Raw genomic sequence first — 144,179 nt, forward strand, 5'->3', positions numbered from 1 at the left:
CATGATTTCATTTTGTTACCCTGTCTAATAATATTATTATTATTATTATTATTATTATTATTATTATTATTATTATTATTATTTTATTACTATCATTATTATTATTATTATTATTATATCATTATTAATATATTATTATGGTACCGTATTGATATTTCTTGTTTACCCCTAAAGATCATAATTAAGTTAGCAAAAACGGCGCGCAAAGTCCATCTTCTCTTTTGAAATGTTCGTTCCCAGCCGATCCCTCAGATCGCTAAGTGACCGCAGTTGATGCCAGTTTTTTATTGTGTTAAGTACGATAATTTTATGTGTACGGTCGGGGTTTCTGCTTCGCTTGCTGCTGATTGCCCACGAATTCAGGTTACTTTTCTGCAGGTTCTGAGTTCTTTTTTAGTCTGGCTAGAGAAAGCCAAATTTTTTAGTTCTGCTTGCGTCGTTTGATAGAGTATAGAAGTGACCGACATGAGCTTGATATTTCCGGAGCACTTCTTATTTAAATAAATCATTTTAAGTATTCATAAGTTCGCAGCCAGTTCTTATATATATATATTTAAGCTATTAATGGTTGATCTCAATCCAATATAACCTAACTTTGCAATCACCAGTTAGTCACTACGAGCCGTTCTCTAGCTTCATGTTTTCTTTCATACTTTTTCCTGTTTTACTGTAATCCACTATTTGATTAGTGCTTCCATTATCAAAAAAAAGTGTTAAAACTACCAAGCTCACGTACTTTAACCGTACTCATGGTGCACGGTTAATGTTCGTTTGGTGCAGCTGTCGCTGAAGTAGGGGCGGCGATTACACTATAACCACTAGTGACAATTGTGATACCTCGACCTACGAACCCCAACAAAAATTAAGGTAACGAACCCCAACAAAAATTAAGGTACGGTAGAGACTCTGCGACGGACTCGCTATAGTTGGGGTAAAATTATATTCGCTTAACTCGTTCCGTGACTGGGTTCGTATGAGGAAATGTTCGTGCATGGAAACAATATTGGTATTTAATGTGTATCAACACAATTTGATAAAATATATATAGCATCTAAATGATCAGAAAATTTCGTTCGTAGGTAGAGACATGTTCGTATGTGGAGGCAAAAAAATCTCGAGCCTACTGTTCGTCAATGGATAAGCTGCATGTAAATTCCCTACTGCGTGTACCTGCGTGTAAATCTCCTGCTGCGTGTACCTGAGTGTAAATCTCATGCTGCGTGTAAATCTCCTGCTGCGTGTAAATCTCCTGCTGCGTGTGCCTGCGTGTAAATCTCATGCTGCGTGTAAATGTCTTGCTGCGTGTAACTGCGTGGAAATCTTCTGCTGCGTGTAAATATCCTGCTACGTGTAAATATCCTGCTGCGTGTAAACACTGCTGCGTGTACCTGCGTGTAAATACTGCTGCGTGTAAATCTCCTGCTGCGTGTAACTGCGTGTAGTCTCCGCGGCTCAGATAATTCGTGCTTCGCAATATATAATCCATCACACGAACGTCTGCGGGGCCTAATTTTTTGCGCTGTCAAGCTAGTCCAATTTAAATGCATTTGGAAATTCCATATTCATTTTCATCTTTCATTTAGTGTATCCAGTACATGTGATGAATTAAAGTTCACTCGGTCTGCTTTGAAGAACTTAATTTATTGTTACAGAATTCAAATGCATTTGAAAATTCCATATTCATTTTCATCTCTCATTTAGCGTATCCAGCACATGTGATGAATTAAAGTTCACTCTTTCTGCTTTGAAGAACCTAATTTATTCTCACAGATTTGCACGTCAATAATATTGTTTGTGAGATATGCTGTAAAATTCAGACGTGGTTAAAAAAGTTTCATGGTGCCTAACCCTCAAAACTAAGCTTTTTATGGCACAATTATGAATTCATCTGTTACTATTTTAGCATTCGCAGTGGGAATGAACATTTAGATTTTATTTTAACTATTGAAGTATAAAAATTAATGTCTTAACACGAACCGTGCCTATATGGCTCATTCGTCTAGATAGATGAATGGACTTTTGCTTCATACTTTTTTGTATAGAAATAATTTCTGCGAGTCCTTGCCTCTCTATTAAATAACGTGTGCTATCCCTATTTGCCTATTAACAATATGGTGTATAGGCCCTATTTGCCCGTTATCAATATGGTGCATAAGCCCTATTTGTCTATTATCAATATGGTGTATAAGCCCTATTCACCTATTATCAATTGGTGTATAAGCCCTATTTTCCAATTTTCAATATGGTGTATAAGCCCTATTTGCCTATTTTCAATATGGTGTATAAGCCCTATTTGCCTATTATCAATATGGTGTATAAGCCTTATTCGCCTATTATCAATATGGTGTATAAGCTCTATTTGACAATTTTCAATATGGTGTATGATCCCTATTTGCCCATTAACAATATAGTGTATAAGCCCTATTTACCTACTATCAATATGGTGTATAAGCTCTATTTGCCTATTAACAATATGGTGTATAAGCCCTATTGGCCTATTAACAATATGGTGTATAAGCCCTATTGGCCTATTAACAATATGGTGTATAAGCCCTATTTGCCTATTATCAATATGGTGTATTAGCCCCTATTTGCCGCTGGCCAGACGTTGCGTGTAGCAGAGACGGCCGTTGACCCTAGCCACAATCTCACCGAAATTGTTACCAATTTTCTTATGAAAAAATCGGTCTGTGCTTGAGTTGGTTGGTTATTTCCAGGAAATAACGGTCAACGTAAGGCAGCCAGATCGCCTTACACGCGGTCTTGCGAAACTAGAGAAAAAATCTACGATTTATAGGAAATCTCGGACTATCGTGATGATCTTAACCGCGTCGTACACCCTTCCCGCTCATGTTCGGCACGGAGAAAAATGAGTGAAACTTGGTACAAATAGCGATACATTTTTTGCCCTGTGTGGGTCACTTTGGTCAGGTTTGCCGCTGATTTAGCATTAAATTCATGTTGATCTGCCGGAAGAACTTTCGTTTTTTTTCTCTTCGAACTTTCTTTGAGTTTTTGAAATCATAAGATATTCTTTTCCACCAGCCTCACGCTTGGTTTATGTTTATACAATATAACAAGATTTTAAGCTATGCATGTATAGTTACTTGTATTATTTTGTTCGAGTTTAAAGTAATAACTTGTATGTAGGTCAGTTCGCTGCCCCGAAGTACCTGAGGATAACTACTCTCTAATGATGCCGGCAAGGCAAGTCATTGCAAAACTCGTTCCTAAATTACCTGGACTTTAAATTAACCATTTCTCGGAGCCGTTCAACGGATTTTCTTATGAAGTTTTTTATGCTGCGTGATTATTGTTAAATATATAACCACTACCATAACATAGCAGTGTAATTAACAACTACAAATGAGCAGGATTTTGGCATTTTACTTTCTTTTCGAAAATAACTCCCGTGTTCACACAGAGAAATACCTGGAACTTTGTAAGAATAGCGATGCATTCATTGCCCTGTCTGGGTCACCTAGACCCAGATTAGTGCTGTAAAAGAGGCATATCAGTACAGTGTAGAAACTTTCAAGTTTTGGGACAAGATGACCCATCCATTATTCTGAGTGCATAACAGGTTTGGTACTTAGAGGCATGTCAGATGTTGCGCGTATCTGTGACCAGATCTTACGTAAGTTCCGTTACCGAAATTGCGGCTACGATGACACGTCATTTTCGTAACATATCGTCGCTTTTCGTAGTAACGTTTCGTTGCTTTTCGTAGTAACGTATCGTTGCTTTTCGTAGTAACGTATCGTCGCTTTTCGTAGTAACGTATCGTTGCTTTTCGTAGTAACGAAATGTTGCTTTTGGTAACGTATTTTTTATTCTGTTGCGTCTTCGTGAATTTAGTTCCGCAACTTGCGGTCAAAAATTATCGTTATTTTTGACAGAGTTGAAATGGGTTGAAAGTTGAATATTATGTTCATAGCTCTGGACCGCAACATATACATATTTTTTGCCCCACTGAGCCCATGTTATTTTTTGAATATGGTTGCAGGTGAGGGGGGAGGGGAAATTTGAAAACTACAGTATTTTTACGCTGTATTCCCATATTTTGTCATCTGAAATATTTTTTTGCCATCTCATATTTTTTGTTTTTGTAAAAATCTGAATAAAAACACCCGTGTATTCTATATTCAATAAAACAGCAGTTTTTTGTTCTCTCTAATTGATATTTTAACTATTTAATGCAGCCAATGACAGTAAAAATATTTTAATCTATATCAATGTATTAGGAATCAATAGTTATGTATTGATAAGTTGAACGACTGCACTTTATTTATATATTATGTTGGAATATCATAATCATGGCAATACATCATTATTTAAATGAATTCTAGGGACATTTCCCTGAATTGTTATGTTTAGTTTATTAATGATTATTGCCTTGATTCCAGCTGGATAGATTTTTACCAGAATTTAATAATGGTACAATATTATTGTGTGGATGAATTACTGGGACATTTCTTTGCGTTTTCGTCTTGGTTTGTGATGAATAATGAATTCGTTGGACGTTTTCTGCTTTTTTAATTTTTTTGTGACTTGGTTAATTGATAATGTAGTAAATTGATAATTGGGTTAATTGATAATTGGATTAATTGATTACTTGGTTAATTGAAAATTAGGTTAATTGATAATTGGATTAATTGATAATTTGGTTAATTGATGATTTAGTTGATTGATAATTAGTTTAATTTATGATTGGGTTAATTGACGACATAATTAACTGATGATTTTTAATTTCATTTGCAGCTGCACCAAGTGGAGGCCCCTATGGACACCGAGACCCAGATGGACAGCCCCCAGTCCACCATGTCCACTCAGCTGCATCTGACCACAGCAGGTGGAGAAATACTCAGCCCTGATCAGCTGGCTCACCTGAACACTTCCCAGCTGCAAGTGCAGCTGATTTCTGCCCCTGCACCTGACGACCATCACCAACAGCAACCACACCAGCAACACCAACGTTGTGGTAGCGCTGGTGATGTCCAGGAAACTGCTTTGGTTGAATTAACGTCCAGCGATCAACATAACATCGACGGTAGCAACATAGTTAGCGTTACTGGACTCACTAGCATCAGCAACATGGGTAACATCACATGGCGTACTGCACCTGTGACATCACATGCAACATATTATGATACCCCGCTCACTTCCGCTACCAACACCATGCTCAACATACATGGTCTGGATGACACAACAGTCACCGTACCCATACTCTACGAGACATCGTATCGTCATGATGATGGGTGAGTAATGGGTGTGTTGGGGATATACCTTTGGGTGAGATACCGTGGGTGAGATAACATGGGTGATGTGCCATGGTTGAGATGCCATGGGTGAGATAACATGGGTGATATACCATGGGTGAAAGTTTTGATGAAATGATAACATTAACAGGCAAATGAAATTAAAATTTCTTTTTTGGTGAAGTTGCTATAACTGACAATTCTAACAGTGTATATAAATATGTATAATTTTGATAGTCTCTTCAAATTTATCGATAAATTAATATAATTTATCCAAGCATCTCATCAACATGACTGCAAACATTATATCCAGTCATATTTTTCGTCGTTTTTCTTTTTTAATTAGGAAAAATCACCCAGAAGTTTTTGACATACACCAGCTACAAAATTTTTTCTTTCTATTTTTCGTTCCCTCAAAACCTCAGTTTTTTCTTCCCCTCAAGAACTTCACTATACTTTTAGTTCGTTTCATTAAATTTTTGCGAAAAAAATGCAAGTTTCCTTCACTCTGAGGTTTTCGTCGTACGCCAGCCTACGAATTTTTCAGTTTTTTGGTTCCTCAAGAAGTCCAAAATTTTTTCGTCCCCTCAAGATTGCAATCAAATTTTATTATCCGAATGCGGTCACTTGAAGGTTTTTTGAGCGTCATCTCTGTTCCAAGAATTCCCGGAATTTGCGGGCTGTTGCAGCAATCGCCGGCACCTAGCGTTCCCGAGATACCGCCCCTGTCCAATTAAAGCAGACGTGAAATCAGCAACTTGGGGCCATTAGTCAGCCTTCTCTACTGGCCTTCTCTATGCCAGCCTTCTCTACTGGCCTTCTCTGCCAGCCGTCTCTACTGGCCTTCTCTACCAGCCGTCTCTACTGGCCTTCTCTACCAGCCTTCTCTACAAACCAGCCTTCTCTACCAGCCTTCTCTACCTGCCTTCTCTACCAGCCTTCTCTACCAGCCTTCTCTACCAGCCTTCTCTACCAGCCTTCTCTACCAGCCTTCTCTACCAGCCTTCTCTACCAGCCTTCTCTATCAGCCTTATCTACTGGCCTTCTCTACCAGCCTATTCTACCTGCCTTCTCTACCTGCTTTCTCTGAGAGCCTTTTCAGCCAAACTTTCCTGTTAGCCTTCTTGGACAGCCTTTTCTACCACCAACCTTTCCTGCCAGCTTTCTCTGCCAGAACCGAACAATAGTTAGCTAATGATTGCAGTGCAATAGCGTACTGTATCAAATAAACTATATATTCAAATTCTCATAATAATCGTAATTCGATGTGCCCTTTTTTTCTTCTCTATTCATTCCCCGCCTTAACAAATTGGAGACAGTTTCATGTCATGTTTCATTATTGCTTTCATGTTATATTTCACATCAACCTGTATTCTGCGTTGTAATTATTTCGAATAACGAAGTATGCACAGTTATTATAGTTAACAATTCTCGTAACGACGCAGCATGGAGTGCAAATTAATATCATCCTCGTTTTAGAGCTCGATAAAAAATTTTACTGCCTCTGCGCACCGGAATCCTAGTCTTGTACGATGCAAAAAATATCCCGGTTTATACCCTTGGAGTTTTTTTCTTGTACTTTTCTTGAAGAAGAATGTTGCAAAAATAGCTTTACTTTGGAGTCGTAAACTGACAACGCGAGTATAAAATTTTACGTCGATGTCGGAAATGAGGCGATAAGAATTCGGTAGAATGTAAAAGATGTAAAAAAGATGTAAAAGATGTTGCACGGTATCGTTTATGCGGTAAAATAGTATTTTCGTTGAGAATACAGCTAAAAGCCTTCTGAATTTTACGATCTCCGCCCGGAAATTCGTCACAATATAAATTAGATGATAATAGTTCTTTTTTTTATTTGATTTCCTATGGAAGTGGAAATTCCGCACCAGTTTCGAAAAATAAAAATTCTAACGTATGTTTTTACAAGGATGATTGGATCCGAGTCGCTATAGGTTCCGATATGTGAATAATTCTTACTTCTGAAATCATAAATGGGCTACAAAAATGGACATTTTTAGTCGTTGTGAACAAAACGCTTTTGCTCTGAAAAAAGTAATTTGTAAATCAATGTTTCCCATTTTCATTCTGAAAAGCGGTATTTATTTGTTAAATAAGTTAAGGCAAAAAATAATTTGCAATTTGTTCAAATTTGAAACACATCATTAAAACATTATTGTCTCTCGCTTTATCTCTTATCTTTTATCTCACGCTTTTATTATGTATCCAATCTATTTATTTGCCCAATGGTCAGAACAGCATGGCATCTGCCCTATCACGATAATTCGCGCATTATTCAGCATTAACCGTTAACTTGGTGAAAGTTAATGATGCTTCCAACATTAAAATTCCGTGCTGATTAGTTCCCCCCTAAGCGATAACAAAAAGATTACTTGCCTCTAAGCGATAACAACATAAAAAGAAAGCACCACATTAGCTGCTCATGGCTCAGTACAGTCAACACTCAGAGGAATCAGTTGATCTTGTTGTCTAAATAGCAACGCTCTTTTTTACCCACGCCAACTGGGAGCGGACGTAACACTGATACGCCCTTATGCCGACCCAAACTGAGTCAGGATGACCCACGCAAGGGCAAAAAAGGCATTGCTAGAAGTGCATTCTGAAAAAAATATAACTCAGTACTCACTGCAGTGAGTGACAGAGAGCGCATTTTCTCGTCGACGAAAACGTGGTCACGGATAGACAGACAGACGGACGGACGGACATGGCGAGCACAATAGTGCATTTTTTCAACAAATGAGAAAATGCACTGAGTGGATCTATCAAATCTAAAACTAAAATGCAATATGAGAACTTAATGAATTTATTCAGTGTTGTGCCGTGTTCTCATGATGAATCGCAGCAAGCATCTGATTACTTGAAGTCAACTGTGAGTGATGGATGATTGATGATAGAAAATAGTTTCATATTCTTCATCACGTTTTTCATTATATTTTTAATCACTATCTACATCATGTTCATTATCACTTTCTTCATCGTGTTCTTCATAATGTTCATCATCACTTGCTTCATCGTGTTCATCATCACTTTCCTCATCACTTTCTTCATTATATTCATCATCACTTTCTTCATCATGTTCACCATCCTGTTCCTCATCATGTTCATCATCACTTTCTTCATCTTGTTCATCAACACTTTCATCATAACTTTCTTCATCATATTCATCATCACTTTCTTCATCATGTTCACCATCATGTTTTTTATCACTATCTTCATTATGTTTTTGGCACGTCTATATATTTAATATGGCATATACTGCATCAATAAATAAACAATAAGCAAGGCATAGTAGAATCACTGTTTGTTGATGTTGATTTACCCTTAAACTATCAAGTCAATTAATATCTATCTAGGTTTTAATATTGTTATTAAAATATATTTTAGCATGTCTACTTAAGATAAGATTCATTGTTTAGCAAGGGTGAATGTTGTATTTTTTATAGTTATAAATTTTTTACCTTTAATGTCACATATAAAACGGACAGGCTCCCCTGTAGTGGAAATACTCAAAAGTTACACTCATGAAAATCAGTGAGGTTTGTCCAAAAAGCGAAGCATTTTTTGCTCTTGAGTGGGTCATCCTGACTCGGTTTGGTCCTGTAAAATGGTGTATATATATCAAGGCTTCATCTGTTCTCTGCTCGTGCTATTTGTAAGATAGTGTGTCACTCTCTAAACATTATGCCTCGATAATTTTTCTTAGTGGTGAGTCCCAAATTTCCACGCATATTCTTTAGACGGCTAATTAGATGATTTTTAAGAACCTATTTCCCTAATACGAATACTCGACATAATTCTTTACTTAATGATGAAAGTATCTTCAAAACATTTCTTACGTTCAGGAGATAGCGACGAGTTTTTGTTCGATTGATCGTAATACAACTCATTGCGGGATCTATAAGCTAATTGTAATACAGGTTCGAACCTTCCGACAAACGGACAAATTGCATCGCTTGGTACGCTTCCACAATAGAACGTTAATTAATATAGTGAAGAAAATTATTCGGTTGATATATTGCAACTTGGCTAAGCATGACACCCACTTTATTATACGGCCTTAATAACGGTATTTTTTCGCAAAACCTCTTAGGTTCATGTAAGAAGTAGGTCCATTTGTCGAGTTAAATTTGGACAATGTCTCCCTCATCTCTCTGAGTGTGCAGTTCACCTGCATAGCGTCGGCTCTGATCACTTCAATGGAGCGTTGAAGTCTCCTTAAAATTTTCAATGGGCAGCTGTTGTGGTTCTTGAACCTTAAGAAAAACTAGTCAAGACTCCAGGTGTTTTCGCTCAGAAAGATTTTTTTCAACCCCGTTTCATTTTTTGAAAACTCATAAAAAAATCTTATATTGTTAACAAAATGGATTTTGCACAACTACCGCAGTGTTAAGATCTCAGGAAAATCTAAAGAAAGCTCAATAATCTTTTGTTCCAAATGAGTGATTAACCATCACAGTAGTTGGGCACGTGTTTTGGCTAGAATTTAATGTTCTCTTATGTACTAGCAAAACTAGTTTCGGACTAAGCCGGTTATCCCCTCAGCTGTACGGTACATCTAACGTCAAGTTCTAGTTCTGCAGTGAAGCGAAAAAATACCTGAACAGGCTTTAGGAGAGAAGATGAGACTAGTCTGGGTCAGCCGGCATGCAATACAAGCGCACATCTTCTACCAGTTTAGCTTCTGGCTCGCCACACCAGTGGACTTTGTGCCCTTTACACCATCCGCATTCAATTTTTTGTGCAAATTGTGGTTAAAACCGGCACCAATAAACTAAATTAATGCAAAGAAATTCTTCCCGAAGAAGTAGTTTTTCATTTTAAATAAATAATTCATTTTATACATGCACGTATCCAGTTGAAGTGATTAAATTTAAGTGCATATAAACTAAAACACTGCATTTTCATTTTCAATGTGTGTAGATGTATGCCGTAGAGTTGCTATGCTCCACCTCTCCGTGCTAGGAATCTCAGGTGATTGGCCAAGGATCTCAGGTGAATTTTTTCTCATTTCCAGGAGCCCAGGCGTTGCTACGGTCCTGGACTCGAAGCTGACCAATGGAAGCGGAGGGACTCTGGGCCATGTATACATGGTGGGCGGGACAAGCGATGGTGGTGTCAAGCGCGAACCTGAGGACCTTACCCGCAGGTCTATCAGTCCTTCTCCTCACTTGATCGTAGACAGACGACGTATGGTGCTGCTGCAGCCCTCGGTCATAGAAGGGTCTACAGCCAGGCTTGATCAAGCGACTAAACAAGAACTAGAGGCACAAATTAAAGAAGAAGGCGGTGATAGGCCACGTCTGGCACAGACTGCCGCCTTCACTATTGTGTCTTCGCAGCCTTTGGATTCATCCGATTCTAAAATGAGTGCCGGGTTTATTAATTTTCCACCCGCACCTGCTTCACAGTCGGGTTTTGAACATGTGTATCTCAGTCCTCCTCCACAGTCTTACACTACCACAGCTTCCCCAGTGATACGAGGTACTACAACCTCATACACCGCGCCTGATCCATATTACCATGACTATTACAGACCCAATGAACCACAACACACACTTGTGCGTTCCGAATATGCCGCCTCAGATACCTTCGACAGATATGCCAGACCTGGCAAAAATTATCAGTCTTCCCTCAACCTGACAGTGGATTCGTCTCCAGATTCAGGCACTTCATCGGACCCTGGAAGAGATCACTCACTTTTCAATACACAGGTAAGAATTCACCTAATACTTTAATTTATTCGACGTGTTTTTGCCTGTATTTTTTATACATTGTGTCTCTACTTGTCTTCTTATTATCATGAAGTCAGTGTAACACGTAAAAATTTGATGATTTATTAAAATGCTTCACATTGCACTCTTTTTTGCCTGTATTTAGCATACATGGTGTCTCTTCCTGCCTTATTGTTATCATAAAGTCAGTGTAACACGTAAAACTTTAATGATTTATGAAAATGCTTCACACTGCACTCATTTTTTTCGTATGCATTTCGTCTGTGATGTGCCGAACCGTTGAATGCTAACAGTGTTGAACATCGTGACTGTTTTGTGCTGTAAACGACCACGTGACGTAATAAGTGTGGTGACATTAAGAAGTTTCATGTTAACAGTGCGAATAAAGTCAAGTTGCTATTGAAATTTATTCATAATTCTTCTATTTATCCAGTGATGTTAAACGTACACATGTTTCAAATCAACTTTTCATTGTGCATGTGTGCCAAAATTTTACTTCTCTTACACGAAGTGGCATTTTGATAGTTGTCTTTTATATTTCATAACCTAAGTCTGAATTTTAGCCTGAAGTAAATGAGCTTATTTTTAATGTTTCCGAACATATGTTCCAAATGAATAGTAGTTCCTAGAACTATTCGAGATGTAACACGCCACATCGTTTATTTGAATGTTCCCGGCAGAACCAATGTTCTACATTCGTGAGCCAGCTAATTTCAAGGTTTTTAATGTCGATTAGGACATGAATTGATGTTATTTTCAACCCTAGAATTACGAGAATTAAACCTGGGACTGCGATAATGGAAGAACTTCCGGTCAATGTAATAATTTTGAGGCCAAAGTCAATATGTGTTTTTCTAAATTTGGCAAGGAGAAGTAAAATTATTTGATCGCTAATGCTAGCATTTAATTTCTAATTTACTCGCACCTGAAGCAATTGCATGTGAAACAAGCGAATACTACATTCAATAAACAGTTGTTTGAAATGTAAATTATTAAGAGAATTTGTGATCTTAACGACCATCCTATCTTTTCATAATTAACTTTTACATATTACGACATTATTCATCAACAAACATTTTTTTTAATGCATCAGTGTGCTAGATCAGCTGAATGCATCAGTGTGCTAGATCAGCTGAATGCATCAGTGTGCTAGATCAGCTGAATGCATCAGTGTGCTAGATCAGCTGAATGCATCAGTGTGCTAGATCAGCTGAAGTCATCAGTGTGCTAGATCAGCTGAATGCATCTGTAGGCTAAATCAGTTATCTATATGGGAGGCTGATAGAGCAAGTGTTTTTGAAAAACTACTATTATAATCAAAAGTTCAACAGATTAGTCATTCGTTTTCAATTTACTAACTGCTTTCTATGATCTATTTTACCCTAGAAATCAATGCATAGCCCTGGACTATTATACCTTGCCTGATGTTGTATCCATTGTGCAGCTATTGAAATTCCTACGATGGGAAGAAAACTGATGTTATTTCGGTGCCAAAATTACACTGGTATCTTTTATCATTATTAATTGCGTCGTTATAATTTAACCATTTAATCAATCAATTTCAACAGTGTTTTATCAGTGCTTGTAAACAACAGCCAAATCTGATTAACTCAAGTGATGCCATCTGTTTTTTCTTCGTTTACTGTTCTTATATGTCACCATTTTATGACAAGCTACCGAAATAATTCTGAAGATCTAGTGAAAATAATGGGCAGCTAGTAACGATGATAAAACGAAAAAATCCAGAAACGCTTAGTTTTCATTTACGAATCCGGAAATTTTTGGGTGTAAAATTAGCATACGGTAAATGGTACAAAGCTTAATTAAAATATATGAGTTAATTGCCGTGAAGAAGTCTCGGAACTTTTGTATCGCTGAATATCAAACTGTTAATGTGTGTTGAAAATTGCGTTGCAATGACCGTAGAGCAATTACAGGCAAAGCTGTTCAACAGCGACATTTCAATTTCGGTTTCTCAGAGAATTTACCAAGATCGGCTGTCAATTCTTCTAACCAGTTCTAATTACACGATAATTTTTTCTATTGCAATAGGTAGTTTATTCCTCGATCATCGTACCTATTAGTAATGAACGATGCCACGATATCGATAGATTCAAATGGATACTCCACATATTTTTGTTCAAATCATATTTATTCTATTGAGTGTATAAGCTAAAATGAGTTGAATGAATTACAAGTTTACTGTTCTTCACGAAATTTGTGGCTGATATTGCAAACTGGTTCAATTAAACGAAAAAGGCAGCTATGATGGTAACGAACTGTGAGGGTAACGAACTGTGAGGGTAAAGAACTGTGAGGGTAAAGAACTGTGAAGGTAACGAACTGTGAGGGTAACGAACTGTGAGGATGTGAGGGTAACGAACTGTTAGGGTAACGAACTGTGAGGGTAACGAATTGTGAGGGTAACGAACTGTTAGGGTAACGAACTGTGAGGGTAACGAATTGTGAGGGTAATGTACTGTAAGGGTAACGAACTGTGAGGGTAACGAATTTTGAAGAGAGGTAGCAGTAAAGGTAATAAATTTTGGGAGCTACGAATCTTGAATGTTATGAGCTGTAGGAGTAACAAATTAAGATATTTATGTGAGGTGTAAATATATATAAAATTGTAAGGGTAAGGGAAAGGGGAAAAAATATAACTCAGTACTCACTGCAGTGAGTGACAGAGAGCGCATTTTCTCGTCGACGAAAACTTGAAGTCACGGACAGACGGACGGACATGGCGAGCACAATAGTGCATTTTTTCCATAAATGAGAAAATGCGCTAAAAAGAGGGAAAAGAAATTAAAGCTCAACAAGCTGTCAACAAAAGCAAGCGCTGCATGCGCTCGCAGACGACGTACAATAACCAAAGAATTAGCGGCACGCGAAGAATTTTTTGCTGCTTTTATGAAGAGTATTTAGGCCAGTAGCTCTTTTTTGCGCCCAGGGGCAAATTAAAATCCGATTCAGTCTTTACCGCTCGTTAGATTTTGTAAATGCTGCCATAATTTGTCGATTTGTTACCATCTCGCAGGTAATTTTGATAATCTAGTTAACTACTTCCGTTAATTTTAATGGCAATGTGAATACATTTTTGTGAAAATTTGAGCATTTTTCGATCTCTTAAGCACAGTTGTGGAAAATTTCAGTAACTGATTTTTTTGTTGAAGATGTAAAACTCAAATAGTTTTTGTACTTAAAATTGACGTGGTTTGAGCAAATTTATGATTAGCCGCACCTTCTATGATAATTGTAAAGTTGGTCGCAAAATTCAACCAAATTCGGCCCGTAAATTCCGCTCATGCAATATCTTTCAGCAAATAAGCCTTGCATCCAATAATAATTCAAGATAACTAATCTGCGCTTCTATAGGAATTAGTTAATTAATGTCTAAGTTCAGAGAAAATTGCAAGATATTTTTGTGTTAATAAGTACATAGGATCACCCATGTACACAATTTATTTCAAAGAGCAGTTTTCCCGCGACCGCCTTCATTAATTTTCCGCTGCTGTTGAATGGAACACAGACTTAGTTATCGAATTTGACAAGCTTCACTACCGAGCCTCATTACCGGGCGAAGCTCTGTAAATTTACTTGAATGCTTCTATACAAAAACTGCTTCTTTTATATCGTTCGTCACCGCTCCGCCTCCGGTCTGATGTAGATGGTTTGATGGTCTTTATAAACTCGACCATCTTTGCAGTCCGGTGCTCTCATCATCTTGCATCGCAAATAAGTTGAGAAGTCCGAGATAATTGCCATTCTTATCTTGCCGACTTCGCCGTAAGAATTTGTGAAAGTCTCCCTTGCGTTCACGTCGGCTCCTTCTTCAATGTTAAAGTTATTGTATTATTTCGGTAGCTGAGTGTCGTTAGATGAATTTTTCTTTGTCATTGATAATGGTGCTGTTTCTTCCAGTTCCTGTGAGTTTACAATGTTGTAGCTGTATTATTTAGCTGCTAAAAATTAAATTTCATGGTAGACTTTAACGCATTGTTAACAAAATTTAAGAATTTTTTGACACATTTTTGTGCTGAAGGTCGACGTCAGTCATTATTATTTGTTTTTTTTTCTTATATGCCTACGTCTAGAATACGTAAAATTTATTCGTTAACAAGTTCTGGATTTCTCCCGAATTCAAATTGTATAGGCATTTTTCTGCCGATAGTTGAAAACGAAATCATGCGGCCAATTTTTTCGTAAATTTATACGTAATTCCAGGCTTGTTAGTTTTTGCAGGTAAATTAAATGCCGGACGTAAAATGTTAAACGCTACACTGTGAACTGGCATCGCTGAACCCAATGACCGAAGTCTAGCAATCCTTCTTTATTAAAAATAATTTTCATCGTAACCCAGTGTCGTATTCAAGCTACAGGTAATGTGAATGAATAATTATCAAGGATATTCACCTTTCTCTATCTTGATTTGACGAAATTTATAACTGAAATAAAAACATCAGCCATGCACTGCTCCTCTATACGTCAATGTAAAAATATTAATTCCTTCGCAGACATTTCCATGAAATAATAAAGCTGAAGTTTTATAAAAACTTACCAGTCAGCCCTAGATGCTTAGTTGTTAAACACATTGAATAGACAAGCTTCTTTTGTTCTTGTCTTTCATTCAGAGAAATGAGTGAGAATTTGTCCAAATAACCATACACTTTTTGTCCTTGACTGGGTCATCCTAACCCAGTTTGGCCCGGCAAAAAAACGTATCAGTGCTACGTCTACTATTTCTATTTATGAAGAGGGTAAAAAATATACATAACTCAGTACTCACTGCAGTAAGTGACAGAGAGCGCATTTTCTCGTCGAAGAAAACTTGAGGTCACGGACAGACAGATGGACGGACGGACAGACAGACAGACGGACATGGCGAGCACAATAGTGCATTTTTTCCATAAATGAGAAAATGCGCTAAAAAGTGTGTCAGTATTTGAACAAATTGAATTCATTCTTCTGAGTGCATGAATTCTCCGCCAAAACCCGCTACATTTCCAGGAATTTTACATGAATTTCTCGTAGATTGTGGCAATGATTGAGGAGCTCATAATGATCTCGAGGAACATTTTTTGAATGAAGTAAATGATGGATTAACCTGCAGCGAGAATGTGGCGAAATGAAGTGGGCTGCGTTCGTGTAAATAAGCAGGGAAACGTTCAATCATTCTGAAGTAGTTCAATCATTCTGAAGTATTTCAATAATTCATGAGTAGTTCAATGATTCTGAATTGGTTAAATAATTCTGAATTAGTTCAATCATTCCGGATTAGTTCAATTATTCTGAAGTATTTCAATAATTCTGGAGTAATTCAATAATTCTGATTAGTTCAATTCATCTGGATTAGTTCATTCTGGATTAGTTCAATCATTCTGGAGTAGTTCAATAATATTCAATTAGTACAATCATTCTGGAGTAGTTCAATAATTCTAAATTATTTCAATCATTCCGGAGTAGTTCAATAATTCTGAATTAATTCAATTATTCTGAAGCAGTTTAATAATACGGAATTAGTTCAAAATTTCTTAATTAGTCAAAAAATTCGGAATTAGTTAAATAATCTTAATAATTTTGGAGTTTTCAAGAATTCTGAATTAATTCAATCATTCTGGAGTAGTTCAATAATTCAGAATTAGTTCAGCAATTTTGAATTAGTTCAGGAATTTTGACTTTTCTCACGAATGTTGAATAAGCTCAATCATTCTGGAGTAGCTCAATAATTCTTAATTAGTTCAAAAATTCTAAACTAGTTCAATAATTTTGTAGTTTTTCATGAATTATGAATTAGATGAACTGTTCTAAAGAATTCTGGAAGCGTTTTTAGAATTTTTCATCTAAAAATATTTCGCTGTTTTTTGAACAGTTATAATAAACTGGGAGATAACAAAATCTCATTTATTCTGCTTATCAGACACAATTTATTGGTTTAGATTTATCCTTCATTGTATTCATAATATCTTTCATGTGAGTGTCCATCATGTAATTTAATGAAAGAGAACGAAATTTTTTACGGAGCAATACATAAGGCCAGAAATATAATGTTTTTGTATGAAGCCAAAAAATTGTTCCGCAATAACTCATGTGTAAGAAACGACATATAATTACATGGAAATCTTGCCACGTCCAGTATGTAATTATTTCAATTTTATTCAAGTTTATTCATTTTAAACTCGTCATTTAATTTTTTATCGTTGCGTTGGCAGGGATGCCCTTCATCGTCGCTATGGAAAAAAAATCGAGAAATTTTTTTCTGTTTATTCGTGCGCAGTGAAGAGTATTTTAATAATGATAATTATTAGCCTGGCTTTATTGCATTATTTTTCTTGATGAAAAGAAGACATTGCTGGTAAGAGCTTCTAAAATAAAAATTTCTTTAGTTTATTCTTTAAAATCTCGACTGTAATGACAGTGAAGGTGTTGTTCTTATCGAACTTTAATAACGACATCGAAACACCAAGTGAGTAACCGTTTTCCTTCATTATCAAAGCCAAATTACTGCTAATACCTGGTAATATAGCAGCAAATACCCAGTAATAGAGCTGCAAAAAGCATAGCCAGCTTCAAAATAACCGTCCGCGCCACATGCTGCTCCGGCTCCAATGAATAACGATCGTTTTACGGACTCTTCCTACAGATTTTTATCCGCAAAGCTGACACTTGATGCAATTTTCTAGTGGCTTAATTCTACGTAGTTTGTCTAAGAGAAAATACGGTAAAATTAGACGATACTTTGGTTCCGTATTACCGGTTTTTTTCTTCTTCTTGACCTTAATACATTTTTTTGTTACCAACACTGTGTTTTTGTAATACATTGTAACTGTGGAGCTGTATTTTAAAATAACGAATTAAGAGCATAAAATATTTATTTATTTAATTTATACATCTTCTTGAAATAATTAATACTAGTATAATTATTTTTTTTCACTTCCTCCTATGGCTGCCATACTTGTTATAGTATTTCGCTAAAGTTTTCCTTATATCTCAAATGAACGAGTATTTATAGATGCGCATTCATTTGAGATTTCTAACATTCATAGAAATTATTAACACCATGACCGAATAACCATACACTTTTTGCCATTATGTGTGTCATTCTGACCCAGTTTGGTCGTCAAAGAGCTTATCAGTGCCGCGTGCTAACTATTTGGAAAATTTGACTCATACATTTCCCGGATTTTAACCACTGAGAAAATAAATTATTTTTCATGAAATCGTTTTCTACACTCGGGTTCATAATTGTTAACCACCTAAATCGTGTATATCCAGTGTTCTTGCTTCATGAATTCTTTGAATTATAAAGTCTGATTGAATAGTTTCTTGTGCATGCTTATTTTGTACGGAATAATGCAAAAAAAAGAAAATGTGAGTTTCCATGCAATTACGGAGCAGCTGGAGACTTGACGGTTTCGCACTGTAAATTTTCTTCATACAGTTAGCGACGAAATTATTCGTACATCTCTTCCATGTTTTCTTCAATTACTCGCAAAATTAATGGTTGCATGAGCCTAAGATTTGATTGAACTATGCAGTATGTAATAAGAAAAATATCGCTACATTTTCAAAGCAAAAAGGAATTTCAGAACGTTTAACGTGCATAAATTCCGCAACACCTTCAGAAATAATTATACGTACAGTTTGAAAATACTAACATTGTTACAATACAATAATCAATATCTTGTCCTTCCATCCGAATATCCATCCGAATATCTTGACGACCTCTAGCTATCTCTTGCTTTAGTTTTTGTTGAGATTTAAAGTGGTATCCGGTTTAATATTATCCCGGTAGACACAATCCCAACAGTCGTGCCTGGGATGGATCAATAATATTTTGGATTTTTCCTCAAGTGATACCGGAAAGTTAGTTCCAATTGATGGAATAATGAACTTTGATGTTTATATATCGATTTTGAATGGAGACCTGCAAACATCCGCTCGGATTTTGGTTCTTGGACGACCATGGATCTTTCAACAAAATAATGATTAGAAACATACATACGTCGGAAGCTGAACGACCACTTGGCTTAATAAAACGAATGTCACTGTTATGCCATGGGTTACCTCGCTGGGAACAGACGTGTTACCACGCTTAATATATCCTACTCTGACACTTCCAACTCTTCCTATAGACGATTTTTTTTCAAAAGCTGTTTTGCCCACAAACAAAAACCGTTATAGCAGGCATAATTTCATCAATTTTAATCCAGCAAAATGTGAACGATAGTCTGAATTATCATTGTTTGAATTCTTCTCCTAATATAATTTAACGTACTAATATCAGAAATCGTGAGAATTTGCGTAAAGCCGTGTATTTTGAAGTACATTTCTCACACACAATTACCCTAATGTCACTAATATCCAGAATTTTTTTCCAACCAATATATCACGAAAAAATATAAAATATTAAATCGCACTTATTCGTCGAAGTTCTGTCCTACCACTAGAACTAGCCAGTCAGTTTAGTTAAGTTAGACCATCACCAAGAGCCGTACGATCGAAAATTGTTACTAGTTGGTAACTCTGTCAGCCAATCACTGACGACTTTTCAACCTAAACCCACCAATCACAGACGAGAAATGGGCCGCTACGTGTACTTAAGCCGCTACGTGTACTTAGGCCGCTACGGATACTTAGGACGCTACGTGTACTTAGGCCGCTACGTGTACTTAGGCCGCTACATGTACCTAGGCCGCTACGTGTACCCAGGCCGCTACGTTTACCTAGGCCGCTACGTGTACCTAGGCCGCTACGTGTACCTAGGCCGCTACGTGTACTTAGGCCGCTACGTGTACCTTATAGGCCGCTACGTGTACCTAGGCCGCTACATGTACTTGGGCCGCTACGCAGGTTTTGATAGCTCTACCCCAGGATTCTTCCACAACCAAAAATTTGCATACAAAGCTACTCAGCGGCTGCTGTATGTGCAGTGCAGGCTGCGGTTACGGTATCATCAATAAAGTTCCTCATGAACAATTCTAAGTCTTGCCTGTATTATCAAAACCTGCCTCACTTCTTCCCTACAAACTCTTGCATTCTTCTAGGCAGAACGAATGAGATAATTATTGATATTTTAACCCTAATTGTTGTAATCAAGAAACTATTTCATCACCCATGGCTGCTAATTCTATTTAATTTTTGGTTCAACAACGCATTGGTTTTGTTCATGTTTTGCTAGCTATTCAATTTAAACTCGCCGCTACAGTACCTATATTCAATTAACTATTTATTACCTTTACGTGGGTAGGGCGAATTTAAAAATCAGTATTACTCGAGTATCTTAAAACTTTCAACATTTTTCGAGGCAATATTTTTCATACAGAATACCCTATTTGAGTACTTGAATGAATTCAGGATATTCTGGTCTGTTATATTCAGACATTTAGTATTATGAATGTCTTAGAAATGAGTAAACATTCAAGTTTTCCGGTGAAGATGGTATCATTATTCATACTTTATACGCCAAGCTTCCGATATAATAAGAAATTTCTTAACTGATTCTTCAAGCCGACATCATTTGACTAAAAATTTTAATGTCGCTGACGGGTTTAAAGACGGCGAATGTCGGAAGAAAAGTTAGCATAATTTTTCTCGGTAAAATTTAAACTTCACTCAGAGCATCCTCTCCTCATACACTGATAAAATTTATGGGTATACTGTCCAAATATTGACACGTTTCTTACACCCTGCACGTGAAAAAAAAACGAAAGTAACACTGAAACGCATTTTCTCGAGAAAAGTCCATCGCTATTTCAACAAAGCTTCCCTTATTTCTTTGAGTGTTGAGTCCACAATGTTTGCAGAGTTCCGTAGCTGAGAAAAAGTTGTCTGCTTTGCACAGTACATCCTATGTGGTAGGTTCCTTTCACTAAAAAGTCTTTTGTGTAGAACTTAACCTACCTCAAGGTACGTTCTGATGTTGCAGGCACTAGTCATCATCAATATGCATGTCTATGAATGTGAATAAATGAGTTTACGACGCTTGATGAATTTAAATTAGCATGAATTTCATGATCTTACCTAGGGTGAATCATCGATTTATCATAACGATGACAGGATTAGTGGTCGTGTATACTGAGAACTGTTCGGAACACAGTGTAGTTTGTCATTGTAGTCTTCGGATGGGAATTAAAAGTGGACTTTCATTTATTCATGAAGCACATACAGGTCCAAGTAATCTGTCATTGTAGACTTTCCATCACTTAGGATTGACAAGTAGTTGTTTAAGTTCCCTTCTAAGTTACCTTCACTGCTTTGTGCAGAATCTTTTACGTCAACATGAAAGGCTTGACAAGAAAATCCTTCTATGATAAACTCGGCACTTAAAGTTTAACCCACGCCATTTTTATATTTTAAAGGCATTTAGGCATTTATAGGCATAAATTTCAAATATAGGCACTTTCATACTTCAAAGTTCATCCCAAAACTACATAAGCATTTTTATTTTTAAAGTTCAACCCAAATGTATATAGGAATGGTTTTATTTTAAAGTTCAACCAACACCTAAATATGCATTTTTACATTTTAAAGTTCAACCCAAAACTACCTAGAAATTTTATATTTTAAAGTTTAACCCAAAACTACATAGGCATTTCTATATTTGGAGCTTTAAACAGAAGATCGAATTAATCGTCTTTCATTATAAACAATGCAAATCACTCTGGACATTCCAAGGCAAAAGTCTAAAACTTTACCTTACTAAATTTTAACTAATATCTGCAACGATCCTACGGATTATTCATATTTTCTGCAGCCATTGCTAATGGTGCAAATCCATTACTTTCACCATATTCTTTTCAGGCACAGTTCTCAACCGGAGATTTCATGGTTATCTCGCATTAGTTAATAGCGTCGAATACATAGATTTTATGTAAATTAATAACCTATTGAAACTATTTTTTGTTAAATTACGAATAATATTTACGTTAATATCGTAGTGCTGAATGTCCACAAATTTTCCGAGTATATTTTATCCATTACGTCATAGGGAAGAATTTTGAGTGTTTAGGAGCTTTGAATTTTGCTCGGTTTGAATTTTATTCGATTTGAACTTTGCTCGATTTGAGTTTTGTTCAATTTGAAGTTACTCAGTCGATTTGAATTTTGCTCGATTTGAATTTGTTCGATTTAAATTTAACTGGATTTGAACTTTTCTCAATTTGAATTTTGCTCGTTTTGAATTTTGCTCGCTTTGAATTTCACTCGATTTGAATTTTGCTCGATTTGAATTTTACTCGCTTTGAATTTCACTCGATTTGAATTTTGCTCGCTTTGAATTTCACTCGATTTGAATTTTGCTCGATTTGAATTTTGCTCGCTTTGAATTTCACTCGCTTTGAATTTCACTCGCTTTGAATTTCACTCGCTTTGAATTTCACTCGATTTGAATTTTGCTCGATTTGAATTTTACTTTGAAGTCGTCCTGAAAGAGTTTAGCTCGGCAAAATTATAATGTCCACTTTCCTTATACATCCACGCATCTAGAAATACATTAGAAATATATCTTAAACAAAATTTAAATTTATTATAAAAAACTTACTTCTGTACGAAACGTATAACGAGAAATATATAAATTTGAATAAGAAACTGTATAAATTATACATTGGTTGAAAATCAATTAGCTCTCGGTATATATATATTTTTTATAACATTATTGATAAATTTTTTTGTTATTTTTAGGCTAAATGTATAAGTGAGGAATCGAGGAATCCATAATTTATTTCTCGTTCCCATTCATGACCACATAATCTTTTATCTGTTTAATAAAACGTGCTTCTAAACCAACGCTTCTTAAAAGTCTCTATATTAACTAAATGACCTAAAAATGCTACTGCGTTATTATTTCTTTATAGCATGCTTTATCGCTTTATTATTATTTATCCCTCATTTCATCTTACCGAATCTCTTTATCAATATTTATCCCCCATTTCATCTTACAGAGAATTAAATATCAATTTCATAGCCAGGCAAAGACCTCGTATTTTATCAGTAAAACAAGCGATCGTCTAGTGCTCCCGCCGACGTGTTAATGCATAGCTTACAATTTTTCCTATCATGAACTACCATAAAAAATACCCTACTCTTAACTGTCGGATTTTACTTATATCATGTACCTTAAAAAAAATACGGTCGGCCGATAACAGGCCGGCGAAACCGCGGCCATAATTTAATGTTGCGTCGGCAAGTGATCACATAACTTTAAAAAAATACGGTCGGCCGATGACAGGCCGGCGAAACCGCGGCCATAATTTAAAGTTGCGTCGGCAAGTGAGAAGCAACATTTGAACTCGAACTTAAGTGCTAATGGGCTCAAGTTTGATCGCTGGTAGCGGGGGGTGCCATGCTCGCTGCCATGCGCTTATAATAAATTAAATGAACCTCTTAAAATAAATTAAATGAACCTCTTAAAATGAATTAAATGGACCTCCATAAATCCATTAATGGATCCTAATCGAACGCTTGATCAGGACTCGTGTCATAGGACGCTTAATAATGTACGCTGATCACCGTCCTGCAGAGTGGTGCTGCAGAGTGGTGCTGCAGAGTGGTGCTGCAGAGTGGTGCTGCAGAGTGGTGCTGCAGAGTGGTGCTGCAGAGTGGTGCTGATGCTGCAGAGTGATTTTTTCTAAGTTTTTTTTCGAAGAAATAAGAAAAAAAACATAATTTCCTCTCCTAACTCACCCGCTTTTCCCCCGTGCAGAGTTTTACATACGAAGAAATAAGTGCACCCAACGGGGGCAGTTCTGCACTGATCGGCTCCGATATCCGCACCGTGGCCATCGCTAACTCGTCCCCCAACCCCCAGCGGATGACCCCCTCCCTCCTCGCCCACAACCCCTCCACACCATCACCCCTCACCACCACCACCGTCACCACCAGACCCTGGCCAGACTATGACAGACATCATGAAGAGAACGATAATAAGATTCAAATTCCTAAAATGTGAGCATTAATTTATAATTTATGTATTTTTTATTTAATAAATTAACAATATTTTAATTTGATTAATTATTTTTGGTTTTCAGTATTTAATACGAGTAGTTAACTTCTTAAAATTTCAGCACTAATTTTTAATAGTTATTTTTAATTGTGGTTAAAATTAACAGTATTTGATTTTTTCAAATATACTGTACTATTGCCCCGTAAAATTAGAGTACACCTTGTAGTTAATTTGAATTGGTATTTAATTAAAATACCGAGTAAAATATATATATATTTTTAACTTGTAGCTTGTGTCGAAAATGGATCCTCTCTTAAACTTGTAGTGAACTTTAAATGTCTTAATCTTATTCAAGTTCTCTATCTAAAAAACTTTCAAATATTAATTATTGACTTTTAAGTCAATTATGTTTCATTCTCTCAGGGCTGCGAGTTTGTGTATGATTATTTTCTTTTAAAAAATTAAAGATTTTTTTTCAAGTGAATTCTCATTCATACTAATTTCACGAATTTTAATTTGAATATAATTGTACAGGGAAATTCAAATTTTTTTTCGTCGAAAGTTTTCTGTTCTCGTAGCTTTATCGTTCATAATTGTTATACGGGAAATTTTATGAGTTTTTTTATCCTTTTTCAGTCATACCGACGATGACAAAATTCACATCCCTAAAGCGTGAGTAAAATTTTTCAAACATTTCATTTTATTTTATTTTATTGCATAATTTTCGCACCCTCATATCACACATACTGCGATAACTTCATCATATCTTACATACCAAATTAAAAAAATAACTAATATATAACTTGCTTGTTTCTTAACCATTTATGAAAGCGCTTGTGCAAACCATTTCTTTTCTTACTCATACTTAATGTATTAAGTATGAGGCTCTGATGTTTGTAATAATACTTCATATTCTCATACTTCATATATGAGTACATACTTTATGTACTCATACCTCATATTCTCATACTTCATATATAAGTACACACTTCATGTACTTATACTTCACGTAGACTCTAGTGTTTTTATTTTCAACACTGTGCCTTTTGTGTAGTTTTTTCTTACATTATCCTGCATGACCTGCCTGGACATGAATGATTTAATTTTTTTATTTTCGTCTTTAAAATTTCGTAGCTATTAACTTCGCATGAATTTACTTACATGCCTGCATGAATGCCTGCCTATAAATTCATTTATTCAGTCTCCCGCTCATTTATTAGGTTATTGAAGCGCTCATTTATTATTTAATTAATATAAGCAAAGGAGCCTCGAGTTAACGAGCAATTTTGGTGCACAATTATTGTTTGAACAATGACACAAATATTTTTCTGAGTGTAATTCATTCAGAAAAATGACTGTGACATTGTCCAAATAATGATGCACATTTTTCTCTTGTGTTGGTCATCCTGACCCAGTTTTGCCCGGCAAGAACGCGCATCAGTGCTACATGTGTGAAAGAAAGTGTCTCAGTGTTTGGACAAATGACCCATTAAAAAAAATTAATGTTCTGAATATTGTAAGAAAATTTATTTGTATTATATTATATTTTTATGGTCACACAAATGTTGCAATGGTCAACTAGCCAACATCTTCATTTAGCTTTGAAAACTGCGTGTAAAAATTATTTTTTACATTCAATCATTTGACTACATATTCCATTTTAAATTTTTAACAATTTTAATACTTTTTTCATATTTTTATTTGTTTCGGCAATGACATGGCATTTTATAATATCTGCTATTTTGATAACTGCTAGGATGAATTTCATAATTAAACATAACTATAAATTATTCAAGTATTGATTAGATAAGATTACCGAGCGAGTATCATTATAAAATTAATCATAATATCACAATAACCTTCCCTGCCTGACGACTTTGCTACGCGCGAGAAAGGAACATATTGTTCCTCATGTCGTAAAGGATTTTTATTATGAGAAAGTTACGCCATGAGAAAACATGTGCGACCTGCGCCATCTTTGACCTTTGTCGTTGTTTGACTTCTATTCGCTGAAATGGGATATTGTGTAATGTATACTGTATAATGTATATTATGTAATCAATATTGTATGATGTATATTGTATAATATATGTATGTAATATATATAATATAGATGAATATTGTGTAATATATATTGTATAACGTATGTTGTGTAATATATATTGTACAACGTATTTTGTGTAATATAAGTTGTATAATTTATATTATATAATGTATATTATATATTGTGTAATGTACATTGTATATTGTATAGTGTATAATGCATAATTTGAAAATATCAACTAAATTCTTAAGCCTAATATCGGATGTGATAACATCTATAAAAATATTTAAATTATATCCGAGTTTCCACCTCTCAAAGTGGAAAAATAGCACAAAATTATATAAAAAATCATAATTTTCGTTTTATTATGTGGGCGTAAAATGAAATTTCCACTTCCGATAAAAAGATCGCAATATTTTGTGAATATCCATGGGATAGCGAATTCCCATTAACAATTGTTTATTAATTTCATAAAATAAGAGGAATATAGATGAGATTCAGATTTTTCTCACAAAAATAGGCTCTACTGCTATTGTAAGTTTTGCTTTTTCTTACCAGACATCCTTTACTTCTAATGAGTAATTATGAGACATTAAATCGCTGAGTTGTAATCGCTATAAAACGCACCAAACCTACAACACAGCATTTAAATTTAACTAGATTCTAAATTTAATATAAGACTTTTTCATGCTGCGTCTCGGTTTTATGCAAATTAAAAAAGAATTTTCAGCAAAAACTGAACGATAGATTGCTAGCTTAGGTTTTATTTTAAAGAAGAAAAACTCGGATTTATTTAACACGTCATTGCTCTTGTGTTCACTTTCCCGCTTCGTCCGTGACATTCAAGTCCAGGAATCCGAGACCTGGAATCTTCCCTTGATTCCTGAGTGCGGAAATGCCCTGGTTCCCACCATGGCTGCACTCAGAAAAATTATAGGGTCAAATCGACCAAATAATGACACATTTTCTGCACGTAGCAACGAAACGCCCTATTCCCGGACGAAAATGAGTCACAAGGGTGATAAGTGCTTCGCTGTGAGGACTGTCCCATTAATTTTTCTGATTGATATAGGCTGAAACGAAGTGTCAAAATAAAGAGATAGAAAATTCGCCCCATTGAATTTAAGTTAAAATCATGAAGTTTATCTTTGAATTAAATTCTAATTAGAAATGGAAGTGAAAAAGTACTAACTATTAATCACTACGAGAATATAATAGATGATCGTGACCAAAGAGTTTGAAAAATTCTATCCCGCACAATGGCATCATAATAATCAGGTGCTAATTACTATCAAAACCTGCGGAAATACAAGTAGCGGCCTAAGTATTATATGTAGCTGTCTAATTATTATAATTAGCGTCCTAAATAATATGATTAGCAGCCTAGGTTTTATAATTAGTGACCTAAGTATTACAAGTAACTTCCGAATTCTCGTCTGTGATTGGTGGATTTAGTTTAAAAATCCCGCAGTGATTGGCTGGCAAATTAATGAACTCGTAACTATTTTTTATAGTGTGGGCCTCCATGAAAGTTCATAAGATCATAAAATATCAATAATAAAGCTAATATGGTTTGTGGGGTGCCGCGACCTATGCTCTATCACGCCTTAGCGCAGCATCCTGTCGAAAGTCCTTGTCGTTAGAGATGTGCAATATCCTATGTTGTTTATTGCATTAAAGTTTAGGTTATTTTAAAGTGCAACTGTTGCATTAAAGTTTTGGTTATTTTAACGTGCAACTGTTGCATTAAAGTTTAGGTTATTTCAACGTGCAACTGTTGCATTAAAGCTTAGGTTATTTTAACGTGCAACTATTGCATAAAAGTTTAGGTTATTTTAACGTGCAACTATTGCATAAAAGTTTAGGTTATTTCAACATGAAACTATTGCACTAACGTATAGGTTATTTCAACATGCAACTATTGCACTAATGAACAGGTTATGTCAGCGTGCTATTCAACACTTCATCGAGAAATATATAGTGCGTCGTGGCGGACGCGTTGAGTTAATTTAACAAACAAATTTGCTTACTATTGGAATTGGGTTTCAAAATCAGTCTGCGTCCTATCATTATATCTTATATTTTTGATGTAAAAAATGTGCCTACTCCTATCACCTTCAGAGACGATTTTATTTCAATATGTTCAGCATAATGATTCATCAATTAATTTTAAAATAAATGTAAATTAATCTTTAATTTTAAATTTCTGCAACAAATAATGTTTATGACAGCACTGCCCACAATAAATATTATTTAAAGCAACAATATGCACAACATATAACGTTCAACACATCAATGTCTACACCATATAACGTTCAAGACATTAATGTTTACAACAAATAACGTTCAAGACACCAATGTCTGCAACAAATAACGTTTAAGTTACCAATGTCTGCAACATATAGCGTTCAAGACACCAATGTCTGCAACAAATAACGTTTAAGACATCAATGTCTACAACAAATAACGTTCAAGACACCAATGTCTGCAACAATTAACGTTTAAGACACCAATGTCTACAACATATAGCGTTCAAGACACCAATGTCTGCAACAAATAACGTTTAAGACATCAATGTCTACAACACATAACGTTCAAGACACCAATGTCTGCAACAAATAACGTTTAAGACACCAATGTCTACAACATATAACGTTCAAGACATCAATGTTTTGCAACAAACCTCGTTCAAGACATTAAAGTTTAGAACAAATAACGTTCCAAACATTAATATCCACAACAAATAACGTTTAAAACATCAATGTCTTACAGAAATAACGTTCAAGACATCAATGTCTTACAGAAATAACGTTCAAGACATCAATGTCTACGCTGTCATTTCTAAGACTCAAGCTCCAGGACACTGCAGAATTTTTCCGCGCCTGTGTTCCCCCCACAAAGCCATCCTCGAGCCAATGATGAGCTACCAAAAGCAATGATCTTAAATCACTTCGAGTGCGGACATCTTTCATGTTCCGACCGAAAAGGCAGCCATTCTCCATGGAGTTCAGCTTCCATTTCTGAGAGTTCAGTTCGTTCCCGTTTCTATTCTTCGTTGACCGCAGAAATGACCATTTTAATTTACTGTAAAAAGGGTCTTGGTTAGTAGCTTGTTGTCGGTTCCCAGCTAGGGGCCTTTGGGTAGCGCCATGTTTTTTTAGCTGACTAAAGAATTAATGTTTGCAGTAAATCTTGCAAAAATTTTTTTTAGAAATATGTATATTCACATAAAATAATAAGCATTGGATGGTTAAATTACCTTATAAATTAAAATCGAGGTTTTCAGTTCGGTTTACAGCTAGAGGCCTTTGGGTAGCGCCATGTTTTTTAGCTGAGTATAGAATTCATGTTTATTGTAAATCTTGCAATTTTTTTTTTTGAGAAATATATTCACATGAAATAATAATCATTGGAGGGTTAAATAACATAATAAATAACAACGAGGTTTTCAGTTCATTTTCAGAAGGATTTCTGTGAATGAATGATTTTTATGTATAGTTTAGGTGATCCGTGGTATATCCAATATGATAGTTTATAATAGATCCACTCTTAATAGTTTGGGAGATCCAAAACCATAAAATAATAATTTTAAAATTTAAGTTCCTATTGGATGAAGACAATATTTTTAGTTCAAGCAAACGTATTTGAAATTAGTGTTCATTAATAAATTATTCTGCTTCTCTTCAAGCCACCACTTAATTTTTTGCACGTTTAATCTGTTATTTGAAAAAGAATATATTCATCAAAGCTGTTCTGATTTTCTCATGTCTTCTCTTTGATAACGCTGCGTGTTTAATTGAGAATGAAGATAGGAGAATCTTTTTTCGCTAATCTTCATTGAGAATGAAGATTCAAAAATACTATTGTTGCGACTAAATAAAAAATCATGATATTTTTTTCGAATGAGCCAAATTATTGTTGTTCATTCAGTTATCTATGAAATCTTCTAGTCTTTGTGAAATGCTTACCGCATAATCCGTTGACATTTTTTTATATTCTTACTTACACTTTTTAACATGGAACAGTTATCGATATTATTAGATTTTCTTTAGTACTTGATATTCGGAATATGAGCCATTTACAATGGCTCATATCTCAACAATTTTTCAAATTCTGGACATTTGTCCCCATTGAACCCTAGCGCCTAATATTCACAAATATTACAAATTATCTTATTCCTACTTCCTAGTCTTACATCAATGTGAACATTTTTAATTTTAAATGAGACCTGAAATTATAACTAGTGTTCACACAGGAACTATATTTCCTTTATATGAGCGAATTAAATGCAAATGAATATGCCAAGACTCTAGTCTTAACATCCATAACATTAACCGTTCTTAATTTCCCCGAATTAACGCTCTTCCAAATGATCTTCGCTTATTACTACAGGCATAAATTATAAACTGCCACCATCATTTTTAGGGAATTTTCGTGGACTTTCCCATATTTTGTGCTCTGAGAAAAATGAACGCATCATTTTGTCCAAAAAGTGAACCACTTTCTTAAACACTGCATGGGCAGAGATCGGAAATAGCGCAGATACGCTCTTTTATTGGGTCAAACTTGGTTATTATGGTCTATACAAGGATAAAAAGTGCATCACTATTTAGAGAATGTCTCACTCATTTCTTTGAGTGTGAGGATGTCTTAAGACTCCTATCACGAGCGTGACTTTAATGAGGCATTTCAAGACGGTTAATTCTGCTTCGCCTTTCAACGTTAGTTCATCATAACCTTCAGCCTATGATTTATGTTCAAATAATAAACCTTTTTAGGATAAAATTCGCTAAAATTCATCATCCCTCAGCGCTGGAGGAATGAGGTTTAATTATCAATACTATTCACCTCCATCAAGCTTATATTGATTTAATTTTTTGATGTCGTAAATGAGAAAAATTCATTCTTTCATTAGCGACGAAACAAGCGTCGTATTTTAACTTTCCGCCTTGTCATTCTCTACCTTCCTTGTAACTACTTAACATTTTTTATTCCTACTTAACATTTTTTGTTCCTACTTAACATTTTTTGTTCCAACTTAAAAATGTTTGTTCCTACTTAACATTGATGTTCCTACTTAACATTTTTCGTTTTTACTTAACGTTTTTTGTTCCTACTTAACATTTTTTGTTTCTAGTTAACATTTTTTGTTCCTACTTAACATTTTTTGTTCCTAGTTAACATTTTTTTGTTCCTACTTAACATTTTTTGTTCCTACTTAACATTTTTTGTTCCTACTTAACATTTTTTGTTCCTACTTAACATTTTTTGTTCCTACTACACCTGCATGAATGTGAATTATTCACCTGCATGAATGTGAATTATTCACCTGCATGAATGTGAATTATTCACCTGCATGAATGATTTAACATGGGCCAGTGGGTATCCTACTTATTCATTGTAAACTATACAATGTGCAAAACCTATTGATAATCTATTTTAAATTTAAGTGATGTGCAAGAGACCGACGAACAATATGCCCCATTCATTATTCTGAGAGTAAATGTCATAAATCCATAAAAAATTTTCAGCAATAGGCCCGTAGGCTTATTAGCATAAGCTGCCACCGACATAATTAGAATATTAACAAGTGGACCAAGTTACCGAAAAGTTACCTGTCGCTTTCCGCTAACTGGGTCAACCTGCTTAATGAGTTGTACACTCAGAAAAATGTATGGGTTATAGTGTCCAAATAATGACACACGTGCAGCGTGTAGCACTGCATGTATGTCTTATTTCCGGGCCAAACTGAGTCATGTTGATCCACATAAGAGCAAAAGTACATCGCTATTTGGACAAAGTCTTCAGCTTTAATTACTTTGCTTGAATGAATTACTTTGCTTGAATGAATTACTTTGCTTGAATGAATTTCTTCAGCTTTGATTACTTAATTTGTCTAAGTTTGTGCTCACGTTCTGCTCTTCAGTTTTTCATTCATTTTCTTTCTTCATTTATTTTTTCTCATTTTAATTTTCGGCAATTAAGTTTGCTCTACGGAAGCTAGGGCTTATTACCATGCTAAAGTTTTACATTATAAAAAAATATTAAAAATTAAAATTAAAGTTTCATGCACCTAGTGATTTAATCCGACTATTTGCGAACAGTAATCTTATTTACATACCTCTTCATATCATGACATGAGCAAACTCTGTTATTTATTCATTTTCTATTTAGACTTCCTAATGACACGCAATAACAATTCTCATTTTTTATAGCTCAATGTTTCTTATTCCTCCGGTCAATTACTGCAATTCAATCATAATCTTCATGTATCCTTAAAGCTCTAAATTTCACATCCTGCCGTGCCACTCCATGCAATTTAATCATAAACGGAGCTTATTTTTAATTAAGTACTTACGCTCTATTTTCTTGTCTATGATTGGTGGATTTTGCTTGAAAGGCCGTCAATGATTGGCTGATGAACTTACGATCTCAAAAACTTTTTTTGAAAGTATAGGAGTTAAGTTGAAAAAGTTAAGAGATCGTAAGTTCATTAGCCAATCATTGACGGCCTTTCAAGCAAAATCCATCAATCGTAGACAAGAAAATAGAGCGTAAGTATTTGCGTTCACTTAGCGAGTTTTGAAAATATACGCCCAGTTGTCCAAGAAGCTAAGTTCTCAATATTATTCTCTTTATTTAAAGTTTGTTTCATTTGCAGGCCTTCGATATTTGGGTTCAAATTCTTCTTCGAGGCTCCGATTTCCACGTCGCAGAGGCGAGAAGACGACCGCATGACGTACATAAACAAGGGACAGTTCTACAGCATCACCATGGACTATGTTGCGGACCCCGACAGACCACTTAAAAGCAACACAGTTAAGGTAAGAAGTATTAATATAATTTAATAATATCCTATGTTATTGACATAGATCACTATAATTTTTCAGACACCGACAGACCACGTAAAAGCAACACTGTCAAGGTAAAATTATTAATATAATTTAATAATATCCTATGTTATTGGCATAGATCACTATTATTTTTCAGACGCCGACAGACCACTTAAAAGCAACACTGTCAAGGTAAAATTACTAATATAATTTTAGTATTATCCTATCTTATTTTCATCCTGCATCACAACGTTGCAAAAATTAACCTACGATTCTAAAACAATTCATAAATGCAATACCATCATATTTTATTCAATGATTATTTATCTTTGTTATAAGTTAATATTTATATTTTCAGTGATGTAAATCTTCCTTTCTTATTTCCAACGCGCTTATTGTGCGTTCCTGACGACGTTACATTTTCTCGTACATAAATCAACGCGGTTATTTATCAGCCTCATAACAGTAAATAAAAACTTTCTGTTTTATCTATTAAAACGTTTGTTTCTATAGTTGTTATTGCCGTATAACGTCATTGCTGTATGACGTTAGTATCCTATAACGCCATTGCTGTATGACGTTAGTATCCTATAACGCCATTGCTGTATGACGTTAGTATCCTATAACGCCATTGCTGTATGACGTTAGTATCCTATAACGTCATTGCTGTATGACGTTAGTATCCTATAACGTCATTGCTGTTTGACGTTAGTATCCTATAACGTCATTGCTATATGAGGCTAATATCATATAACGTCACTGCTGTATGACGTTAGTATCCTATAACGACGTTGCCATGCGCCGTTATTACAATATTTATAGCTAGAGGTCTGAGAAAGCAATGTTAATTGCACTATAAACAACAACAGCTAATCAGGAATAACATCACAACGTCATTTGTTCTCTGTGAGTGCAGATGTTTTCGTCCGTAATTATTGAAGAACTAAGTGCCATGTAAAGACGAATATTTACTATCCATTAGTTGTTAGAAATTGTTTTAGATAAAAAAAATTATGAGGTTCGTTGTTATATTTTACGCGTTTTACAGAAACAAAGAAATTCTTTCCATATTCGGATTAAATTAATGACTAAAACATTTTAAAACATGCCTGAAGTACTAACGAGTCTAATTAGGAGTCATTTCCAGTAGTAGAGACATAATTACTACCAAGATCTAGCACAAAATAACTCCAGTTTGAAAATTTGCCTGGAATTTCTGCCTCTCGTCGAGGGAATGTTTTGCCATTTATAAATATCTAATATGGGTATGATCCTCGACCAAGATCGAATTATTGGCATTATTCCGACAATTATCATTGTCAATGGACGACCAGATGTTCAATAACTGGCCAAAAATTCAATATAATAAATACGTTAAATTTCATATATCGTGTTTTTTTTCAAAAGAAGTAAACTTTAAAACGGTTTTTTACGTAATTGAACAAAATTTGGGTGCTGTGGCTTTTTATGAAGATTTCAACGTAGGGCTTTTGACATAAGTACTATTTTTAGCCGGATTTCTTGTCGATCAATCTGCGGAAACATTTATTCATATAAGTATTATTTAGTCGGTGTTATAGGCTAATTTACTGCATACATTACACTGCAATGTCGTGCTTAGTTGATGCAGTGTAGAAGGTGCGCCCAGGGTGCTAAAACAACACTGACAACACTGACAACACTGACAACACTGACAACACTGACAACACTGACAACACACTGACAACACTGACAACACTGACAACATTGACAACAGTGACAACAGTGACAACATTGACAACACTGACAACACTGACAACATTGACAACACTTACAACACTGACAACACTCACAACACTCACAACACTCACAACCACTGAGAACACTCACAACACTGACAACACTGACAACACTGAGTGAAGCCACAAGAAGGCATCAGTGTTGGATTACGGAGACTCGGTCACAGGGCTTGGGTTACGCGAGATCTCGGCTGTCATATCGCGTGATCTGAACACCTCAGGCAAATGACGTTGAAACAACGCTGATTGCGTGTTGATTTCGTTGAAATAGCGTTGATTGTGAGTTGATTTCATTGAAATAGCGTTGATTGCGAGTTGATTTCGTTGAAATAGCGTTGATTGTGAGTTGATTTCATTGAAATAGCGTTGATTGCGAGTTGATTGTGAGTTGATTGCGTTGAAAAAACGTTGATTGCGTTGAAACAATGTCGATTTCGAGTTGATTACGTTGAAACAACATTTATTTCGAGTTGATTGCGTTGAAACAGCGTTGATTGCGAGTTGATTGCGTTGAAACAACGTCAATTTCGAGTTTATTTCGTTGTGACTTTTATATCCTGACTAGTAACTCTGACCAAAAATTACTCTGATTGTGAATCTGCCTGCTGATTTGATGCCGAATTCACTTGCTTGTGAACCTGCCTTGGCAATCTAACGCAGAATTATCTTGATTACGGACTAGCCATGTTAATATGATGCAAAATTATAATAGTTATAGAACAACCATGATAATCTAATGCAAGATTATAATAATTATATGCCAAATGATAATCTAATACAAACTTACAACAATTATCTACTAGCCTTGTCGATCTAATACAATATTACCTTGATTGTGAGTAGATTCGTCGTTACTTTCACCGTACAAACAATTCAAGTTCAACTCAGCTGACAAGTTTACATCCATCGAAGATATTTTTTCTACCTATTTGTAAAGTGAAATCTATACACTAATATTCCCTAGATACATTATTAGGTATTCTACTAGGTGACATTATTATTTTTTTTAAGTGTTGAATGCTAATATTTTCATTCGTTTGAGATTATTTATCAGATTAAATTTCACGTGTGGACTTGTTCCAAATGCACATCAACAACAAAGACTTTTAATGTTTGGTTTAATTATTTTTAAGAGCTCTAAGATAAAAAAGCTTAAATAATTATGGGACAATATTAAGTTGAATAATAATGCTTTTTGAAGCAGATGAGTAATGTGTGGTAGTCTGACAGTAAAAATTTGTTATGAACTCTAAATACAATTTCAACGCTTCAAAATTGATAGTTTAAAATATTAATCAGATAGAAATAATGCAAGTTCAAAAATATTAAATCCAATACAATAATAAAAATAATTGATATATGCAACAATAAAGAAGCTAAATAAAGCACAATACTGTATTGAACTTATATAATGCACGAAAATATCAATCATGTTTTATAATACAACAATAAACATGTTAGACAAAACAAAATACAATATCAAACATACATATTAAAATAATAATAAACATAATAAATGCAATGCAACAATAAAGAAGTTCAATCAAACGCATTTCCACCTAAAATATATTGTATTCAGTACAAGATTAAACTTACGACATACAATACGATGATAGACAAGATAACGAACAGCTTGCTTGCTTTCACCAACAATCGCTCATGGATGCAGACGTTATATTGGTCATCAATTCATGATTCTGCCGCTACAAGTCTGTACATTTTTAGTACCTCTGGAGAACTGAAGACCTCGAGGATTATAATTAAGGCTTTTATCTCGGAAATTTTTCTGGCTTTATCGTAATACCGCGGAAAAGATTTTGCATTGTCGCTATGGCCGCGAATATGGCCTATAAACAAGCGCTATAACAACGCCCCCTAGCGGAGACGCTTATTAACAATAGATCGTTTGAACGATCGCGAAAAAGGAGATAAGAATTTTTATTAACATTCGATTGTTCAGACGATCGCGAAAAAAAGAAGATAAGAATTCTTATTAACATTCGAGCGTTTGGATGATCGTGAAGAAAAAGCTCTGAATTCTAATAAACATTCGATCGTTCAGACGATCGTGAAGAAAAAGTTATGAATTCTCATTAACATTCGATCGTTTGGATTGATCGTAAAGAAAAAGTCATAATTCTAATTAACATACGATCGTTGGGATGATCGTAAAGGAAAGTTATGAATTCTTATTAACATTCGATCGTTCATGCAGGCGATCGTGAAGAAAGTTATGAATTCTCATTACCATTCGTTCATTGGGATGTTCGTAAAGAAAAAGTTGTGAATTCTTATTAACATTTGATCGTTGGAACGATAGTGAAGAAAAAAGTCATGAACTCTAATTAATTTACCTAGGCTCATATCCATAGCAGTCCCAATTCCAACAGACTTATTGGCTTTACAGTCTTCAAAAATTGTTGTTAACATGCGATCGTTGGGACGATCGTGAAGAAAAAATTATGAATTCTTATTAACATTCGGTCGTTCGGACGATCGTAAAGGAAAGGTTATGAACTCGGCTCAGAAAGTTCGCTTCTCTCCATGGTTAATAGCGCATCGTGTAGGCTGATGAGCGGAATTTTAGGCTTTTTGTATTATAATTAACGAACACTTCTTTAGGCTTTGTAATTTGATGACATTGACGAGAACGACGTGTATATTTTGTGTATGGCAATTACCGAACACTTGTTCCAATGTACCGGCCGCTTCTAGCGATGTCTTATCAGCCCTACGATGTGTAGGTAAGCTCAGTATGCGTGCGGCTTACAATCAAAGAACACAAGTAAAGATGGAGCGTAAATTTAAATAAAAATTATTTAGATAATGATATAGTATACTTGTATCGGCCCTCAAGAAATAGGCCCGTGACCTGGCACCGATTCTTGGTACCAGATCTTTTCAAAACTGATGCTGGTTTGAAATAGCTACTGGACTTTTACCAGGTCCGTAAGGTGCTAGGCATGTCTAGTCTCAACATGCATGTATGGATGAATAACTTTATTTAATTGGTTCTTGATTAACGGGAGGTTCTTTGTTTAATTGGTTCTCCCGTCTTCCTTGACAAAAGGAAGACGGGAGAAATAATTTCACGAGGTGGCGATGTAAGTGTATATTCGTATTGAAGATGAGTATAGAAGGTCGAGAACAGTGAAATTTTGGAATGACGCAATGCATTAACATTGACGACAAATTTTATTTTAATTCAAGGAGAAAGAAGTGATGAGTAAAAGCAATCTGTTATTTTTCGAGAGTGTGAAAACTCCCTCGATGAGCCCAAAATGCACCCATGCATCAGGATATTCTTTTTACTGAAGTGAACACTACATTAAATTTGGAGAGCATTAAATCGGAAAACGAAATTCACTTTAGTACAGAATTAATCGTTAACAAAACTCATATAGTTGTTTATAGTTGCGTTATCTTGGGAAAAATTTTTTGCAATTATCCAGATTTTACAATAATTTATCCCTTCTTATTAATAAGAAAGAATAATTTAACTTTAACCGTTTGCAAATGACAGTCACGTGTTGTTTAATCAATTAACTTGTGAATGTTAATATAATTACCTAACCTAGCTATTAGATGAAAGTAGCATTTAAGATTACCAATACATCTGCAGATAAAATACTCACTTATGGTAAGTAACGATTACTCATAATGAACCTATTCCTTACTTAAAGTAAGTGCATGCTTACTTATACACTAACCTATACCATACTTGTAGTAAGATATACTATACTACTACTAAAATATTATTAAGATAAGATATATTTATAGTACTACTTCTTACTACTACTAGTACTACTACTATTACTACTACTACCCATACTTACTACTACTACTACTCATATTTACTACTTATACTGAACTGAAGGCTTACTTTTCCACGAAGCTATGGACGGCACGTTTGTAGAGGTCACAATGCCTTTCTTCCATCTGCCGTCATGTCTACAATGTAATACATCCATGGCGAATCAACTATTTCTTAAGCCGTAAAATGACAATTAAAAAAACTGGCTGCTACTTCGATAGCTTTTGATAGGCTAATGATAATTTACCGATCATTTTGCGAGAATTCTATAACAAGAACTTTTCTGTCCGGACAAGTCTCGCCTGTTGATTTTTTTTTCATTTACTCACATTTCCGCGGCTTCCGTTTCACTTCCTCGTTTTAGGGTAAACTGAAAAAATTGTTAACGGCGCGATACGTCGAATAAATTTACTGCAATTTCATTATTGCGTATTTTCTTGCGGTTGCAATTTGGTGCATTTGCCTTCATGCCACGGAAGTGAAGGACATAAAATATGCAGGTTTTGAAGCTGCAGGATATAATTTGACAGTATTCAGGATACTCTATCGAACAGTCTTATTGACTTTTGATTTATGCCGACCGATCAGAGACTAGAATAGAGCAAGAATTTCTGATGAAATGCGATGACCGAAGATATATTCTTACTATTTTGACTTAAGAATTTTTTTCTTCGATCGAATTTCGACGGTTTTCGTCCTTTATTCTACATGGGAAATAACCCTATTAAACTGTAAGTCAATTTATCGATTCACTGCAATCAGGTAAATAATGGAAATCGGACGTTAATGTAAGCCAATTAAATTTTATGTGGAACCGATGGCACAAATTTTGGTACTCCGGCCGGTTTTCTTGACGAGATAAAAAAGGACAATTTTTACGTTGCTAAGATTTTTAGTGATAAGACTGCAATCAACCCCATGCACGGACAAGGTTTCGATGCTTTCTGAGCTTATATCAGATTTACTTTCTCCATAAAATCCATGAAATTTAAATCCATTATTCATCGTTTGACGGGAGCGCAATTCGTCAAGTAATTTCACGTAGCGCTCAGTTTTAACGACATTTCGTAGGCAGGTTAAATAACCGATGGTTGTTTAACTTAGCGATTCGCTTGGATTAATCTATGCATGAAAAATGTGCTGGGGAATATGGCGTGTGTAAATCCAGCACTCACGCCATGAAGGATCGAGAGATTGGAGCTGCAGAATGGATGTGATCCATCATCGTCGCTTGTCTAACATCGCTTTGGCAAGCCGGCAACCTGGCTTGCAACCTGGACAAGTGGTAATGCTTCCTTTCCACTTAGTATGTGCTCGAACATGTACTAAACATTTTGTCATGTTGATGCGTTATATGCGGCCATAGGATGATATGTGCTCGAACATGTACTAAGAATGTAGTCATGTTGATGCATTATATGCGGCCATAGGATGATATGTGCTCGAACATGTACTAAGAATGTAGTCATGTTGATGCATTATATGCGGCCATAGGATGATATGTGTCTCTTATACACATCTTAGGTAAGCTCAGTATGCGTGCGGCTNTACTATGAATGTAGTCATGTTGATGCGTTATATGCGGCCATAGGATGATATGTGCTCGAACATGTACTAAAAATGTACTCATGTTGATACATTACAGTATGTATGTATATACCATATATGTCGTATCATCGATGCAATCAAACTTAATCAATATTGGTTACTTTGTCCGAGCATGAAACACGTGGTCAAGTTTTTAATTTAACTCAACGCGATCTCATCTTATCTCTTCATGATGAGAAGTAGATATTTTTTGTTGTGAGTTTTTTACAGTAACTTTCATTGTCAGTCTCGGAAACCCAGTTTTATAAATTGAGCAATCTTCTTTTTTTTAATACGGTTTTTTAAATATTCTTTTTTTAATACGTTGAAATGAAATATATTTGACTTTACTGACATTCCTTCATTAGAACCGTCACCATATTTTTAAGAGCAACCATTGTTTGCCTCAACGCTGTTCATTGTCTGTTTTTTCTGTCTTAAAATAAGAACAAAACAAGCAAGATTCCTTATCACTCCAGATTATTTCAAGGCTGTTCTTGTCTGTTTTTTCTGTCTTTAAATAAGAACAAAACCAGCTATATTCACTACAGAGTCATTACAATCATCCGCTGCCATAAGAGTAATTAAATAAATAGGCCTTAGGGCAGCAAGCGGTTGCCTGAACTAACTCATTCTTTTCAACGCACGTGTAAATAAATAAATATGCTCTAGGGCATCAAGCGATTGCTGGATTACATTCTTTTCAACGCACTTGTAAATAAATAAGGAATTTGAGACGCTGGCCTCTGAAGCCTCAACACTCAGAAAAATTAATGGCTCATATTATCCATTTTTGGTTCATATTATAAGCAAGCAGAGAGCGGACATAGCACTGAAACGCCCTATTTGGCGTTTCAGTGCATCGCTATTTGGACTTAGTCCCACTCATTTCTCTGTGTGTGTAAACTGATCGCAAAAATGTGGAACCGTGGCTCGTCTGTCTGTTGCAAGGAATTCTTTTGATAAACCAGGCCGTACGTTTCCCTGGACTATGGCTAGCTTATCATCTCTTATCTTCTGCTATCACTTGACAACGACACGCCAGCTTCTGGCTACTTAAATTCACAGTTTTTATATCATTAATTTGCTTAAATCACGAGTTCAGCAAGAATTTAAAAGCAGAAAAACGCCAAACAAATTCACCATATATTCTTTGGAAACATTACGATTCTGGTGTTCCTTTGTCGGTTTTTTGATAATAAGGTTATAATTTATGTAAATTAGGATTTGCTATGCTAATTGTCCTCGTATTTTCAATATTTCTAAACTGATGATGGAGCTAGTTTCCGAAATTTTTTCATTGAAGACATGGTGAGTTTGCTGATTGTTTGGTTTGCTTTTAGATTCTTGACATTGATAGTATAATTAATTTTAGACGTCATAGCTCACCATATAAAATTTAGATTATACAATTTTTTACTCAGCGAAAAAGTATTTATAACAATAAGAGAGAAAATGTTATTGATGTCAATGACTTTAATGGTAATGGTTTTGATTTTCGCGTCTTAAATCTTCTTCATTCATTCATTACGCCTAATTACGTACTCGAAATACGGGACTGATGGTCATTTATGTAGATTATTATTCTACGTCAATTAATTTCCGTAGTATTGTGAAAGATAAATTATTGGAGGTAAATACTTGTGGAGAAAAAGATTCATCACATTTATGAAATCTATTTGACGTTTTTTCTTCACGAGTGACATAGTTGCTGGCAAAATCTTTATCGAGCTCACTAAAATTAATATTAGATACATACTGTACATGTATATTAGCTAATAACGTACATTTTTGATCCGTGAAATTGACTGAAAATAATGTATTTAAATTTCACTGACATCAGAGCAAGAGTTCCCTCTTCGAGTTTTCATTTTATGCGCACCTAAATTTTTTTCAAGGGTCTGAAGTAAACAAAAAATTAACATGTACATTTCAAGTTTGTGTTGTTATTATTATGCCAAAAAAATAATTGAAGCATTACTAATAAACATAAAAAATACCACTTTAACGCCCGGGCGAAAAAAAATTCAGGCAAAATTTGTACATAATTTTTATGGCCACTGAAATTCTCTACTGTAAAATTTTTCAGCATTTTTCAAAGACATGCTACGTCCTCCGATTAACTTATGTTGACGGCTTACCACCACATAACTAAACTTAATCGTGGATTTCATTTGTGGTCAAAATTGACCGCACTTACCGAGTGAAAATTTTTAGTCGCGGCAGCATCTGATTTTGATTACCAGACGCTGGGGCGACTCTAAATTTTGTTACCCAGTGAAAATTTACAGACGCGGCAGCTTCTGATTAGGATTACAGGACGCTGGGGCGACTCTAAATATCTGATTTGGATTACCAGAAGCTGGGGCGACTCTAAATTTTGTTACCCAGTAAAAATTTACAGACGCGGCAGCTTCTGATTTGGATTACCAGATGCTGGGGCGACTCTAAATTTTGTTAGGGTAGAACCCGCCTTCGCTGGTACCCTAGCAGCATCGTTATCGCCTCATCTCCTTGCAATAAATTCCTGCTATTGCCCATTGATGTTCTGCTCAGCCTACGCAAATTAACGGGAGATTGTCAAAATATCCGCAAAACCGGAGTAAATTAACAGAAAAAAATTCGCAAAATGAACGCATATTGCAGAAAAATTCGAAAAAAGCAGCGGGATCGAGCCAGGCACATTGCGCTAATGTCAGCGCAATTTATTATTGGATTGCCATATAATGAACGTAAGAAGATGCTGCTGGTCAGGGCTGTTGCTTGTAAATGCGTTTAATTGGGAACTCGCATGGAGGGATTTAGATTATTTTAGTTGTTCAGGATTTAATCTTCGAAATTAACAATAAATAAGAATGACTTATGATTTTATCAATTAGAAAATAGTAATGCGTGATATTATAAATCCATGTGACTCCTAGTTTTAGCAATTGCTTTGAATAATATTGATTTGTGACATAAATAAGTAATATTTACGCATTCTCTATATTATTCGTATGTTTTAGAATTGAGTCCATCCTTCTGAATTGTTGGATCTCAGGTATGACCCCCAAGGGCTCAACAGTTACAGCCATCTGTAGATACTAATAAATAACTGGTAACTACTAATGCATGACGACGTTAGTATACAACAATTGAAATTTATACTTATAATGACTGGATATCAATATTAAGTCACTGTTTTTTGAACATTTCAGTTGTAATGTTTTTCAGTAGCTCGAAATAATTTTTTGTCAGTTTAAATATTCAGTGTTCATATATGCATCCACGTTCATATATTAAATATTCATACACGTTCACATATGCAGGGTCAAAACGCTTTAAAGTTTATTATTTGCAAACCGCTTGTACATTACATTGAAACGGAAGTCCCGAGTAAATACAATACAACTGCCGTGTTGGTGTAATATAAGTAATATATTACAATATAAGTACTGAATATGTACAATTAAGTGCTTAATTTGTGCTTGTATTGCGAATATCTTGCTATTTTTGTAAACATTATCAAAATTACACAATGTATTAGACCGGTACGTGGGGACTGTGTTCTGTATTGTATTCGCAATGATCGCTATGTTCATTAGTGTTCCTTTTATGGATACATCATCATCAATACTTGTCAATTAAATTAATTTAATTTACATTAATTAATACTTGTCAATTAAATTGTTCAATATCCTATTTCAGTAACCGTACATAACCAGATGAGAAATAGATTTGATTATGTCGATGGTTAATTCTTGATATTTTCTAACTATAGGCACTAGTCACTATCTTTTTATATTATCGATGACGCCGATACTTAATTCAATTATTCTATTAATTAATATGGGTTTCAATCCCTTATTTAAGCTGACTATTTTAAATTTTTATAGTTAAATAAAATTCCCTAAAATTCATATTTCTTTGGGAAAATTTGTATCAATGTAGAGTTCCTTCTATTAATAAAATGTAATAATATATTTAACATATCTTAGCTTTACGAAAGATATTTATTCAAAATTTTACATTCTTTTCTGTGCGTATACCTGCAAATTTTCTTCGCATGTCAGAATCAATCATCAGCTGCTATGCCATGCTTCCTCATCCATTATCCTCATCATTATCATCATCATTATCGGCGTACAAAGTATATAAAACTTTACATTTATAAAGTGTATTTACTTCATTATTATGAGTGTTCTTCAAGTAACGTTCAATATATTTGCTTGATGGCATTCAATTCCTATATTCCATCAGCTTCTTCTCTAATTTAAAGCGATTGATTATCTTCAAACATTTTGCCAGAATATTACAGATGTTTTTGTTCTGAATCAATACAAATGTTCGACATTAAAGGCGTATATAATTCCGGATTAGTTTACTTCCTTTTCATCACTAATTAGGATTAATTTAAAGTAAAAAATGAAAAAATTTAAAAAATTGCGTTCATATTTTTCTGGGTTTATCATTACAAATGAAGAATGTTTCCAGGATTCACATTGTTAAAAAATAGAGTAGCGTTCATTGTTTTTCAGAGGATTATCTGAAGAAACCACGTGGGCTGAATACTCAAGATATAAATTCAGTAAAAAATATCGATTAATTAATCGACAAGTTGTGGGGCTTCTAATGAGATGAATTTCCCACCGCATTGTGTTAGGAGATCATTTATTATTTACAATGAATTAAAATTAACTATGCGATCAGAGTATGGCTATTCAGTCTGATATTTTCACTGCAATTACATAAAAATTTTAAACCAATTTATTCCTTCATCTATACTTCTTCTATGGCTGTACAAGCTGGTATTTCCACTGCAATTACATGGATATTGGAAACAAATTTATTACTTCATTTAGCCTTATTCTATGGATTGTACAAGCTGGTATTTTTACTGCAATTACATAAAAATTTGAAACCAATTTAATTATACCTTCATCTAGCCTTATTCTATGGACTGTACCAGCTGGTATTTGTACTGCAATCGCCCCATGGACTTCTCATTATTTACGCACATAAATAACTTAAATAAAAATAAATAAAAATAACTTGCACCTCAAGCTACTCCATCATGTACAGACCGAAGTCTTATCTGCTTCTGTCGACAGACGCGCGTTTTTGTCTGTTTCCTGTTCACTTCATAAGGCACGAAAGAATTATACCGAACTTGTTGCCTACAGAAGTCTTCAATAATATTAACAGAAAAAGTCTTCCGTAATATTGCCAGAAAAAAGTCTTCAATAATGTTGCCAAGTCTCATGTACAAAAGTCTTTGATATGCTATTAATTTGCTGGCCTATAGCTCGATTGTTCGCCATTCCGATATACGAGACACTGGTTGTCGGTAAGAATAACATTGGAATCGTATAAGTGATCCCATTTACCAATATTGCCAATTATCTCTCTAATTAAATTCCAAATCAAGCTGAGTATGACAGTACAACATTTTGCTGTCTTACTACACTATCAAATTTAGTGAAAAATTCAGAAACACTGATGCCTACATGGAGAATTCAGCCTATATGGAGAAGATGATGGCTCTGAACAAATAGCTTTTAGCATCGCGGTATATAAGAAGCATTGTATAAAATAGCTCTAACTTTTAATTTATGCGGTAACTGAATGAACTAAATTAAGATTTATAATGTACCTAATCATTGCATTTTTTTTTTGTGCCAGAAGTTTAGAAGAAGCTCGAATATTATGATTCATACCATAAAGTTTCACGGTAATATATGATCGACTATCACGAAAAAAATCAATCCAAAACCTCATTTCATATGATTTTTTTATCTGCCTGCAATTAAATTCATGAAATATTTACTCCCAATTCACTTATTATATCAAAATTAAATATAGCAATTCAAACGGATCATGTTTGAGATGAATTTCGTTACAATGTAAATCATAAAGCCTAACTTATTTATTCTATTCCACCTAAAACACGTCGTGAAAGCCTTCTAAATATTTTAGAATTTTCACCGTTTGACGGAAAAATAAAATTAAACGTTAATTATTTCGCAATTTTCAGACTATCATCGCTTCAGACCAGCATCGCTGATCATTTCGTAAATTTTTATTTTCTACAATGGTTCATTTCACCAGCGGATTAACGAAGTAAATCCTCCTGATGATGGAAGGAATATCTCAAATGCAAATGTTTGCGTAGCTCCGACGTACAGAGAAGCGTTGTTGTCAAAAGCCTTATTCACTTGGTCATCATTGGGCATTCTTGAAATTTTTTACGGCCTCGAAATTGACAAATTGAAATGGGCTCTGCAATGCTTGGAATTCATAAATACCAAACATTTCTCATGCGGTGCGATTATTAACTTTTACAGATCGCACATGCGCGCTAATTTTCACGTTTATGTTGAAATTATAGAAAACAGCTATTCTACATTTCACGATTATGGTATCGATTGCCTAACTGTAACTGTTATAGAGGATATATTTTCGCAGTAGATAAATAAATTGTGTAAATAAGAACATTTTTAGGCATAAATAAGAAATGATAAGGAGCAAATCATTATCTGTAAGCAAATAATAACCGTACATGAAAAATGCGATAGATTATTTTTAAATTAAACATCAAAATAACGTGAAATATTTCAAGTGATTTCGGGGCAATTATTGAGCAGTCAAAGTTTATTTTTTAACTAAATTCGCAATTTCTGCTGCCACTGCTGCTGCTGCTGCTGCTGCATTTTCTTTCAGTGTTGAGGTTGAATAACTAGAACATATTTACCCATTGTAATTAACCAATTTAGGCATTCTTAATGAATCATTAAAATATTCACGCATAATTTTGGCTGAAAGATACGAAGTTCCGATTGCAAACAGATTAGCAGCTTCATTGTTTACCTTGAAATGGCTTAATGATCTGTAATTCCCATCCATAATAATGGTTTTTATTAGTTGTTATTAAACAGGAGGGTCTCAAATGAACCCTCGAAAAATCTGAACCCAAGTTACACGATTCGTGGTATATCAGTTATACCCTCGTTAGAGCGCCGTGGGTTTTATATGAGTGTTTTGAGTGGCATTATTAGAGTGTTTAGAGTGGTGGCTCATGCAATGGTTCTGAATGGCACTTTGGAAGCTCTAATAGGAGATATATAATGACGACGAATACAATAGAGTTCCTCACATGATATGGCGCACCTATATAAGTGAGGTATAGAACAGGTGAAGCTTAACTATAATAGAGCGAGAACATTCATCCTGGAGAATGATCTACATCATGCTGAATGTATGTGAGAAAACGCATTCATATTATTGTATGTACCAATTGGGCATAGGTAGTTGTTAAGTAAAAATAAATAAAATTATTGGCTTATAAATTTGAATTTCAAACGTGATTACTGATGATAATTACCGAACACGTGACTTAACGTCAATTCGATTATTATCTTTGGAGCACTGACATCATTACAATAACTAACAATGCTAGCACTAAAAGCAGCAGAATCGCTATCATTACTGGAATACCAACAGAATATTCTTGAAGCTTTAACTTTGTTTACATGCAAATCATTTTGCGATTGTAGTTTATAAAGCTTGTATGTTGTCAGCTGCGATAAAACTGCTCGAATTAAAAAAACGGAAAACGACTTCTCAAGATTATACATGACCAAAAATCAAATGGTGAACGAAAGTAGATTTAAGTATACCCGGATAAATGTATGGGCATTAATGTACAAATGTGACGCATTTTCCAGCTCACAATACGAACAGGTAGCAGACGTAGCAATGGTACGCGCTTTTGCCGGACCAAACTGAGTCAGGAAGACCCTACGCACAGACCGAAATTTTACTGTTTTTTGACAAATTTTCACTCATTTTTCTGAGTATATATGTTCACTGTCATCTCGCCACAAATGAGTGAGTCTGTCATGTGAGAGAGTCGGTAGCTCTCAAGTTATGTTTTCCAGTTTTCAACGATTATTAACTATTTTCTGTTGTTGTTTTATGTGGTCATTTGAGATACATTACAAATACAATATGTAGTTACTATTACAAGTTTGACGAGGTTTATTGTGTATGGAGGAATATATTCCTTGATTCATAACATATTCATTCACAACACCCAAATGATAACGCCACGAATGCGTGAGTCTGTCATGTGAGAGAGTCGGTAGCTCTCAAGTGCCCTCGACTGGAGCGATCGTGTTTGAAAATTACAAGTGGATGAACATACAAGTCTTTTTGCTTGAAGATTACAATTGGATGAACATTCAAGTCTCTTGAACATTCAAGTCTTGTTCAGCCGTAAGCCCACTTTGTTCCCTCATTAAGTTTGACTGAAACCGAGCTAATCTTTCGGAATTTGATTGCACAGAATTCGAAGCCGAGGCTAGACGCGCTCGTTATCTAGAGTTAGGAAATTCCTCGGTAGGTTTCTTTTTTTATTCCAGATGCCTGTTTAATTTAAATGCCTATCGAAGAAATAGTAATGGATCTTGTTATCCGAATAGTTTTAAATGCCTATGCTGCTCCTTGGCGGTCTGTATACGGAAATACAACAAAATACAAGAATTTCACGCAATGTTGAATGACTTAAATACACTAATCGCGCTGCTCTCGTATTTTTGCAGAATTTCTTCGATATCGAAGCTCGAAATAACGTAAATTTACCTTCTGTGTGCACGTGGACCGAATATTACATAATTCTAATTTAAAAATATATTTTTTTATCTAAGCACCAGTTTAGAATATTGTAAAATTGTAATCGTCAAATATCTTTTTTTCTTAATTGCAGAATAGGAACAATCGTAATCATAGACCAAAACGCATTTTTTCTCGTAAAATAGATAATTTGTATAAATAGATAACTCATTTCCTCGTGTACATAAATTTTTTATTATATAATAATTTGTTCCTCCTGCATATCATCAGCAAAATTAATTTTTTCCCAAAGCACCGTAATGCTGGTTTTCAGAGAAGAGCAAACTAGAAGAGATAATTCTGTATTAATTAAATTCATTTTCTTGCGTATGTATATTTTTCTGTATAATAATATATTACTTCTTTCCTGCATTACATCATCGTAATCATTATTTTTCCTCAGAGTATCGTGATGTTGATGTTCGAGGAGAGAAAACTCGTATATTATTAGATATTTTCTGTATAATAATATATAATTTTTCTCCTGCATAACATCATCATAATCATTATTTTATCATTATTTTTCCTCAGAGTATCGTCATGTTGATGTTCAGAGAAGAGAAAACTCCGGAAGATGAATTAAAGGCCTGGCATTTCTGGCACGGCAGGCAGCACTCGGTCAAACAACGCATCATCGATGTCGGTGGGTAGAAGATGATGGTAGAAACGAGTGTACTTAAACGAGTTTTCAAAGTACATCAGTAGAATTGTATCCGTTATTTCATGAATTTTTCTTCTTTCATTTCAATATGTTTATTTCTAAAACAACTCCGCAATCATATACGTCAGGTTAACGTTATGAGAACCCCATGGCTAACCTGTCATGCCAGGTTAACAGGTTACTTATTATACCTTACAATCAACCGAGCAACTCCAGGCTAACCTTTTAGTAAAGAATGACTCTCAAAATGTTGCTCCATGTCATCGAGAGCCAGCGTCAAAAATCTTTTTTATTGGCACTTAAGAGAGTTTTTTCTTGGGTGAAACCTTACGGTTTCGACCGCTGTAACCAGTTTTTCAACCTGCGTTAGCAAACCTGCCTTGCCCAGAATACGGAGGCAAAATCTCAGTTGCTTCTGCCTGACCTCGTTCGAAACTCGTGTGATTCCCTGAAAATATTTATTTCTCTTCCGGCATGACTGAATTATACTGGAAATTTATGGAAATGATTTTGAATTTTTGTTATTTTGTTACGGAATCGAAGTCAAACAAATTTATTAGATTCCCTGAAAATATTTATTTCTCCTCCGGCATGACTGAATTATGCTGGAAATTTATGGAAATGATTTTGAATTTTTGTTATTTTGTTGCGGAATCGAAGTCAAACAAATTTACTAGATTCTCTGAAAATATTCATTTCTCCTCCGGCATGACTGAATTATGCTGGAAATTTATGGAAATGATTTTGAATTTTCGTTCTCTCTGTTACGGAATCGAAGTCAAACAAATTTATTAGATTCTCTGGAAATATTCATTTCTCCTCTGGCATGACTGAATTATGCTGGAAATTTATGGAAATGATTTTGAATTTTCGTCATTTTGTTACAAAATCGGAGTCAAACAAATTTATTAATTTAAAAAAATTTGGCAGACAACATATATGTGCAACGTGTCATCGCGTAGCCTGATTTAAATTTTAAATTTAAAATTTTAAATCAATGTATTTATCCAGTTGTACGAAGTGAGGGAGGCATTGTAAATATTAATACATACATAAACAAAAATATGTATGTGAAGATGAAGGCAAAAGGGTGTCATAATATGAAAATAAATTCAGAGTGGGTGTCCAGTGCAGAGCCCTAATCTACGTTGGTCCAAATTTCTGATTAATATATTTAATTATAATTAAGCTGTCTTATGTCAGCTGCAAGAGCATTGTACGTGAATGTAATAAGTGTCACTTTATTCGTCTAGAAAATGCGTTCTTCAATGTTACCAATATTACATAGTCTAATATTACAGCACCGCGTGCTCTGCCTGTCTTTACGCCCAACCTTTTATTCCAAGAAGATTATCTCAATTTTCCGTACGATGGACATGCGTACGATGGACATGCCTTTGATGGACATGCGATTGATGGACATGCTTGCGATGGCCATGCCTACGATAGACATGAGTATGATGGACATGGGTGCGAGAATTTACCTCATGGCGAGGGTAGGAACTGCTTCGAAATTCTAATTTTGATCTTTAAAAAAATCAAATCCGAATTAAATCATATCATTAATTCTTTGGTTTAAAGAGTTTATTCCAAGTTTTATTTTAAATTTGATGTTACTGAGCTCTAAAGTAACATAAATCCAGGAATGCTCCATTTTTTAATTAGAGGCTTTGTAAAGAATAAGAGGGTTAAACGAGATAATACAGATTATTAAAAGGATTGCACAAAATCCAGTCAAGAAATTATAAATGTATAAATTCTAATACAAGGTTCTCGCTTTATATTACAAGCATTTTTTACCAAAATAGCGCACAACTTTTCAGCTAGTTTGCAGCTTTGATTATCGTTATCATTCACTGAGAAAGGGATTAAATTTTAATATTATAAATAATGAATTTTGTGCATGAGAGGCTTTACCAATTATTGTTATTCTTCTAAAAAGTTACAAGCATTCGGGCCATCCGAATTTCCATCTCGAATTTCCAATAATTATTTTTACATAACTCGAACGGCATGTGCCTTTAAAAGAACATTTCGGGCACAAAGTATCACAAAAGATATGATTGCCATCCCAGGAATTACTTCCTTGAGACGGTCACAGAAAAAAAAAGCGCAGTCTTAGTCGCGTTTCAAATCGTACATTGCGACAAATAAGTTTCGAAATTTCAATCGTTTGGCACGTGAGGCTACGTTTCTATCAATTTTATGGCCGCGTTATGGTCGGCCGACCGTATGCCACTCATTTGTCGCCCATAATCCGCCTTGCATGGGATGTTAAGCAGACGTGTGGGAGTAGCGGTATCGTCTGCCAAGCTCCTAGGAATCTGCGTGTCGAATTCTTAAATGATTCCAAATTACAGCTGCCTTTTTCCCCCATGGATAATAAACACCAAATAATTGTTGCATTCGACTTGGCTCTATCGCAGTGATGACGTCATTTTGGATTGCACTCAGAGAAATAAATTGGTAATTTTTTCCAAATTGTGACAAAATTTCCGCCATTAACACTGATACCTTCTCTTGCCCGGTAAAACTAGGTCAATATAACCCATATAAGGGCAAGAAGTGCAACGCTATTTGGACGAAATCTCACTCATTTCTCTTTGTGTGAAGTTCACGAGACGGGTGCCGGAACAGGCACGAATTTAGCGAGAAAGCCGCTGAAAAATGTCGGAATTTCCGCTAACCGCCTTGGAGTTTAATTTAGTTTCTCTTTTTGTTATAGCCTTTGTAAAATAAAATTCCATGGTGCATTTTAGCTTACGAGCAAAATTCCCGTATGCGTTTTAATATGTAACCGGAGAAAGTATGTTAGAATTTATGTAATCTTTCATGCATCAGAGTTTTCTTTTCACGATTTTTTTCCTAATTTTCTGAAAAACCTGACTTAATTCTCTTTCAGGTGAATTTATTTTGCAGTTCGATATAATTCCCTGCAATATAAAATGCGTAATTTGATTCACGCTCGAAAGTAACCTTCAAAATCAGTCATAAAATTTCCACCTCACCGTCCGTCGCCAGATATATTTTCATTTCGAATATGTAAAATATTTTTACCGCTGAGGTAAAATGAGGGAAAGAGCTTAAATTTCAGCTGCAATTTGTGCGCTGCAACGTAGTGCTGAAATTCATGCATTTTAGTAGCCAGCAAGATGCGCAAGTAAAAATTATAAACGCAAAAATTTTAACTCCAGCCAACGAATACCAAAGCTAAAATGAGACCAAGAGTTCCAATATCGAAAAATATTCCTGGGTTCAATGCATTTCACGCACTATCACTAGTGCGGAGTTTCCAATAATTTATTTGTTCATTACTCATTTTTATAAATGATGTCGATTTGGCAGCAAGAAAAATTAAGTCGAGAAAACAGAAAAATGCTACATAATTACAAACAAGGCGGAATTTTGTTGAGAATTACACGGTAGCTTCTCGGACTATAAATCAAGTACCGCTTAATGTTTGCATAATCACCTACAGTTCGGTGCTGGTGCAGGTCTGCACTCTATTCTCTGGCGACGAAGATATCTTTTGAGCCCCAAAAACACCGTAAATCTAATCAAATATTTTTAAATGTGTCTATCTAAATAAAAATAGCAGGCTTGGAAAGATGTGGCTATATTGACAATCAATACAATACATTTTGATAAAAATTAGCTTGGCGCCACTATCGCACCCTTGGCAACATATAATTCAAATTTGAATAAAAATTTCTGCAGACATGCAATGTACAATTAACGTCCGCAATGTGAAGCGAAAGATTTCCGTTTTCAATATAACAAAGATAACTATTTTCTTTCTAATATCGTACTGAACTTACATTGGCACACCTTTTCAACAATATATAGCGTGCGTTAAGCCGGAAATTCGAAAAGAGTCTATCATGAACGCGACTCTTCCGTCCGTTATTCTGGACCATGAACGATCACTGAAAAAAATGCGGATGCTGATTTAAGACAGAGATGCTATCTGCAATGAACGACTATATTTTACGCTTTCGATGATGATACTCATGTCATCAACGTAAATCAAGGTTATCACGAGCCGGCACTCCGAACTTTACAGTCAGTTACAACGGTAACAGAACGTTTGAGTTACTGATTAATTCTTGCCGTGTTGTCAAAAAACTACTTTGCTTGAGTAAGTAAGATTTAAACAAATACATTTTTTACGAAAGTCCCAAGGTGATTTGAAGTGACGGCCGAGAATTTAGGTGATTTAGCAGAAAGGCCGCTTGCTGAACTAGGATCTGAAAAAAATTAAAATGCGCTGGCGCCTCGGCAATGATTCATCGATGTTACGCCGATGATTCACCGATGTTACGCCGATGCAATGCCACTCCGATGTTTTCGCTCCTGATGTGCCGGTACCGGGCCTGAGTTTTCGACAGGATGAAATGAAAAATTTGAGATATTCCAGCATGTGTATTTAGCCTCGGACCACCGGTCCTGCAATGATAGGTTGTGGCGCCTGATGCCGATCTCCACATGATGAATACCCTACAAGCTAGCAAAATAACCGCCTTCTCTCCTCCAATCCCATGTCTGAAATCATACTCATTGTTTCCCAATACCAACATCAATGACAACAGCGTTAAAAAGCGTACATGCTGACAGTTTTCAGTGTTATCATCACATTATTTATCTCGAAAAGTTGGGAGCTTGAGAGAAAATCGAAGACCGTTCATTTAAAAGATAATAGGAATTAGGCTATGATGTTTGGTCGAAGATGATATTAAGGGTTTTCAGAAATATAACCGAGTTTGTGACCATTAGCTACCATACGATTTATTCCATGCAACCTAAGCAGATTTTTAAGAACCATTTCTATTACTCTTCAGTTTGTTCAGATATTTATTTCATGGCTTGGTTAACGTCATGCCATAAAACTTTTCAATTAATACTTTGGGCCATAGTACCAATAAAATCTCGTTACTCAAATAATTCATTTAAAAGCTATGAATTTTAATTCAAGCTCATCATTCCAACTCTCATTATTATGTATTGTTTCAAACACCAACTGCACTGATTCATGCATTCAATTCACTCAGTCAACGGATTTTTTTAAAGCAAACCATGAGTTTTTCGATCAAACAGCAAAGAATGATGGTAACAATCAGCTTCTGGCGCTGAGGTATGCATGGCGCAGTGCTAACTGAAGAAAAAACTCTTGGAACGTCATAATTTATCCAGCATGGCGGGGGTGCTTTTAATCACATATTGTAAACTGAAGGAGTTATTTAATATGAGATTTAGTGGCATGCAGCTTAAAGGCGGCAGCTCACCCACTCTTAACAATGCTGTTTTCAATTAAAGCGAATAGCTGTTGTTCCAATAAGATAATTATCAGAGATCATGAAAAGATGCAGGATTTATGACTTCGACGTACAACACATGGGCAAGCTGACGGCCATTTGTCTTAGCACTCATAATGTCGTCTTGCCCAAAAATAGGCTAGTCTGTCTCGATACCATTTTGAACCCTTTTGGTTAATGGGTTGAAAACTCAGGATCTTAAACCAAAAGCATCAATTTAACCCACTTGTACTTTTGTTTCACAGATACGAAGAACAGCTCGGGTATTATTGGCTCTATTGAAGAGATATCACACAACGCCATCTGCGTGTACTGGAACCCAATGGAGAGCAGCGCTAAGGTAAATAATTAAATACAACCATAAAATTTTGTTATAATTTGTTGCGTGACATAAAATAATTGCTTCAGAAAATTGTTTTAAAAAGAGGTAAAGTACTTATATCAGTATTCTGCTTAAATTGCAAAGTACACCACGATTTTATAAGCAAAGTAAGCACCAGGTAAATCCACCAAATCTTCAATGATAACGTTTCGGTGTTCTGCTCCATCATCAGTTTAAAAAAATATTATAGAATACACTTACAATCAGCTGAGAAAATCCAGATTTACATGAAAAAGATGAAATCCTGAGTGACGAAAAAATAAAATATGAACGGAGGAATAAAGTGAAATACAATATAACATATTAAAGTTAATTTTTAATGAATTAACTGTATAACATGGGTAAGTTATCGCTTTTCTGTGACTGTAGTGCTATCGTATGGGCATCCAAAGCAGAATACTGCGCAAAATAAGTTACTCATTGTCCAAATAGCGATTCATTTTTTGCATTTATGTGGGTCATCCTGACCCAGTTTTGCCCAGAATTAGGGCGTATCAGTGCAACATGCGGAAAGTGTATCACCATTTGGACATTTTGACTCATTCATTTTTCTCAGTGAATGCCGGAGCCTCGCCTGAGAGGCTGTAAGAGACAAAAGCGAGGTTGTGCTACGTAAAACACAACTGAAAATAAACCAGCCTACATTTATTAATTTAGTTATGAACGTCATACAGCAATTGAATGAAGGATTCAGGAGCAGCGTACGGCTGGGTAAAATAATTCGTTGAAATTATCCACTAAATATTCATAAAAAATGACCCCAAAATGTACAAGGTAGAAAGTGCTGATGAGTCCCAAGATATGCAGCTAACACACATCAAAAACTTTTGTGACACTGCAAGTATTTGTTGCTATCTTAATGCTGCAATATAAAGTCATTGCTGGCGAAGAAGAAAGTGCTCATTGCCGGGCTTATCTCGGCAGTCTTTGTGTTGACAACTGAGTAGAAATGCGAATGCAAATAGCAAGATGTTCGCTCCTTCGACTCACAGATAAATGTTTGTTGATGTTTTATTGTAGGCTTTATTTATTTATTTCATGGTTATTTAAATTTTTTACGCTTCAATGTTATTTGCCTATAATTATTGCTAAAGCGTTACCATATCATTTTAGTCTTGTGCATTGAAAATTCATTTCTATTATTGTTATTACTATTATTATTATTATTAACTTTTACTTCTAATATTATTTCCATTATTATACCTATATTAGCGTGTAAAACTTTATATACTATATAGAGTTTTTATGTACTAGAGTTTTATAGTTGCATACTATAAGCGTATAATGTTATTGTTATTGTTCAGTTTCAGAGCATCAATTTAAAGCCCGATTTGCAGATGCAAACTGTACATGAACAATCCGCTTCCTATTATTACGCAATTTAATGTAAAATGCTCATTGATGAAGTACAATAATCCTGCAAGTTAATGGTTAATCAATTACTAATTAAATGGAAACATTGAACCTTAGAACACCGGTTCCAAATTTAAATTCAATCGCCAATCGAAAATTTTTCCTCGTTGAATTCATTAGGTAAGAATTCTTTGGCCGCACCTATGAACCAAATGAACCAAAAAAAAACAATGCAGTTTTTCACCGTATTTTTTTATGTCCATAAAGAGCGGGAATAATACGTACAGCGGCAATCAGTAAATCTTTTGCGTAGATAATACGTACGGTGACCCTCTATAGACATTCTAGGGTGAATAAAAGGTTTATAAATAGGTTTATAAAATAGATATTTATGCATTAAATAATTTATACAGCGGCACACTTGATCCGTTATTGCGTAAATAATACGGTCAGCAGCACTCTTTATCCGTTATAGCGTAAACAATACGGTCAGCACCACTCTCTATCCGTTATAGCGTAAAAAATACGGTCAGCAGCACTCTCTATCTAGCGTAAACACACGGTTAGCAGCACTCTAGATCAGTTTCAGCGTAAACAACACGGTCAGCAGCACTGGTCTCTATCCGTTATAACGTAAATAAACGGCCATCAGCGCTCTCTATCCGTTATAGCGTAAACAATACGGTCAGCAGCACTCACTATCCGTTATAGCGTAAATAAAACCGTTTAACCCTAAATAATAAGTAAGGTGCTCTGTAGGTCTTTTTACATTAAATAATTCGTAGGGCGGCACTCGAGGCATTCAAGAGCCTGCTGAGAGGCAGCGGGATCGGTAGCTGAGGTGCGGTGAAATCCCCTAATGAACAGCGCCATAGGGAGGTGCAGGCTCTACTTATACGCCACTCCTAAGCAGTGGTAGAAAATATATTTAATTTATCGGTTCGAAAACTCGAATCAGTGCGGATATAAATATACTTTATTTTTCTTATTATTACATTGCTTTCTATATCTTAGTGTGCATTAAAACAGCTATAGAAACGTGATTGCAATCGGAAATTTCGACGTTCAGCGTTCACTTTTTTTTCAATTTAACAGCAACTTTATAATCTTCAGTAAAGAAAAACCTTAACTATTATTTGAGCTAAGTAAAATAAATTAAATTATACAGTGACTGCCGAGCTGCTGATTTTTTAAAGTTGTGTTCTACGCTTTTGCAGCCTTTTTATTGAACATGTTTTGCACGTAAATTGCGTTGGCGAACTCTGCTCTGACCCGTTCTAAGCTGTTCAGTTGAAGCCTCAAGTCTTGTACGATTGTTTGAATACGTCAGTCCATTGTACATCCTGATTGACAGCAGAGATTTATTTACAGAATAGATTTTTTTATAAATGGCAAGCTGTGTTCGCACAAAACGCCCATTTTAATAGATGAGTGTGTTCTACGATAGATGGCATGACAGGGTTACTTCTAGGTTATTTTCTGATGGAATTAGGCGTGTATACTAAACATGCATTCTACTGGAAGCCAAAGTGTGCACTAGAGATGGATTTTAATATAGATGAGGAACACACTACGCAAATATACTGATAAACATCAGAGGGAGTTTACCACGAGCGGCCATTTAAATAAACGCATTGCATATTCTTGTACTAAGTGTACGTCCAAATATACGACATTTAAATATTTAATAAAACGCTGCAATTTATTTTCCAAATTTTCAAGTAAACTACCTCAATGTAGTAAAGTATTTAGCGCATATACTGTTAGTTGAATCGTTTTTATTTATGTTAAAGATTTGTATTTGTCGACGCACGTGTCTCTACACTCAGAAAACAAAGAGAGAATTTCTTATCTTCTAACCAAGCAATCAAAATGGACGGAGAAGAGCCAAGCAGGTAGAGCAAGCTCGTTATCTTGTCTAATTGCTCTAATTAAGTCTCCCGTATTTGCGCTATTTTCTGAACTCTTCTTCTCTTAATTGAGCTACTTTTGAAACTTTTTTTTCCTTCGCGGCTTCGAACTTGAAGTTGCCGATAGCAGGAACATGATCCTATATTAAAGTAAAATCTATTTTATACTTCATCACAAGATTTTGTGAAGTATTTTTCGAATTTTTTGTTTCCTTTCAATGTCACATTTAGTTCTCACAATTTGAAAACATGAACTTTTCTCATCTGAATTATTTTCCTAATTTTCCTACACGTGCTGTCAATTTTCCACCTCCCGCATTCGAAATAACCCAACTTTTTGGACTAATACGCAGCACAAACATTGCAAACATAATTTTTTTGTTTATTTATATAAATTAATCCCACCACTTGATAACTTATCACAACTATCTCCTCATTTATCCTATTTTACAAATCATTTACTAAATTCGCTACAACAGAAAATATCACAAACGATTATTTGATATATTCACACTCTCGAAATATACTTACAACATTTTCTTCACACAACCTCGAGCCTTGTATTGTTGAGTTTTTGTATGTATGCAACACGAAAGTTTTTTATTGCAAACAGCGATGGGAGGACCATACAATTATCCACTTTAAAAATCATAAGCCGGATACCGTTCTAATTTCCAGTGTTCTCTCCATACTCTTTAAAATCGCATTATATTTTTATGATGCATTTAATGGGCTTTACGTTCCTGTTAATTTTTAACTACGAAACGAATGGAAGTATTCCGGTTTTAGAGTCAATAAAATAACAGTAATAGTTTCTTTGTGTAATATAGTCTTCTTTTATTATTAATTTCAAATTTGAAAACCTGTTCTTTTCAAGTTTCAATTTTCTTTACAACTACACCGTTGTTGTTACTCCATTATTGTTGTGGGTAACTTGCGTGTTTCTGTCGGTAGCTCCATCATTTCTGACAATACGCTCATCGTTTCTGTGTGGTAATCCTTTGTTTAAGAAAGTAACTACCTTTATTTTTGTTAGTAACCCCCGCGCTTTTGACAGTTACACAAAATTTTCTGACAGTATTTTTATCGATTCGGATAGTAACTCCAAAGTTTCTGACAGTATTTCTACCGTTTCTGTCAATAACTTTAACGTTTCTGACAGTATTCCATCGTTTCTATCAGTAACTCCCAAAATTATGACAGTATTTCTGTCGTTTCTGTCAGTAACTCCAAAGATTCTGACAGTTTTTCTATCGATTCTGTCAGTATCTCCATTTTTTAGTTGAGTAACCCCACTGTTTCTGTCGGCAACTCCTTTTGCTTCTGTGAGTAACTCCTTCATTTTAAGAGTAACCCGCATTTCTTTTGAGTAACTTCTTTATTTTAAGAGTAACCCGCATTGTTTTTGTGAGTATCTCCTGCATTTTAAGAGTAACCCGCATTGTTTTTGTGAGTAACTCCTTTATTTTATGAGTAAACCGCATTGTGTGAGTAACTCCTTTATTTTAGAAGTAACCCGCATTTATTGTGAGTAACTCCTTTATTTTAAGAGCCAAACGTATTGTCTTTGTGGGTAACTCCTTTATTTTAAAAGTAACCCGAATTGATTTTATGAGTAACTCCTTTATTCTAAGAGTTACCCAAATTCTCTATGTGGGTAACTCCTTTATTTTAAGAGTAATCCGCATTTTTTGTGAGTAATTCCTTTATTTTAAGAGTAACCCGCATTTTTTGTGAGTAACTCCTTTATTTTAAAAGTAACCCGCATTGTTTTTGTGAGTAACTCCTTCATTTCAAGAGCAACCCGCATTGTTTTTGTGAGTAACTCCTTTATTTTAAAAGTAACCCGCATTGTTTTTGTGAGTAACTCCCTTATTTTAAGAGTAACCCGCATTTTTTTGTGAGTAACTCCTTTATTTTAAGAGTAACCTGCATTTTTTGTGAGTAACTCCTTTATTTTAAAAGTAACCCGCATTGTTTTTGTGAGTAACTCCTTCATTTTAAGAGCAACCCGCATTGTTTTTGTGAGTAACTCCTTTATTTTAAAAGTAACCCGCATCGTTTTTGTGAGTAACTCCCTTATTCTAAGAGTAACCCGCGCATTTTTTTGTGAGTAACTCCTTTATTTTAAGAGTAACCCGCATTTTTTATGAGCACCTCATCATGTGGCAAGTCTCGGCCTTGTATCTCTGCGGTGAGGGCGTTTATCTCACTTACGTTGTTCTCTCCTCCCTTCGCCGATAAGAAATGCTTTCAAGACGTCAGTTGTGTACAATGATTCTGCAATTTTATATCCGCTGCATCGGTGGCCACCTAAAATCCACCTATTGGTTTTTCTTTGTGGTTATTTAGCGAAGATTTAATGCTGCCTTACGATTGATGGACGTCGAGGTTCGTTTGTTGAGTTCTTCATTAAACTTGTGTATGGGAGTGGCCGTGGAATGCAATAATTCTCTGGTCTCCTATGGTCGCAAATTAGAAAATCGTCGTAATTTTTTTAAAATTGTCGGCTTGAATTACGAAAAATTTAATAATTTTAAGTCATTTGTATTGTGAGTTAATTAAATTCAGCAGTCAAAATATTCCTGCATGTATATATGACCATTCAAAGTACATTTTCCAAACTAACCGCTCAAATTACGAAAAGTTTCATTGTTTCAAGACTTTTCACTAGAAATTCATTTAATTCGACTGCTTAACAGTCAATATATTCTGGCATGTATAGTTTAGCCCAAATTTCCAGCAAGTCATAAGGCGCATAAACTTCCCACTCTATGCTCCTTCTAATCCCATATCTGAGAGCTGGCTTCATTAGAGCGCTTGTTAGTTTGGCTATCGATTTTGTAGGGCTTGACACGCGCTACGATAACAGCCCAAATAGAATAATTTTAGTCTCGAATGCATGAGACCACTAGAGCAATCAACTGTCGGAACTAGTAGCTAGAGGCTCCTAAGGTAGATAATTAACAATCAGAATTAGAAGCTAAATGGTACGGTGCATTACCGTCAGATTAATGTTGTGAATTGAATTTTATATTCGAGAAGTTCGAATGCGCGCAATAGTGGACCTTAAGAACTTAGGAACGGGGTGCTGAAGCAACTGGAATATTTTAATCCTTTTGTTACTGATGGTACGAGTAACTCTCGTTACCAGTCCTTCACGTTACGATTAGCAGGTGACAGTTGATGAATATTTTTTTTAAATTTATAAATTTTTATATTATTTCATAACTTTCCAAATATTCTACCATAGAAATATGATGGGTTGATTAAACGCAGCAAAATGTGATCCTCATTTGGGTATCGCTATATAATGTCATATTTTTGGTGAACAACTGCTGGTGAAAAATTACATTTTCAATATTTTCCCTCTACAGAATAGCTGAATGGGAATAAATAGCAAGGGATCGGAATAAATTTATTTGTTAATGAGACAGCTGCATTTCTCTAACTTAATTGGCAGACAATGAGTTAGTTCCATCTATTTTGTGGTAGCGACAGAAATGTCAACAAGATTGTCAAGATTTGTACAGGATCGGATGTTGAATACGATTAATCATCAATATTTATAGGCGTGTCAGGGGCGGCCATCTTCCAGCAGACGATTGTTTTTTATTCGGTATGCGCCGGTGGTAGAATCAAAGACAACTTCTTTATTATTGCACCATTTTACTTATTTACTAGCTAACTGCTTTTCATAATCGAATAAATTACTATTTTACACTTTTTACCATTATTAGTTAAATTTTTATTTGACCCTTAGTATACTAGTTGAGTATTAGTTAATTATTTTTTGAATAACTAGCTTTTTAAACTAATATCTCACCTTAATAAATATTTATTAATTATTGTAAGTAATAATATATTTATAATTCTAAATTATATACTTTATTTATAAATGTATTACAATTACACCGCTCCTTATTCATTCTAAATTATATACTTTATTTATAAATGTATTACAATTCAACTGCTCATTATTCATGTAACCCAAGCTGCTATGGTGGACGTGGTTGAAGCCTTCATGGCGATCAAAAACATCGCGGCTGCCAAGATTTTAGAAGAAACTTGCAATTTCTTGTTAATTTATTCAGTCGTTATCAGTCAATGTCCGGCAGGGAGGCGGTGTTGCTTGTGTTTTTACAAAGTGTCGGATTTTCCGAAGTAGAATTTAAGATGGGAAGAGGCCGTATATAATTTTAAGATCGCAACGGATAAGGTCGTATGAAAAAAAAATCTCGATTGAGGGAGAAAAGTATCTTCATGTTTCTCAATGCCATGAAAAATAAAATCTGACATTGATTACTAAGAACAACCAAAAATTTTTAAAAGCATGTAAAATATAGGGAAACTACAGCGAACATTATAAATAAAAAATGTATAAGAATATTTACAAAATGAACACGAAATTACAAATATTTGTACATTCTTCTAACACAAAGAAACAGTCGATATAAACGTAAACACATTACAAGTACCAGAAATCGATGTTCGATTTCATTAAAAAAAATTAAAAACAAAAACGTAACAAATTTTAATAGAAAGTTTACGAAATAGAACTTTTGTCGATCTTAACCAAATCTTGAATTCGTCACATTTTGGCACAATATAACGAGCTCGTAAAATGTGCAACATCGTTTTTTCGTCGAATGACAACGATCAGCATTCATAGTTGAAAGCTTAGAACCTAAAATTTCTCTCAACACAACTAATCGTACGTACTAATTTCTCAACTACGATCGTAATAGTAAAAGCATCTTGAATCCCTCACCAGCATTCATCATAAATAGCTTTCAGGATAAAATGATAACATGTCATATGTGGACAAAAACACACAATGCAATACGATACAATACGATATATTACTCTAGGATAAATGATCAACAACTTTCGTATTTTATTTGCGATAATCAACGTCCGAATTTTATTAGCGATGATCGACATCCGTACTTGATTATTTATTAATCGTTTCTAAATGCTAAAGTGATCTAGTCATTTTGTTCGATTCGATCACCATCCTAAGATGATATTATGCCAATACTATGAAGGTGTGCATGGTTTACGATGCTATGATGATTCAAGGATGATGCAATGACGATACTATGTTAATGAAATAAAAGTATTTGCATGTTGTTTTTTTCCAGATTAACGTGGCGATCCAGTGCCTGAGTACAGACTTCAGCAGCCAAAAAGGCGTTAAGGGATTACCGCTGCACATACAAATTGATACTTACGACGACCCTAGGGAAACTGGATACCCAGTCTTCCACAGAGCTTACTGCCAGATCAAGGTCTTCTGTGATAAGGTGGGTTTACTGCTGGAAAAACAAAAGTTTCACGAAATAACACATACTCGTAAGTGAATATAATCGAAATAATGATTATCGCATCCTGAATATTTCAATAATTAATAATTCAATTTAAGGAATTAAAAATTATTCCATACTTTCTTCAAAATTTGAAAGAAATTTTAATTTCATAGCTAAATTATTTGTGTTCGAATAAATACATTCATTGGAGCAGACTATCATTTTCTGAATGGAACTTAAACTCTTCTAATAATTTTCACTTCCAGATTCTCAAGTTTTGTCCATTAATTTTAGGGTGCAGAAGGGAAAATTAGGTAGTTAAATGAACTTTACGTCGTTTTTTATGAAAATTATGTGATTAATTAAACGTTATATCGTTTATTTTTCAATTTTCGCTTCCACTTCCTCAAGTTTTTTTCCATAATTTCCAGGGCGCGGAACGCAAAACTCGCGACGAAGAAAGACGTGCACAGAAAAGGCGGATGACGCAGACGTCCCGCAAAAAATACGAGGATTTGTACCATCCGCAGTGCGACAGATCCGAGTTTTACAGCATGGCTGATCTGCACAAGGAAACGGTGCTATTTCACCCCAGCGAAGACGTGAGATTAATATAAGAATTAATTACATGAATTTAAGGCATGGAATTAATTCTTACATTCCGCATTGAGGCATATGAATTTAAAGATCGAATTCAGGTTTTATTACTTTTTCAAATTTTGGGTTGTAACTTTTTGCGTTTCGGGTCTATGATTTTCTACTAAATAATCTTTATATAACAATTATAATCTTTAAATTCTTGGTTTGTTCATTTTTTATTTTAAACTTCTTCATATCCTTAACCTTGTTCTAAGACACATATTCAATTTAGATTATCAATTCGAATGAAATTCAAATAATTCTTTAATTATTTTAATTCAACTACTCCAATCCTTCGAACAACCTGAAAATTTCTTATCCGTCACTAGAATTAAATATTAATTCGGGATAGTTAGTCTAGAAACACTCGACTTTTGTTGTTGATTATAAATATAGCTTGGTAAAATTTGCAAGTAGTGTAATTAAATTATAAAAATCAATAAATTTAATATCAACTTAATACTTATTATGCGTATTATGCTAGATAAACCTTATAAATAACTTTAATTTACAGACTCCCTACATGAACATGGACACGCAGACCTGCTTTTACAGCCATGACACCGAAAATGGGTAAGTTCAAATTCTCAAAAATTATTTAAATTTTCAAGGAATTAATTTCTTGTAATTTTAATGTGTTTTGCATATATCTATTCTTCCTGAACGCCCTTGAAACACATTGATTTCCGAGGCAATAAAATTAAAGTAATTTTTCGCCTATCGCATGCAAGGTTCTTCAGTCGATCCCAGTGCATCAACTTATTTTCTTTTCTATAGTCTTTTCAAATATCAGTTTATTTCAGTTCTTCGATAAATAAACATATTTTCTTCCCAGATATTCTCTGATTTATTATACATCATAATTGCAATACACAAGACCGTGTTATTCAGCTAATTGATAGCTTGAACGCATGTTTCAAAAAATGACGTTCGAAAATAGAAATATTCGGTTCTTAAAGAAGATACATCGCATGGTCTGAAAGTATCTGTGTCTATTTATTCTTGGAAAGAAAACCTCATGTTTCTTGAATTCCTGAATTAATGTTTTTTATAAATTTCTACATTTCTGCACCGATCTTTTCTTCATTCATTTTTGAATATGTAATTCTTCAGTAAAAATAGTAAAAAAAGAGTGCCACAGAAATCCCGGAAGAAATTTCTCATGAGTTCAAATTTTTATTTATATTTCAACCTCATATTATTATCTTCCCTCATATTTTTATCTTTATCTGACATTTTCATCTTCCTTATTTGTTCCTATTTTCCTTTCATACTGTTATCTTCCTTCATATTGCTATCTCTATCTAACATTTTCATATTCCTTATTTGTTCCTATTTTCCTTTCATATTGTCATCTTCCCTCACATTGCTATCTTTATCTAACATTTTCATACTCCTTATTTGTTCGATTTTTACTTCATATTGATATCTTCCCTCACATTGCTATCCTTATCTAACATTTTCATACTCCTTATTTGTTCGATTTTTACTTCATATTGATATCTTCCCTCACATTGCTATCTTTATCTAAAATGTTCATACTCCTTATTTGTTCCTATTTTACTTTCATATTCATATCTTCCCTCACATGTTCATCTTTCCCTTTTTTATTTCCCTCTGTTACTATTCGCTGTTCCCTCTCTTCGTTCAGGTGCATCTCTCGTGTCTTCCGATAATTAACTAATTATTAATTATTTATATTAAATATAACTATATATTAATTACGTTTCTCTAATTAAGCGAAACTGGAAAGATTTTAATGTTGAATGAAACAAACTGCATGGACTATGAAATGATTTACTGGACAAAAAAAAAATAATTTAACTTTAATGATGAGACCAAAGTTTTCCCGCATACAAGTTCATTAGTATACAGTTTTACGTTTGATTGCATTTGCATGTCGTCCGCTTATAGTGTTACGTACAACAATTGATGTATGTTTTAATATTGTGCTGTACTGATCAATAACTACGTACTTTATGAATTATTGAATTGTTACTTCACTGTAACGTGCTTTATGATATTGATCTTGATATTCTTTTTAATGCTTTTATTCTGTTACATTTTCGTATCCCTTGACCACATTATTGTGACGCTCACTCATTAACAGGTTTAACGACTGACTGTAATATTGCACATTTACAACAGGAGAAGATTTAGTAATGAGAAGAATTTACTAGCAAATTATCCTCAAGCCTGGTATTTGCAAGAAATTTCGCGTTCGAAATCTTGGACAAAAATATGCGAAATCAAAGTTCTATTTATAGCAAGAAATATGTCCGAATTAAGTTTGTTTTCCCATTATTTTGACCGCATATGGAGAGAATAAATAGATTTGTCAGACTTGTTATCCCGTTTTCAAGTGATTAGTTACGAGAGATCCATTGAGTCATAATAACAATTGAAATGATCATCAATGGCCCACCAATTTTTATATTCTCTCCTTCAGTTCATGCGGTGCTGGATCGATGGAAATCCCCACAGCCCCAACATCTTCTTCCCCAACATCCTTATCTCCCCACGCCCAACACATCATCTCCCTACCAGCCCATAGCATTTCCCCTTCTCCACATCCGCTATCCCTAACGTCTGTCACTAATCATGCATCTTTGAATAATGTTAATCTCTCTCGTAGCTCTCCACCTTCATCGTCATCCACTCTTCTATTGTTTTCAACCTCATCGCCAACCCCGACGTGTTCGACATCCACTATAATCTCATCCAATATCGGTCACGCTCACTTATTGTCATCCAATCACGGTAGTCCTTTAGACGGCCAACATATGTATTCGCAGCCGCAATCTCCTCTCCTAAACCAAACCATAATTTCTAACAACCATCAATCAAAACTTGAATCCTCGACATTATCACCGCGGGCTCCCAATTCTCCGCTAGACCGGACCACGTTGCGCGGTTCTTACCAGTCCCACCGACCTGACAATTCCAGTCTTGCCTGCAATGGCATGGTCACTACCGCTCATGCGGTCTCAGGGTCTCCCTCACCAGCTGTCTTCATCAAAGCCATCGGCAGTCCTGTCAACTGGTAAGACTGCAGACCACCTAAACTCGAAATATTTTCCGAACTAGACCTCAAAACAGACATACAACATTTTACCAGGCATGAGTAACATCCAGGCATGACCAACTTCATCACAGAGACTTGAACGAAAAATGTTTAAATCTCACGTTCTACGAAATCTGATGCCTGCGTCGAAGACAACTGGTGAGACTGGAAACATCGAGCAAAACTAAAAAATCCTACAAACTAGGCAGGACCAGATTCATCGCAGGGACTTTAACAAACTATTTGATAATGAGAAAGCGAATTCCTTCAAGACAAAGGTTCCGATTTTCCCCGTAATTTCGGAACAAGGTCCCGGAATCAGGCTTGTGGCATCAACTGAAACTTGAATATTCGACAGTTCCGCAGCTACTGAGCACAAGTCGACGTTTGTATGGTTGAGAAGTATTGTATAAATGACATTTACGTGCGAGCTAAGATTCAAAATCTCATTTTTCTTCTGCCGGTTTGAATCTTTTGGACCGAAGCAAATGCTTCAGACAAATATTTGTCTCTGGATTTCTTAACCAGTTCTTAAGCGAATATAGCTTGCAATAAAAGTGTCAATGGTGGATCAACCTCAAATATGAATAGTGTTGTATCATTAAAATTTTGCCTTTTCGCCAAAATTTCACCAGTGTCCCATCAAATAATTAATTTATCTTTTATCATTAGGAAATTTTTTGGTTCCTGTGCAAGTGTGCATTGACTTTAATTTTCTTCCTTCATTGCTTTCCCATTTCCCTCTTCTTTCTTCTGTTTTTGATTGTCTTCGCAGCCTGATTTTGATATAAATTTTAAAATAATTAAAATAACCCGCCAATTGAGACGGCACGCCTCGCGTCAAGGCTATATGCCACACCCAGAGAAATGAGTGTAAATTTGTCCATATATCGATGCACTTTTTTATCGTATGTGTCATCCTGGGGCCATACTTTCAAAACTCGCTAAGTGAACGTAAGTACTTACGCTCTATTTTCTTGTCCATGATTGGTGGATTTTGCTTGAAAGGCCGTCAATGATTGGCTGATGAACTGATGATGATGATGATCTCTTAACTTTTTTTTAAAGTATAGGCCCTGGCCCACTTTGGCCCTGCCAGAGTGCGTATCAGTGATACGTTCACTCTCTGCTCGTGCTGTGGGTAAGAAAGTGCGTCACTATTTAGACAGTATAGGGTGTATACCCATACATTTCCCTCAGTGTAGCTATGTAAACTACTTACAGAAATCGGTCTCTGTAAACCGTAAGTTCTATGATAACTGTAAATTAATGTTTTTGATTTTGACTGCCTGATTAAATTCAAAACTGTAGTATCGACTTTGTTATAGACAAGCCTTGAAATAGTAAGATTTTGCTAATTTTCCCAAAGAGTACATTGTTGCATGTTCATCAGCCTATTACGGATATTTCGATAAATTATCGATTTTGCGATTATTGTATAATCATTTAATCCACAAGCAGAATACATATTTGATATTTGTAGCTTGAAAGTCCTTCTTATAAATAAAAAACTTTAGTTACTGCAAACCAGCTATTTATTTTCTTATTAATTTATATCAAGATATACATTTTTTATTTCCCGATTTTAAAAACCGTCTATTATAATAAGTCAACATACACCCTGATTTAGCACCTACTGTGCACTTGCATGCTACATTCTGCGATTGTACCGATCATTTTGATCAATTAACTTATTCAATTGTTATATGACTCGCGCATTTTTCAACCTGTTTCATCAGCTCTGGGGAATGCAACCAAGAGAATGGGTTGCTCCGTAACCTAATTACAGCGAAAATTTTTACTGCAGTTCCCAAGAATCGCATAAAGATTCATCCAAGTATTTTCTTCATACTCGCCGTTTACAGTGGCATAAAAAGCATCAAACTCACCCTTATATTCCACTTTAGTTAAGTTATAGTTATATCATGGGAATTATATTCCAGCTTTCTCATGACACTCATCATTTGCAGTGAACTAAAGAGCATGAACGGCGCAGTGGTGAACCCGGCCAGTCCTGTGGAAGACATGTTCCCGTCGCACCTCAGCAAGCGGTCCCGCCTCTACCCGCCCCGCAGTGAACGAGTCATGGTCTACGTGAGGAGACCTAATGAAGGGGTCTACACTCCCCTGCATATAGTGCCCCCTAATACCAGTGGTCTGCTTAATGCTGTGAGTATAAAATGAGAAAATTTGGACAAAATTAACTTATTTTATGGGTTCATGTATTTTGAATACTCACCCTCTACTCAATAGAAGTGGTCTGCTTAATGCTGTGAGTATAAAAGAAGAAATTGGGGATAGAATTAACTTATTTTATGGATGAATGTAGCTTGAATACTAACCCTCTACTGAATACCAGTGGCCTGCTTAATGTTGTGAGTATAAAATATGAAAATGGGGACAACATTATCTTATTTTATAGTTGAATTGAATATTCACCCTCCCCCAACACCAGTGGTCTGCTTAATGCTGTGAGTATAATCTTTCAAAAATGGCGAAAATTTTTTATTCAGTGCTGCCTGTTTTATGCTTCTAGAATGGGGACATTTTATGAATGAATGAAGTTTAGATTTTCTTATAACTTTATTGCTATTAAATCGTGAATGAATGTAGTTCAAATGCCCCCAAATCGTGTGGTCTTCTCAGCGCTGTTAGTAAGTGAAATGAAAATAAATTCAAGATATTACATAATTTGATTCATAGCAAAATTTCTTACCATTTTTTCGCTGTTAAATAAAAAATTAGTATAAATTTAACAACTTTTTGAATGAATGCATTTTAGATAATCTTATAATTTACTTTTACTCATACATTTTCTCTAGATTTTTACAAATAAACGATGAAGGGATCTATAAGACTTCAATATGGACTAAAAATGTTTAATTTGAGTTTTTTTCTGCAGCTCCAACAAATGTACGAAATCCCAGCAAACTCCATCTACAGCCTCATCAAGAAAACGGTTGATGGGTGAGAAACCAAAAATCGTCATTTATTTTTAATCTACGTAATAATCTACTACTTAATCCACATAATCAATATAAAAAATCGAAAGATTAAGGTCATGTTCTGCAATGCTAGGTTTATATGCCAGAGCTTCTATTATGCCGCTAAACTGCCCCTCAAGTTGGTCATAATTTCAAAATTTCTGCACGACTGATAGAATTTTTTTCCAAAATCTCGTAACTTTCTGAATTTCCGCTTATTTTTTTGCAAGTGCCCATTCTTTTATATTTAATTTAAAATGTAATTTGCTATCAAAATAATAAACCACAGAGTTTCAAGCCTTCTTTTCACACAATAGCAATAACACAAGATAACAAGATAATACATCTCTACTATAGACTAATTTATTTTTTTAAATAATTTTATTTGAACTTTAGAACATGGCAATTCGTGTAGAACCTTTGATAATGTATCCAACATGCGTTTTACGGCAGCTACATTATATTTTAATAGGAATTATTTTTAAAAGTAATAAATTCTAATTGTTTCATTTGCATAAATTTGGTCGTATTATTTCGAGCCTATATTTTTCAATAAAGGTTATTTGGTCAGACGCAATCAAATTCTTGGATACTTGCCTCTTGGATTCTGCTATTTTTAGAACTAAAATTTGCATCATTACTACATTTTATGTCACTCTCAAATTCCCAGTATCGTATTTCCTTACAAAATTCCACTTCACTCCGTTGTCGACAATGGAATTTTTCAGTAAATAATTTTACAAATTGAGTTTTTTCTCTGGTAGCAGTAATAAGCTTCACCCAAACTATATTCTCATTGGGTTTGACGTAAGTAATAACTCTTATTCAATGAAGTAATTTTATTCGCTTATAAAATGTATTTTATTCGTTTGAGCTTGTCAGTTCACTTTTCAATATTTTTCAATTTACGACGATTAATACATTTTATTTTTCAGGATACGCGTGCGTCTCGAGGACGACAGCATCAGGCTGTACAACAACGAAGCTGTCTTCGTCGTAGAGATCGCGAGACACGACACAGACAAGTACGAGGTCATCATGGTCGAGGAGGACAGAAAAGCTAAGAGAGAAATGCAGTGACCACCCACAAGTACGAGGTCATCATGGTCGAGGAGGACAGAAAAGCTATGAGAGAAATGCAGTGACCGAACACTTCTCTCGAATACGATGGCAAAAACAATTGAATCATGCAAAGTTTAACTCGATTGACGCAGTGATTGACGGAGTATACGAAACTAACCTCCTTCCGAAAAAATGATTTATTGATGAAAAAGAAAGATGAAGCCCGAAACAGTTTAAATTAAATACTACAGACATCAATATGCAGACTATGGTCACATTCTTTCATCAAAATTCAACGCGGCAGAAAGTAGTGTGCCTTGCTAACGAGTTTGTACAGTAATGCCAGCGGTGTAACTCCATGTAAAATAAGAATTGAAAAAAGTTAAACTAAGCAGAGGGATGGATTCAGGTTTTAAATAATTATAATTGGTAGAATAATTTTAAAATTTACGAGTGCTGAATAGAACAGATATTAGCATATAGGCAAGTAAAGTTACATGCCGGTTCTTTGTACATACGATCTTAATGAAAAATGTTTTACGCAGTTTTAAGTATTGAAGCATTAAGATGAAAATTAGCCGAAGTAATCTTAAATAAAGCGTGCCAATTAATTCTGTTGTTTCATGTTGAAACACTCAGAATTGCCCGTTGATTTGTTATGTTAAGATATTTTTCTCTAAGTGTTCTAACTTAAGAAATGTGGTGATCTCCGACAAGATTCGCATATACTTTTTATTTTAAACTTTTACCAAGTGAAGGACTCAAGTTTCATAAAGAAATCGATAATAAAATAACAAAACCGATGATAAAGCTCGCTCTAGCACATAAGTGATATCTAGTGATATCTTCAGATTATTTATATCATTCGGCAGAGATATTGGCTGATATCTTATTGCCATTTATAAATTTTTAAGGCAGCTTAGGCTGGTTCCTAGCTTTTAACATTCAGCAGGTGGTAATATATCCTGCCTTTTACCAACATAACTTTTATTCACGATATTTTATCTGTTATCTGAGATATTTGATATGGAAAATGAGCGGCATTATCCTAGTTATACGCGTCGTGTTGCTTTGATAAAGTCTTAATATTTAGCTTTTTGATATTCTCTGTCTAAAAAAACTTGGCTCAATGAAACGGCCTCGCACTATCACAAACATTTAAATATTCGTAACTCTTCCCGCTAATCACCAACAGCTTTTCAGACTAAACCTATCAATCACAGATAAGAAATTGGCATCTACATGTAATTAAGTGATTTTTTTGATAGTACGGCTCCTGGTTAATAAAGATTATTTTGTTTAAATTCCAGAAAAAATTTTTGAGACGCTCAGGACGAATTCCCAAGTAGACGAAAACTTTCAGATTGTGTGCCTGTAAATATCAATTTACCGAAGTGCTTACGCAACCCCAACACTTTCTCTTTATTTTGTAAGTTCGATCCTCACGGATTATTTTTCATTAGATTCAAATTTTCCTTCTCCAAAAATATTTGCGACGTCATTGTAAATGGCGTAGCGGTTGCCTTTGTTGCCATTTTATTTCATTTAGTTTGTACAGAAATTTCCTTATTATTTCAGGAATCCTATTTCGGATAACATTTTTACCTGAACATCGCTGAACATGAACGCTTTTTGCTTGTAACTGAATGAGTTTTGTACATAAATGAACTACGTTGTGATTAAATTGGCAATTCTAGGGCGTAAGATACCAATTTACCTGGATTCTCATTTCTCTCATTCGATATAAAGTTTTTCTCGTAATATATCATTTTATAATATAAGTTCCGTATACTTACGTTTTTGTATTTTGCCATGCAGCCTTGAAAATTAAAATTTATTTAATATAATTATCGACTTGACATCTTAACTATGATTTTGTGCAAAATTCGTTCGAAGATATCAGCTGTAAAACAAAACTTTTTTAATTTTTTAACTTTGCCTGGAAAATTACATGAACATAGAATTTTTTTCGTTAACCACGATGCCGAATATCAAAACTAATTTAAGGGTTTGGATATAAAATAAGCGACTTCTATACTCACTAATGTTAATTAAGCTACCAATGTCCTCTAATTGCTACGAGGCTCTCATTTATGTTGGTTATTCTGTTACAAATTCAGTAATGGTTGCCGATACCGATTCAGTAATAATTGCTGATACCGATTCAGTAATAATTGCTAATACAGATTCAGTAACAGTTGCCGATACCGATTCAGTAGTAACTGTTGATACCGATTCAGTAGTAATGATTGAAACAGATTCAGTAATGATTGTTGATACCGATTCAGTAATAGTTGTTGTTATATGATCCTAATGCGTTATGTACATAGCAGGTAGCAGTGTCATAAGCTTATTTTAATCCACAAAAATGTTTTCGTTCGTCAATTTGCTCATAACTTTAACTGAAGAACTCTGACACGCTGTACATTATTATTAATTAAGGACTAATTATAATGATAACGATATCACAGCAGCAGGTATCTTGAGTGCCCATATAATTACTTCTTGCCATTTATATTTGTCTTAGGAAGCCATTTGAATCTTTGTTGTACCATTTGTAGTGGGTTGAAGTACTGACTCGAGCCAGGCTTGGGTTGAAGTGCTAACGCCAGTAATGTTTGGGTTGAAGTGCTGACGCGAGCCAGGCTTGGTTTGAAATGTTGCTGACGCCAGCAAATGTTCGGGTTGAAGTGCTGACATCAGCAATGTTTGGGTTGAAGTGCTGACGCCAGCAATGTTTGGGTTGAAGTGCTGACGTCAGCAATGTTTGGGTTGAAGTGCTGACGCCAGTAAAGCTTGGGTTGAAGTGCTGATGCCAGCGATGTTTGGGTTGAAATTCTGACGCCAGCAATGTTTGGATTGAAGTGCCGATGCCAGCAATGTTTGGGTTGAAGTGCTGACACTAACAAGGCTTGGGTTGAAGTGTTGCTAACGCCTTCAATGCTTGAGTTGAAGTGCTGACACTAACAAGGCTGAGTTTTCAAGCGAGTCTCGCTTTTGACTTTATTTTCAGTTATTTGAGTGTAAGGCCTTGATTGAATATGCGAAGTCTCACAGAACACTAAAGAGCGATCGCTGACTTTCAATAATTTATTTTTAGTTCATTAACAAATTTTAAACTATTTTCAAATCTGAATAGTTTTTCAGCCATTCCTTTGGCATGCTTTCTAAATTTTAGATAGCTTAAAGCTATGAAGAATTTATTTACTGAAAATGCACCTGATCTCTCGTTACTATACGACATTTTTAGCAGCAACAAGGCAGCATTATTATTATACTATAGTTTTTATATTTTTTTAGTTTTCTTTTATCAGAAAATCTTGATGCATTTTGCCTTTGCAATTGGTGAATTTGTTTCCTTGCTTCAAAAAGATCTCATTGACTATTGTTGAAATGAGCGATTATTTGGTTTCAATTCAATAATTAATTCAAGAGTTGATAATTTAATTCAATAGTGAATTGTGTTCAGTCTATTATTCAATTACTTAATGAAGAATGGAAACGTAGGTGGATTCATCTCTGTTGATGAACAAATAAATACTAAGTACTGCTCTCTTGCAAATTACAAGTTGCATTTTATTTAACAATTTTTACATAATTTTGGATGATATTTAGCGATGCTACCTAATAAATCATAAATAAATACCTAATAAAATAAATGACTAGCGATGCTGCCTAAAATGACGTAAATTCAGCAAAGGATTAAGAGTTTGTTAAGCACGACGTGTTGATAAAATGATTCAAGTTTAGGACATCAGACGAAATACTGATGGACATAATTGTTTATATTTGGACCCAATTACTGATAATTGGTCATACAAAATGCAACTAAGCAGTCATGGTGGTTAAAAATTAAATTCAGCTCATCTTTGTCGCGTTCAGCGGTACACTTCTATATAGAATTGTTATCTAATTATCAACTTAAAAGGCAATGATAACTCCTTTGAATCATTTTCAATTTTTACGCTAGGTTTCGCGAAACTTCAGTTGGTAATTAGACGCCAGCGATGTACAATGATCAAAGTTCAGCATAATTACTGAAACTGAAAAGCTCCTCTGATGAAACGTCTGATGAAACGTCTGATGAAAACGTCTGATGAAAACTTCTGATGAAACGTCTGATGAAAGCATCTGATGAAAACGTATGATGAAACATTGATGAATACGTCTGATGAAACGTCTGGTGAAACGTCTGATGAAAACGTCTGATGAAAACTTCTGATGAAAGCATCTGATGAAAACGTCTGATGAAGCATCTGATGAATACGTCTGATGAAGCATCTGATGAATACGTCTGATGAAACGTCTGATGAAACATCTGATGAAACGTCTAATGAAAACGTCTGCTGGAAACGCACCTGCTGCTGCCTTTCTTAAAAATATCGTAACTCGGTACGTACTGATTGGATTGACCACTAATGAGGAATTTAATTGCAAGGAGTTTTGCAAATATGTGTGAACATTTGTGCAAATGTGTGTTCAAATTGGTTTTTAGTTATTGGAGAATAAACGCAAGAGACCTAAATTCACCATCACATCAAAGTAAAATGAAATTTTCTTTTACTTGAAACGTCCTCAAAGAAACTATTGCTCAATCTGATCGTTTGGTTGTTGATCGAAGGCTGTTGATCAAAGACTGTTGATCGAAGGCTGTTGATCGAGGCTGTTGATCAAAGGCTGTTGATCGAAGGCTGTTAATCGAAGGCTGTTGATCGAAGGCTGTTGATCGAAGGCTGTTGATCAAAGGCTGTTAATCGAAGGCTGTTGATCGAAGGCTGTTGATCGAAGGCTGTTGATCGAAGGCTGTTGATCGAAGGCTGTTGATCGAAGGCTGTTGAGGCTGTTGATCGAAGGCTGTTAATCGAAGGCTGTTGATCGAAGGCTGTTGATCGAAGGCTGTTGATCGAAGGCTGTTGATCGAAGGCTGTTGATCGAAGGCTGTTGATCGAAGGCTGTTGATCGAAGGCTGTTGATCGAAGGCTGTTGACCGAAGGCTGTTGATTGACGGCTGTTGATCAAAGGCTGTAGATCGAAGGCTGATGAGTAGATCGAAGGCTGTTGATCGACGGCTGTTGATCGAAGGCTGTTGATGAATGGCTTTTGGTCGTACGTCTTCAGTTGGCTGTTCAAACTCAAACCCTGATTGGATGCTGGATTTGCGATGCCGCGAATACCAATGAAAAATCGTAGCTGAAAACTGTTCGCTTATCAGTGTTAGGCCGAAATAATATTCAAGAATAACTTTTACAATCATCTCATGATTTATATATTTCACTTTCTGCCTCGAGTTCTTGTTATAAAATGCGAGAAAGGCTGATACTGAAGTTTCATTACAAAATGTTTCTTCTTTTAATGAAGTAGATTCTCAAATGGATACGTTCTATCCTTCAATCGTTTAGGAATTTAATACAAAAAAGATGCTCTCTAATTCTCATATATTACGTACATATAATCCATGTAGGTAGTAATTTATAATAGAGAACATTAATGTATAAATTAGCAGCGTTCCACAATAAAGTTCAAACGGAGTGACAGTTTGACGTACAATGTCTGTTCTCAATTATTAATTCATCGTTAAAACATCTCAAACGTGACCATCGATTGTAGAATAATTATTTTGGTTGTTTTCACGTGGTCATGAATGCATGATGCGAGCAGGTAGAAAGTGTATTATAGTTTAGTAAGATGAACAAATTTATTAATTACAGCTTTGCTATTTTAAGAAACCATGTATAAAATGTTTTTGTTTTCTCCAATATACGTCATTTACCATATCAGCTTATCATTATCATTCAATTGTGAATATTATATTTACAATCACATCGTGCTCCAATGTCATTGCCACAATTCAGATGTTTACCTCTACCGTAACTGAAATTGTCTTCACTATAAATAGTTTACGCGGGGATAGTAATGACGGCCAGTAAAACATTCTACTACACACCAAGCCGCGACTACACACCAAGCTACTGGCCACGTGTAGAGGCAGGCGCTACTGGCCACTTAAGGAGCCAGTAACACTTTTCACAAGGCCAGCAGTAGCGCGATACGTAGTGGCGGTTAGTGTTGGAAAGTTGTACTGACCGCCACTACAGACCCCGTGTAAAAGCACCGTATGCAAATGATCTAGAATCAGCCATCGCTAATAGTTCAGAGTTGAAGCAAATCTAGCTCAAACTTGAACTCGTACAGTGCATGTAAAGCATTCAACTTACACTATAATCTTTCTTTCTCTTTTAGGTGTCGTTTTTCCAGGTGCCGTTGACTCTGTTAATTATTCATGCAGTGATCATAATCTTGTTCATATCTCTTTTAGATGAAATTTGTGCCATTTTAATAGTAATAGTATTCTGGCCCGTATCCGATTCAGGACACCGCGTAATTCTTACAGCTTGCTGTGATCTCGAACCCGCAACTCACAGACCTAATTTTGCTCTTTTGAACCACTAGGCCACCTTGCCGATTTCGACCAGATCTATCGCATGAGCTGGGATCAAACCCGCAACTCACTGCTCCTGCCACGGTACTATAGGAACTTTAAACACTGAACCTACTTTTTGATTATTTAGGCCACTGGTTCCCAAAGTGGGCGATATCGCCCCCCTAGGGGCGATGGAAAGATTTTGGGGGGCGGTAAGGAAGAAGAGGGTGATAGGGAGGCGATAGGGGGGCGGCAGTCCGAAGTCGAAGTCAGAAGTTCGAACGTTTGTTGACGATTTGTACACAACACGTGCAGCACATGCATGACTCCCAGCGATGGTTTTTTCACCCAGATCATCCTTCAATTATGAACGGATTTTATTCAAATTTGAAATATAAGTAGATAATATCAGTATTTTGCGGGGGGAATTTTTCAGATTTTTACATCAATAACTTTTTTGTTAATACGGAAAACCTAACTTCATTTTCAACTGTGGCACTCATAACTCCTTCAATTATGAACGGATTTTATTCAAATAATTGAAGGAGTTATGAGTGCCACAGTTGAAAATGAAGTTAGGTTTTGCATTCGAGCTCGCAGGCGAGTTCGCTGAAGTGTCGAATCGGTCTTCGTTCGCGAGTTTCATTCGTGATTTAAACTGCAATGCGTGCTTAAATTCGCAGTAATCAAGAAATTTCTTGCAAACTACTGAACAGATTTGAACGAAATTTAGTTATTTAATACCTAACCTCAGCTACGGTGATGTTTAGTTCGTTACAATTTTTTCGTTTTGCCTTCGTTTGTGAGTTATACGGCTATACGTAAACGGCTCTTGGTTAAACCAGCCGGTAGAAAAGCCGGTCGTTCCTCCTATATCTGTATAACTTGCGAACGAAAGCGAATAAGGAAGTGTGAAATCAAGAATGACGGTAAAATGAAAAAAAAAAACTCTCGCAAACGACGGTAAAATCAAAAAATTTTTTAATCTTAAAAATCCCATTTGGTAGATAGGAATGTATATTCAAACTTCGTTCAAATCTGTTTGGTAGTTTGGAAGAAATTCTTTGATCACTGCGAATTTCGGCCTGTATCGCAATATAACTCACGAATGAAGGTGATATTTTAAAAATTTTCGCAAGCTAAACGTCACCGTTAAGTTCTGATGAATACATGTTCCAAGTTTTATTGAGCTGCGTTAATTAGTTTGGGTGATATTCCTTGATAATTGAATTTGGAGATTGGTCGTGAGACTGGCCACGAGTCCGGCCGTAAATTTGCCTGAGACATCCTAGGTTTCTAGTGCTGAAACAGTTAAAACAGCTGAAAAACACATTGGTTCACTAAAAGGGGTCCTATTTGTGAAATACACATTTGTGTTTAACCATTATCTCTCAAAATTGCAGTGAACTAAATTTTATAGAAAGAGGGGCATGATTTTATTATATGTGTCTGTGGGGGGCGCTAGAAATTCACTAGGGAGCCAAAGGGGGCGCCAGCCTGAAAAAGTTTAGGAACCACTGATTTAGGCCATCGGACTTCGTTTATCTCTAGACTTAAAAAATAAATCTTTCATATTGTCTAAATATTGACACACTCATAGCACTGATGATAGCCCTTTGCCGTGCCACATTAGGCCAGGGTGACCCGACACACACAAAAGGCAGAAAGTGTGTCGCTATGTAAACAAAGACTTGCTTGTTTTTCTGAGTGTATGGTAGTAGTTCATGACACAGCTAGAGTCTCCTTATTTTTACTTACATTTTGAGACTAAATTTGAGGGGACATTTTTTAGGGCCGATGTCATTTGGTGGCGTTCCTTAACTAATGAATTCCATCAACATCAGGTTGATGGAATTCCATCAGGTTGAACGTCCTTATTTTGAAGGAAGAGGTATGAAAAAATCAACGCTATAAAATGTGAGAGCCTTCAACGATTTATAAGGCCTAGAAATTTTCATTGAACAAATTGATGACATTTCTAATGATTTTTTGAAACAATGTAATAAATTCGACAAATTAAATTTCGGAAGCACAAAAACATTCTGAAAAATCAGCGCAAGTTCGTCGAGAAAACTTAAATATCTTCCAATTACTTTTTTCGTGAAAAATAAAGAATTCAATTTAATTCTCAGAGGAAATCTTAATATTATCATTAGACTTTTTATCATAGTTTTACTTTAGTTATGCATGGATAACATTGAAGCATTCAGCAAATGAACGCAAATATATCTCAAGCTCCTAAAAGTCCTTTTCCCCGAAGTCCCAGGAGTTGTGGGAAAGTCTTCTACCCCGAAAGTCCTGTGAGTTCTAGCACATTTTTCCCACTGAAATTCCAGGAGCACTAAGAATTACCATAGAAGAAGAAGAATTACCATATCAGTAGTATTACCCCCGAAGTCCGGGAAATCTGCGAAAAACCGTCGGAAACTCTTTTCCTCCCCAAGTCACAGGAGTTCTGGGAAAGATCGTCGAAAATTCCCTCGACGTCCCAAGATTTCTGTGACAGTCTTTTCCCCAGAGTCCAAGAAGTTCTGCATGGGAAAGTCTTTTACCCCGAAAGTCTTTAAAGTTGTGGGATATTTTTCTCCCTAAGTCCCCGGAGTTCTGCGAAAGACCGTCGGAAAGTATTTCCCCCGAAGTCCCAGAAGTTCTGGGAAAGGCAGTCGGCAAGTATTACCGCCGAAGTCCCGGAAAATCTGCGAAAAATCGTCGGAAAGTCTTTTTCATGATGTCCCAGGAGTTCTAGGAAAGACAGTCGGCCAGTATTACCGCCGAAGTCTCGTGAAATCTGCGAAAAACCGTCGGAAAGTCTTTTCCCCGAAGTCCCAGGAGTTCTGAGAAGGACCGGAGGTTGCAGCAATGCAGTCCTGAGAACGAATGTGCAGTTCAAACAAGCGAAGGCAAACACCGAGTCTCTGGGAATGTCCATCGTTAATCCAGCGGCCTGATGTATAAGGTGATTTGCAAGAATGCTAAGCTCGAGACGGTCACTAAACCAATTTTAGTTCAGCCTTTTGGTACGAATAAACTTAAAGATTGTTAATGTTTACTTAGAAAAATGGTTAACTTAAGGTATCTCTCGATACCAGGCCTCGGAACCGTACCTCGGGAACGATACGGTATCTCTCGCTACCAGGCATTTAGGTACGAATGATATTGATGACGGGTAATGTATCCGTAGATTAAGGGTTAATCTTTTGTCTATAGAAGGTAACTCTCGTTGCCAGGCTAACAAGACGGTTAATGTATTCAAAGAAATAGGAATAAATCACAGAGTGCCAATTTTAAATGGACGTTATATTAAACTTCAACCCTTGAAAAATCTGTATTGGCAAATTATGTAATTATTTAAACTACCCACGTTCGTCATGAAGTTCCCGGCCATCGAGTTATTTGAGCATGTCGGTAAATATACGCCAGATTCAAAATAATGCATAAGTTTAATTATAAAAGATACAAAAAAAATTCTAAATTTTGAGTAAATATATTTCAGCTCATAGAAGCGAATAAATAACGAGTATGAAGCGAATAAACAATGAGTATGAAGCGAATTAATAACAAGTATGAAGCGAATAAATAGCAGGTGTGAAGTGAATAAATAACGAGTATGAAGTGAATAAATAACGAGTATGAAGCGATTAAATGACGAGTATGAAGCAAATAAGTAACGAACATGGAGCGAATAAATAACGAGTAAGAAGCGCATAAATAACGAGTAGGAAGCGAATATATAACGATAATGAAGCGACTAAATAACGAGCATGGGGCGAATAAATAACGAGTATGAAACGAATAACGCTAAATAACAACAATTCGGTCCTCCAATCAAATAACGTTGAAACAACGTTTACTAGACGTAAATTCAACATATACGCGTATTCATCGTTGATTCATCGTGAGATGCCTAGTGGACTATTCTTAGTTGCGATACTGAGGCTCAAAATTAAATTCATCGTATATAAATGCTCTCGAAATTTAGTAAAATATTTCGAATTTGAAAAAATTCACCGTATTTCCGTTGCATTCGAAACTGATAAAATCTGACCTTCGGCTATGACAAATATCACAGCCAGGCGACGAATAGTGTTCAAAAGTTTCTCTCTGGATTAAAAAATTACTCAATATATTCATCCTAGTAAAAAACACAAACAACTCACCGTCTCTACTCCTAGAGCAAATCCTATAGTGAGAAAAAATCTGCCCATGCTGGTAAATAAAAAAATTATTCCTATGTATTTAAATAAAGAAATCTGTATATGCAGGTAATTAAAAATCATTCCTGCGTATATAAATAAAAAAGTTCTGTCCATGCTGATAAATAAAAAATCATTCCTATGCCTATGTATATAAATAAAAAAATTCTGCCCATGCAGTTAATTAAAAAATCATTCCTATGTATTTAATTCAAGAAGTTCTATCCATGCTGGTAAATAAAAAATCATTCCCATGTATATATATATATAAAATTCTCTCCATTTTGGTAAATTTAAAATCATTCATATGTATATATATATAAAAATTCTGTCCATGCAGGTAATTAAAAAATCATTCCTATGCATATAAATAAAAAAGTCTGTCCATGCTGGTAAATAAAAAATCGTTCTTATGTATTTAAATAAAAAATTCTGTCCATGCAGTTCAATAAAAAAAATCCCCATGCAGTTAAATAAAAAATTCTCGCCATGCAGTTATACTAAAGAACGGCTGCAGGCTTCTAACAAACATGAGGCAAAAGCACGAAGCAAATTGCGACCGCTAAATTCCTTGGGAACTTTAACACAACAAGCTACGGGTCTGCACTAAAAAAAATGGATGTGATTTTTCCAAACAGTGACACACTTTCTTTTTCACAGCACGAGCATTAATCGGACGTATAGCAATTATACGCCCTTTAGCCGGACCAAACCGAGTCAGGATAACCCACGCACACAAGGACAAAAAGTACGTCGATGTTTGGACAAAGTTTCCTCATTTTAGCGCATTTTCTCATTTATGGAAAAATGTCTTATTGTGCTCGCCATGTCCGTCCGTCCGTCTGTCTGTCCGTAACTTCACGTTTTCGTCGACGAGAAAATGCGCTCTCTGTCACTCACTGCAGTGAGTACTGAGTTATATTTCTTTGAGTGCACAGGCGCCATATTGTCATGTGTACAGATTAAACAAATCCTAAATCCACACGTCAACAAAAGCTTCGTACGTCATGACGTGAGCCAGGTTACCTGCGTGGCATGCGCGTCAAGAACATCAATCGTGCAGCGGGCGCTGGCGAGGTGACATCTTCCACGCGTAGCCCTCGAGTTATAGTAACTGATATTAATCTTTATAATTGAAGGTACGGTGATTTGATTTGAATTAGTTAGTAGTATTAGCAATAGATTAATATAAATACTATATTTGGTATTATTTTTTAAGATTAGAATTAGTTTGTAGTATTAGCAGTGGATTAATATTAATAGTATATTTACTATTATACTGTATTTTAAGATTTGAATTAGTTAGTGGTATTAGCAATGGATTAATATTAATAGTATATATAGTATTATATTTCAAGATTTGAATTAGTTAGTAGTATTAGCAATAGATTAATATTAATAGTATAGTTAGTATTATATTTTAAGATTTGAATTATTTAGTAGTACTAGTTTAGTATTAGTAGTATATATAGTGTTAGTTTTTGAAACAATCTCGCGGTAGTATTAGTAATAGATTAGTATTAAAAATATATATAGTATTAGTTTTTGAAACAATATAATAAATTTAAATTATTAATGATGAATAAATTGCGTAATTTTCAGTCACTGTTACACGTGCCATAAGTTGTGAAATTAATCTTATAAATTGAAAATAGATTGTTTCGACTTGAAATACCTTTATTCATAATTTCCCAGTTTTTGTATCAGATCTCCAGTATTTTTATTACAAAACTTCTCTTTAACTTTGCTTCTTGTTGTTTGTTTGTTTGTTAAAAATCCTATAATCGATACTTGACACACTTCTACCTCTCCAATTTACTCGAAATTTTACAAACTTGCGTAAAGTTGGAGACAATTCATGAATCAATTGACAAAATAAATAATTTTAGAAATTAAAAGAAATTTCAATTTTAAAAAATTAAAAAATAATTTTGTCTTCTACAAATCTTATAATCAATTTTCAGCACACTTCTACCTGTCCAATCTATTTGAAATCTTGAACACTTGCGTAAAGTCGGAAACAATCCATGAATCAATTGAAAGATTGAATAATTTTGAAAAATTTATTCTTTTATATTAAAAAAACTGAAAAATTAATTTTTTTAATATTCGAAAATAAAATCAGAAATTCATTGTACATGTGTACCATTGGAGACACTGGATTCTTTAAAAGTGCTGCTTTAAAAAGTAATTTTTAAACGCATATGATTATAATAGAAGTCAATGAACAATATACTATACTTTGCTATACTATACTATACTATACTATACTATACTATACAATACTATACTACACTATACTATACTATACTATACTATACTATACTATACTATACTATACTATGTATTATTGTATACGTACATTAACTTTCTAGCTCGCCTGCACACGATTTTTATTTGAGGATTATCAATGAGTAAGTTCATTCTTAAATGTAATCTACGTCACTTTCATTCAAATTTTTTTCAATTAATCCTCCAGATTAAAAAAGCAACTATCATGAAGCTGACGTTTGCTCTGGGGCTGATAGTGGCCGTGGCAGCAAAGGCGGCGCCTACAAACTCGGGTTTTGCGAACCGCGAAACCCAAGAACTTGGATTAAATTTCGATGCAAGAGCGAGAGTCAAAAGAGATGAATTTCCCTTCCGTATAAACCCCTTAACCGTCAGCAATAAACCTGGAGGGAGTGTCAGCAATAAACCTGGAGGGAGTGTCAGCAATAAACCTGGTGGGAGTGTCAGCAATAAACCTGGAGGGAGTGTCAGCAATAAACCTGGAGGGAGTGTCAGCAATAAACCTGGAGGGAGTGTCAGCAATAAACCTGGAGGGAGTGTCAGCAATAAACCTGGAGGGAGTGTCAGCAATAAACCTGGAGGGAGTGTCAGCAATAAACCTGGAGGGAGNACAGCAACAAACCTGACGGAGATAACAGCTACAGCAACAAACCTGACGGAGATAACAGCTACAGCAACAAACCTGTCGGAGATAACAGCAATAAAAAATCTTTCCCAAGAACTCACAACGTTCGCATCGTGCGGAATGCTGAACAGTTTCCTAACTTCGCTATCGGTTTCGGTTTTGGAACTGACGATTATTTTCCGAGGATAAATTTGAGAGCAAACAGGGAGATCAAGTTTGATGGATACGGCGGATTTGGCCCCTCTTTTAGAGGAGATCCAGTGGTGTACAACGGGGGCTTCCACCAAAGAGGGTGTGATTCATTAGAGAACCAGGCCGATGGAAGAACTGGTGGATCTGCTGGAGGAAATGTTGAAGGATTTGGTGGGGTCAAAGGAGGTTATATTGGAGGAGGTGGGTATCAAATAGGCGGGCAAGGTGGAGGATACGGTGGTGGTGGTGGATACGGTGGTGGTGGAAACCACCACTTTCAGAACCACCACGCCATCCAGAACCATACCGCCCTTCAGAACCACTCCATCTTCCACAACCACCACCACCCCGCGACCGACGCTACCTAGCGTCACTCCAGTCTTCCGAAAATGAAGAAATCCATCACAACCCGTAAACAATTTTCCAAAATTCAATCCAAACCGCCATGGTATTGAAATGTAAAAGTTTAATTGATTACCAGAGAATGAGTTTTATTTGTGATCTTCCTGTTGGCTATAAGTCGAACTATGTGTTTCGTAGCCGTTGTTATATTAAAAATCAAGTTAATTTGAAGTATAGAGTAGCAGTTTAAAGTGTAAATAAGTTAAGAAATTCAAATGCTGTTTTCAAGTTTTGTTAACTCTTGTCTTAAAAATATTGTTTTACTAACATTGTCTAAGTTAGTTTATAATTGAAGCGGATAATTTTATACCTACGTTAATTATACGGGGGCGTGGATAACTATTTAATGTCCAGAGATTATAACTTTGAAGACGTGTAAAAACTTCATTAAAAGTTTAATGAAATAAAATGTGTTTTATATTTTTTAAAAGACATTGATATTAATTGCTGGACCGATCTGTCTCACAAATTTCAGCAACAGTAAATCCCAATCACACTTCGCTGTTAGTTAAAGCTTAGAATCGTTACAATAAATATAAGGTTTTACAGACAAAATATATATAAGGTATTGCAAAAAATATGTTCATAAGGTATTACACAGTAAAGTCGGTTGATATCACTCAGAGTAATTCATGGCTCATTTGGTAAAAAACACACTTAATTACCCAGAGCAGGAGGAGAGAGCTAATGTATCACTGATACACTTGTTTTTTTCGTGGCCAAACTGTGTCAGGATGACCCACATACGGGCAAAAAGTACATCGCTAGTGTGATAGAGTCCCACTAATTACTCTGAGTGTACAAGAACTTATAACACGTGCAAGGTTCAAAATATACTTCGTACGGTTGCTCGTGTTTTCTTTCATGTTTTTCTTTCTTCTTATGTTTTTTTTAAGATTTTTTCTTTTTATGTTTTTCTCTTTGTGTTTTTTATGTCTTTCTTTTTATGTTTTTATGTTTGTTATATTCTTTTTCTTATTACGTTTTTCTCTTTGTGCATTTTTATGTTTTTCTTTTTATGTTTTATAAGATTTATGTACGAGAACAGACTTTGTGTATGATTTATCCTTGTGTTTGATTATATTTTTTTATAACGGAACATTTTACGCTTTTTATTCAATTCGGTATTCAACTCAGAAAAATCATCGGGTAATATTGTACAAATAAAGACACACTTTCAGCAGGTAGCATTCATACGCCCTTGTTGTGGGCCAAACTGGGTGTGTATGACCCACATAAGCGCAGAAGTTGCATAGCTATTTAAACAAAGTCACACACATATCTGTGAGTGTAGACACCAAGCGTATATGAACTGTGCCGGCTAAATAATCAACATATTATAGTTAATAGCATATGGAATCCCAAATTTATATCTCGTCTCTAGTGCACTAATAATCATAATGTAAAAGAATAACAGCACATCAGGTTGACTAAGTAAAAACTTCCTGCTCAAAATTGGATTAGGAAAAACTAATAATATAATTTATTTAATTACTCAAAGTGATGAATACTGATCTATTTTCCGCTACTTTATTATCCGTTATTCCATAAGGGTGCTAAAGTGATAATGATAATTTTTATTTCCGCTTTGAAATTTAGTAAAATATTTCCTGAAAAGCGAATAATTCTTTAATCAATTCAAGAAATTCAGATTAGAATCCACTTCGAAGGCTCATATTTTTGCCATTTAAAATAAGCGTAAAGGCTCCACGAACAATGTTCTTCCTTTCCAGCTCATTATATTTCACTTGGGAAACAGGCGGAACACTGAGACAAAGTTTGTCGGTCCTTAGACAACGCAGTCGTTTTTATCGCATTGCTGGAATTGCTAACCAATAATTAAAAATGTGTAGATGTAAAATTAATTTAACTCCATGCGAATTCATCAGAGACGTTTCGGAGACCAGTTACATACATCAGGAGTCTACAAATGTAAAGAATTCAAGTACAACTTTTGTTTGTTTTTTTATGTTCCTTGGTCCGTTTTTTGTACTTAGGATTTAATCTCTTTCGTGTAAATTTGTTTTTTCTTCATAAAATGAACATTCATCCACTAAAGCCTAAATTAACCAACTAATAACGCAGGATGACATCGGAACTTTTCCGACGAAGTTTTCTTTGTTTTTAAATTATTTGTGCGCTTGCCGTATAAATTTATAATTGACTTTTTGGTCGGGTCGTTCGTTCCAGTGGTTCGGGGTAAACGTGGCACAGATCACAGTAACATAACATAACATAACTTAACATAGCGATGTCGGCGCTAAAGTGTAGGCCTGATGTGGCCTGTCGCTGATTCTTGAACTTTTCGTGACTTGTTCACAGAAGATTTAAAATCGTGTCATTTGACCGGACCTTTTCCAAACTGACGATAGTTTCAAGTAGCTACTAGACTTCCACCGGGTTCGATGTGGTGCTAGGCATTTCTAGTCTGAACACATATTTTTCCATAGCTTTATCTAGTCTGTTCTTGAACGCGTTCATACTCGGAGCGCCAACGATGTAATCGGGAAGGCTGTTAGTAATAAGCGTCTATTCGAGTTATTATTATTATTATTATTATTATTATTATTATTATTATTATTATTATTATTATTATTATTATTATTATTATTATACATTATTATTATTATTATTAGACAAAGTTACACGTTCAACACAAAACCATTTCATGGCAAGGGCAGCGTAAAAAGCTTCAGAGCTCCGCACGCGTGTAAATCCCTCAAAAAAACTAGCCTTCGAATCAACCCTCGTCAGTTAGAGGGAACTTCATTCACTAAAAATAAAGACAAAACCAAATTTTATTAAACAGAGAAATTTAAAAATAAAGAAAAACTTTATAATCATTATTTGATGTAAGGCTCTGGTGAGACAGGCTATTACACAATACAGAAATGTTTAATTGTAGCCTAAAAAACAATTTGTACGGTATTGAATTGTTGCTTACAATAATAATTTTTGCTGGCCTCCAGACTCGACTAGAAAAATAAAATTTCAGCCGTTCAAAGAAGGCTGGAAATATTCAACAATGCGATTCAGTATTTGGTCTAAAAATAATCATTGCGGAACAGTCGTTAAGATAATTTTAATGCAAGTCAGTGGCTTAATTTATCTCTGCCATTTTTATGGCAGATATAAATTAATATAATAAAAATTAATGTAATTTACCTCTGCCATTTATACCTGCCAAATATATAAATGCCATTTATATATGCCATTTATCTCTCAAATGTAATTTATCTCTGTCATTTATATTTGCTCAGGAATTGAGTTGAAGAAAGTGGCACATTCCTCACCAGAGAAAATAATAAGGAATGATGAGGTCTAGATGAGTAGGACATAGTAAAATTAGGAATGAAAATTCAAAATATTAATTACGAAAAATAAAGAATTGTTCGATTCTTTGTAAAGACCCGAGATAAAATTTGTTGTGCAAAAAGCGAAAATGTCATCGGGGTTCAGCGCGTTGCACTTCATTAACAAACATAATCATTTCCTTGTTTAAATTAAGTGCTTATTGAACTAAAATGGCCATGGATCGGCCAACGTTGAAAAGTCTACAATTTTAAACAGAAAAATTTTCTGACAGAAAGAATAGTGAAGCAATCTTCCTGGTCCCGAAGTTCTGTGAAGTGAACGGTATGGTGACGTCAGAGAGCGAGTTTTGTGTACACAAGCTAACAAGGAGGGTGTAAACAAGAACTTAAGGATTACGGTGCCCATTTAAATACTCTTATAAGTGTAGAGACTCTTACCTCACTAGCCAATGAGCGTAGAGTTCCTTTTAAATACTCATATGAATCTCTTCTAAGACTCTTACCTCACCAGCTAATGAGCGTAGAGTTCATTTTAAATACTCTTATAAGTATAGAGACTCACTTCACCTGTCAATGAAAGTAGAGTTCATTTTAATTATTATTAATATTATTATTATAATTAAATGAATCTTTCAGATTTTTACCTCACCAGCCAAGGAGTGTGCAGTGAGTTCTAGTGACGTCACTGACTCATGATGACATAGACTCCGTTGATTGACGTTGAAATTACGTTGAATAAGGGCTTATTTCGTTGAAATAATGTTTAATCAACGTCAGATATCTACGGGAGGGGTAATCCTGAATATATATTCTCATATCTATGTTTCAGTCACGTTATTACTCAATTCCATAATGTTGAATTGGGTATTAGGGAAAATTCGATGTTTAAAAGAAACTGGATGAACATCATAGTCTTTATTTGTGAGTTCTTCGAAGACGAAGTAAATTTTGTGTGTAATTAATACACGAAATGCAACGTTTGTTTATATGAAATCGTGCAGGCATACAATAATTTCAAAAATTAATTTTATGGTCGTCAAAAAAATTAAACTTGCTTCATTTGAATTTTGTTCAACTTTGAGAACATAAACAAGGTCTAAATGTACAGGTAAGATAATATAATGTTACCATGCCTATGACTGTTACTGACTGTGACTAAATACTGACTGATCAAAAATATATAGGCTTTTAATAATAATATTTCTTATAAGAGTATAAATAACTACCTAAACTAAGAAGAACTACTTAAAATTAGCTTTTTTCTTTAAAAGAGTATAGATAATTACCTAAAATAAAAGGTTTATATACAGTTTAGTTATTTACCAGTTTATATAACAAGAAGGAGTTCATTTTAATGAGAGTTTAACGAATTTTTCATCTTCATGTCGTCAGTTATCGTAACGTAAATAGCTCAACAATAATAGATATCTAAATGTGGGAAATAACTCATGAATATTTAAGTCCAAAAATACCATAAAAACACGAACTTATTTTTTCACATTCACACATTTTGTGAATTTTCACACATTTTGCATTCATATTTCATAATTAAAATTAAACTCAACACAGCAAAAACTGCTTTCAAAAACAACTTTTCAGCAAAACATTTAATATTAAAAAATAGTAATTAGGAATCCAATAACCTCTTCTTGAATATATTCAGAGATGCTTTTAGCTCGACAATATGGTTTAAAATAGTTCATTATAAGTGTGTGCATTACTGCTATATGTAAATTGGCATAATATAATCAGCCCGTAATATAATATGTGCCAAGATTAGATGATACTATATAAAATATATTTTGTATATAATCTAGCCGCTAATGTAAACATGAATATCAATTAACATTAATTAAAATTGTAGCTATAATTCAAGAGCGGCATAGATTCAGGACCTAATTGCAGAAGGATAGCCTCACTACATGAAAATGCAAGATGTCTGATAATTTAATTTAATTATTCAGTTAAATTCTATTTAAATACTGAAATTATATTTTATATTTAACTACTAATTATTAAATTTAATTATTATTTATTTTCATTTTTTACTTATTTTCATTTATTTTTTAACTTAATTACTGAAATATATTCCGTATTTTAAACAATAGTACATAAAATGCCTCTGGGAGCATGCATTGAACATGCCTCTGGGAGCGCTGCCTGCCGATATTTATACGTGACATGAAATATGTGATACAAAACACTCAAATACTTTGCCGTGTCGTTAACTAAATTTATTGTAGCGTTCACTAAACTTATTACCCCACATTAATTAAATTTGTTGTGTGGGGCAGAGCGACGAAATGAATTTTCGGAAAAAAAAATCTGTATCGTCAACTTCACACAAAACAATAAGAAGGTTGTTGTTTCAAGATTCAATTGTAAACGAAACAGTCCATGCATGTACGCAAGATGTCGACATTTTCCCCTGCAAAAGAATTACTTCATCGGTAAAGCTTCTACAATTCTTTTCTCTGACTCTTTTATAGTTGAGGAGCATCATGAAAATCGTAAATCGTAACTATACCTTAGACTCATAACCATTATCATTATCAATTATTCCGATTATTTAACGTGTATTTATTACGTATATTACGTAATGCATGAACACTTTCAGGTAAAAGCAATGAGTCTGAGTGCATTATTAGTCCCATATTTTTTCCTTAAGACTAAAAATTGATTAGGTGCATAAAAACTACAATATTTCCACGGACGTTCAAAGATCTACGTCATTGAAACAGAGAATTGCAGGTAAATGCTAAAAATTCGTTAGAACTAGAATATTTTCGCACACGTTCAAAGAACTACGTCATTGAAACAGAGAATTGCAGGTAAATGCATTGCCCTGAAAATTTCCCCATGCATTTCCCCAGAAGCAAGAGAGATCAGAGCTGTCAGGGACTGTAAACACTGATGAGTTGCAGGAAGATGAGTACAGAGTATATAAGGCGGTACATTCTCTGGGTAACTCACTTCTTATTTACCAGCCTCACTCACTAGTCGCGTCACCAGCTACTTGTTCAAGTCTCATCATGTGAGTATTTACAGATTATTAATAGGTTTAATGATTATGATATAATACTGAGTGATATATGCGATAAAAACTCAATTTATGTCTTCAGAGTGTATGTCTTTTATCATGAGGATTGCTTATAATAAGAGTCTTATTATTATTTAAGCTTACTAACTAGCGACAAACTTACTAATTTTTTAAATATATTCTAAATTCACAATTTATACTTTTATTAGCACCCTCTTTATTGTTTTTTTTAATATTCCCACCTTGCTAATGGAAATAATTGTCTCATTAATTTATTTATTTTCAGTTTTATTTATTGCTTTAATTTTCTAAGAATAATTGAAACCTATCCTCTTGAGTCGCCACTGAACTCTATATTTTATATTAACAGACTAAATTTTATTTTCGCCAAAAGGCTTTAATTCTACAAACAATTAATTCATAGAAGAATTAATATTAAAAAACCATCATTTCTAATATTCGAGCACTAGGTATCGTATATTTGAGCATTATAATATTATTTATATTGATAAGTGGCGAGTTTAGTGCTGTGACGACTCTATCGTCACTAACAATTTTAATATCTACTCCTAACTCTCAGAGAAAAATATGGGTTATATTGAACAAATATAGAGCGACACTATAACCACTAATATACTTTAACCACTTAGCATTGATACGCCCTTTTTGGAACAAAACTGTGTCAATTTTACCCGCAGGTGAGCTAAAACTACATCGTTATTTGGATAAAATCTCACGTATTTTTTTGGGTGCACAGGAAGCTGCTACTGCCTCTGCTACTAGCCTTGTGCATCACCACAACCTGGGCTACGCCGGTTGCCCACCACGTCGGTGGTTTCCCTAACCACCACCATGGTGTTGGTGGTGGTAGTCAGGGCTACCATCACTCTGGTGGATCAGCGTCGGGAGGATTTGTGGTAGCTGGTGGTGGTCACGTGTCTGGTCATGAAAGTGGTGGATACCAGAGCGGTTACCATCGCGGATAGTTACTAACGCTGTGGTTGTTAGTTGAGTTCTAGAAATTATATTATTATAAATTCTGGAAATTTTATTACTATGAATTCTAAAAATTTTATTATATTGAATTCTGGAAATTCTATTAATATGAATTCTAGAAATTTTATTACTATAAATTATAGAAATTATATTACTATGAAATCTAGAAATTCTATTACTACGAATTTATAACGATGAACTGAATAAATTCTGTGATTCATAGTTTGTTTTTTTATCTGCCAGTTTTAAGTTTCTAGCAAAAACAAAACGAAGTAAAAGAAGTGAAGAAACACTTCTATATTTTATAAATTGTGTAACTAAGAACCTATGACTATGAACTACTCCCCCAAAACTGTAACTTCACTAAAATTTTTTTGCTTCATTTGCCGATTTCGCAATGATTATCAAGAATTATCAATGATTATCAAGATTTCTCAATGATTATAAAGATTTCTCAATGATTATTAAGATTTCTTAATGTTTATCAAGATTTCTCAATGATTATCAAGAATTATCAATGATTATCAAGATTTCTCAAAGATTAAAAAGATTTCTTAATGTTTATCAAGATTTCTCAACGATTATAAAGATTTCTCAATGATTATTAAGATTTCTTAATGTTTATCAAGATTTCTCAATGATTATTAAGATTTCTCAATGATTATTAAGATTTCTTAATGTTTATCAAGATTTCTCAATGATTATCAAGAATTATCAATGATTATCAAGATTTCTCAAAGATTAAAAAGATTTCTTAATGTTTATCAAGATTTCTCAACGATTATAAAGATTTCTCAATGATTATTAAGATTTCTTAATGTTTATCAAGATTTCTCAATGATTATCAAGATTTCTCAATGATTATTAAGATTTCTTAATGTTTATCAAGATTTCTCAATGATTATCAAGATTTCTCAATGATTATCAAGATTTCTCAAAGATTAAAAAGATTTCTTAATGTTTATCAAGATTTCTCAACGATTATAAAGATTTCTCAATGATTATTAAGATTTCTTAATGTTTATCAAGATTTCTCAATGATTATCAAGATTTCTCAATGATTATCAAGATTTCTCAAAGATTAAAAAGATTTCTTAATGTTTATCAAGATTTCTCAACGATTATAAAGATTTCTCAATGATTATTAAGATTTCTTAATGTTTATCAAGATTTCTCAATGATTATCAAGATTTCTCAATGATTATTAAGATTTCTTAATGTTTATCAAGATTTCTCAATGATTATCAAGATTTCTCAATGATTATTAAGATTTCTTAATGTTTATCAAGATTTCTCAATGATTATCAAGATTTCTCAATGATTATTAAGATTTCTTAATGTTTATCAAGATTTCTCAATGATTATCAAGAATTATCAATGATTATCAAGATTTCTTAATGTTTATCAAGATTTCTCAATGATTATCAAGAATTATCAATGATTATCAAGATTTCTCAATGATTATAAAGATTTCTCAATGATTATTAAGATTTCTCAATGTTTATCAAGATTTCTCAATGTTTATCAAGATTTTTTAATGTTTATCAAGATTTTTCAATGTTTATCAAGATTTCTCAACGATTATCAAGATGTTTACGAGGTTAAATCCCGAAGAACACAAATCAAAAACGTGCAACCAAGTTTAACCAGCATTAAATATTTCTGTTAAATTTTCCCGCGTTTTAACACAAACTCCGTAAATAATTTTTGCACTGCATTAGTTGCTTATCAACAGATTATTTAAACAATTAAATTAACTGCTCAAATTAACATAATTAACCAATAATCTGACGCTGATGCTCGAATTATAGCGAACTAGTTTATGATGAAGTTAGCTATCATATTATTATATTTATATAATTTATGTTTATTGTTAAAAAAATCGCGCGAAAAATCTTAAGAAATGCATCTACCCTCAAAAATTTGAGACACTTCGTCCAAATAGTGATGCACTTCTGGCTCTTGTGTGGGTCATCCTGACCCAGTTTTGCCCGGCAAAAGGATGTTGTTGTTGTTCTCGTTTATTTGTTTATTGAGGATGTGGGGTTGTCCCCCATGTCCCTCACGTCTCAAGTTGTCACTAAGTCTTTACTTTTTATTTATTTTTATGGGAGAACTAGAAACTGATCCATGGGGTACTAAATAAGGTTTAATTTGTGCCCAATCACTCTGAAAATTTCAGTAAATGTTGGTACAGGGAACAGTGAAAATTCCCGGCAAAAGGATGTATCAGTGCTACATGCAGAAATTGTGTCACTATTTGGACAATAAAACCAGACCAATTTATTTTCCTGAGTGCATGTATTATACTACCAAAACTCGGTACGATCGTAGCGTCGTAAAATGATACAGTTTTACAAATCCAAATGATATTCTAATCTTAAATGATATCCTAATCCTAAATAATTATCTATTATCTCAATGATATTTTTGTCCTAAATAATATTCTAATCTTAAATGATATCCTAATCCTAAATAATTATCTAATCCTAAATGATATTTTTATCCTAAATGATATTGTAATCTTTAATGATATCCTAATCCTAAATGTTATTCTAATCCTAAATGATATTTTTATCCTAAATGATATTTTAATACTAAATGATATTTTTGTCCTAAATGATATTCTAATCTTAAATGATATTGTAATCCTAAATGATATTCTAATCTTAAATGATATCGTAATCTTAAATGATATCCTAATCCTAAATAATTATCTAATCCTAAATGATATTTTTATCCTAAATGATATTCTAATCTTAAATAATATTCTAATCTTAAATAATATTCTAATCTTAAATAATATTCTAATCTTTAATCAAACCGGAATATGGAAAAAATTTATGAACATTGACGCGAATGAGATTAAGTTTATGTTGAAGTCAGGAGCCTTTGATTTAATATGCAGAAGTTTTAGGTTAATTAAATGGACCGTTAACTACAAACGATAATGAACTCGACCCCCTCATATTTTTTATAATATAAATATATACACAAAAGTTGTTTGTTATTGATAAATCAGAAAAACTTTTGCATGGCGAGTCAAAAAAATACTATGCATTAAATGCGTTCATTCAACAGTTGAACCCCTGCATTATCGATGAAAATTTTAACGAGTATTAAGAAGACTAATACAAGATTGTTTTTGTATCCATTATTTAATAACACTCACCCAATGTGTTAGGAGATAACTTCAACTATTAATTGATTGGTGAGTACTCTGAGTTATTCAGAGTTGCTTGCTTCCCTACTCAGAATGTAACTCGGAGCTTTTGTTCTGCAGTTACTCTGACTAGCTCTTGGGTTGTTACTCTGACGTGCTCTGAAGTTACTTTCATTTGCTACGGGGTTGTTACTCTGAATTTATCTAGAGTTGTTACTCTGACTTGCTCTGAAGTTGTTACTCGGATTTTCTCTGAGGTTGTTAATCTCACTTGCTCTGTGATTGTTAGTCTGAATTCCGATTTACTCTGACTAGCTCTGGAATTACAAGTAGCTGAGTCTCGATAAAGCAATTATCAGGATAAAAAAATTAATTTTAAATTATTGAGTTTTTCCCAGCAATAGGCCCGGACATGATTAAAAAGTAAATAATTCAGCGGAACATTCAAGAAGATGGAAAATTATTTCACTAATATAAAATTTAATCCGCGTAAGTTCCGATGAAGGATTTATTGTGGTTAAAACCGAAATCCTGGTACAGGAATTATTCCATTAGATAATCCTTATATCGTGTGCAAATATCCTCCGGGGAATATTCTTTAAATATTGTTAAACTTAATTTTTTATTGATTTCTAAATTATCGGTTATAATAGGAAACAAGAACAAAATTATAGTTAATTATTACTATAATTATACATTATAGTAAGGATTAACTTCAATTGAGATTCTACGTTTGATTTCGACATACTGATGTTCAAAAAAAATTTGAAATGTTTTTAAATAAATTACAGGGGAAATGCACGAAAAAGTTCAAATTACAAAAATTATTATTCGTCTTGTAGCCTTGAAACAATTTTGTTATTTTGTCATGTCCTAATTTAGAAAAGATTGAAATTAATGAGATTTGAATTAATTTTCCAGCTTTATAGATTGTTTCCGACATTAATATAACTAACGAACGGTATAACTTTTAATGTCTTCTCCGTTTGATTACACATGTTTTTTTTATAAAACAATATTTTATTCCCGATGGCTTTTATTTCAAAGGAACGAATACAAATGCACCAGCTTCTTATTTTTAATCCATTATTTAGAGGCTTTAGATAAGAGTCTCAATTAAAAGTCTCTTAACTAATCCATTAATCTAAGACCAATCATTATTGTCTCAATTAAAAATCTCCTTTCCAATCCGTTAATATAAGGCAACAGCAAAGTCTCAATTGATATTTCCATACAAGGCAGGTGATTCCATATAATAAACCTTTACTATCTTCAGTGACAGTTGTTGAATAGAATGTTAGTAAATGTAATAAATCAGTGCGACCAAATAATTCAAGACAACTATCCAAAACATAAAGGTTGACCCCAAAAATTCTATCAGTCAAAATTTTCAGGAATATCCAAATACCAGAAAATTACGACAATGGCTGTAACTTGAACAGTTTAGCAACTTCCAGAAGATGTGCAAGTATAACAGAGACCGTTAGTTTAACATTAATAGCATGTTTATCTTCCGTTTCATTTATCAGTTCGTAAGTTTATCAATGACTGTATGTTTTACATTGATCGTACAAAATTACAGTGACCACAATTTTACCTTGACCGGATAAAATTACAGTGAATGATCGTAAGTTTATCATTGAGTGCAAGTTTATCAGTAGCGGTAACTAACTCAGTAACCTTCTCGTCTTACAGTGATTGTACATACACCGAAAATCAGCAAACCTATTTGCAATATCACAAATAATTCAAGTGCATCCATTGTTTCCATTTAACCAATGTACACTGAAAATCAGCGAACCTAATTGCAATATCACAAATATTTCAGATGCATCCATTGTTTCCATTTAACCATAATATCCATGTCTGTGGTGATGACGTCCATATCCTCCTCCTCCATAGTATCCTCCTCCACCGTATCGGTATCCACCACCAGCTACCACAAATCCCCCACCACCACCATGGTAGCCACCACCATAATAGCGGTGGGGGTCTGGCAAGGCGGTTACGGAGACCATAAGGCAGACCATAGCCAGGGCTAGAGCGAGGAACTTCATTGCTGAAAAAGATGTCCAATAAATTATGCAATTAAGCTAATTTATATATCAATTATCACATTTATTTTGAGTCAGAAGCTGCCGAATAAATTATTCAATTAAGGTGATTTATATATCAATTTTGACATTTATTTTATGTATTTATTCATTAATGGACCAGAGTTGTGGTCAGAAAAATTTCTGTATTATACTAATTTATAATAAGGAAATAAATATAATAAAGTTATAATAGAGTTATGTTAGAATAAATTTAATAATTTCTTTATTATAATTTATTAATGAAATATAATGCATTAAAATAGGGGAACATATTAAGGTATTATGATTTATTAATTTAATGCAATATAATATTGTGTAAAAATTAATGTATTGTTGCCTATTTTAGCGGGGCTGAAGCCTCCCCTTAAAATATTCATAAGCCCCATAAATCATTTTATGTTCATTTGTTAAATTATTAATACTTTTAACAAAAAAAATCCCCACAAGTTCAATATAATGTGTCGCGCATATGTGTTCATATACATTGCAATGCAGCCATTAAAATAACTTATATTTGATAATAAACAATTGTAGGGTTGACCTGACAATAAAGTAATTTATTAATCAATTTATTTATTTTTAGTTGATTATTTAATACGCGTTTGGATAATAAAGAACTAAATGAATTCAACAAATACACTCATAAAAATGAATGGATGACATTGTTCCGTAGGTGACACACATTCTGCTCATAGCGCCGATTCGCACGACTGTCGGGCAAAACTGGGTCAGGCTGCTCCATGTAAGGGTAAAAATGCATCGCTTTTTGGACAGAAGCTCATTCATTTCTCTGAGTGCAAATAGAGAAACAAATCCTCTAGAACATAATCTAGTTTATAAAAACATACTCTAGATCATAAAACATAATTTAGATCATAAAACATAATTTAGATCATAAACATAATCTGGAGCATTAAAACACAATCTAAATCATGAACATAATCAAGGTTATAAAATCATAATCTAGATCATAAAAACATAATCTAGATCACATAGCATAATCTAGATCATAAACATAATCCAGATCATAAACATAACCTAGATTATAAACATAATCTATATCATATAGCATAATCTAGATTATAAAACATAATCTCCATTATAAAAGCATAATCTAGACAATAAACATGATTTAGATCGCAAAAAACATAATCTCGATCATAAAAGCATAATCTCGATCATAAAAGCATAATCTAGATCATAAAAACATAATCACAAAAAATGTCCTAAGGAAACGAAAAAAACACTAAGCGCATATTTAATTTGTATTTTTTATGTGTTTGGTGTTGGGTTTGGATGAAAGAACCCGTGCTGAGTTCATTTATTTCATGTGCCCTTATTAATGTTTAAAATAAGTATCAGTGCCCTAAAATCAATAACCATAAATTTAACGAAAGAAACCCATATTTTCATGCCGTATACCTTACCTGTGAGCTAAGTAGTAGCTGCGCTAAATGTTAGTTGGTGCAAGCGTTTGCGCGGTCTGGAAATCCTGGTGCACAAGTTCCAGTTTTATAGCCGGGGTCTGAACTAACACAAGAGACTAGGAGTAGCTGACGTGTTGACATAGTATATGGCGTGTTGACACAGTCGGTGCCGTGTTGTTGACACAGCTGTCAACATGCTAAGCTTGTTCAGCAATCTGGAAATTCGGGGAATCCCAAGTGAACTGTGTTGCGTAATTAAAACTCCAATAGGGGCGGGATAACGCATGGGTGAATGTAAAGAGGTCCTGATTTTTCAGTAGTCCCATATCGTTAGTTTGCTTGAATCGCAATGTGCAAGAAATTTTAAAATTAAAAGAAATACCTAATAAATTCACTATGAATATTTCGAAGAAGTTTCGTTGATAAGATCCATCATCTGTTCAAAACTTCAATGATACCATGGAGCTCGTCTCTGTTTACTTTAATTGTAGAAATAAATTCCATGATTATTGAACTAGTTCATCGTCCTTATTTATACAGACTGCCTGATTATCTGGAAGACATATTGGTCTAATTAATATATATTACTGGTTTTAGTACTATAGATTAACACTACGTTAACGTTATGCATCTGCCAGTTCAGCTGCAAATATCTTTCTCTTCCCTTACAAAAAAATGGTGAAAGGAGGCTAGCTACTTCAGGAGTCATGTTTGCAACGGACCTCTCGAAGCGATTGTGTGTAAATTTTCAATGTGTGGGATCTGAGCATAATCAAGATAACTTTGAATTGAAGGTTGCTTTGTTTCATATATCGGATAATTTTCAGAGTATTTGGTCACCAGTAAAGTTCCAGTCAGCGAATGGATTTATAAAACATGTTCAATTAACATTTGAGATGACGATCAGCGAATGGATTGCTAGCAAATTAATTAACGTTCAATTAACATGCATGTGAGATGGGAATTTAATTTCCTTCGTTCGAAGTAAAAGAACGGAGCGGTATATTATATAACGTCTGTAACGTATATTATAAAAAAATATAACTCAGTGCTCAATGCAGTGAGTGACAGAGAGCGCATTTTCTCGTCGACGAAAACGTGAAGTCACTGACAGACGGACGGACATGACGAGCACAATAGGGCATTTTTTCCATAAATGAGAAAATGTGCTAAAAATTCCGAACATTGTGAAATTTGTTATTTGGAAGGGCAATTCAACATAGGAACGTAGCTAACGAATATCAAATTATTATCTAAACACTATTCATAAAATCTAAATTATCATTATGATTCAAAATGATCATCTCACACTATTCAGAAACTCAAAATTATCATTGCCGTTCAAAATTTTCATTATCACTTAAAATATCATTATCATTCAGAATTATCATCTGACACTATTCTGAAAATCGAAATTTTCCCTATAGTTCAAAATCATCACTGTTCTCGGTATTTCCCCCTCCCGGAGCTCGGTCTCCACGGTCCCCCCAAAGGCGCCCGAAATGCAAACACGTTTTCCAGTCCAATGATCTGGCAAGATCAAGCCAAGGACTCGCGATCAAAGATCCTGCAGCGCCACGACATGCAGGATCTTTGGAAAATCCTTTGCTGCTGCATCCTGTTGCTGACACTGTTGCGTCATGTTGCTGACACTGGTACGTCCTGTTGCTGACACTGTTGCGTCCTGCATGTTGCTGACACTGTCGCGTTGTGATGCTGACACTGCGTTGCGATTTGTTCTGGAACATTGCATAGTGTTCATGGCCTATGAGTATCAAGAATTGGCAATTGAAGATCAAATGTTGGCCTTGAAGATGAAGAATTGAAGCTTGAAGATGGATAATTTGTCCTTGAAAATTGGTCCTTGAAGATGAAGAATTGGAGCTGGAAGATGGAGAATTGGTCTTTTAAGATTAAGAACTGGAGCTTGAAGATAGAGAAATGGTCCGTGATGATTAAGAATTGGAGCTTGAAGATGGAGAAAGGTCTGTGAAGATTAAGAATTGGAGCTTGAAATCGAGAATTGGTCCTTTAATATCATGAATGGCCTTTGAAGATAATTTCATCTTGAAGGCTAGCCCGGTGTTGTCCGGATCGATAAACTCGGCAATATTAAAATCCCATTATTCTTAATCATCTTGATGAAAAAAAAAATATATATTCAAACTAAATAAATACTCGGAATCCACTTCTAACATGAAACATTTACTTTATAATTGCTACAAACCTGAAAAACCTATTTAGCGAGTTTAAAATTCAATGGTTTACTAAGTAAATATTCTTGTCTGACCTGACACTATTCAGAAAATGACACTAATATTTTTTCTGAAGTTGAACAATATTTTTTTCTGATGTTGATACTTGGCATCTATTTCACTCGATGAATGCATATTGTATTCTAAAACTTGACGCATATTATCACGCAACTGATTAATATTTATTTGTACTGACAAATCACCGGCATTCAAACTAATTATGCAAAAGATGCAATGGTTCAAGCAGCCCTAACTGCCCGACCGTGATAACATGAGTGCTTGACAAACCAACCGTCACAGTGACAGTTTAGTAGTAATAATATTAGTATAATTTGGTACTATAGTATATTAGTAACGTCGGCGCTTGTAATTTTCGCGACTAGATCTAAAAACTGGCGTGTCGACACAATATTCTTAAAACAGACATTAAAGTAAGTGGAGACCCAATGTATCATTAGTTATAAATTGCATATATCAACGTAAACTCTCATGAGCCATTGTCTTGAGCTCAATGGCAACGTAATTATTCACTTTCAAATCAACTTTCAAAGTTTTTGCGTTTACAGTATTAATTCAAGCCGGTGAGAGGAAAAATTTCACGTTATCTCTAATTATCCCTACACATAAGCGAAAAGTTTTATTCACAATTAAAAAGCAATTAATTTAGAATTCAAAACGTTGATCGGGTACTTGGTCGAGATTGCGATTGACAGTTTGACAATTATAACTATAAGTGGGTCAGTGATTTAAAAAATCATGATGACACGCATCGCACTGCAATGTTACTTAAAGTGCGTCAATAGTGAATATAAATTGTTTCATTAATTGGTGACTATTGTAAACTCGTGCCATCAGAACTGACTCCATAAGTGGTCCCCTATAATGTCGGGCTGAATTGAATAATATTTGATTTGAATGCGAGTGATACACACTTAAAACGTGATTAGAAGCCTCTAAGTGGACTATGTAATTTTTTAATATCTTTAATCCATATTTGAAATTAAATCTTAGGATTTGTTTGTAGCTATTTGAACTAATTCAAGGACTTCTTATGTGATTTATAAAACGTTTGAAACTTCTTTATTGAATCGAATACTACTTACATGTTTTCTGGAGTAATCTGGAACAACCAAAGTCTCAAGCATCTATAGTTTACTATATGTTTCTTTGAACACTCATCCGTGAGATGAAGATGTTAGCGTGTTTCTACGGTTACTTTACTTTGGCAAAAACATCGTGTGTCAAATAATTTTGTTTAAAACAATATCTTAACAAATCTACATCCGGTAACTATAGCTTCTAAGTGGAAGGTTTTTCAAGCTAAATATTAAATCGAGAAACTAATGAAATCATGATAATATTTTACGTAGCTTCAAGTCTGAAGTCTCCAACTTGGCTAGGGTAGCCTACCCCCTAATCACGCTCCACTTCCACTAGGCAGTGAAGGCACTACCTAAGTGACCCTGTTAGTCTAGTAACTTGACTCAAAATGCCTCTCAGACTGAGTGTGAGAGGCGTATTGGGAACTAAGAGGACTTATATTTTATAACTACTCTTATTATTTTAAGTTATTAACGCTTACTCTTAGCTATTATTACTTAGGCTACTCTTATTCTTATTGTTTTAAGTTATTATTAAGTTATTTATAACCTTAATCATTGAGGTTCCCAATTTTGGCTGAAGCATGGTAGGATAAACGCGGTACATTCCGACACTTTGAGGATGAATCAAAAAATGAATGGCTATAAAAAATCACCTTACGCGCAACTTGAGTTCTGTTTGCTTTATGTCACTCTCCAAACACCGCACTATGTGCTAGCAACAATGAAACGTTGTTGTTGGTTGCGACGTCACGCACGCCGGGGGGGAGGCTCTGGTGGCGGGCAGGGGGCCGGAACCGGAAGAGGTGGGAGGTGGGCGAAGGCAGGGAGGGTGGCTAGGAAAGCCGCTACCTCCACGGGGCTGTCCCACAGAGAGGAGACGCTGAGAGACGTGGGGAAAGCGGGGCAGACGAAGAGGTGCTGAACAGATTGGAGGGGATCCCCGCACTCCGGGCAGGCGGAGCTAGGGGAGCGTCCGATCCTGGCGGAATAGGACGCCAGGGAGCTGCAGTTTCCCGAGCGGAGCTGGGATAACGCTGAGCGGTACGGGCGAGGGAGAGAGGTCTCCGCTGAAGCAATCGGCGGCGGCGGGCAGCAAGGACAGCGTTTATGGCGGCAGTCGCCGCCATGCGGGAGGTGATCTCCCTGCGGAGAGACCGCTTGGCTTCTCCGTATGTCCCGGCAGGCAGGATACCATTTGTCAAGAGTGGTGTGACAAGATGGCCGAACCTTGACTGTATCAAGGCTTTCATAGGGCGGTCACCCAGAGGGGCAGAAGCCACGCAAAAGGAGGCGTGGTAGGACTGGAGGGCGCTGGCGAGGAACTGGGCGCAGGCCAGGTCCAGGTGCTCGGGCAAAGGGAGGATGCTGGTCTCCTGGTGCAGATGGGAGATCGGGGCCATTTTGAGGCAGCCGGTGGCTAGTCTCAATGCGGTATTCTGTATAGTCTGCAGACTGGCAACTGCTGTGCGGGAGGCAACAGGGTACCAGATGGGGGCCGCGTAGTTGAGAATTGGGCGCGTGATGGTACGGTAGGTCGCAACTATGTCCTCCTTGGAGAAGCCCCAGTTGGTGCCAGCAAGGGCTTTTAGTATGCGAAGAGAACCTGTCGCTTTCGTGGCAATGGCTCTTGCATGCGGGGAGAAGGTGAAGTGTGTATCCCAGGTGACGCCTAGGATTTTGGGGGTTTTGTCCAGTGGGATGATGCCATTGCAGATGGTGGCAGCTGGGTGGTAACGGGATTAGTGCGTATCTGGGGTGAAGAGCGTGACCGATGACTTGCCAGGAGCCACGGCCAGTTTCTTGGCTGCCGACCAGTCGGAGACGTTACGAAGGAGCGAGGCAAGCTCGGCCTCCGCATCGTCGAGTCTCGGGGACGACACGAAGATGGTAAGGTCGTCCGCGTATGAGGCAATATTGGTGGTAGGTACTGGGATGTCTGAAATGAAGTGATTAAAGAGGGCTGGCAAGATCACCGAGCCCTGGGGAATGCCTGAGTGGATAGCTCTGCAAGGCGATTGGGTCCGGAGATAGAGGTAGGATGCCTGCCTGCCTCGGAGGTAGCAGCACAGCCATCGGACCAGGTTGTGACTTAGGTCCAAGGCCACGATCATGCTCAGGAGGAGGGGGTGGTCGACACTGTCGAATGCCTTAGAGAGGTTGACCGCCGCGGCTACTGTGCGGGCCGGAGGGTGCCGCGAGTTAAAGCCCGTCGTGATCTGGTGCGCGAGCGGGAGGAGGGCGGTGACAGTGGAGTGTCCCGGCTTAAAACCATGCTGCGAGGGGACGGTGGTGAGAGAGCCCGAGATGTAAGGGAGCACAAGTCGCTCTAGGATCTTGGCTGCAGGGCAGAGGAGGGAGATAGGGCGGTAGGAAGAGCCCTGGTTACCGGGTTTGCCCGGTTTGAGGATTGGAATAATTATTGAATTTTTCCAAATGGATGGGATAGAGGCTGTGGCGATGTAGATATTAAAAATGCGGGTGAGGAATTGGATACCGTGTGGTCCGAGGTGCTTAAAATGCAGGACCATGAGCCCGTCCGGGCCTCGCGCGGAGGAGTTCTTGGCAGCCGCAATAGCGAGCTTCACCATGTCGGGTGTGAACGGGGAGAAGTCCCTGTCCAGGGGATGATCTGCCCGGATTCTACGTATAAGGCGGCGGGTGGAGGGGCACTGGGAGTGGGGGGCAAGTGAAGTGAACAACTTGCAGAAGGCAGAGGAGATCTTGCACTGAGATGAGAGGGTATTCAGACCAAATTGGATTGGCTGATTGGGGGGAGGACGGTTATGCTTTCCTGCTAGGGAGCGTAGGAGATTCCAGTGCTTGGACTGGTTTGTGCGCCTACAGCACGACGCAAGGTGCGTTCGCCATTTGTCTCTGGCGTGGGCCAGGATGGAAATGCTAATTTCCAAGTTCAGATCTGGCAGCCGGGGGTCTGATGGATCACGAGCCCTGATGTCATCCCGTTGCTCAATGAGCAACCGGGTGCCAGGGTTGACCGAGGGGGAGAAGTCCTTGCGGAAGCCAACAGGGATGTGCTGTCTGGCTGCAGCGATCAGGATTTCCCTCAAGGTTGACTCGCCGCCACACGAGGTGGGGGGAGGGACCATCTGGAGGGCCACTTCAGTGGCTGCCGTGTAGGCGGGCCAGTCAGCTTTTTTGAAGTTGACGTAAGTGCAGGCAGCTCGGGGGGTCGAAGAGTCGACGGAGGAAAGGAGGTGAATCAGAATGGGCAGGTGGTCCGAGTTCAGGGCAACTTGAGGGGTCCAGGAGGTGTCGAGTAGAAGGTGATCGCTGATGATTGCGAGGTCCGGAGAGGAGGGTGGGCCGTGTGAGGGGCGGCGGGTATGGGAATCGTCGTTGAGGAAGGCGAGGGAGGAATCAGGGGGGCGAGGGGGATGAGGGTCTGGCTGGGGGCGGGGCAGACCATCTGCACGTAGGGCAGATCCAATCTTCGGTGTAGTCTGATGTAGCGCAGGCCGGAACATCGCTTATGGATGAAACAATGAAACGTCACAAAATGTTGCCATATTTATTTAAAAGCCTTTAGAATGCAAACCTACCAAGTCCATATATTCCGACACACTGCAGGGCTGGAAAAGTCCTATTTTTTTATAATATTGCGGCTCTAATATCATATAATTTCAGTAGGTGTGAAATCTCGCAGCTTGAATGTCACAAATTTTTGTGTGATTGAAAAAACTGCGGTTTGCACTTTGCAAACCTGTCAGGCTGTCATTTCATACAATTTTCCCCTTCTGCAATCCGCATTATTGCTTTACCGTTCCCGCCAAAATATCCTGCAAAACGTAATCATTGTAATGTAAATGAGTCAACCTAAACGTTTTCTTGAAGATTGCGCATAATTGCTGCCACATCAGTCAGACTGCATTAACACAAGTTCAGCTTACAGTAAAGACAAATGTTATTGTTGCTGTTTGACTATTTGCTGTTTTAGGGTAAAATTAGAGATTTGGGGTAACACATGCATGGACTTTGTAAATTAATTTGCGCCTTGTAAATGGCTTTTCATGGCCAAGATATGGAATTCACGGCTCTAAAAACTGGAATCACGGCCACGAAGAAATGGAATCACGGCTGGCAAATCCGTAAAATCACGGCTCAAAAAATTCAGTCGCGGCTCGGCCGGGCTCGCCAAGTAGATATATTCCATGCCTGCGACACTGTGTGTGACTAAATTAGGCATTTTGTGAGACTAATTCTGGCTGCGTTTCAAACACTACTTACTAATTCGTAATTCCGACACTCTTGTGTTCAAATTCCGATTGCTGTGTGAGCTGTATTGGAATGTGGCACAGCTTGGAATTAGAACACTATTGAATATTGAACACTACTTATTTAGGCTTTTAATTAAAAGCTATTAAGCTTTTAATTAAGAAAATTTTAATTTTTGCACACAGCTTGGAATGAGCTGTGTGTGTCCAATTCCAAGCTGTGTCGGAATTAGTTTTTATGTGTCTATAACCGTCTCTTAACTTGATCATCTATTAATTTATTTATGACTTGAAATCAGCAAATACAAGTATACTTAAAGTATTCCTAATATATTCACAGACTTATTCAAAAGTCTCAAACCATAATATTCTTTCTACAAGCAGTTTATCACTATTTGGTAGAGCAAGGTCAACTATCAACTTTGACACATTTTTCGATGTTCTCGATGGGTGATGCGCACTCTCTCTCTTTGGATCTCAACATTTTCCAGCCAGACGGCCCAGACCTAGTGTTTTGGCAATAGTATGGCACGCAAGAGTATGATGTCACTATTTCAACCAACAATGAATGCTTAGAACTAAGAAAAAGCTTAATATAAAGGAAAAAGTTGAGAAGTGTCGGAATTACCCACAATGTTGGAATATACCACGTTTACCCTAATGAACTGGGGAAATTCCAAATTTTTTGCAATGACATGTTTCTGGACTGCTATATTTTTGCTCAAACCAATATTATTATTTCCTACCTTGTGGGATTATTTCCTACCTAAGAAAATTGTGTGATAGGAGTCATTTTATGTCAGAAAAAAGTAGGAGCTTTCCTATCCTGCTCAACAGGTATACTAAAACTAATATGTAATTCTCATGTAATTATGCAAAAATGATTTGTATTCAACTGGTCTTTGAATCTTGTTGATATAACCAGATTTATTTATGCCATGGTATTGAATAACAACTTTATTTGGTCAAAAAATATCACTCCTTTCATTGCCTTTATAAGAAAGCCTAGAAACATTTATAAATGTAGTGCTGTAACTGTATCCATTGTAGCTGCTCCTACAGCCAACATGCATGCTGCTGTTGCATCCACTTTTTACATGGACATGTCAGCAGATGAGCTACCCAAGTTTACAGACTGGCTTGGCCTAGCACTTCATTGTTTCCTGATGAATGTCCTGGACTATTTATTTTAATTCTAATTTGTTGCCCACTTCTTCTCAATGTTCATTAATTTATTGCCATTTTTCTCTCCAAATTTTGCAGATGCTATAGCAGAATATTTGCTAGCAGGCAAATTCATAAAATATCATTCCAACTATAAATATTATTAGCTTATAATTAATATTTCACACACTTGAAAATGGTGAGTTCTTCTTTGAAAATTGTTAGTTTGAAGATAAACAAGTTTTTACTGTGAATGTTGTGATACATCAATGATTAATATTAAAATATCAGTAGTATTAGGTTTTGACCACTTTTATCAGCTAAATAGTCCCATTACTAATGATCTTTGAAATAATCAGTTAACAATTTTATTCTAATGAGAAAATTTCAAAATTGTTTGGAAAATGCAGATTCTTAGAACCTACATTTATGCCTGTTGTGTGTTAAGAATATTTTGTTGTTACGAAACCATTTTTTTTCCTGACTGAATAAAATATTGAATCTAAAACTGCAATAGAAAAAAAAATAATTTAATATAAGAAGATAATTAATTTAAGAAGATATTTAATATTATTTACCTCTCTTATTGACACCTCTCTTGCTTAGCAGCTTATCATTTGTTGAGAAGTGTCGGATTAATTAATTAATCCATTAATTCATAATTTTTCAATTTGGAAAAGGTAATATAGGAACAGGCATCTGTTATGTAAATAAATCAGATCAGAACAAAAGCCCTGAAACTAGACTCTCCTTGTATAATTCACATATTTTGAAACGGATCTAGTTACGTCAATCTTGCATCTAGGATCCTATATATCAAGATCTAGTTACAACTAGAATGTATTGACTACCATTCTAAAATTCCATCTTATTGATAAATAACACTGTTATCAATACCTCTCCTTTCAGCAGCTCATTAAATTAGTCTCATCAAAATATTATCATCATGTCTTTGCTCCAGGATCCACATGAAGCTTTTGGTGGAGATGATCTGTTTGGCCACATCTTTGGTGGTGGTGGAGGTGGAATGCCATCTCCATTTGGAGGTCTTGGGGGATTTCTAGGTGGCTTTGGTGGTGGCCGCCGCAGAGGGCCGGCCAGAGGAGAAGACACTGTACATCGACTCAAGTGAGTTAATTGTGGCTATAAGCTTATACATATAAATGTTGTGCATGTATGCAGAAGCTAGTATATACCGGTATCATTACAGTATAGGAATGTCTTACTTAAAATTTATTATGGCTACATATGTATGCTCAAGTCAAAAAAATTGTTGCTATATATATATATTGCAATATATATATATATTGCAATATATATATATATATATTGCCAATAAGGCAATATATATATATATATATTGCCTTATAAAAATGATCAAGGCAATAAATTTTTATTGCACAGTACTTGTGCTAACATGATGTGCCGTTAAATGTCCTACTTACATCTAGTATTACCTTGTTGGTAGGTAGCACCAAATTGTTGTGTCTATGATACCTACGGTATATAAAAATTTATGTTTTAAGCTTTGTTTATTGATTTAGAACTAAAAATAGTATGTGCAACCATTTACTGCATGTTGATGTTTTGGTTTTACTTTATCTGGTTGGGAATTTGAAGACTAAATTTATGTTTAGAAAAGCTTGAAACTGCTCTGCTGGTACGTAGTAGATGAAAATCTTAGACTACGGTATGTCTAAAATCTTGACACATCTGTTTATCTTGGCTTATTCTTTCTAGGTAACATAATGTTTATAATATTTTTAAAATGATAGTTGATATTATGCTTTTAAACCCTTGCTGAACTGTCTAGTTACAGCTGTACCTACAATTGGTACTATATTATAATATTGTAAAATAGTAGTTTGACAAGGGCTAAATGATGTTATTTCTTCCTGTTAAAGAATGTGTTAAACTGGACATGCCTAATATAGTAGATGAGATTATTATTTATTAGATGAGAGATTAGATGAGAGTAGAGAGATTATTATTATTATTTCTTCCTATTGATAAATGTGTTAAATTAGACACACCTAACATTGTAGATGACGTTATTATTTCTTCCTGTTGATAAATGTGTCAAACTGGACACGCCTAACATTGTAGATATTATTATTTCTTCCTGTTGATAAATGTGTTAAACTAGACACACCTAACATTGTAGATGATATTATTCTTTCTGTTAATAAATATGTTGAACCCAACAGAGTATCCCTGGAGGAGCTGTACATGGGCAAGGTGGCCAAGCTGCAGCTCTCTAAGAACATCATCTGCACAGACTGTGGCGGGTAAGCTCTAGAAAATCAACTCTAGGTTCCACCCATACCCAGTGAAAATTTACAGACGCGGCAGCTTCAGATTTGGATTACCAGTAGATGGGGCTGTAGTAGGACTCTATTTATCATGCTACCAGCTACGTTTTGGGCCTGAGGGTGTTTGTTGCAAGGGTGTCAAGCAAACAAGGAATTGGTGATGGTCTCCACCTCCCCTACAACCATCCCAAACCACCTTTTTATTAGACTTTTCCTTGTGTTTATTTAACAATTTATTGAACAACACAACAAGAAGAACCAGGTATATACATTGAACAGAGAAGAAAAAGAATAAGCGCAAAACCAAGGCACGGGGTCTATAACCTCATATAATGGTATTTTTTAAGTTTGCCTGCTTTACCCAGTCTGAAAAGCAAAAACAGATTAATATGATAACCTAAGGAGTGCACTAAATCCATAAAAAATATCTGTTACATTAACTTTAGCATGATTAAGTTACTGATGCATATCAAACAGTGAGCACTCTACTATGATGTCAACACTGAAATTGATACATACTTTTGCTTTAATTTCGTACTTTAATTTCACATTACATTGCATTTCAGGAGAAGGGGGTTTGCAGGACCCCTAGTAGGAAAATCCTACTTCCTTGCAATATCACTGAAATTGGCTTCCCACAACAGGGCGACTCTAAATTTTGTTAGGGTAGTTGTTTCCCACTATGTTGTTAGTTAGTTGTTTCAACCCACTTCGAGAAATAAAATGGATTTTGTCCACATAGTGATGGACTTATTACTCCTGTGTGGGTCATCTTGATCTAGTTAGCACTGCCGAGGGGGTATATCACTGTGCAGAAAGTGTCACTAATTGGACAATACCGTATGACCTGTGTATTTATCGGAGTGTAGGTACAATAAACTGGTGATAACCATGCCATTATAGACTCTGATAACATTACAATATTTATTGTTAGAGTAACATCAATATGCGACTGCAATTGAAATAATAGATTAACTTTCGTACAGATATTTGTTCTGCATAAGATTCTGTCTCTTCAAAAACTAGCTATGAGAAAAACTAGCTATGACAGCTCTCTAGCAAACAGTAAACCTTATAATTATATTTTATATGGCAACAGTAAACATTTCAATTCAATCAGAAAGCACAATTGAATGAAGTGATGATATTTTTCAATCCTCCCTGGTGACAAAACTAAAAGAAATGCTTGAATTAGCTCTAATTTTGTAAGACAATTTAGGATCTTTGTTTGGTTAGGGATTCCCTTTTTTATAAACAATTATTAGTAAAGAGAAGATTATGTTCCTAGGTTGATTTGAAAATGCATTCAAGGCGTTTGACATGACATTCATAGCCCTTTGTGTTTGAAAGGAGAATAGAATTGAGAAAATTAATTGGTTTATGCTAGGGTCTTAGTAAAAAATCATTCCCTTCATTTTAAACCTTAATGTAATTTTTTGTCTCAGAAAATTTGTGAACAAAATGTGACTTTACAAGACTTTTCCAATGTTCAACACCAACAAGGTTTTATTTATACCTAGCATTATCGTAGGTAAGAAATGGGTGCAATTTTTAATTACATCCAGAGAAATAAGTGAGACTGCCTAAATAGTAATGCAGTTTAGAAAACTTTTCCAGCTCAGCTTGACCCAATAAAGGGCGTATCAATGCTATGTGAATAAAATGCGTCACTATTAGGACAGTAGGATTCGTCCATTTTCATTAGAATATATGAGAGATCTTGACTTGCAGTCGTACTTTCTAAGCTTCCTTACGAACACATGGCTGCCTGAGTATACTTAACAACAAGAGTACACATAGCAACGCAAGAACACGTAGCTGCCCAAGTACACGTAGCTGCCCAAGTACAAGTAGCAACCCAAGTACACGTAGCAACCCGAGACGTAGCGACCGATTCCTCGTCTTTCATTAGTTGGTTTAGTTTAAAATTTGAAAAGCAATCACTGATTGACTGATGATATGAACTGTCAACTATTTTAGAAAGTAATACCTCTTGTTACTAGAAAATTTCTTGTTCCAGACTCGGCGGTCACGGCACAATGAACACCTGTGGGGAGTGTCGGGGTCGGGGCATCACGGTGACCGTGAACCAGATCGGTCCTGGCATGGTGCAGCAGATGCAGAGCAAATGCCGCAGCTGTGATGGAGAAGGTGAGAATTTTTTCTACAGTTCCATTCATCTTCAACAGAATTTTTTCTACAATTTCATTTGTCTTCTGCAGAATTTTTTCTGCAATTTCATTCGTCTTCTGCAAATTTTTTTGTACTATTTCATTTGTCTTCTGCGTAATTTTTTCTGCAATTTCATTCGTCTTCTGCAGAATTTTTTCTGCCTTTACATTTGTCTTCTGCGGAATTTTTTCTGCAATTTCATTCATCTTCTGCAGAATTTTTTCTGCAATTTCATTTGTCTTCTGCGGAACTTTCTCTGCAATTTCATTCGTCTTCTGCAGAATTTTTCCTGAAATTTCATTTGTCTTCTGCAGAATTTGTTCTGCAATTTCATTCGTCTTCTGCAAAATCTTTATCATTTTTTATTGTGTATATAACCTCTCTATACTTCTGTAAAGTCCCTGTCACATTCTTTGTGCAACCTGAGAAATTGATGGAAAAGAACCAATTAGTAATACCGTATCTAATATAGGTCACAAGCTCTTTGGATTTTTCTTCCTTCGGATTTATTTCAATTTCAATCAATAAAACGACAAAATGTTCATAAAAATTTATTACTAAATAAACTTGCTTGAATGAAGGGCTCCTTCCTAAAAATACTAGGAATTTATTGATGTACATTTCAAATTTTAACTGAGGACGCTATGGCCATCCTAACCCAATACTAAGCTATATAGAAAGCATGATGCTGGAGAACGCATGCCCATTATTAGTTATTGCTTGTGTAATAATGATATTACCCTGTCCATGCTATTTATGGAAAGGCAACTCAATCATGATTCATGATGCTGTATTAGATAATTGTAAGGTACCTACAAATGCCTTAGGTATCTGTACATAATGATAGTAGTGGCGGCTAGTAAAACTATAAAAGACCAACAGTCACTATTTACCGCGATATTGGCCTCCTGTACATGAGCTACTGACCACGGAAGGATTCAGTAACCTTCACACAAGGCCAGTGGTCTTGAGAATTAGTGGCGGTTAGTTTTTTAATGTAGCACTGGCCGCTACTGGCGGCCTACACTGCACAAGCAGCTTAAATTCTAACCCACCCTCGTATCACATGTAATGTGTAGATACACACTTTGCCTTCCCAAATCTGTATAATATTGTAGTATATAATATGTTGTATCCTATATAGTGTGCTAATCCACTGTGCTGTGGCAGGTGAAGTGATGTCAGAGACCGACCGCTGCAAGACATGTTTAGGATGGATACACACTTTGCCTTCCCAATCCTGTATAATATTGTAGTATCCTATGTAGTATATAATATGTTGTATCCTATATAGTGTGCTTAATATTGTAGTATCTTATGTACTGTGTATTAGTTTATATTGTATCCTATATAGTGTGCTAATCCACTGTTCTGTGGCAGGTGAAGTGATGGCAGAAAGCGACCGCTGCAAGACATGTTTAGGACGCAAGGTTGTGCCCAGCACCAAGCTGCTCGAGGTGGCGGTCGAGGCTGGCATGAAGGACGAACAGAAGATTGTATTTAGGGGCGAAGGCGACCAGGTGCCTGGGGTCGAGCCCGGCAACGTGCTTATTGTCCTGCAGGAGAAACCACATCCAATCTTCAAGTGCGTTCATTTTAGCTCCTAAAGTCCCTTTATTTTTAGTGCATTTTATCATTTATTGAAAAAATTCCCTATTGTGCTCGTCATGTCCGTCTGTCTGACCGTCCGTCCGTCTGTCTGACCGTCCGTCTGTCTGACCGTCCGTCTGTCTGTCTGACCGTCCGTGTGTCCGTGACTGCACGTTTTTGTCGACGAGAAAATGTGCTCTCTGTCACTCACTGCAGTGAGTACTGAGTTAAATTTTTCATGTCATAAAGCCTTATCCCGTCTTCCAGTGTTTCCCTAAAGGTCCCGATGTCTTTTGATTTGTTGTCTTTTGATTCATTTTGTATATTTTGAATGTAAACGATTCTGATCTTATTCCCCAATGAGAGCACAAGATCTCTTATCCTGTGGATCATTTTGTGCGAACTGAATAAAGAAGACATGCTTTGAATTCATTATGACAAATCTGTGATTATTTAAAATTAGTTTATTTTTAATTTCCTCATCAACTCCTAATCTGAACCTGTATCTTAAATATGATAATTCTGGTACGGTACTCTATTGTACTTTACTGGTCTAGGTATATGACTTGTATAATTAAATTAAGAGTATGAAAAATTCTCTGCTCTGCCACTATGCTTAAATTGTAGTAACTTATCAAACACCATTTACCTCGATGGAAAGCAAACTAGAGGAGAATCGTTTTTATCAAAACAAGTTATTGACCTTTGAGGTTTTGAACTGTACATATCTCTGTTTATTGTGTAATACACTCAGAAATATTGAATGTTGCGTTGTCCCCACAGACGCGACGGTGCGGACTTGTTCCTGCAGAAGACAATAACGCTCACCGAGGCGCTGTGCGGCTTTGAGAGCACCGTCACCCACTTGGACGGCCGCTCGCTGGTCATCAGACATCCTCCCGGCCACGTCCTCAAGCCCAGTAAGTCCTACTGCGCACGTCATCAAGCCCAGTAAGTCCTACTGGGCACGTCTTCAAGCCCAGTAAGTCCTGGCCTCAAGTCCTCGAGCTCAGTAAGTCATACTGGCCACGTCCTCGAACCCAGTGAGTCCTATTGTCCACGTCCTCAAGCCCAGTAAGTCTGGCCACAAGTCCTCGAGCCCAGTAAGTCCTACTGGCCACGTCCTCAAGTCCAGTAAGTCTGGCCACAAGTCCTCGAGCCCAGTAAGTCTGGCCACGTCCTCTAGCCCAGTAAGTCCTACTGGTCACGTCCTCAAGCCCAGTAAGTCATGGGCCCTAGTCCTCAAGCACAGTAAGTCCTACTGGCCACGTCCTCAAGCCAAGTAAGTCCTACTGGCCACAAGTCCTCAAGCCCAGTAAGCCCTGCTGGCCACGTCCTCAAGCCCAGTAAGTCCTACTGGACACGTACTCAAGCCCAGTAAGTCCTGGCCACGTCCTGAAGCCCAATAAGTCCTACTGGACTCGTCCTCGAACCCAGTAAGTCCTACTGGACTCGTCCTCAATCCCAGGAAGTCCTACTGGCCACGTCCTCAAGCCCAGTAAGTCCTGGCCACGACCTCAAGCCCAATAAGTCCTACTGGACTCGTCCTCGAACCCAGTAAGTCCTACTGGACACGTCCTCAAGCTTAGTAAGTCTGGCCACAAGTCCTAAAGCCCAGTAAGTCCTACCGGACACGTCCTCGAACCCAGTAGGTCCTACTGGACACGTCCTCAAGCCCAGTAAGTCTTGCCACAAGTCCTAAAGCCCAGTAAGTCCCCCGGCCATGTTTTTCCCACCTTCCTATTCTCCCGACCACTATCCACTCACTCTGGGAGGGTGGACGTAATATTTCTGCAAGCTCATATTTCATCTAAATATCTTGAACTATATTTTTATTGTACACTTAGCTAATATTTTGTAACTGATGAAGTTTCCAGGCTAAATTGATCTTGAATTGTTGAAAATTTGTTCTTTTTCGATCCTTTAGTGTGAGAAATCAGAGAAGTGGAGCATTAATATTACTGTTTTATTACAGATTGTGTGCGAGGAATAACAGGCGAAGGTATGCCCATTTACCAGCAGGCGGGTGAAAGGGGCGACCTCTACGTACAATTCTCTGTAGACTTCCCACCCAGCTACTTCGCTGAGGGAGATAAACTTAAGGTGAGTCTAACTAAACTTGAGCATAATTTAACTTTGTTACGGTGGGCCTAATATGTTCTTGCCGCTCAATTTAAGTGAATTTAACAGCTGAACACACGCGTGGTCCTTGCGTTAGGTCGTAATTTCATAAGTAGCGCTTAATTTCCTTGTATTATATTTATCTCTGCAATATATCTACTTTCTAGCTCCATTATGCTTTTGAACTTCATTAGTCGCATCGTCATTGCAATTAGTAATTCATTCTAAATGTTTCATTATTGGAACGCTAGCAACACAAGTTGAATGAGCTGATGGATAAGTGCTACGAATAAGAGGAGAATTTGAGTGACTGTAGAGATGTGATGTTTTTGATGCCTTCGCATCTTCCCCTCACCCCATCACATGTTCCCCTATTAAATTGCTCCACCTCATCACATGTTCAGCACGTGTTCCAATCTCCTCATCACATGTTCCAGTCACCCAATGACATGTTGACCACATGTTCTCCCCACCTCATCACACGTTGATCACACGCTCTCCCCACCTCATCACACCTTCATCACATGTTCCCTTCACCTCATCACACGTTGATCACACGCTCTCCCCTTCTCATCACATGTTGATCACATGTTCTCCCCCAGGAGCTGGAGTCGCTGCTGGGCGGCCGCGCCCCTGCCTCCCCCCTGCCAGAGGACCACGAGGAGGTCAACTTGACGGAGTTCGAGGAGCGATCGCGCGGCTCTCACGACCACGACGACGAAATGCACGGTCACGGCATGCACGGCCCTCAAGTGCAGTGTGCGCACCAGTAAATAGCCCAGTAAATGTATTATGTTATCTCTCACTCAGTGAATCGCCCAGTAAATGTGTTATGTTATCTCTCATCCAGTAAACAGCCCAGCAAATGTGTTAGGTTATCTATGACCCAGTAAACAGCCCAGTATATGTTATTTCTCTCAGTAAATGAGTTAGGTCATGTGTCAGGTTATCTCTCTCCCAGTAAATGTGTTAAGTTATCTTTGCTTTGACCATTGTTTTGACATCGCGACTCTCTGATTATAATTGGTGATTTGGCTTGTAATATATATTGCGTTCTGTAATCCTAATAGAGGCGTCAATATAGGTTTACCTAAATTCCTGACGTGCTGTTAATGAGAACAGAGTAAATTTCTTACATAAAGCAGCTTGCGGTGGATGTAAGCCGTAAAAATGGTTACTTGAAATATGACGTTTTTTGTGTATTTCCAGCATTTTTCTTCGTAGGCGAGGCACAAGGTTTCGTTTTATGCCAGTCCTGCGTGGTTCAGCCTGAACACATGTTCTACTTGCTGTCCATCATGATAAATATGACTGAAAATGGGTATTTCTGCTATTAATTAGGAAGTCTGATGATGTCGAGATATGGTGATTCTAACAAATCTTTGTTCAGATTCACTTTCGTAAATTCTGCATTTTTTATTTGTCTTAAATGAATGCGAGACTTTCTAAGTAAAACATCATCAGTTTTTACTGTTTTAGATCTCCAGCATTCAGCTATTGATAATTTCCATGCTTCGACCTCCCTGAAGTCTGAACTAATTATTCTGTGTATAGTTCAATTATCCATCAGATCAGATTTAAGAATCGATAATGACCTGGTTGAATTTCTCCCGATATTTTACTATTATTAAATTTTTTGTAAAATATCTTCCGATACTTTATGAACGTAAAATATCTTAAGGTATTTTATGTACGATACAACAATCGCCAATGATATAAACCTATCGTCTAATATGTTCGTACGTTAATTAAACAATCTCTGACGTAGGGTAAGTCAGGAAAAATTTATCCTACGACGGGCCATATCGCTCAGAGAAATAATGGGTTGTGTTGTCCAAGTAGTGACGCACTATGTGTGCGTAGCACGCCCTTTTGTCGGGCCAAATGGGTTAGGGTGAGCGGCACGAGCAGAAGTTCATCGCTATTTAGACAAAAAGTCTCGGATTCCTCTGAGTGTAGTACTAAGAGCGAGTCGCTGGTTGACGATACAAGCGACGAGAGCTGTGGTGGTGCAGTGGTGAGAGACTCTGTCTCTCGCACCCAGCTCCCAGGTTCGAGTTCCACTGAGGACAAGTTCTACCGGGAAGCTCAGCTCATGGTCAACTCGGCCATTCATCCAACTCTGGTTGATAAATGAGTACCTGGCTTGTCCAGGGTGTTGTGTAATGCAATAAAATGGTTCTGGCGGATCAGCGAGCCAGTGATAGTCGTAGAACTCCCAGTGGCACCGAGTGCCCGGAAAAACTGACCTATCACTCCCCCCCTCCCTAGTCGCCACTGCCAGGATGGGCTGTTGTTGTTACAAGAACAACAACATACAAGCGACGTGTAAAAAGAGTTCTGTTTTGTGACAAAACGTTCACTCGTGTAGCAGTTAAGTTTTCGTTTATTTGTTGTTAATTCACACTCGTGATGTTTTTTAGGACATTTTTTTTATTTTTCAATGATGATTCTTGATATCGTATTAGATTTTGCTGTAACAGCGGACCTCATTTTTTTGTGTAGTTCGTCCAATAATTTAATTTCGTTGTAAGGATAGGAAGATGAAACAAAGTCGTATATTAGGCAAAGCTCCGACCGTTCTACCTTTGGTATGGTAACTTTTCTCTAAATTTGGGTTCACTGCAAGTGTAATCTTCTCAAGTCATTCAAATTAGATGATTAATGAAAATAGAGCCACGTGATGACTTTACTTTCGTGGTTAGTCGTATTTAGTGCGGATTCTGTTTAAATAATCCCACGGCTTGTGTTTTTTAACCCACTATCTCTTCCACACAACAACCAGTGGCTGGTGGAAATGTGTCAGAATTTCAAATTAAAACAAAAGTGGCAAGTTAATACATAGGTTGCAACAAAAATCCAGTTGTGATCCGCCTGAGAGGTGTGATTTGCTCATGCCTGAAGGATTGAGATCATGTTAAAAAAAATATAACTCAGTACTCACTGCAGTGAGTTACAGAAAGCGTATTTTCTCGTCGACATAAACGTGAAGTCACGGACACGCGGACATGAGCACAATGGCGCATTTTTTTCCATAAATGAGAAAACGCGCTAAAAAATTGCCTAGGCTTGATTGGAGTTTGGGAATAAATAGACTGGCAGTTGATAAGCTTAGCGGGTGTCATGTAAGTTACAGGGATTAGTTATTATAGTTGATACTTTATTATTTTATGTCATCGTGACTAAAGTCTGTGCCCTGCTGCTGAGAGTTTCTTGGTTAATAAACATTGCAAAATTTGCTCTATTTTTATTTTCTTTCGTAGAAATGTTACCTAACGTTACACTTGAGTCTCTCTAGTCTGATACAAACATTCTCGCGAAATTCATCTATAGAGTGATGGAGGCATATTTCAATTGAAAAGAAGGAACGTTGTTAGTGGCAAATCTCCAAGTGCTGACTCATCGACCATAGAACAAATGGCGCCAAAATTTTTGGTCTTCCGATTTAATATCTCGGTCTAATGCATCCACGGTCATGAAAACTTGGCGAAAAAAAAATCATTCCGGTTTTGACTTCGAATTGTTTGGCAGATAATAAATGAGAGATACATTTTTTATGGACTGGACTCGAGTATTTTGGTTGTGGTAATTATACCCATACTAGTTATATAATAAAAATTCGTCAGCCAAAACCTAATAGAAGTTTAATTGCCTCAAGTCACGACAGAGGTTTGAATTTGCACACAATTAGATCGCTCATTAACTATACCCTACTTTCGAGCACTATTCTCAAAATTAAGACGTCACCACAGAAGAAGTCTATGAAATTTTTTTTAGAACCGTAGGCACATTCTGGCAGTTGCGTTCTAATGTGAAGTGATCAAAGTGGTCGTACCCAGGGTTGCCAGATGTTGACATGAAAAAAAAGGCCAGATCATCTGAAAACGTTCCACAATCAATATATTTAAAAAAATTACGGCGTGAGAATTTAATTTTTAGTGTTTAAAAGCCAGAAATCGTTTTTGATCTATTTATAAATGTAATAAGTTTAAGTTCTTCATTGATTTTCGTCCGCCAAAGCAATTGTAAAAGGGCCAGAATAGTTTAATTTGGCCGTAGAAAGGCCCGTCCCGCAGCCCTTTCGTCACTCAGATCTATGTTCGGTGCTCCCTCTATGAAAAATTCTTCAGTCAAGTTTTGTATTAAACAATTTTACCATCAAGTATACTTTAAAAAATTCATAATTCATGATTGAAATTTACAGCTAATGAAATGAAGTAGTGAATGAATTCATGAAATAGTGAAATAGATAAATAACATTTCTTACCATAGTAAATGATTAAAATTACCAGTATAGATGTCACTCAACTGCTTAAATCGCAAATTCACTGTGAACTGAATAGCAAATAAATTTCTGAAAAAGTTCACCATATCTTTATAGCAAACGTTTCGGAGTCCGAAACGTTTTCTGACGATAGAGTCGCACTCCGAAACGTTTTAATTTTTGTGTAATGCTTTTAAATGTATAATAGTTAAAGTTCCGTTGCCTTGTCAAGGGAGGTTTGTCGGTCATCCTAGTAAATATATATAACGATCTGTGACTTACGATCGCATTTTTATTTTTCACTATTAATATCAGTGTACAACCTTCATTACCATTGCAGTGTTTAATTCTAAAATGAGATAGATCGTACATGCGCTGGCCGCGACACAGGTTCGAAAGCCTGACAAGTAAGGATTAAGAGCATGAACGCTACTGCATCGAATTCAAACTGAATAAATTGAACTTCCGAATTACAGTGAAGGGATTAAGTTTTCGAGTTAAAGTGAAAAAATTTAGCTTTCGAAGTAAACTGAATAAATTAATTTTCGATATAAAGTAATGAAATTGAACTTTCAAATTAAACAGAATAAATTAACTTCCGAAATAAAGGGAAGAAATGGAGCCAGATGAAAATGTCACCTGTGGCAGAACATATGAAGAAAGCCCGGAAGAGACAAATGAACAACCTCAGGATGCTCGGGCAAAAAGGGAAAATTCAACGAATTCTGATGTGCGTGATGAGGGAAAATACAAAATATTGGATGAATCTTCTCAAGTTGAAAATCCCAAGTTGACGAGCCCATCCAGAAACGTTTTGACCAGCCCATCCAGAAACGATTTGACCAGCCCATCCAGAAACGTTTTGACCAGCCCATCCAGAAACGTTATGACCAGCCCATCCAGAAACGTTATGACCAGCCCATCCAGAAACGTTATGACCAGCCCATCCAGAAACGTTTTGACCAGCCCATCCAGAAACGTTTTGACCAGCCCATCCAGAAACGTTTTGACCAGCCCATCCAGAAACGTTTTGACCAGCCCATCCAGAAACGTTTTGACCAGCCCATCCAGAAACGTTTTGAGTAGCCCATACAAAGATCACCTTGCCACGGCACCCATCGAGATGCCAAAAGTTGGTTTCTCGCCATCGAAGCCTTAAAATGAAACGAGCAAACCAATCTTCGAATAACTTTAATTTCCTGGTGAAAATCTATTTCCTCCACATTACCATGAAAGAAGTAATGCGTAGAATGAAATAAAGGGTATTATTTTTAATGGGTGGTGTTGTAATCCTCTGCGCTTGTTCCCTATTATCCTTTTTAAAACCTATTAAGCTGTTTCATTCAAATGTTTTATTTTTCTGTCGCTCTTAGAAGGGGGATTCTGATTACCTATGAATTGCAGTTGAATTTTTTTCTGGTTTAAATAAACGCTTCCATCCTCACCATGAACGGTTGTATTAATTGAACTTGAAATCGTTTGCACATGTTAAATGAAATTAAATGCTTATTGACGAAATTTCGAGTGATTGATCATCTTGATAAAGTTCCATTAATTGTTCTAACATCATAATGGACGGGATTCTTTGACTGTGTCAGTGTAAAATTTTATTCGTTTTGTGAATGCTGGATGAATAAAAGTTTAACGCACTACTAATGGAATTTAAATTATTCATTATGAGCGTACGAATTTTGTGCTTGTTTTTTCGAATCTCAACCTTGAATTATTTGCCAGTGATATAGACGAATAAAACTTTTATTAAATATTTCAGGATTTATTCAGAAATTCTTCGTCGATTGATCCGTCACCGATGGGTTTAAAATTTAACCTTCAAACGTGAATTCTAATCAACAAAAATTTTTTTATTTGCCAATTGTACGCTTTTGGCACAGCCACAACTTGGTCGGAACTAAAAAGGTCCTTGAAATTAAAGTATAAATCCATCAATTAACGTATATATAGTTGTAATGTAAATATATATCCAATAATTTAGAACTACATGCAAACTTTTAACTATCACTTACTATTATTAGAACCATACTCCGACTTCCGTTCTTGTCATAAGGAATATTAGAAAAATTACAAAACGACAGAGAAATGGTTGGAAAATCACGCATCGAAAAAAAGTATCGCAGAAAAATTGCAAATCAACAAACGAATGTTTAGAAATTATTTAAAGTAGAAAATTAGCTCAACATATTTGCCCTTGTGGATTTTATTGTCTCTTGTTCCAGACGCTTTATTTTTGAATTAGTACAGGCATATTTTTTAATTAGTGCAGGTCTAATTTTTAATTAGTACAGGCCTATTTTTTAATTAGTGCAGGCCTATTTTTAATTAGTGCAGGCCTATTTTTAATTAGTGCAGGCCGTCACAGTTCATCAGAGGAAAGTTAAGAGAGAGCTACACTTTAGAGAGTACAAAAATTTTTACATAAAATATTGCCCCAAATTTCGGATATGTGATATTCCTTATAGGTCTTTAAGCAGTCAGTAATTCGAATGAAGCGACTGTTTAGCATGCAAATAAATGTAACGCAACTGTTAGCATGCTAAATAAATGTAACGCAACTGTTAGCATGCAAATAAATTTAACGCAAATATTAGCATGCAAGTAAATTTTGCATGCTAATATCTTAAATTTTATTTAAAAATTTTTCACCAGCGCGGCAATATCCTGTGAAGAAAATTAGAAGTTAATGTTATAACGAGATTTACTGTTAACAATTAATGACTCAATACTCTACACATAAAAAAATGAGCGAAATTTTACTATTGTATCAAGAGATGCCCATATTCTATCCCACATTCACCCACGACATGAAACTTTCACAATTACAAGTAGTCTATAGTTTACTGTATTAGTTTAGTTTCAATAAATAAGTTTAATTAAGTTTCAATCCCAAGCACTCTTTAGTTTACTTGTGTAAAGGATTTGATTCCCTGCGAATTACATTAATCTTTCTCTCTATAATAATTATAAATGAAAATAAAATCAGGTTTTTTGTTTCACAAAGAACCATTTACCGAGACAACCAACACGGCGCTGACATTTTGCTACACTGCAGCTTTGGAAGTGACGAGACTGTGCGGGACAATGTCCAAATATCGATGCATTTTTTTAGTTTGTTTCGATCATTCTGACAGTCTGGCCGATAAAAAGGTGTATCACTGCTACGATTTGGGTGAATCCAAATAAACATTGTGTCAGTAATTGGACACTATGAGGCATTCATATTACCTAGTGATGGTTAACTGGTGCCCAGCATTAGTGTACGTGACGAATCGCGCGCCGATAAAGAGAGGCTCAGAGTTATAATCTTTTCGGTGGCTCTGATTTTTAATTGTTCGTGTTGTACGTTTTCAGTTTGTGGATCAATTGTAAAAGTTTTATTACATGTTGTTAGGGATGAATGAAGTAACTTTAGCTATTGTACACTTAATCAAGTATGAGTCATAAGCGTTCTATAGTTAAAAGTATATTTTAGCGAAAACAGTTGGCTCATTCAATTCTTCCGCCTGCAGAAAGACCAAAACGATGTAAAATATCCAAAAATTTGAACCTTTTTTAAACCAAAATCGACGTTCCCCCCATTATGGAAGTGCTGTAAATTTTCAGAGCCCGACTGATGATGAAAGTCATATCACAGCTTGAATTTAGGACCAACCCCTTAGAGGAAATTTGAATCTTATTGTTTAATCTCCGACCGCCCGCATCTTATCAACAGCTGTTGTTTCTGTTCAACAACACCTAATCGTATGTATCCTAAGTCGACGATCGCTAATTGCTGAATCGTCGCATTTTGTATATCAACAGCTGAAAGGTGTGGTTCAACAGCGCCTTATCGTGAGCTTGCCCCCAAAGGAATTTTTAATTAAGTTACTTATTTACACAGTATAGTTCAATAGCATCATTTTCTTCTGTCCAACAATGCTATTGTAACGTCAGTGGTGTAAAACGCGTGCAACTGTGAGCTGGACTAGCTATAGTCTTTGCGGTTCCTGAAAGAGATTCAATTGCAGATATTTTTATTTCATATCTTTGATTGGTCAGTTCATTATGCAAATGTCTGTGATTGGCTGGTGGATTTCAGTAGCATTTTTGAACGCGTTGAGTGAGTCGGAATTTCGAAAAATTCAATCGTTGTTTCAGTTATTTCGATTATCGCTCTTCTAGTTTACCAGCCTACAAGCCTGCCATAATGAATGGTAATAGCGGTGGATTGATTTTTGACGAATTTTCATCTCCTAAAATTTTTCTAGTTTTTTTAATCGAGTGCTTTTCATACATATTTTCGCCACCTATTTAATTCAAGTTTCAGTAAATATAATAACGTTGTACGATGTGTGAATGGGAACTATTCTAAACCATTACTTAAAGACATTTTTGCCTCTGTTTCCCGCAGATTCAATGATTTGTAGGCTTAATTTGTAGGCTTAATTTGTAGGCTTAATTTCTAGGCTTAATTTGTAGGCTTAATTTGTAGGCTTAATTTGTAGGCTTTATTTGTTGGCCTAATTTGTAGGCCTAATTTGTAGGCTTAATTCATATGCTTAATTGACTGTAGGGAATTCGTTTGTGTTGCCCAATGCTCTTCAGAGTTCCAAGTTTGTCCAAATTTGATATACACTCGGAAAAATGAGTGAAACTTTGTCCAAAGACTTTGTCTTAATGTAGGTTCAAATCTACGATTAAAGGCGAATTTCCGATTACAGCAATAATTTTTGCGCGTGCAACTGTAATTTCGGGTGGTCTAAGTCTAACCAGAATCGAAAATTTGTCACCCTGTCTAACGGCTTTATATTTTTGCCTCACTATACAAATTTCAGATAATTAAAGATTAATTTTTCCGTTTCAGATATCGATCCGATGCCGTTTGACGAATTTTAATTTTTTCGTGAATTAGCAGCGCAGAATTTTAAAAGTGAACTTAAATGGCAAGAAGAAGAAGGAAGGCGAGATTTATTAGGTTTAGGTTGAATGCAACCACGGATTCAACGCCCTTACCTTCAACGCCCAACCCCGTCCCAACCCCGACGTTTTTATCCCCGACTAACACGCATTCCGTCCCAACTCCGACGTTTTTATCCCCTACTAACACGCATTCCATCCCAACCCCGACGTTTTTATCCCCGACTAACACGCATTCCGTTCCAACCCCGACGTTTTTATCTCCACGGAAAATGCACCCTGGGCCAACCCCGACGTTTTTATCCCCACGAAATACGCAACCTTGGCCAACCCCGACGTTTTTATCCCCACGAAATACGCAACCCTGGCTAACCCCGACATTTTCATCCCCACGAAATACGCACCCCGGGCCAACCCCGACGTTTTTATCCCCACGGAAAATGCACCCCGGGCCAACCCCGACGTTGTTATCCCCACGAAAAGCGCACCCCGGGCCAACGTCAACTACAACTACCGCCCCTTCGCTAACTCCAACGCCTGATCCAGCACAGAGTTGGCCTGCGGTCCATCACTCAATTTCTTCCGTTTTCTCTTCGATCCTCGACACGAGATTTGGCCCCACGCCAACTTCAATATATGGCCCCACAACAGCCCCGACCTATGGCCCGATCGCAAAACCAACACATGGCCCCACACCAGCCCCGACCTATGGCCCGATATCAGTCCCTACTTGTGGCCCCACACCAGCCCCGACTTATGGCCCGATATCAGTCCCTACTTGTGGCCCCACACCAGCCCCGACTTATGGCCCGATATCAGTCCCGACTTGTGGCCCCACAACAGCCCCGACTTATGGCCCGATATCAGTCCCTACTTGTGGCCCCACACCAGCCCCGACCTATGGCCCGATCGCAAAACCATCACATGGCCCCACACCAGCCCCGACCTATGGCCCGATCGCAAAACCAACACATGGCCCCACAACAGCCCCGACTTATGGTCCGATAGCAATCCCGACTTGTGGCCCCACACCAGCCCCAACCTGTGGCCCGATATCAATCCCTACATGTGGCCCCACACCAGACCCGACTTATGGTCCGATAGCAATCCCGACGTGTGGCCCCACACCAGCCCCGACTTATGGTCCGATAGCAATCCCGACGTGTGGCCCCACACCAGCCCCGACTTATGGCCCGATAGCAATCCCGACGTGTGGCCCCACACCAGCCCCGACTTTTGGCCCCGCAACAATTCCTACAAATGATCCAAACCAAATTTTTTTTTCCCCGCCAAATTTGATGTTGGTTCCCACGCCGAATTTGACTTTGGTTCCCACGCCGAACTTGACTTTTATTCCCCCGCCAAACTTGACTTTGGCTCCCACGCCGAACTTGACTTTGTTTCCCCCGCCGAACTTGACTTTGGCTCCCACGCCGAACTTGACTTTGGTTTCCCCTCCGAACATTACTTTGTTTCCCCCGCCGAACATTACTTTGTTTCCCACGCCGAACATGACTTTGGTTCCCACGCCGAACTTTACTTGGGTTACTACGCCAAGCCTCACATGTGGTCCCACGCCAACTCCCACGAAAGATCCAAACCAAACTTTGATTGCCACGCCAAACCTTATACGGGGTCGCACGGTTTATTCGGAAACTGGTTCCTCGCTAAACTTGGCCCCTGGTCCCTCGGGACATCAGGCACCTGATCCAGTTCCATATCAAATGCCGCATACCGCGAAAAATTTGACGTTTCACCCAGTGCCAGATTCGCCACACTTAATCACGCAAGAATCGACTCGCATTGGCCCACCGTCTAGAACGGTGCAAACTACTACGCGAAGTCAGACATCAAATACCTCGTCCAATCCAACTCCAAAACAAAGAGGTACCTTCAAACACAAGCGAAGTGCCCGTAAAGATCATCTACCAAGCCCATTAAACAGTTGGTACTCGAGGAAAGTAAAAATGGAAGAACATGTGCGCCCAAAGCAGGAAAAGACGAATACAACACATGATCAAGATAATGTATGTAGGAACCGAGATGAGAACAGAAGAACTGAAGACGACTACATTAGAATGTGTCGTGATTTTCCACTGAGGCCGCAATATCGATTCTACAAAAATGACTCTGAGTTTATCGTAGGTTCTGTCCCTCTACTGATAGAAATTTTGCGAGCCTCGTTGCTGAAATATTCGGATGAAATCTTGGAGCTAAGTGCTTCATCACCGAAACGTGAAACTGCATTCAAAAATCAAGAATTCGACCGTGAAAACCCAGTAGGATGGGAATTGACTGAATTAATACTCGAAGCGCAGCTTCGTCGCCTCATGGAGGAAGGAGATGACATACCCGAAGAAAAAGATATTTTTCTGGCTGTAACCTCTAAATTCGAAGAATCTGGTGTATTTAACCGCGAAGAAGAGCTTGAGGCAGAACTTTTTAACGACATACTATTATTTGGGTACTCAAGTTTAAAAATTAAAGCAGGAGAAAGCATTACGAGGCACGTTGTGAGAATGATCGAAGGTGACGGTAGTATAACTGTATCCCGAGGTGCATGTACCGTGGATAAAATCTTCAATGCTTCCCAGTTAGTTGAAGTTATGGCATTAATAACCCAATTGGTTGCTGTTATAACCAAACAATTTCTCAAAAACGAAATTAAAAGAATAGTTTGCAATCGATATTATCATTGGCTGAACAAAGCTGCAAAACTTCGAAATCTGAGGAACGAACTTCAACAAAGACATGCTTTACACATAAAAGTATCGGGGTCCAAGTGCTCGTCTAATTCGGAAACTCCAGCAAGCGAAGTTGCTGCCCCAACAAAGCGAATGAAGAAGCTTACGAAGAAAATTTCCCGGATAGAAAACGAAATGCGGACGTTTTTTGAGCAGATTATAGTTCCGAGGTTCGAAGACGAAGATCTCTCACTCTCTCATATGCAAGACCTTATAGAATCGAGTAAAATGATAGATACGATGAAAAGAATTTCTTTTGTTAATTTTTAAAACCTCCTGTTGATTAATTGTATTTAAATTATTTAACTGTGACTTGCCGTTTTAATCGACTATTTTATAATTTTATTTTGCGTTTCGTTTAATCCTATTACAATATTTGCAGGCAATAAGAAATTGTCTTCAAATTTGTTGTATATTTTACCTGCAAAGAAGGGAACATATAAAATAATTGAGTGGTAGAACCGATTTTTTTGGGCAATGCTATTGAATTTTCCTCATTTAGAAAGTAGAACTTATAATAGTTTCCGCATTAAATTTTATAGTCTATATTCGTTTATTTGATATTGAGAAATATTCAGAAACCGAAGCATTCATTACGTCAAGCAATTTTCTCCCACTCTCTGCTAGTACTATGGCTAAGAAGTAAGTCATTATTTAGACAATTCGAGCCAATCATTTTCATGAGTTGTAGTTATATTTAATGAACAAAAAGGACTGCAGACAGACCGGAAATTTATGAATTAATCTCTCCAAGAACCTAATAACGTTTAAAAGAAGTTTTTTCCACATAAACTTTACGTTTAAACGCATAATTAAATTTGATTCAACGTTAGATGCCTGATGTGATTGAGTTTATTTCGTCAGTTAGTACACTAAAAATATGAATAAGTAATATTGTCCAAATAGTGACCCATTTTCGTGCCCATGCACGGCATAAGCAGAGAGCGGATGAAGCACTGTTTAAGCCCTTTAGCTGAGCCAAAGTGGGTCAGGATGACCCATACATGAGCAAAAAGTGCCTCGCTATTAGGACAACGTGTCATTTGTTTCTCTGTGAGAGGCACTAGAGTGAGAGGCACTAGAGTGAGACTCACGAGTGAGAGGCACTAGAGTGTGAGGCACTAGAGTGAGACTCACTAGAGTGAGAGGCACTAGAATGAGACTCACTAGAGTGAAAGACACTAGAGTGAGACTCACTAGAGTGCGAGTCACTAGAGTGAGAGGCACCAGAGTGAAAACAATAAAGATTGAATGCATGAACTTTTTCAGGAGAAATAGGTGCATTAGAGCTTGAGAACGGAAATAATGCAGAATTGTTATAGAAAATACGTGAAAGCACAAGCAGAAGAAAAAGAAATCAATGGAATCTAAATTTTAAAATTTTCTTCAGGTGCTTCTGACATTCCAACTCCAGCTATTTCTTTCATGATTTTTTTCTTTTTCATGTCTATTCTCACGAACATTTCTTGATGTTGCTGAGTCTGACATTTCAACGTCAGCATTACTTGGACATCATCTACACCCTGGTAAATGATATATATAATGATTCAGCAGTGGATGATACACGCTCGCTTATAAATTTAAAAACTCGCCTGTATAGGCTAAGAAGGTCTACTCCGAGCAAAATGCTTATTTTGTTCTATTCTTTATATTTACTATCAGTATATTTTAGTGAAATAATTCAAATGATCAAGCTGCTAACATAGACGAATCGATCAATTTGATGAGCCTTAACGTCATATTTATCAATAATTTTTAAATTTGCTGCCCTAAACGATCGGTGGTCACTGTGATATGATTTTTCAATTCTTTATAGTTTTTATACCTTGTCATCTATAGTGCCTGAAATTTGGTGAATGATGCCAATTGATACTAGGTGATTAAAACCAATTGATACTTAGCGAATCATACCAATTTACACATGCTGATTTGCAACGCTTGATAATTGAGTAATATGAGATAACACTCATTTGGAATAAGGTGTTGCATTGCATTTTTAGCATTGCATTTGTTCCTATTTTTGGGCGCTCTTCTTGTGGTGCCGCCAGCCCGCCACTCGCCAACCGGCGCTCGAAGGAAGAGGTTGTGAGTGTCCGTGTGTGCAGCGTTTCAGTGGTTCGTCTCATTACCAGCCATCCTTCATAATGCCTCGTATAGATAATGACATAAAACTAGATTTTAAAGATGTGCTACTGCGCCCTAAAAGATCTACTCTCAAGACCAGATCGGAGGTAAGAAAATTTATTGCAAAATGTTGATGTTTTGGTGCAAGAGTTGAGCAGACGACTGTTTCTGCTCGATCAGCTGATTGCGCTAAAACCTACAAGTATGTTCGCTGTGTCAGTAGCATGCTAATGTTTCGCCTTATTGAACACGTGAATAATGGCCAATTTCTTATTCAGAGGTGAAAGTTATATCTTCATTTCTTCCTGCCGCGAGCCTTTAATGTAATAGTAACTTTCATCTGCCTTACGTTGTGTGCAGAACGAAGTTAAATTTGTTTGCGTTTATTGCTTACTTCGTTTCAGTATTTTTTTTTTTCGCGCATTAATTCATCTACCGACGTGTAATTGTTGAATGCAGTCGTCTTTGACCTGGCCCCTGGCTAAGCCGGAATAGCGGCCGATTTCTTTATTTTGATTACTTAGTGTCCCTTGAATAAATATTCATTTGATAATTAAGGTCCGATATTTAATTATAAGCTTAATTATTGACTGTCTTCGATAATCAAGCTCGAGCAACTTACCTCCTAACATTGAATTATCTCCTAATCTTATGAAGTTATGAAATACGTTTATTCTGGTCAAATTAAATGTATGAATATTAAAAGTAAAATTTATATGAATCCAAATGTTTGAATTGCATGAATTTTTAGCGCTCTGTAGACATGAATTCCTGCTGTGTAAAATTACCTTAATTTGTTATATATAGTTAGTCTTTTGAATTCCATATCCTTAATCTTGAATCTTATATTTGATTTCAGTTGACATTTTGTCGTCATTTTGCTTCATTAGTTTGAAGTTTCAACAAAAGAAGGTAACAATCCACAGTAGATCACCGTCCTAATGATTTAATTATCTATGAAAATTGACAATATTGTCTATACAATACAACGAAGGATAGTTATCATAGACCAAGATATTTATCATAATATTTATCATGGACCAAGATATTTATCATAATATTTATCGTGGACCAAGATATTTATCACGATACTTATTATGGACTACGGTATTTATCATGGACCGAAATATTTATTATGATATTTAGCATTGACCACGATAGTTATCGTGATATTTATCACGGATCAAGATATTTATCATGATATTTATCATGGTCGTTATAGACGCCATTGTGGCAAATGGTGCATATTTATCATAATAATCAATTATGAATCGTTGTGACTTGCGCTAGAGTTGAATTGCATGAATGTGCTGTCATCATAATTTATCGATAGCAAAATTATTTAATCGAATTCTTATCCTCATACATAGAAGAAAATTTTTATTGTTTTTTTTAATTGGTCTCCGTTAACGTCTTTTTTTTCCTTATCAGTAATGTCTCTTAATAATCGAATTACCGAATAACATAAAAATTAATGATAATTTCATGCATAGTTACTCTTTTTATCTTATCAGCTGCCTGACGCATGCGAGGTGAGAGTGGCTGTACGTAACTCACTGTTTTATAGCAACTTGTAACGAATTTGCTATATAATTATTATATAAGTATTTTTTAATTTAAATTCTTCATGTTATGTTGCTTTGTTTTCCGTTTCATTTGGCAAAAATTAATATTTTTTGTGAACCTTATTTCCCCCCAGAACCCCCGTATATAATGTTGCAAGTCACTATTTCCCCCCAGAACCCCCGTATATAATGTTGCAAGTCACTATTTCCCCCAGAACCCCCGTATATAATGTTGCAAGTCACTATTTCCCCCAGAACCCCCGTATATAATGTTGCAAGTCATTATTTTCCCCCAGAACCCCCGTATATAATGTTACAAGTATTTTTGCCCGAACCCCCGTATATATTCATCAATACGAGGCTTACCACGCAATAAAAACCTGCTGTGATTGCGTGCAATTAATCGCGTGCGGTGACACGCAATTAAAGCATTAAACACAATTAAAGCAATTAACACAATTAAATTAATAATATAATTATTAATAATAATATAATTAATTAAAGCATTAACACGCGCAATAAAGCCAGTCCAATACTCGTGCACTGATAAAAATGTACGGGTTAGTCTGTCCAAATAGTGACACACTTGCTGCGGTAACACTGAAACGTCCTTTTCCCGGTCCATACTTGCTCGGGATGACACACACAACGGCAAGAATTGCACCGCTATTTGGACAAAGTTTCGCTTATTTCTTTGAGTGAAATTTTTCTCAACGAAATACATCGGTGTTGCCAAATTTCTGTCGTTTATGCCTCCAATATTATAATGATGATAAATAATTTGTTATTGTTTATCATTGTAATTATCGGTAATTGTTATTCTCCGTAGCTTTGACCAAAGATAATTAGATATTTGTGCAGAAAAGAAAGACGTGATGGAAAAAATACGGTGGGTGCAGAATTTATTGTGCATGATAAGGATGAAAAAACGCGATATAAAGACGACGAATGAAATCAGACCGATTACGGTGGTAAAATAGAACCTTATTTCTTTGTAGAAGAAACCTTATTAGAAATCTTATAGAACCTTATTTCTTTTTTGTTTCAATGGCGATGCACTTTTTACTCATGTGTGGGTCATCCTGACCCAAATTGGCCCGGCAAGAGGCGCATTATAGTGCAACAGTGTCATTGTGCGTCACTATTTTGACAATGTGACCCATACATTTTTTACTGCACGTATGATGCGTTAGCGAACTTACTGCCGCCTTACTGCCGCCTTACTGCCGCCTCACTGCCGTTTTACTGCCGTCTTACTGCCGCCTTACTGCCGCCTTACTACCGTCTTACTGCCGCCTCACTGCCGTTTTACTGCCAGCATCTCAGCCGTCACGGCTTACTGCCAGCACCTTCTAGCATCTGCCAGGATCTTGCATCGATTATTTCGCTTTCTGCAAGATTGTCTGCCGTTGCCATGGAAACGCGCGATGTTTGAAGAAATTGAAGCAAATTTAGTTATGAATCTCTAGAACTTGATAATTAACGTAATATTATATTATGTAACATAAATATAGATGTGATCGCATAATATGCTTATGCAGTTGATATAATAAAATATATAACCTGCTTGTGTATGGAATCTTATAACAATAACATAATAACATATAACTTTTATAATATTGAATACTATTGTCCACAATCCGACATCGCTGTCACCGTTTATTTATCCTCGCCGTATTGCCGCCATCTTGCTTAGACACTCAGAAGAATGAGTGAGATTTTTTCCAAATTTTGTCCCAACCCTTCCATCCCCCCCCAGATGTACCTGGAACACTTCATAACGTTCCGAAACTCGAAATTTTCATCCTGGGATCTGAAAATCAAATTTTTCTTCTATCATTATTATTATTGCCGGATCTGAATGAAATGCTGTTATTTCCTTACCCATCAAATATTATGTTATATCCATGATAATATAAACCATTCATCGTCATTCTCCCTTCCTCGATCGTAACACTGAACGGTCTGAAGCTTTTAAATACGATTTTTATTTTAATAATTGTGAATTATACATTTAGAAGATCTTGTAATGAATTTATCGTCATTTTCTTGTGAATAATTCCCCTCCCTTCTCCAGGTGGAACTGGAACGTTCCATAACTCTAGAAGATCTAGAACTTTTCTCTAAGATTTCGGATGAAATTATCATTTATTCTTTCTCACGTTATTCAGGTAGAACTGGAACGAACGTTCCAGAACTCCGGACGATCTGAAGCTTTTAAATACGATTCATAATAAAATTTTCGGTTCTTTTCTCGTTATTATAACCTCTCTCCCTCTTCCAGGTAGAACTGGAACGTTAAATAACTATGGACGGGGTTTAAATTTAAACTATGGTGTCGGATGAAATTATCATTTATCATTTCTTGCGTTATTCAGGTATAACTGGAACGTTCCATAACCTTCCGTAACTCAGGACGATCTGAAGCTTTTAAATACCATTCATAATAACATTTTCGGTATTTTCTCGTTATAATATATATAAATGTATAGCCTCTCCCTCTTCCAGGTAGAACTGGAACGTTCCATAACGTTCCGCAACTCCAGACAGATCTGAAGCTTTCAAATATGATTAGTAATAAAATTTTCGCTATTTTCTCGTTATTTTATGAATCCTGTACCTTTTCCAGGTAGAACTGGAACGTTCCATAACGTTCCGGAACTCCGGACGGACCTGGACCGGCGTTCCGGTGATAGCCGCCAACATGGACACGGTCGGCACCTTCGAGATGGCAGAGGCTCTTGCTAAGGTGCGTCTTGTAGTAATAATTATTCTTATTTCATTAACATTCCATAATATAAATTTAAATTATTCAATTATGAAATGATGTTGTTGAATAAATATTGTTTAATTGGGTGCAATTAAACAATATTTAATTGCACCCAATTAAATATTTAATAACAATTTTTAATTGGTATTGTTTAATTGGGTCTAGCAGCAATAATTATTGTTATTTCATTAACATTCCATAATTGAGACTTAATGTTCAATTATGTAATAACGTTGCTAAATAAATATTGTTTAATTGTACATTGAAGATATAGTTAATTAGTGCCGCGACCCTCGCCAAGGTGGCCGCTGCATTTTACGTATAATTAATATATTAATTATGCATTATTAATATTTAATATATATAGTAATACCTATATCATAATTAAACATGTTTATGATTTCAGTGAGTCATATTGTCTAAATAGTGACTCACTTCCTGCACATAGCACTATAATACTCCCTTTTTCGGGGCCACACTACGTGTCAGGATGACTCCTAAGATGGCACAAAAGCATCGTTACTTAGATTTAGACTCCTCATTTCTCTGAGTGTAGATATTCCATTACTGTTCCATAACTGAGACTTGATAATTAGATTATCAATATTAAATAACGCACTTAATGTGGAGTATTAATATTAATAACAGGATACGTTACGGCTGAGGTGACGGGTTATCTTAGCCGTATTCCTTGTGTTTTTAATTTTTTTGTGTAATTCTCGTATTTTTTTACAATTTTCGTATTCATTTTTAAAATTTTTGAAGTTGATTTCATTATATTCCTAATTTCATGTTTACTCTTTTCGTAATTATTTTACTAGCATAATTTTTAATTGTTTTTGGACTATTTCTATTCTATTCCTAATAATTTTGGTAATTTTTGTATTTGTTTTCGTATTTATTATTATTACTTATCTGTATTCATATTGGTAAATTATTCGTAGTATTTATTTCGTATATTCTGCACATATTTTCGTCAATATCTCATTACCGTAAGGTGCCTAATAAACGAAAAATTTTGTTAAGCTTATAGTGTTGATCAATGATACTTTTAATATATATAGTTAGTAAGGATGAATTACAAAAAATGTCGATCAAATTAAGGGTAGAAACTATTGCAAATTGTTTGTGGATGATAATTATGATGGATGATACCTATAATGGCTTATGGCATATCATAGTAATACCGTGCAGCACCAGCACTACACGACACTATACCGTGCAGCACCAGCACTACACGACTGATATGGCACGTCGTGGTCGTGATGTGAACACTATACCGTGCAGCACCAGCACTACACGCAACTATACCGTGCAGCACCAGCACTACACGACACTATACCGTGCAGCACCAGCACTACACGCGACTATACCATGCAGCACCAGCACTACACGCGACTATACCATGCAGCACCAGCACTACACGTGACTGTACCGTGCAGCACCAGCACTACACTTGACTTTACCGTGCCCAAGCACTACACTTCGAAACTTTTATTCCTGTCAGCCGCTGGCTCAAGGACGCCCCAAGCTCGCCTAGCGGTGTAAATTAGCGGCTCTCTGTCCGCTTTAGGTTCCGGTTGCCGGAGCGAAATAAGCGTCGAAAAAGAATCTTGTGAAACACCTGTCGACCTTGGGGCGATCGTGGGGCGCGCGTATTTGGTACCTGATACGTTCGGGACAGACACGACCGAATCTGAAAAATGCGCTAAAAAAGCCCCTCCCCCCCCATAAGGGGGGGAAGGGAGGGAACGCGCCGTGCGTTCACTACCGTGCACAAGCACTACACATCCCTGTACCGTGCAGCACTGTGCGTTCACTACCGTGCACAAGCACTACACATCCCTGTACCGTGCAGCACCGTGCGTTCACTACCGTGCACAAGCACTACACATCCCTGTACCGTGCAGCACCGTGCGTTCACTACCGTGCACAAGCACTACACGGTAGAAGAGTGGCTGCAGTTTGGCACGGTACACCCCGAGCTGTTGGACTACGTCGCGGTGTCCTCAGGGATCTCGGATCAGGACTTCGCTAAGCTGCAGGAGATCCTTCATAAGCTGCCCCAGGTAGGACTTGTTGAAAAACATTTGTATTTTAATAATTGTAGAATTAAAATAAATACTTGCCATTGAATACCAGGTGTGAGTTGTTAAAAAACATTTTGTATTTTAATAATTGTATATTAAAATAAATATTTAATTTCATTAATTAAACAACTTTAGGTAGCTATGTTCTAGAGGGCACTACTAATGCTGAACTAGCGGCTGTATGCTGGTCATAAACTGCCCCAGGTCAGAGTTCTTTTAAATAATTGTATTTTAATAATTGTATTATTAAAATAAATACTTAATTTCAATAATTGAACAACTTTAAGTAGCTATGTTTTTGAGGGCACTACTAATGCTGAACTAGCGGCGGTATGCTGGAAGATCCGGGATAAAGTGCCCCATATGGGACTTTCAATAATGAATTTTAATATTTAAAATAACTGCTCCAGGTGGTATTTTTAATAATTGATCTTAATATTTAAACTAATCGACGCTGATGGGACTTTTAAGAATAAACTTTATTATTTAAAATAACTGACGCTGGTGGGACTTTAAATAATGATTAAATCCTGATAACTGACTCAAAATAATGACTCGAATAGTAAAAGGAGTGCCCACTATGAATTCTGTACGATTTCTGTACTATTGACTTCTCATAATTAAACTACTACCTATTACTTCTGCAATAATCGCTGCTACTAGACTCCTGATTATATAAGTGCCCTGAAATAAGAATATGATTGACCCTAATAGTAATTATCTACTATTTCCTTATTAGTAGAATTGGTGTCAATTCATTAATCAATTGTCATGATTATATCTGCACATTTTTCGTAGCCACTTCCAGACACTAATTCTAATTTTGTAAGATTTCCTAATTAGAAGAATTAGTGATAATCCATTAATCAATTTCTGCACATTTTTTCGTAGCCGCTCCCAGACACTAATACTAAATCTGCAATATTTCCTAATTAGTTTAATTACTTTAATTAATCAATTATCATGATTATTTCTACGCATTTATTCGTATCACAGCTGAGCTTCATCTGTCTGGACGTGGCGAACGGCTACTCTGAAGTGTTCGTAGACTACGTGCGTAAAGTGCGTGAGCGCTTCCCCACGCATACTATATTCGTGAGTCGCATTAATTATATTTATTAATATTTATTATTTAACGACTTCCCTAGTCTTGATTAACACGTTGACTCTTGATTGCTTTATCTTGTACCATTATTTCAATTTTTGTACTATTGTGAAACAGGGTTGCCAGACGGTCATTTTTCCGGACAAATTCCACGAGTTATTTTTTTTTCAATTGTGATGGCCGACTAAAATTTATGATATGGGTACTTCCTAATTTAATTTTAAAAACTACAGAAAAAGAAATGGAATTTTTAGACTGGAACCTACAAATATACTAGTATATATTAAGTTATAGCCTTTTTGCGTTTTTTGTTCGCGGACTTGGCCTTTTTTACGCCATCTGGCAACCCTGCATTATGTGCCACTATACGGCCTCGAGAAATACATATCGTGATAGGCTTATGTACCACATCGGAGTCTACGTACGTGTTAAACGGTACATAAGTCATTATTTACTCTGTTCATAAGTCTTGATTCATATACACGCTTCTTGAGTATTAGTCTTAATTTGTTAGTTTTATTAGTAACTTAACGCATTAGTCTTAATTTAATAGTTTCATTAGTCTTCTGTCGTCGTCAGTTTTTCACCCAGTTTTAAGTCTTCGTTGATAATTTCACCAATTATTATACTGATGGCAATGACCGCACTATAATTAATCTTATCCCCGAATACTGATGATGATATTGATGTTATATCATTATGTCAAGTTTTAGAGATTCTTGCCCAATGTCGTGCTGATGCACCGCCTTTGTCGTCCACCGGATAGGCCTACTTATCAGTCTCTGACGTTATCAGTGAATTTTTTTTTAATTACAATGATACTGATGATGATACTAATGATAGGTAGGTACTAATGATGATACTAATGATGATACTAATGATACTAATGATGATACTAATGATGATACTAATGATAGGTACTAATGATGATTCTAATGATAGGTACTAATGATGGTACTAATGATGATACTAATGATGATACTAATGATGATACTAATGATGATACTAATGATGATTCTAATGATAGGTACTAATGATGATACTAATGATGATACTAATGATGATACTAATGATGATACTAATGATGATACTAACGATGGTACTGATGATGCAGGCGGGCAACGTAGTGACAGGCGAGATGATAGAGGAGCTGATACTGTCAGGCGCTGACGTCATCAAGGTGGGCATAGGCCCAGGCTCGGTGTGCACCACGCGCAAGAAGGCGGGCGTGGGCTACCCGCAACTCTCTGCTGTCATCGAGTGTGCTGACGCTGCCCACGGCCTTAAGGGGCACATCATCTCGGTGAGGTGCTGACGCTGCCCACGGCCTTAAGGGGCACATCATCTCGGTGAGGGGCAGTGAGGGCACATCATCTCGGTGAGGGGCAGTGAGGGCACATCATCTCGGTGAGGGGCGGTGAGGGGCACATCATCTCGGTGAGGGGCACGTAATCCCGCGTATGAGCTCCGTGCTTGAAGATTATTTAACAAATTATCAATTAATTAATTGCATTATGATTAACCTATACATGCTATTTTTATTACTGTCAGAGAATGTGTAATTTGTTCTATTAACACATATTAATACAACTCATGATACATTGATAATTGTTTCTAAGTTAAATTCAAACTAAATTGGGTAAAGTTTTTTCTGAAGATGAGGCCGTTATCATACATTATTTTCATAATATTTTCTGAAGAGCCATTATCATCCATCATATTATCTTCCTTCGTGACAGCCATCAGGTCGAATTTTACGAATTTTCTTCACGAATTTCAAATGAAAAAATGCAGATTAAATTCTCCCTAATTTTTGTGGAAATATTTTAAATTAAATTATGGCTCATTGTCACCATAATTTATAACGAAGTAATTGTGAATTTACTTGAAATCTACTTAGTTCTTAAATTCTTTGTTTATTTGCGATTAATTGTATTTAGATCTACCTATATATATATATATAAATACTTTGATATTTGTATTCATTGTTAAATTACATCGATGATTTTTCTTTCCATGAGCGAAGGCATTTTATATGCTTGAAATTTAATTTGCAATTTAGCAGACTAATGATCTAAATATTTCACTTTTTGAAACAATTTTAAATTATATCATTAATTCCCCCTCCTGGACGAGGACTGCGCCTGCCCAGTGGACTGATGATATAAATACTTTAATAATATTTTTAATATTTTCAAGTAAGATTAGTTTTCAAACTAGTTTAAAAATTCGAAGCAGCATTTAAGCCGGGTCGGCGCCGCCAGGGCAGGTTAGAAGCAGTAGAGTAGCATGTTAGGGGCAATCATGTCAATTTTGACGCCGATTTATGTGGAATTATATTGAAGTAAGAAATACTAAAAAATAAATAAAATTGAATGATTATATTCATAATAAATGATGACTTTGACTTACATCCCTTGCCCTGCTATAAACCTACTCTAAACCTGCTCCAAAACTGCTCGCTCGGAACCTGCTCTACACCTGCTCTACGCCCGATTTACACCTGCTCTAAACCGACCTCAACCCTGCTCTAAACTTGCCTCAACCCTGCTCCAACCCTGCTCTAAAACTGCTTTGTTGCTTAAATCTTCGTTGACTTCTGCTACAAACTTTAACTGCATGGGTTTATTTCTATCACCTGCCCTGGAGACTAATTATATAAATACTTGAACATTTTGTATTTTTAATAATAATCTTAAATAATATTGAATGGTTTCGCTAATTTATCCATTTTTCAGGACGGAGGCTGTACATGTCCAGGCGACATAGCGAAGGCGTTTGGAGGGGGGGCGGACTTTGTGATGATGGGGGGCATGCTGGCGGGGCACGACCAGAGTGGGGGGCAGCTGGTCGAGAGGGGGGGCAAGAAATATAAACAATTCTACGGCATGAGCAGCGCTACGGCCATGAAGAAATATGTGGGGGGCGTGGCTGAGTACAGGTAAGTTGGTTTTTATATAATTGAATGAAGAAATCAAAATTTACCAAAAAATTTAAATGCAAATAAAAATGCCAAGTTAATTTACCTAGCGCATTTTCTCATTCATGGAAAAAATGCACTATTGTGCTCGCCATGTCCGTCCGTCTGTCTGCCCGTCCGTCCGTCCGTGACTTCACGTTTTCGTCGACGAGAAAATGCGCTCTCTGTCACTCACTGCAGTGAGTACTGAGTTGTATTTTTTATATAATTGAATGAAAAAATCTAAATTTATCAAAAAATTTAAATGCAAAGAAAATTACAAGTTAATTCAACATATCTTCGCTAGAAATGCCAAGGTAATTCAACAAATTTTAATTGAAAACATTTCAGGGACCGTGTGTCCTAAGTTTAGGCCTTCTTTCTTGGCCCACTTTTTTATATAGGTAATTGAATGGAAAATTTAAAATTTACCAGGAAATTTAAAAGCAAGGAAAATGCCAAGTTAATTCACAATATCTTCGCTTGAAATTCTAAGTTAATTCATCAAATCTTCATCTAAGTTTTTTTATATAATTGAATGAAGAATTCAAAATTTATCAAAAATTAAATGCAAAGAAAATGCCAAATTATTTCACTATATCTTCGCTTAAAATTCTAAATTAATTCATCAAATCTTCATTGAAAACTTTTCAGAGACCGTATTTCCTAAGTTTAGGACTTATTGGTCCATGGTCATGCTGATGCACCGCCTATGTTGTCCACCGTCCCCAAGCTATGATTGTGATGGAGCTGGTCTCCGAAATCTTTTCTGTGAAAATATGGTAAATATATTTGAATTTTTAGACGAAAAAATTTCTTTTGCGTTCTCTTTGCTTTTAAATTCTTGGTGAACTTGCGCTTTAACCAAAGTAATGATATAATTACGATATTGACTTTTTTATTTATTTTATTATTATTATTTTTTTACAGGCCCAAAATTTGCGAATTTTATTGGTCAATATTTATTTTACACATACTAAATATTGACTTTTTTCGGAAAAGCTACCCTAGATCGTCTCGTGCTCCTCCGACGCGGTTTTATCAGCTGGAGTCTTCCTTATCTCGGTTGTTCTTTATCTAAGTTGTTCGTTATCTCTGTTATCTGAGCGCCATTGTGATGTGAACATTGCAACTTCAAAGTAAATTGATCACTCAAGGATATGAATGGAACTTTGTGCAAATTTCGATGCATTTTTTGCCTGACACACCGTGGGCGATCACAGCCATACAAACCATATAAATAACAACGATCAAAAAATTCATCACTAATTGGACAGAATCACCCATTAATTTTTTTTTTTGTGGTTTACTATCGGTGGCCTTCCCTCAGTTATTGGCTGGCCGTTAATAATTCGGAAATTATTTTTATATTAATGGTTAAATTTAAAGAATTCTAAATTATTTTTAAATAAATAAAGCTGATCTTAGTGATATAATAATCTTCTCCTTCTTGTAATTACTATTATCTTGTATTTTTTATGATAAAACTATTCAGGTTGTTTCAGATCAGGTTATTTTATAAATATATAATATATTTATGTATTTTTATACACATTTCGTCCGGTTATTTTAGTCATGTAGAGGTTGTTATTTTCGTATATATCAATCTGAAGTGCTGATAAGTTTTCATATCATTAGTCTGTTTATATTGTAAGGTTACAAACATATAAAAACAATGAAACCTTCAAGTATATAAGTTCATCATCGCTTCACTTAAAAACCTTTCGCGCACCAGTTTCACCATCATAATTATTTTATCAACGTCATCACTATTTTTAAGTTTTCGACTCAAACGTTTCGCACACCAGTTCCACCTTAATCATTATTTTTATCATCATCACTATTTTTAAGTTTTCGACTCAGACTTTTCGCGTACCAGTTCCACCATCATTTTTATTTTTATCATCATTATTATTTTATGATAATCATCACTATTTTTATGTTTTCGACTCCAACTTTTGACGCACCAGTTTCATCATTTGTTGAAAAAAATTTTTAAGTGATGGAGCCGAAACGTCTTCAAAATGATATGGTGAATCTACTTGGTTTTATCTTTACTTTTATTGCTGCTAGTATTAATATTAGTTATAAAAGTAGGAGTAGAAGTAGTAATATTTTTATATTACTAGTAGTAAATAGATACTTATCTATTACTACTGTCACAAAAGTGTATTTTATTACGATGGTATAATATTGTTATTTTGTATATATTTATAATGCGTTAATATATCTATAACCTCGGAGATGCTGTAGAGATCCCCTACCAAGGGGACGCCTTTGTCCTAATTTCTTTGAGTGTGCAGGGCGAGTGAGGGCTGTTGTCCTAATTTCTCTGAGTGTGCTGGGCAACTGAGGGCCGTTGTCCTAATTTTTCTGAGTGGAGAGAACGCTGTTGTCCTAATTTCTCTGAGTGTGCAGGGCAAGTGAGGGCCGTTGTCCTAATTTCTCTGAGTGGAGGTGAAGCTGTTGTCCTAATTTCTCTGAGTGTGCTGGGCAAATGAGGGCCGTTGTCCTAATTTCTCTGAGTGGAGGTGAAGCTGTTGTCCTAATTTCTCTGAGTGTGCTGGGCAACTGAGGGCCGTTGTCCTAATTTCTCTGAGTGGAGGTGACGCTGTTATCCTAATTTCTCTGAGTGTGCTGGGCAAATGAGGGCTGTTGTCCCAATTTCTCTGAGTGGAGGTGACGCTGTTGTCCTAATTTCTCTGAGTGGAGGGGACGCCTTTGTCCTAATTTCTCTGAGTGTGCAGGGCTAGTGAGGGGAAGAGCGTGGAGATCCCCTACCGAGGGGACGTGGAGGGGACGCTCCTAGATATTCTAGGAGGCCTACGCTCGGCCTGCACCTACACGGGCGCGGCTAAGCTCAAGGAGCTGCCTAAGAGAACAACTTTTATTAGAGTCACGCAGCAGACCAACGAGGTCTTCGCTGGTCTGCCTCAGGGGTCTGGGGTCTAGAAATGGTATTATTTAGTTAATTAACCCTTGATCTGCTATTGAACTAAATCAGGGGTCTAGAAATGGTCTTGTTTAGTTAATATTGGGAACCAGACCGTAACTTGATTTAGACCCCTCTAGAAATGGTCTTGTTTAGTTAATTAACCCTTGGTCTGCAATTGAAATAACTTTTTCGTTGTAAATTAGGTCATGCCTTCGGAGTCTACTGTATGAAAGTTTCTTCGTTTATTCATTTATTTATTTTTTACCGTTTTCA

The 144,179-nt window shown here is 35.9% G+C and overlaps 5 protein-coding genes and 1 long non-coding RNA gene across 7 annotated transcripts; all 6 read left to right on the top strand.

Annotated features, from left to right (window-relative positions):
* The first annotated feature begins 4,706 nt into the window (after window positions 1–4,706).
* On the top strand, window positions 4,707–74,292 carry LOC108675154 (protein grainyhead). Of its 2 annotated transcripts, XM_018163143.2 has the most exons (14): window positions 4,707–5,258; window positions 10,291–10,987; window positions 23,709–23,950; window positions 24,585–24,620; window positions 32,654–32,816; window positions 49,185–49,296; window positions 54,872–54,966; window positions 63,416–63,577; window positions 64,012–64,182; window positions 64,734–64,792; window positions 66,669–67,262; window positions 69,254–69,452; window positions 70,186–70,250; window positions 71,203–74,292. In XM_018163143.2, exons 1-14 carry the CDS (start codon window positions 4,783–4,785, stop codon window positions 71,345–71,347), a joined length of 3,216 nt encoding a protein of 1,071 aa, XP_018018632.1. In that variant the 5' UTR covers window positions 4,707–4,782; the 3' UTR covers window positions 71,348–74,292. The 2 variants fall into 2 exon arrangements, with proteins under 2 accessions (XP_018018632.1, XP_018018633.1); XM_018163144.2 differs by lacking the exon at window positions 66,669–67,262 and having other exon boundaries at window positions 4,710–5,258.
* Window positions 74,293–82,998: 8,706 nt separating this feature from the next.
* LOC125177705 lies at window positions 82,999–84,823 on the top strand. The gene is made up of 2 exons (XR_007156626.1): window positions 82,999–83,082; window positions 84,423–84,823. It is a non-coding gene; the product is annotated as an uncharacterized LOC125177705 (long non-coding RNA).
* Window positions 84,824–91,751: 6,928 nt separating this feature from the next.
* Window positions 91,752–92,870, top strand: LOC108675152 (dormancy-associated protein 2). The gene is made up of 2 exons (XM_018163142.2): window positions 91,752–91,802; window positions 92,566–92,870. Coding segments are annotated over exons 1-2 (231 nt in total). The 5' UTR covers window positions 91,752–91,800; the 3' UTR covers window positions 92,795–92,870.
* Window positions 92,871–108,412: 15,542 nt separating this feature from the next.
* Window positions 108,413–118,287, top strand: LOC108675155 (dnaJ homolog subfamily A member 2-like). Its single transcript, XM_018163145.2, has 8 exons — window positions 108,413–108,443; window positions 109,206–109,372; window positions 110,452–110,532; window positions 112,577–112,707; window positions 114,109–114,313; window positions 115,102–115,238; window positions 116,294–116,421; window positions 117,042–118,287. The coding sequence occupies exons 1-8, from the start codon at window positions 108,441–108,443 to the stop codon at window positions 117,210–117,212; spliced, it is 1,023 nt and encodes a 340-aa protein (XP_018018634.1). The 5' UTR covers window positions 108,413–108,440; the 3' UTR covers window positions 117,213–118,287.
* Window positions 118,288–125,561: 7,274 nt separating this feature from the next.
* On the top strand, window positions 125,562–128,703 carry LOC125177703 (mucin-5AC-like). Its single transcript, XM_047879944.1, has one exon. The coding sequence runs from the start codon at window positions 125,638–125,640 to the stop codon at window positions 128,626–128,628; it is 2,991 nt and encodes a 996-aa protein (XP_047735900.1). The 5' UTR covers window positions 125,562–125,637; the 3' UTR covers window positions 128,629–128,703.
* Window positions 128,704–130,426: 1,723 nt separating this feature from the next.
* Window positions 130,427–143,988, top strand: LOC108675151 (GMP reductase 2). The gene is made up of 7 exons (XM_018163141.2): window positions 130,427–130,589; window positions 134,677–134,796; window positions 136,728–136,886; window positions 137,904–138,002; window positions 139,127–139,315; window positions 140,751–140,953; window positions 143,719–143,988. Exons 1-7 carry the CDS (start codon window positions 130,503–130,505, stop codon window positions 143,921–143,923), a joined length of 1,062 nt encoding a protein of 353 aa, XP_018018630.1. The 5' UTR covers window positions 130,427–130,502; the 3' UTR covers window positions 143,924–143,988.
* Window positions 143,989–144,179: the final 191 nt, after the last annotated feature.

This window comes from Hyalella azteca, unplaced genomic scaffold, assembly GCF_000764305.2.
Source record: "Hyalella azteca isolate HAZT.00-mixed unplaced genomic scaffold, Hazt_2.0.2 contig4286, whole genome shotgun sequence".
Taxonomy (NCBI): domain Eukaryota; kingdom Metazoa; phylum Arthropoda; class Malacostraca; order Amphipoda; family Hyalellidae; genus Hyalella; species Hyalella azteca.

Coding starts and splice junctions, on each gene's coding strand:
- LOC108675155 (XM_018163145.2), top strand. Junction 110,533..112,576: donor ATCTGCACAGACTGTGGCGG/GTAAGCTCTAGA, acceptor TTCTTGTTCCAG/ACTCGGCGGTCACGGCACAA. Junction 114,314..115,101: donor AAACCACATCCAATCTTCAA/GTGCGTTCATTT, acceptor TTGTCCCCACAG/ACGCGACGGTGCGGACTTGT.
- LOC108675154 (XM_018163143.2), top strand. CDS start 4,783: ATGGACACCGAGACCCAGATGGACAGCCCCCAGTCCACCATGTCCACT. Junction 67,263..69,253: donor ATCGGCAGTCCTGTCAACTG/GTAAGACTGCAG, acceptor CATCATTTGCAG/TGAACTAAAGAGCATGAACG. Junction 69,453..70,185: donor CCAGTGGTCTGCTTAATGCT/GTGAGTATAAAA, acceptor TTTTTTCTGCAG/CTCCAACAAATGTACGAAAT.
- LOC108675151 (XM_018163141.2), top strand. CDS start 130,503: ATGCCTCGTATAGATAATGACATAAAACTAGATTTTAAAGATGTGCTA. Junction 134,797..136,727: donor TGGCAGAGGCTCTTGCTAAG/GTGCGTCTTGTA, acceptor TGTACCGTGCAG/CACCGTGCGTTCACTACCGT. Junction 139,316..140,750: donor TTAAGGGGCACATCATCTCG/GTGAGGTGCTGA, acceptor TCCATTTTTCAG/GACGGAGGCTGTACATGTCC.
- LOC125177703 (XM_047879944.1), top strand. CDS start 125,638: ATGGCAAGAAGAAGAAGGAAGGCGAGATTTATTAGGTTTAGGTTGAAT.